The sequence below is a fragment of the Myotis myotis genome, unplaced genomic scaffold (assembly GCF_014108235.1).
Source record: "Myotis myotis isolate mMyoMyo1 unplaced genomic scaffold, mMyoMyo1.p scaffold_m19_p_18, whole genome shotgun sequence".
Classification (NCBI taxonomy): Eukaryota; Metazoa; Chordata; class Mammalia; order Chiroptera; family Vespertilionidae; genus Myotis; species Myotis myotis.
Window position 1 is genome coordinate 37,367,942 of NW_023416322.1, and position 140,178 is coordinate 37,508,119.

The 140,178-nt window shown below is 51.8% G+C and overlaps 6 protein-coding genes and 1 pseudogene across 12 annotated transcripts; 3 read left to right on the forward strand and 4 right to left on the reverse strand.

The window, feature by feature from the left end:
- The first annotated feature begins 668 nt into the window (after positions 1-668).
- KCNA10 (potassium voltage-gated channel subfamily A member 10) lies at positions 669-2,210 on the forward strand. Its single transcript, XM_036344271.1, has one exon. The coding sequence runs from the start codon at positions 669-671 to the stop codon at positions 2,208-2,210; it is 1,542 nt and encodes a 513-aa protein (XP_036200164.1).
- A 9,431-nt stretch (positions 2,211-11,641) lies between these two features.
- LOC118673417 (chymosin-like) lies at positions 11,642-21,497 on the reverse strand. The gene is made up of 9 exons (XM_036344161.1): positions 21,436-21,497; positions 19,495-19,642; positions 18,043-18,160; positions 16,994-17,112; positions 15,926-16,125; positions 14,664-14,777; positions 13,816-13,960; positions 12,664-12,762; positions 11,642-11,912 (listed from the first exon to the last, which is right to left on the reverse strand). Exons 1-9 carry the CDS (start codon positions 21,495-21,497, stop codon positions 11,775-11,777), a joined length of 1,143 nt encoding a protein of 380 aa, XP_036200054.1. The 3' UTR covers positions 11,642-11,774.
- An 8,707-nt stretch (positions 21,498-30,204) lies between these two features.
- Positions 30,205-34,523, reverse strand: PROK1 (prokineticin 1). The gene is given in 6 exon segments (XM_036343937.1): positions 30,205-30,398; positions 31,131-31,256; positions 32,777-32,874; positions 32,877-32,936; positions 32,939-33,121; positions 34,430-34,523. Coding segments are annotated over 6 exon segments (681 nt in total). The 3' UTR covers positions 30,205-30,278.
- A 12,697-nt stretch (positions 34,524-47,220) lies between these two features.
- LAMTOR5 (late endosomal/lysosomal adaptor, MAPK and MTOR activator 5) lies at positions 47,221-50,838 on the forward strand. Its single transcript, XM_036344617.1, has 4 exons — positions 47,221-47,351; positions 48,118-48,179; positions 49,916-50,033; positions 50,532-50,838. The coding sequence occupies exons 1-4, from the start codon at positions 47,317-47,319 to the stop codon at positions 50,590-50,592; spliced, it is 276 nt and encodes a 91-aa protein (XP_036200510.1). The 5' UTR covers positions 47,221-47,316; the 3' UTR covers positions 50,593-50,838.
- Positions 50,839-52,999: 2,161 nt separating this feature from the next.
- Positions 53,000-74,422, forward strand: SLC16A4 (solute carrier family 16 member 4). 4 transcript variants are annotated; one of them, XM_036344612.1, is made up of 9 exons: positions 53,001-53,186; positions 54,566-54,660; positions 60,290-60,422; positions 61,103-61,246; positions 61,408-61,569; positions 62,718-63,236; positions 64,787-64,998; positions 66,035-66,128; positions 74,270-74,422. In XM_036344612.1, exons 1-9 carry the CDS (start codon positions 53,057-53,059, stop codon positions 74,392-74,394), a joined length of 1,614 nt encoding a protein of 537 aa, XP_036200505.1. In that variant the 5' UTR covers positions 53,001-53,056; the 3' UTR covers positions 74,395-74,422. The 4 variants fall into 4 exon arrangements, with proteins under 4 accessions (XP_036200506.1, XP_036200505.1, XP_036200507.1 ...); XM_036344615.1 differs by lacking the exon at positions 53,001-53,186 and adding an exon at positions 57,865-57,988; XM_036344613.1 differs by lacking the exon at positions 61,408-61,569 and having other exon boundaries at positions 53,000-53,186.
- On the reverse strand, positions 67,345-98,720 carry RBM15 (RNA binding motif protein 15). 4 transcript variants are annotated; one of them, XR_004973421.1, is made up of 5 exons: positions 86,476-86,517; positions 82,941-83,097; positions 82,166-82,250; positions 70,414-74,572; positions 67,345-68,527 (listed from the first exon to the last, which is right to left on the reverse strand). XR_004973421.1 is itself a non-coding variant. In XM_036344610.1 (2 exons), exons 1-2 carry the CDS (start codon positions 98,684-98,686, stop codon positions 91,522-91,524), a joined length of 2,901 nt encoding a protein of 966 aa, XP_036200503.1. In that variant the 5' UTR covers positions 98,687-98,720; the 3' UTR covers positions 91,196-91,521. The 4 variants fall into 4 exon arrangements, 2 of the variants coding, with proteins under 2 accessions (XP_036200503.1, XP_036200504.1); XR_004973420.1 differs by lacking the exons at positions 67,345-68,527; positions 70,414-74,572; positions 82,166-82,250; positions 82,941-83,097; positions 86,476-86,517 and adding exons at positions 88,407-89,278; positions 90,007-91,144; positions 95,827-98,720; XM_036344610.1 differs by lacking the exons at positions 67,345-68,527; positions 70,414-74,572; positions 82,166-82,250; positions 82,941-83,097; positions 86,476-86,517 and adding exons at positions 91,196-91,562; positions 95,827-98,720.
- On the reverse strand, positions 88,386-88,530 carry LOC118673830 (annotated as a pseudogene).
- Positions 98,721-140,178: the final 41,458 nt, after the last annotated feature.

Genomic DNA, 140,178 nt, shown 5'->3' on the forward strand with positions numbered 1-140,178 from the left:
AAGCAAGCCTCGGGGTCCTCACAGAGCAGGGGCGAAGGCACAGAGAGCTCCCTGCACAGCCCACCCGGCCTCCAGCCTCACCTTCTTCCTTCCCAGCGGAACCCACGGGGCTGTGTCTCTCGCCGCCCGCCACGGGGCCCAAGAGGAGGCGGCGGGTGCTGAGCAGGGTGACGTCCAGATGTGTCTTGAAGCTGAAACCGAAAGAATCCGTGAGGGCCGGGCTGTCCAGTTAGAGACACAAAGGAGCTAAGGGTGAGACGGGGTGCCCTGGAAGATGGCACACAAATGCGAGATTAACGTGTTAACGTTAGGAAACGTTAACTCCTCGCCCACGGTGGCCTCTACCGATGACCGCCAATGGAGGCCCCTTTGTCTGGAGAAAGTTGTCCTTTCTCGGCCTGGCTCCCTCTCCCCAATGTCGTCTAGTTATTAGTGTGTGCAGACTCGGGGAACCGATCTCAAGGGAAGAATGTTGCCAAAACCACCGGGAGGTTCCTCCCCCAGCTGAGCATAAATCATCCCTTAGTCCAATGACCTGCCTTCCCTTGAGGACCCAGGGCCAGCTGTCCTCCCCATCCTCGCCCCTACCTGACGCGCCTCTTCTCCCCGCAGCTCCCCGCAGGCCGGGAAGACCGAGGGTCTCCACTCCGCTCCCCGCCTCCCCTAGGATGGATGGATGCGGCTGGAAGGAAATGGAGGTGGCTCTGGTCAATTTCGATAACTCGGACGAAATCCAGGAGCAGCCCGGCTACGACCCAGACCTGAACCCCACCAGCGCCCCCAAAGGCCGGCCTGGGGCCAGCGCCTTCTCCAGCTGGAAGCTGCTCCTCGGCGACAGCGGCAGCCACGAGACGGCCTTCTGCCGGCTCCCCGGTGACTACCCGGACCCCCTGGGGCCGGAGCCCGCGGTCCTGAACGAAGGGAACCAGCGGGTGATCATCAACATCGCGGGGCTGCGGTTCGAGACCCAGCTCCGCACCCTCACGCAGTTCCCGGAGACCCTCCTGGGCGACCGGGAGAAGCGGATGCGCTACTTCGACTCCATGAGGAACGAGTATTTCTTTGACAGGAACCGGCCCAGCTTCGATGGGATCCTGTACTATTACCAGTCCGGCGGGAAGGTGCGGCGCCCGGCCAACGTCCCCGTCGACGTCTTCGCCGACGAGATCGCCTTCTACGAGCTGGGCAGCGAGGCCATGGACGAGTTCCGGGCGGACGAGGGCTACGTCAAAGACCCTGAGACGCCGCTCCCCACCAACGACTTCCACCGGCAGTTCTGGCTCCTGTTCGAGTACCCTGAGAGCTCCATGGCCGCCCGGGGCGTGGCCACCGTGTCCGTGCTGGTGGTGATCCTGTCCATCACCATCTTCTGCATGGAGACGCTCCCCGAGTTCCGAGAGGACCGGGAGCTGAAGCTGGTGAGGGACCCCGGCCTCAACGTCAGCAGGCTGGTCCTCTCCCCGTCCATGTTCACCGACCCCTTCTTCATGGTGGAGTCCACCTGCATCGTGTGGTTCACCTTCGAGCTGGTGCTCCGGTTCGTGGTCTGCCCCAGCAAGGCCGGCTTCTTCCGCAACATCATGAACATCATTGACATCATCTCCATCATCCCCTACTTCGCGACCGTCATCACCGAGCTGGTCCAGGAGACAGAGCCCAGCGCCGAGCAGAACATGTCCCTGGCCATCCTGCGCGTCATCCGGCTGGTGCGGGTCTTCCGCATCTTCAAGCTCTCCCGCCACTCCAAGGGGCTGCAGATCCTGGGCCAGACGCTGAAGGCGTCCATGCAGGAGCTGGGGCTGCTCATCTTCTTCCTCTTCATCGGCGTCATCCTCTTCTCCAGCGCCGTCTACTTCGCCGAGGTGGACGAGCCGGAGTCCCATTTCTCCAGCATCCCCGACGGCTTCTGGTGGGCCGTGGTCACCATGACGACCGTGGGCTACGGCGACATGTGCCCGACCACCGCCGGGGGCAAGATTGTGGGCATCCTGTGCGCCATCGCAGGCGTCCTGACCATCGCGCTCCCGGTGCCCGTCATCGTCTCCAACTTCAACTACTTCTACCACCGGGAGACGCAGAAGGAGGAGCAGCAGAAGAACATGCCGAAGGAGATCAACAAGATCGCCCCCAGCGTGGACTCGAGGACGGGCAGCGCAGACTCGCTCAGCAAGACCAACGGCGGCTGCTCCGCAGAGCAGTCCCTGGAGTGAGCTGTGCCCGGCTTCCTGGCCGCGGGTCCCTCTGTCTCTGCGTCTGCGTCTCTGTGTCTCTCCTCCTTCCCCTGCCTCTTCCGCTCTGTTTTCCCAAAGAGAAAATGTCCCTTCGCGGCCAGCAGGCCACCTTGGACTGCGAGCTGTTTCAATAAACACGTTCTGCTGCTGCTGTTTTCTACGCTGGTTCTTCTCCACCGGCCACACGAGAAACGGGGTTTCCCTCTCTCCTGGGAGGGGCCCTGCAGGTCCTGCGACTCACCTGTGGTTCCAAGACCAGCGGCCAGCTCTGTCAGCAGCTCGCCTCCTGCTGGCGCGGCCCAGCCCTCGCTCTGCTCTGGGCACAGTCCCCTCCCACGACTTGCTCAGAGGCCCTCTGAGGAGGCTCAGCTGGCGCATCCGGGGCTTTCAGGGGTGCACCTCCGTGAATTTCCGCACAGGCCGGGGCCCCAGGGTGGGGGTCCCCGGGGCTGCTCTGGGGCAAGGGCCACGCCTCGCTCCCCGGGGTCCTGGGGCCTGGAGAGGCTGCACCGGCCTCTCCTGGTTCACACCCGGGTGGGGGCCACTTCGAGGTGCTCAGTCATGGCCGAGAAGGCTCTGCGGACTCCGGGCAGCCGCCCAGGCTCAGAGCCGCCCGTGCAGAGTGGCCGCTGCTCTCACACAGGCTCCCCTGCCCTGCCCTGCCCTGCCCTGCCCGGCCAGCTCGGTCAGCAGCTCGCCTCCTGCTGGCGCTGCCCAGCCCTCGCTCTGCTCTGGGCACAGTCCCCTCCCAGGACTTGCTCAGAGGCCCTCTGAGGAGGCACAGCTGGTGCGGGAAGATATAAGGCAGGCGCTTCCGGTGGCAGAAACCCAACTCGGGCAGAACCAGGAGAGAGAGAGAGAGAGAAAGAGAGAGAGAGAGAGAGAGAGAGAGGGAGAGAGAGAACACTGTACCTGCTCACCGACTGAGATGCAGGGAACCGGCTGTAGCCCCGAGTGCGTCACCGTGAGAGCTCTGGTCCCGTCTGTTCATCGCCTCCCTCTGCTGGGGGCTTCATGCCCCTGAGGCGGGCATTCTCCCAGGGGCAGGGGCGTGGCAGTCCCAGGCCACAGTGTGTCTCCATCGAACCAAGGAATAATAAATACATACATACATACATATACACACACACACACACACAATCACCTTCCTACCTAATTAGTATCTGTAATTCCTCACAAACATGTTAGGTCCAGCAGCAGGGATTTTCTGTCTGGTCACTGCTGTGTCCCCAGGGCCTGTCCAGCACACAGCAGGGACCAGGAACTAGGTGGTGCCTTGATGAACTGTCCCTTCAAGCCCTCCCTCCAATGACCCTAAAGAGACCAAACTTAGCCACTCTGCGGGCTGGTAGGTTTCATTCTCCCACCCCCACTCTCCCCCAAACTCCAGGCCATAGGCTGCGGCCGGCCACTGTATGAGTGCAGGGACCCTGGAAGGCGCTGTAGGGGTTGGGGGGGGGGCTGGGTGCAGCAGGGAAGGGGCATGGGGAGGCCAGGCCCAGAGCCCTGCAGGCCCCCAGCTCCCTCCCCTCTGGGAGCTGCTCTGCCTGGTGGAGGCTTGGAGAGGGCAGGAGAGCAGGACCCCCGGCCTCTCTGAGCCCCCATTTGGAAGGTCTCTCAGGAGGGGGTGTCTCAGACCCCCTCACAAGCCTTCCAGGGGAACCCCTGAGCCCTTCTCCACAGCATCTGGAAGCCCTGCCTCCGGGGGCGGCGTAGACGGCTCCCCTGGAGCCCAGACCCTGCCCCGACCCCACGCACTGACCAGCTGCCACCTGCTCCCGGGAAGTCCTGCTCTGGCCACCTGCACCCCAGCTGCTGAGGACCAAGGCCCCACCCTCTACCCCTCTCCTCTCCATATTAGGTCCTGGCGGGGGCACAGGGGACACCCCGCCCCCCCCCCCCGGCAGCTGCCCAGCCCCTAGAAAATAAAGCGCACCCACCCCGTGCAGGGAAGCGCCCCAGCGGCTCTTTGAAGGGAGGAAGAAAGCCGTGGGGGTCTCCCCAGAGACCACGGTGTCGCCCAGGGCAGATCTTAGAGACGGAGGCCGCCGGCTTCAATCGCAGGGATGAAAGGAGCTGGGGTGGCCGGCCCGGGAGGCGGGTAACAGGAAGATCAGACACATCCTGTGATTGCTTCTCAGGGGAGGCAGAGGTAGAAAGCCGCCTGCGAAATGTCACCGGATAATGAATGCTGCTTCCCTCGTCTCCGAGGTGCCTGTCAGGCGCCTGGGGAGGGAATGACAGCGAAGCTCATTAGGAGTTTCTAGCGGATCTGCTTTCTCCTCCGAGCCACAGGGGCCCGGCTGAGCCCACTCCTTCCCTCCACCACCCTCACGGTCTGTCGCTAACAAACAATCCGGGCGAGTGTGACAGAAAAAATACGTGGGACGGAAATAATGACACCAAGCCCCCAGGGTGGTGGTGGGAATTCCATCAGGTAACGGAGGCAATTCCTCAGCAAAAGGTAAAACGCGGGGGACAGGTGGACGCAGCAGGATGGAGACGGACGAGGCCCAGGATAAGGGCTCGCCCACGCGGGGCCCTGTAACGTCATCATCCCCGCCCAGTGTCCGCTGCAAAACAGCCCAACAAACGAAGGAAGAGAAGAGGAAGGGAGAGAAATGGAGATGACACAACGAACGGGTTGTGTCCCCTGAAAATGGATTCGAATCGGCAGCATCCCGTACAAAATGAAAGGCTTTTCTAGGCAGGAGGGAGCGGAACCAGGAGGTTCTACCGGCAAAACGCGGCTTGGTTTTGGCAAAGTGACTTTCCTTCGGGGATGGCTCAGGTCTCTCACTCAGGGCTCCAACCAGAGCCGATCAGCGGCTCCTGAGCCACTGGTTTCAGATTCCATTTCTGGGAGAGCCACAGCTGTAACTAAGTCCTAGTTTGGTGACCGACGTGGGGCTTGGCATAAGTGAGTCCATCGCTGGACTAGGGAGACAGTCAGAGCTGCCAAACGTTCAAGGGCAAGCCCTAGGGATGGTGCCTGGAGCCCTGCGGAGCTCGGTGGCAGCCAGCCTCCAGCCAGCCCCATCCCATCGCAGCTCTCGGCTGCCCTCTGGCTTCAGCTCTCTGAACTTCCAGCGAACCCCGCCAGGCCCCTGGGGCCACCTCTTGGGTGGGGGTGGGGGGGCGGGGAGGCCCTGCAGGTTGTCCGGAGGCTGGGACGACCTGGGGGCTTGTCTGGAGCAGCGGAGTCAGGGGAGCTAGTCTCAGGCCGGCCCCAGGGAGGGACAGGCACCCACGAGGCAGCAACGTGGGGACCACCTGACAGGGAGGTTTCCAGGTGCCCAGCTGCTTCCCTTCCCCACCCCCATCCCTTTCAGATCCCTGTCCCGCGTCGGAGGATCGGAAACACAGGCTGCACAGGGACCGCACCTTCCGGACTGAAAACTGGGGTTCTCGCTGTGCAAGAAACAGTCTGGCAGCGGCGCCTGGATTCAGAACAAGCTGCTTGTTTAGGACACTGCAGTCAAAGGAGAGGGTCATGCGACAGGGCACGTAAAACCTAATAAATCCCACGGCGCCCAGGTCCTTTTGTCCCTTGAGGTCCAACCAGTCCCAGAATGCACTGTTTCTGAGCAGACCTGGGCAGCTTTAGGCCTGGGGAGGGACTACCTCTCAGCGCTAGAAGGGGAAGGAGTGATGGGCAGAAGGATGGTGTGGGGCTGACAGGCAGTGGGGAGAAAGGGCACCCCTCCTAAGACTATGTTATGTGCCTCCAAAAGCCATGTGTTGAAGCCTTAATCTCCACTGTGACTGGCTTCGGAGCCAGGGTCTGTAAAGAGGCGACTAAGGTTAAATGAGGTCATAAAGGTAGGGCCCTAATCCCATAGGGCCGATGTCCTTAAGAGGAGGAGACACCAGGGATGTGCGGGCACAGAGGAGGCAGGTGAGGACACAGAGAGGGCGGCTGTCGGCAAGCCGAGGAGAGAGGCCTCGGGAGAAACCAACTCTGCCAACACCCTGATCTTGGACTTCCAGCCTCCAGACCGAGAGGAATAAGTTGTGTTGCCTATAGCAACCATAGGTGGTGTCTGCTTATGGCAGCCTGAATTGCTGAACACACCACAGGAGACAAGGAGGAAGGCACAGACATCAGGGTGGTCTGAGGAGAGAGGGTCCCAGAGACCTTTGCCAGGGAGCACCCCCTGGCAGTAGAACGCCCGGCCTCTCTACTCAGGTCTAAATAAGTCCTTGGCATCCAGGCCAAGTCCATAGCACAAATGCCACCAAGAAACTAAGATATCTGCATGGAACCTTCTGCACCGGCCTGTCAATCAATCCATTCATCTGCCTTGCAGGCCAAGCCAATGATTTCTGAAGTTCCCCAGATCCCAGTCCATTCGATCGATCCATTCATCTGCCTCGCAGGCCCAAGCCAATGATTTCTGAAGTTCCCCAGATCCCAGTCCATTCGATCGATCCATTCATCTGCCTCGCAGGCCCAAGCCAATGATTTCTGAAGTTCCCCAGATCCCAGTCCATTCAATAGATCCATTCATCTGCCTCGCAGGCCCAAGCCAATGGTTTCTGAAGTTCCCCAGATCCCAGTCCATTCTCTCCCTCTCTGGCCTGGTCTCCCTGGAAACATGTGGACTCAGGAAAGTCCTTGGAGATGCCCTACTGTTTGTACATTATGCCAACTCGCCAGGGCCACGGGCCAGGTACTGGAGCTCTGGCCCAAGCTCCCCTCCAGCTTGGAGCCACCTGCCTCCCTCTCTCAGAAGCTGAGGCCCAGGCACTGGCCGCCAGGGGGACTCAGGGAGCCCCAGGGACACCGCCTGGGCATCTGAACAGCTAATCTGCCCACAAACCCCTTCATTGCTTAGGATGACTCTCTCTGGATCAGAAATGCCCCCCAGGGAGCATATGGGGACAGCTAAGATTTGGGCTGACCAGCAGGACATCCCAGGCCACAGTTCAGAGCTGCAGGGGGTGTGGCTGGCCCCCACCCAGGACACTCCTGGACACAGGAGACACCTGTCTCCAGAGGCTCCTTGTTCCCTCTCACAAGCCCTAAAAATAAAGCTCCCAGGACGCAGTTATTCTGGTCTCAGCGCTAAACACGGCCCCGGGAAAGAAAGGGGCTCTCGGGTTTCGCGGCTGGGCCAGAGGAGAGGCAAGGACAAAAGGCGGGGGAGGCTCAGCACCTATGGATGGAGCTTCGGCGCTGGCACTGAGGAAACCAAGGCCGCCAGCCCAGAGGAGGTGGCCGGGCCATGAGCAGTCCCCGAAAAGGGGGCACAATTCCACCAGCCAGATGGGGCGACGGCTTCAACCCCGAAACTGCAGGGAGTGTGTAATGCACCAGATCCTGGCTGCCCTCCAAGCTCCCCAGAGCTGTCGCCCCTTGGGGTGAAGGGCTGAGCCACCGACTCCAGGGGCTGATGCTACCCCCACGCCCCTCAGGCACACACAGCAGGCACATCCTTGCCGGGCCAGCTCTAGTCCAAGATGCACGTCTGCTATCACGGACGATCCAGAAAGATCTAAGAGGGCGGGCACCAGAGAACAAAGACTGAGAAAGAAAAAGCTCCCCAGCGCGAGTCCACTGACTGCAGGGTTTCGGGACAGGGACCAGGCCTGCTATGTCTGTGCCTCCTGCATTGTGCCTTGCGCATAGGAGGCACTTAGTAAACCCTATTGTTTGCATGGCCATTGCCCTGGGAACCGGGGGTGGGGAGGAGGAGTAGGAAGTTGCAGGATATAAAACAAGGTGTACAAAGCGGGCGTTTGAGATTTCACCACTAGAGGGCGCTCCAGGACAGGCGCTGACACCCGGCCGCCCCCGCCCTGATTTGGAGCGTAGAGGGGACAGTTCGTGGTTTGTTTATTCAGGCAAGTACGTCTACTGAACAATTAATTATTCTGCGTCAAACACTATGTGCTGGGCAGGATACAAAATGATGTTGATGTGACTCCTGCCCTCCGCGAGGGGTCATCTCATTAGAAAGAAGGGCGGCATAAACAAAAACTAACATACCCGTGTTTGCTTGCTGGTCACTTCTATTTACGGAGGGTGGATTCGTCTGCACACACTTTACCCATCATGCCTGTCTCTCCTCGTATCCGCACGCCTTACCGCTCATGGCTTTGAGCCGTCCCTTCCCATCTCTGCATCCTTTTCCCGTGACACTTAAAACCACGTGACACACCAACAGTTTACACACTTATCATCTCCATTGTCTGCGTCCCCGCAGCGCTCCCTGGGAGGGCAGGGGGGCGGAGGGACCCTCTGATGGACACAGTACATGGAACAGTGCTTCGCACAGTAGGGACAAAAAGCAGCCTTTTAAATAAATAAGACCAGTGGCGATTCTAATTAGCCCCGAGTACACCCAGTGGCCAGGAGCCAGCCAGCATCCTCCTGCGGTGGGAGGGGTCTTCTCGGAGGAGGTGACCCATCTGCTGGTTCTGAAGGAGGAAGAGCAGTTCCCAGGTGGGAGACAGTGGAAAGGAGCCTCAGGCAAAGGGAACAGCATGAGCAGGTGCTCAGAGGACAGGACAGACCAGACGTCCCTCAGCAGGGAGGTGCTGCATGTCCTGGCTATTTGGGGCCCCCAACCATGACCAGGGCTACTGGGCAGTAGCCAGCCTCGTCCCTCTGCCTGCCCCGGGCTGCCCCTCGGCCCACGGCCCCTCTGCCTGCTGCTGCTCCCCACCTGCCTTTTCGGGGTCCAGGGCTCGCCGACCTGGGCAACCTCTCTCGCTCCTTCGGCTCTATTCTCCTTCCAACAAGAAACAAACCACACAGCTCAGAAAACAATCCATCATCCTGTCACAACATTTCCATTTCAAAGGTCTCCTTCCTCAGCTTCTCTCGGCCAAATGCTTCCTCTCATTGAAGAGGCGGGGCAGGAGAAATGAGTGACAGGGAAGGGAGGGAGGTGGAAATGGGGCTGTGGGCCTGGGCTCTGCCACCATCTGGGCAGGGGCAGGGAGGGTGCTGGCGGGCAGGCACTGGTGGGATACCATGTGTCTGCGTGTGTCTGTGTGTTTCTCTGTGTACATGTGTGTTATGTGTCTGTGTACTTTTGTGTATGTGCATATGTACCGTGTGTCATGTGCATGTCTCGTGTATTGTGTGTGTCTCTGTGTGTATGTGTGTTATGTGTCTGTGCTTTGTGTATGTGTGTATGTGTTGTGTGCGTGTGCATGTATTGTATGTTGTGTGTATGACTCTGTGTCTGTGTGTACTCGTGTCTTTGTGAACTCGTGTTTCTCAGTGCTCATGATTCATGCCAGTCAAGCAGAGATCTGCCCGCTCAGATCACAGAGCCTAAGCCCTCCTCTTGTCTCCCCCCACTTGCCTGGCTCCCTCCACATGCCAGGAGCCTCCTGGGTACCGAGGGTTCCGGGGAGAGACGGGTGCTGCCTGTCGGGCACTGGAGCAGAGTCCAGCCCGTAAGTGACTGCAGCCGGCCACATGCTGAGCAGTCAGGACGGGAAGACGGGAGGGGGCGGGGCTGGTCACCTCAGAGGATGCTCAGCTGGCGGGGAGCAGGGAGGGATGAGGAGCAGCTCCAGGCCACAGGGAGCAGGCGGGCGCACTGGGCCAAGGGCAGGGCATGAGCCAGGCCTTGCACCAGCCCTGCCGGTGCTGGGAGCGGCTGTGGCAGCAGCTGCGCTGCAGCAAATGCCCGGGGTGGGCTGGTGAGCATGACCAGGAGGCTCCCAGCTGCCCTCTCCCTGCCCGGCCGGACCCCAGGTAGGGAGTCAGCCCAGCCCTGCAGGGGCCCTCCCAGCTCCCCCTGCCCCCTGGCTGCCCCTCCTCATAAGCGAACAGCACATGTGCTGGCGGGTCCTCCCGTCCTCCCCTCGCAGAGCCATGCAGCTCGGCCACCTGCTCTCCCTTCGGTCTCCTACAGTGCCCGGAGCCTTCCCCGGGGCAGCAAAGGATCGGGAGCACCCTGTGAGGAAGCAAGCAGGGGGCTCCCCAGGACCTCACTGAGCACCTCCCTCCCTCCCTCCCTCCCTCCCTCCCTCCTCCAACGAGACTCAAGTGAGGGAGGCAGCACCCAAGACATGGAGCTGAGAGCAGCACAGAGCCTGCGGGGAGACCGGCGAGGGGACATGCTGGGTACCGAGGCCAGGCTGGGGGCAGTGGGCACACAGGGCACCCCCAGCCTGGTCACCAGCATCCGGCAGAGGCCGGGCGGAGGGGCAGGACAGTGAGACGTCCGAGGGGGTGGGTGTGGAGAGCAGCCGGGAGAGCCCCACGGCAGACGGGGCTGCCCACGGCCTCTACCCAGGAGGGAGCCGCCTCCGGTGGTCGCTGCCCTCCCAGGACAGGGGCGGCACCAGGCCCGGGGGGCGGGGGGCGGGGGGCTGTGGGGCCCTTTGATCCAAGCTCCTGGTGGTTCATGGAAGTCGTCATATTTAGACTTTCCACATTACCTCCAGTTGCGCTGGGGATGTTTAAAATACAGTGTGTTAAGCATAAATCATTGAAACATAGCACCTTTTTTGTGTGAGTCTGTTTGGCACTTTTTTTAAAGTGACAAGAAGCCTAAAAATAATGGCAGTGGCCCAGTTCTGTCTCGTTGTTGGCGGACGGACAGCATGGGTCTTAGATAAGAAAGGCGAGGCTTAGGGGCGTCGCCAACACCAGGACTGCCTCCTGGGCACGGGGCTCTCCTCCCTGACCCTGGAGGGCTCGACACCCAGGCCCGTCCTCCTGCAGCCTCTGGCACCCCAGCTCCTCAGCTCCCCCGACCACAGCCTGAGCGCCCCCTCCTCCAGGGACACGGACACACACACACACACACACACACACGCATACACGCGCGCGCTCTGTGCAGTGCCAGGGCGGACCTACGGCTCTGGCTGAGCCTGCGTCTGCCTCACCTGCCCTCGGTGAGCAGGGCGATGGGGCCAGGACGAGGGGGAGGGACGCAGTGGTGACAGGAGCCCGGTCCATTGCGCTGCCCCCTGTTGGGGAAGCGAGGGGCCACTCCGCGGGCACCAGTGGGTCAGGTTTGGAGTCAAACTGAGGATGGAGCTCTGGCCTGTGGTTCTCCCCCAAGGTCACGGCGACCTTAGCACCCACAGACCTTCCCAGACGCCCTCTGCCTGTGCCCCTAACTCTCCTCCTAGAGTCAGCGGGGCCGCCTCTTCACAGACCCGGAGTCTTTCTCCATCTGGTCAGGGTCCTCCACTCAGCCCCACAGCCCAACCCCAGCTGCCCGGTGCCGGCGTCGCCCTGCGAGTCTCCCCTCTGTGCCCTCTCCCCAGCAAGGAGACCAGCAAGGCAAGATTTGACCGGAGTGGCCATTCACCCGTGACAGTCTCCCATCCGCAGTGTCCCCAGCCCTCTCCCCCACGTGGCCCAGCTCTGCCCGACACCCCGCGTGACAGCCACACCCATGACAGTGCAGGACGTCAGCCCCAAAGAGCCAGGCTTTGCAGAGAAGTGGTATTTATTGAGAACCATCTGCCCAGAAACACGACCCACGTGTGTGCAGGCAGGCATGTGTGTGTGCACGGGTGTGCAGGCATGCATGTGTTGGGGCAGTGCGGCTCACGTCAGGCGCGTCAGATGGCCTTGGCCAGCCCCACGCGGTTGTTGGCCCTGTCGAAGACGCTGTAGTACTCGCGGATGAAGACGTCCCCCAGGATCCACTGCTCGGAGTTGTCGTCGCCCTGGAAGCCACTGGAGCAGAAGCCGGAGTCCTGGGAGAGGCGAGACTGAGGTGACGCGGGGCCCAGCCAGCCGCGGGCCTCCAGCGCGGCCGCCCCCTCCCGTGCCCTCCCCCGTGGCCCTCAGCTATTACTGCCTTCCGTCCCTGAAATCGCCTGCCAGGGCAGGCAAACAAGCATGAGATTCATCTCACTCAACAGATGAAGAAATTGATGCTCAAAACATATAAAAGGGGCGTGATCCAAGGCCAGCTGGTGGGGCCCCCTCACCCCACTCCTCACTTTCTCTCCAGCCCCCCATCTTCCAACTCTCGTGACCTCCTGCCCTGACGACCTGCCAGAGCAGCTTGGGGACCTGAGGCCTTGCTAGTTGGGGTGCTTAGGATTAGGTCAAACCTAATCACTGGGAATCTGGGTCCCCACAACCCCAGGCGATCTAAGAACATCCCAGACAGACGAGGCCCCTGGGCTGAGGAGCTAGAGCAGTGGACAGAGGCTCCCACGGGGTCTATGGCCCTGCCTCCCCCTCCCTCAAACCCAGGCCTCTGTCCTCCCCACCTGCCCCATTTCTCCCAGGACGAGGCTGCAGCAGCCACACACACGGCCCAGGGACCACAGCGCCCCCCTCAGGAGGGCCAGCTGGTCTAAGCACACGTCCTGCATTCTCCATCTAGGCCCCCCACTTACCACCAACTTGGTTGACCCTCCAGGAGGGCAGAGGGCCCTGGTGAGCCTGGGGCTCCCCTTCACACACACCCCCCAACCCCTACCCCGAGACGCATACCTGGCTGGTGTAGGCGGAGGGGGGCAGCGGGTACTTCTTGCCATTGATCTCAAAGACCACATTGGGCATGCTGCTCAGGCTCCCGCAGTTGATCTCAAACTGGAAAACCAACGAAACAGACTCACAGACACAGAGAAGCTGACGGTTGCCCGAGGGGCGGGGCGGGGGCGGGTGGGAAAGGTGAAAGGGGACGGAGAGGTGCAAACTCCAGTCGTGAGAGAAGTGAGTCATGGGTGCCACATACAGCAGAGAAAATAGTCAGTGATATCAGCGCTGTGTACGGAGACGGACGGTCATGCGCTGGGTGTGGCGGTCGCTGCGTAAGCTCCCAAATGTCAAGTCCCTGTGCCGTGCGCCTGGGACTAACATCAGATTGTATCACAGTATCAACTGTGCTGTAGTGACTCACTTAAAATTACGTTTTTAAAAAGGCCAGAGAGAAGTCCTCTGAAAAGGGCGATGGGTGTACCCGGCCCGTGTGGCCCTCTCGGTTGGTTGAGCGTCAGCCCTTGAACCAGGAGGTCACTGGTGCCGACTCCCATCAGGGCACAGGCCCGGGTTGTGGGCTCGATCCCCAGTAGGGGGCGTGCAGGAGGCAGCTGAGGGATGTTTCTCTCTCATCCAAGTTTCTATCTCTCTCTCCCTAACTCTTCCGAAATCAATAAAAAAACATTTTTTGGAAAATGTCCTCAGGTGATTGACAAAAAAAAATTTTTTAAGGGCGATGGGTGTAACCGGAAGCAGCTGAGCCGGTCCCAGGCTGAGACCCCTTCCTGGGAACTGAGCCACGTGGTGGGGAGGGCCTGCTTTCTCAGAGCACCCTGGGGAGGCTCAGGCTGGGGGGCCAGGAGGTCAGGCTGGGGGGACAGGAGGTCAGGCTGGGGGGACAGGTCAGGCTGGGGGGACAGGAGGTCAGGCTGGGGGGACAGGTCAGACTGGGGGCACAGGAAGTCAGGCTGGGGGCACAGGAGGTCAGGCTGGGGGCACAGGAGGTCAGGCTGGGGGGACAGGTCAGGCTGGGGGCACAGGAGGCCACCGGGAAGGCCTCCCGGGAAACCATGACATCTGTGGTCCCGCCATTTCCCTTTGCCACCTCTCCCGTGCACCAAGGGGTCCCCTCAGGCGGCCTGGGAGGGGCAGGCCTGGCCTCACCATGCCGTACTGGTCCGCTGTGGCTCCGATGGCCTTCTGGATGCTCAGGATGTCGCTGCTGGGCCCGACCAGCATGGAGGTGCCCGTGTCCAGGATGGCCTGGCAGCCGCCGTCACAGGCCACCACCACGCCATCGACCGTGACCCTGCAGAGGGAGACAGGACGGCCTTGCTGCGCCTCCCTCCCGGGTGCCCCTGGCTTCCCCCCCAACCCCCAAGTGCCCTTCCCTGGGACCCCTTCTTGGACTCCCCACAACTTCCTGAGCTCAGAGAAAAGACCCGAAACCACGTTCTCCCAACTCAGTGGCTAAATCAAGACCACCCCACCTTCTGTGGGACAAGAACTGCAAAAAACAGCAAAGTCACGTCGTGCACGCGGGTGGATATACTGGAATGTACTTCGCTCGTTGCCTGGAGACCAAGTCCCCCCCCCCCCCCCCCCCCGCTGTTGACTTGCTGCACATCTCCGGCAAGTTACCCAACCTTCCTGCACTCGGGCTGCCCATCCACGAAATGGGTACATTAATGACCCTTCCTGACTTCCTAGGGATGGTTATGAGGTCCAAACCGGCTGCTAGAAAAGCATAAAGCGAGGGAACTCAGGGCACCCACCTCGCTGGGTGTCAGTGAGATGAAAGGAGGCAGCCCACTCAGCCAGTGCCCCGCAGGGAGTAAGCGCTCAGGCGACGCCCCGTCTCATTCATGAGGCGAGGCCGTGACTATCAAGGCCGTGGGCCTGGGAGTGTCTCATTCAGACTCTGGTGTGATGGTCTCCTGGGCGGCTGGCCCCGGGCCCCACGGCCCCGCCCTGGAGGGAGCCCCTGGCCGGGCACGGCCGCGCTCACCCACCTGTCCACGGTGAACTGCCAGTACTCCTGCACGGTGATGGGCACCCAGTGCAGCGGGCCGGTGTAGTAGGACGGGTCGATGGCCCCCAGCGTGAGCATGCTCCCGGGGCCGTTCCTGGAACCAAGGACAGGCGTGTGTGGCACTCGGCGCCCGGCTGCAGCCGGCTGTGGGAGGGGACCCCCGGGAGCAAGCGGCCCCCAGGCCACAGGCTGCCGAGCTTTGCGCAGACCACCCTCACTGTTCCCAGCGGCCGCCCTGTGCCCCCCGCTCCCCCTCCCCCAAGGCTGAGAGTAGGAGAGAGGGCTGTGCACAAGGCCCCACACTTTTGGATTAAACCTGCCACCTCCGCCAGCCCCCTCTGTTCCCCTGGGCTCTGTCCACGGCCAGGAGACATGGGCACACTAGTGCCACCCGCTTCCCACCCGCTGTCCCCGTCCCTGCCCTTGTCTAGCTCCTCCACCTCCGGGCCCTGAAACGCACCGTCCCTCTGTGTCACCGGACGGCATCCACTCATGCCTCAGCGACGCCTCTGGCCCCTCCACACCCTCCCTTAGGCTGGCTTCCCTGTTATTATTCAGCTTAATACACGCAGACCTCCCAGTCAGTGCCTGTCCCCACCTGTCATCATCATATGTGTGTGTCTGCTTCCCCTGATAAAAGTTAACTCCCAGGCTGTCTTGTTTGCTGATCCCTCCCCATCTGCTGGCACAGCCCCTGCACACAGTAGGACCCACTATATCTATTGAGTGAATTGGTGAATGAGTGAGTGAATGAATGAATGAATGAATGAATGAATGAACCAATGCACCCCTTGCCTGACTTCCCCTGACACCAGCCTTCCCTCTGCCCCTCTGTCCAGCTGAGCTGCCCATCATTAAAGTCCAGAGCCACCAGCTCCCGGGGTGAGCGTCCCTCCCCGCCTCAGTTTCCCAAATTGTGCAAGGAGAAGGTAGGACTCCTTTGGAGCCTGCTCTAAAGTCTGTGAATCTCGTTGACGTCAACAAAGGATTGCAGAGGCCGAAGAAGTGAGAGCCCCGTGTAGAGGTCGGATCAGGCTTGCTTTTTAAATGGCAGAACTAAAGGCCCAATTTCCGCCCCTGGACTCTGGCTGCGCCCGTGACCGTGTTGGGGCCTTCGGACGAGAGGTTGGATGTGCCTGGATGCGGTGACTCCCCTTGAGCGGCAGCGTCCCCATGGGGTGGCCTGACCCTCGGCCGCAGACCTTGCCAGGCTGGGCGCCGGCGGGCGGGCACCGCGCCTACCTGCTCATGTAAACGGAGAACAGGTCTTGGGCCACCAGGTGCCTCTTCATCATGTTGTCGAACACGGGCACCGAGTACTCAGAGGCCAGGGAGGGGTAGGCCAGCCCCAGGATCCCGTCGAACTGGGAGTAGGTAAAGACGTCCCCAGGCTCCTCGGTGCTCAGGCCCACTGTCTGCTGTCTGTCCACGATGTCAGAGACCTGCAGGAGAGGAGAGCGACCTCCACCAGGGCCCTCAGCCAGGGGCAGCCCAGCCCGCCACTCCTGCTAGCCGGCCCTCAGCCAGGGGCAGCCCAGCCCGCCACCCCTGCTAGCCGGCCCTCGGCCAGAGGCAGCCCGGCCTGCCACCCCATCTAGCCAACCTGGCTCTGCTGAGCAGTTACATGAGCTTCAAGAGAAACAGCCCCTCTCCCGGGTCTGTGCTGCGGTTTTGAGGGGACTGCTCAGTGGGTAGGGGAGGAAGGACAGAGAGGACACGGTAGAGGGTACAGACAGCAGGGCTCATGGTGCAGAAGTTGGGGGCCGAACCCAAAGAAGGGGGTGGGGTGAGGGATGCCCAAGCCCCCTGCCGGCCTGCAGACCCCATGTCTCAGCTGCACCTGAGTGTCCCCCCCAGGAATATGGATGGACCGGAAGGACACAGACGCAGTTTGCATCTGGAAGAGCCAGATGGTGTCCCTGCCCCCTTCACCTGTGAAAGACCTCACGTGCCCGGTGACCTGGGACATGCCTCTCCCAGCCTCAACCTCCTCATTTCATGGACTGATGGCGCCTGCACCTCAGGCCACATGACCCTAATGCTGGGCATTTACCAGCACTCGCCCCCTCGGCGTCGATCACTCCATGACCCTCCCAAGGGCTAACTGCCAAGTAGCCTATTAACCTGCCTGCGTCCCTGAAAAGCCGACACGAGACACGGCCCCGCCTCCTCTGAGCCACCTCAGGGCTCCTGCTCCCTCGCTGTCCCCAGGGGCCGTCCTCCCCACCCTCGGCACCAGGGAGGGGCGGCCGCCAGAGCAGGTGTCTGGGCAGGAAGCAGGTGGGGTAGGAAGGCGGCAGGCCCACTCACAATGACGGTGTCGGTGCCCAGGACGCCCTCCATGCTGCCCGTGCCGTACTGAATGGTCAGAGGCTCGCCCAGGTCCCGGAAGGTGGAGGACTTGGCCGGGTCGAAGCGGTGGTGGTTCTCTGGAACACAGAGCCGGGTCAGAGGGGCCCTGGGTCTCCTCGCCCTCGCCAGCGCCCGCGGGCCTTGTGAGCAGCCCGTTCTCTCTTGAGCCCCGAGTTCAACAAACAAATGCTCCTCACCCGGCCAGCCGGCTCAGGAGAGGACATGAGCATCGTCCTGCCAACCAGGAGGTCACCGTTCGATTCCCGTGAGGGCACCTGCCGGGGTTGTGGGCTCGATCCCCAGCAGGGGGCGTGCAGGAGGCAGCTGGCCAATGATTCTCTCTCATCATTGATGTTTCTATCTCTCTCTCCCTCTCCCTTCCTCTCTGAAATCAATAAAAATCTATTTAAAAAAGAAAAAAAAAATTATCCTTGGCTGCTGGACCCACTCTCTGAGCCCAGGGCTACCTGTGTGGCTTCCAAACAAAAATAAGAGAAAAAAAACCGCCTCCCCTGCGGCCACCGGACGTTGCGCTTCCATCAGCTTTGCAACCGCAGGCCAGTTCCCTGAATCTGTTTCTTCATCTGGCAAATGGGGTGAAAAGAGCACAAACTGCCCAGGACTGTTGGGAAATAGATGAGATATCCAATGTGTTTTCTCATCAGTGAGAGGCCCTCTCTCTCCATTCGGCCGGCACCCCCTGGCCTGACGTCGCCCATTACACAGGAAGGAAAACTGAGGGCCCAGGAGAGGACGCAGCTGGCCTTGGCTTCCGGTGGAGGCAAAACAAAAACTCACGCTCCCCCACCTCCAGCTGCAGTTTTAGACGTCAGCCCCGAGATGCGCACACCTTCCGGTCAGTGGCCATTTGCAGGGGCTGAGTGCGGACCTGGGACACCGGGAGGCTGGGGGTGTCAACGCCAGCCTCCTGCGCCTGACATGGCCCGCTGGCCAGCTGCCCACCGCAGGCAGCGGCCCGGGTTCGGGGGGGAGGGGGTGTCACTCACGGCAGGCATTGCTCTTGCAGTAGACGGAGGGCACCCAGAGGTCCGAGGAGCCGGTGTCGAACACCACGGTGAATTCCTGGGGTGGGGTCCCGATGGAGATCTTCCCGAAGTACTGACACTGCGGGCGAAACACAGGCTCAGCGTGCGGGGGAGGGGACAGTGTGCAGGGAGGGGACAGCATGCAGGGAGGGGACAGCATGCAGGGGAGGGGACAGCATGCAGGGGAGGGGACAGCATGCAGGGGAGGGGACAGCAGGCAGGGAGGGGACAGCATGCAGGGGAGGGGACAGCATGCAGGGAGGGGACAGCATGCAGGGGAGGGGACAGCATGCAGGGAGGGGACAGCATGCAGGGGAGGGAAGGGACAGCATGCAGGGAGGGGACAGCATGCAGGGAGGGGACAGCATGCAGGGAGGGGACAGCATGCAGGGAGGGGACAGCATGCAGGGGAGGGGGACAGCATGCAGGGGAGGGGACAGCATGCAGGAGGGACAGCATGCAGGGGAGGGGACAGCATGCAGGGAGGGGACAGCATGCAGGGAGGGGACAGCATGCAGGGGAGGGGACAGCATGCAGGGAGGGGACAGCATGCAGGGGAGGGGACAGCATGCAGGGGAGGGGACAGCATGCAGGGAGGGGACAGCATGCAGGGAGGGGACAGCATGCAGGGAGGGGACAGCATGCAGGGAGGGGACAGCATGCAGGGGAGGGACAGCATGCAGGGGAGGGGACAGCATGCAGGGGAGGGGGACGTGGGCATGGAGCCTGTTCAGTTTCATGGGCCCCGTGCTTTCTGCCCCGAGACGGGGAAGTCGAGGGGAAAGGAACAGGAGGCTCCCTGGGGACGGAGGGGGAGGGGTCTCCAGCCCCCACGCTGGGCACCCACCCCCGCCATGAGCCCTGCTGGCCTCAGCCCCAGCAGCAGACACTGAATTAAAGTTTAAGTCCTGCCTGGGAGGGACACCGGGCCACCCAGACGGGAGCAGGGGCAGAGAGGTGGCTCCAGCTCGGGAGAGACCCCAGGTGCCACCATGCGGCCCCTGCCACACCTCCTCGCCACGGGCCAGGACTAGAGCGGTGGGCGTGAGGATGACCTCAGTAAGGATTGAGACAGAAGAGAGGGCTGGGAGTTTCCTGCCGAGAGTGACAGGTGAGAGGCAGTCGGGCTCCAGGAAGGCATCGGGCCCAGGTCCCTCCTACCACCAGCTGCCCATCCCCGCGGAGCCCCAATGAGGCAGGGCCCCCTGGTCCCGGAATGAGGGGATGAGGCTGGACCGGGGCAGACAACGGGCCCCGAGGGCTGCTGTCTGTAGGACGCTTGTCATTCGGAGCCCAGCGATCTGAGGCTGACCCAGGGCCAGGGATGCAGCCTCCATATCCTGAAGGACTCACGATTCCTCCAACAGGGGAGGAGGAGAAGGGGGGTGGGGGTGGGGGTGGAGAGCCACTCACATCCAGGTAGTTGAAGAGGGGCTCGCTGGCCACCTTCCCGGCCTGGTACTTGCCGCTGGCGGTGTACTGGTGTGTCCTCAGGAAGTCCTCCAGGAGCCCGCGCTCCCGTAGGGCTTTCCGGATGGACTTGCCCTTGTGCAGAGGGATCCTGAGGAGGCGGGAGGGGGTGAGGAGGGCGCGCCTCCCCAGGGCTGCCCCGCCTCCGACACCTGCCCAACCCCAACCCCAACACTCCCCCACCCCTTCTCATAGCCCAAAGTAAAGACTATATTTTACATCCATTTTCTAGTTCTTTCTCTTTGTAATGCTGGGGGAGACTCAACAGGTGTAATTTATAAGCAGCTAATGAGCTCCGCCGCTCTGAGGTTTGAGAGACTAAGCAGGTGACCATCCGTCTCCAAAGTCTTTGTGCACCTACTACGTGCCGGGCACTCACAGGGCCAGGGGCACATCATGCACGGGGCGCAGTCTCTACCGCAGGAGCCACTGGGGGGGGGGAGGGGACAGCGTCCCTGCCTTCCAGTAAATGCCAGGACAACCCCCGCCTGCGCTCGGCTCCCCGAGGCGCCTAAGCTGGTGGAGATGCCTCAGAGGTTCCAGCCCAGAGCGTGGTCCCCAGGGAGCGCCTGACAGGCCGCAGGCGCGGGGGATGGCCGCAGGTCCACAGGAAGAGAACCAAGAGGGCACCCCGCAGGAGCGGCTCTCGGCACCTGGTGGCTCCCGAAGCCCTGGCGCTCCGGCTCCTCTGCAAACGGGCGGAGTCCTTCCCGCCCAGCCCGCTCCCCCCCTGCCTCAACCCCTCGGCTCTCGCCCCCTCCCGGCTCCGAGAGCCCGTGGTCCTCCCGTGGGGCTGACGGACAACCACTGGAGACTGCGGTGCGACCGCCTTTGAGAATAATAAAATGCAACACCTTTAAGACCCAGAAAGAAAGTGGTTTCTGAGTGTCTTTCCGTCCCACGGATGCCGCGTGGGACAGCCCCGCCTGCGAATTAGTGTCTCCTATGGTGCCTCCCCCCGCCCTCAGGGGTGACTTCAGTCGGGACCTGCTGATGAATGAAAGGCTCTCGAGATGTCCCCCAGCCTTTGTCTCTCAGGAGAGAAGAGGACTTAAGCCTAAAGGAAGGAGTGCAGCCGTTTCCAGGGTCCCGAGTCCAGGCCCCCAAAGCTCCCTGCTCGCTCGGCTCCGGCTCCCCCACAGCAGCTGCCCCGTCCCAGCACAGGGCCCCCGAGAGCCTCCCTCAAAGGGACCTTGAACCTGGAAACCGCAGACAGTGTGATGTCAACAGCTTACGTCCACCTGGGACCACGTCCTGGCTCCCCCCCTTCTACCCACGTGGCCTCAGGCAGCTCGGAGACCCTCCCTGAACAACAGTTTCTCCATGGTCAGATGCAAACATGAACATCGACCCGTGAGGGTCCATGCGAGTCTACGGGAAACCTCGCAGCAGGCAGCCCAATAAACGCCGTTTATGATTTTGGAAGGGGAACCGGGAACTTCCCCCCCACGGGGCCTATGACATCAGAGAACGTGGTTTTGTTTAGCAAATGCGTGCATAGCTCTTACTGAGCACCCGGCACTGGCCAAAGCCTTTGGCAATACCGAGTCCTCTGCTCCTCCCTGACCCCAGGAGACGGAGACCCCGTCTCTTGCTTCGACACGGGCGAGGACACTGGGCACAGAGTTAAGTCCACGCTGAAGCCGGGACCGAAGCGCCGGTCTGGTGAAGAAGTCCTGCCCTAGCGCCCCGACCGCCCACGCCCTGGGGTGGCGCCCTCAGAGGAGAAGGTCCCAACACGCAATAGTGAGGCTGACGGGGGGACTCTCCTGGGAACCTGCCCATTGCCTCCAAAGACCCCCCCCCTCAGCCCCCCAGGGACCGACGGCTGGCAGACCAGGGAGAGAGCCACCCCGAGCGGCCCCGTGAGGCGCTGACACCCACCTGGTGATCCCAAAGCCTTGGCACAGCGCGAGGGCTGCCAGCAGCACCACGAGGCTCCTCATGCTGGGCGTCGGGCTGGTCGCTGCTGCTGGTGCCCAGGGCCCAGCCTTTATAGCGGCTGCGAGGTGCCCTCTGGCTGTGTGCCCAGGCCACAGCGATAGCCCCTGATGCCCGGCCACTCCGCAAACACACTCCGATAGCCCCGGGCTCCCCGCACCCACGCGGACTTCAAGGCCTCCGCTCCGACGTCCCCTCCAAACAAGACTCTTCAGCTAACACAGGTGCCACCTGCAGAAACCTGGCTCGTGCTCCGCATGACGGGCGGCGGAGAAGCCCATTTCCAAGGGCCCCTCGCCTGCCCTCGCCGGGCCTGTCCAGGGATCTCCCAGCCCAGGGGACACTCACTCAGCCCCGAAGTGACATCTGAGGCGGTGTCTGACCTGTCACCTGACCTAAGGGGATGACACACCAAGATCCCTGTACCCCCAGGGCTGTGGCCCGTGGTTCCCTGTGAGGGGGTGCTGGGAAGAGGAGGGGTAGGTGCTGGATCCCATGAGCAGCTGGGAGGACAAGGAGGTAGCCCGGGGAGGCAGGCGTGTGCCACACACAGAGGGAAGGAGGGGGCCGGGGGAGGCGAGTCTCAGCGTCTGAGCCCACACAGGGGCCCAGCTGCTGGGAGCTCAGGTGCAGGGGCCGCGAGGGGAAGAAGGCTCTTGGGCAGCAGCCTGGGAATCCGGGGGAGAAGGAAAACAACGCCTTCAGCTCCCAGGGCAGAGGGCAGGCTGCCAACCAGACGATCAGGATCAAGCCAGGATGAGGCAGGGGCTCTGGGACCACGGTGTGTGGGACCACAGTGCCGGCAGGCCGCCCGCCACCTCCCAGCAGGACGGACGCCTGGAGGCAATGGAAGAGGGAAGTGTGGGCCCGGAGCAGAGCGGACAGGCTGGGCAGCCAGAGAGGGGGGCACATGGGGGCCGGGCACGGGGCTGCTGGGAGAGGGACAGCCCGGGATGTTTCCAGAACTTGGCTGGTAAGGGCCTCGGGAAGGCGCCCAGGGGCCTGTCAACACGGGACCTGAGTGGGTTAGGACCGGAGTCAGGGGGACATGGACCTGGTCCCCAGCATGGCAACACCCACCACGTCCTTTCCCGGAGGCCAGGGCGCCGCTGCCCTCAAGCCCAGGAAGCGGCCGTGTGTGCGCCCAGCTGTCTCCAGACACCCTCCCTTTGCAAAAGCCAGGGAACAGCCAGAAAAACACGCCACATGGGACAGCTGATTTCCTGTCTCTTCCCCGAGGACGCTGCCCGGTCCCAGAGGCCCTGCGTCTGAGAGGTGTTTCCTCCCGTACACGGGCACCCAGCACGACGCATAGTAGCTGCTCAATAAACGCCTGGCTGAGCCAGTAAGCGGATGAATGGCGCGCCCACCGTGCTTGGGGCCTATTTGTTACGTCCTGCACATGAGGCGATGGAGGCGCAGAGGTATAGGGCTTGCCCGTAATGAAGAAGAGTCTGGACGGTCACAAGACCCTGCCCTGACACTGCCCCCCTCCCCAGGGCCCGGCACACGGTGGGCAGGTCCTGAGTTTACAACACCAAGTCTGGAACCGCTCCGGTTCTAGCTCACTCCTCCGGCCCCTGGACAGCACTTGGGACAGCCGTACCCCTGGGCAGTGGGGGGGCCCCTGGGGCCGGGACCCTCTGGGGTCAGCCCCGTCGGGTGGGAGCTCCCTCCATGTCACCAGTGGCCCAGGCTGACCCACAGCAAACGCGCCTGGACAGCGAGCCCTGGAAGTGAGGCTCAGCCACCGCTCCCCCGGCAAGGTGACCCTCAAAACCAAGAAACAAAGATCCCCTGGCACGGGCTGCCCCGTGTTCCCAGATTGGGATCATTCGAACCACATCAAAGCGCGCGCTATCGGGAGCGCTGCCCCCGGCCGCACGGCCCGTTAAGACTGTGTAACCACCGGGGGCGGGAGGGGGGCAGGCCAAGACCTGCAAACACTTTTAGGAAAGCGCGATAAGAGGTCACTGCTGGTCGCCCGGCGCCAGGTGGGGACGGCTCCTAGGTTCCTTGTGCCTGGGGGCCGAGCCACAAAAGTGGCTAAAACATAACCACGGCCCAGGACAACCCCTCCTGCGTTCCCAGCCCCGGGGTCTCCACGGCATGAGCAGCCGCAAAGCCAGTCCAGCTCTGTGCCCTGAGCATCATCTATGGGCTCCCCCTGGACCCAGAGATGGGAGCTGCCCTCTCTGCCGCTGGGAGCCCACAGCCGGGCGGGGACAGGTTGGATGTGTGGCCCCGTGGGAGGCGATCCAGACACAGACACCTCAGCGGGAGGTGCAGGGTGACTGTCCTGAGCTTAGATCCCGGGGCTGCCACCTGGTGGAGTGGCCTTGAGCAAGTCCCTCTACTTCTCAGTGCCTCGGTTTCCTCTTCTGCGGAGACAGTGATACCGAGTGGGTCCCACGAGGGTCAAAGATAAGACCAAGTGCCCCCACGCGGTCGGCAGAACGTCCTGAATTGTTAAGCACCGTGTGCACGACATCATGCCGACCACGCACCGGGCAGCTGCGAAGCCCAGCCACCCGCTGGCCATGGAGGCAGGTGCGCTGGGGGCCCCGCTAGTGGCGGGTTCAGGTTTGTCCAAACCACCACCAACAACTGGCTGCCACCACGACCAGTGAGTGCCCCTGTGGGAGGGACGCCAGGACCGCCCGCTGTCCAAGAGAGACAGGAGTGTGGCCCTGGGGAAACACACTGACGTGTACTATAGAAGGGCATCCTTTCAACAGGTCTGCAGCGCGCCCCCCAGTGGCGGTCTCCGGTACGAGCCACTCCACTTCCGGGCAGAACCCAGGCCCTGATCAAACTAACCGGTGGTCTCCCCAGCCGGGACCAGCGGAGCGGGAGCCCGAGGGACGAGAAGAAGGAGCAGGCAGAGGGGAGAAGGGCAGCAGGTCCACAGGGCACCCACTCAGGACCCACTCATTTCCCGCCGTCAGACCCGCGCCCGCAGCTGCACCCACTTCAGCGACCCCTGGCCAGGGCGGCATCGGCACAGCTGCACCGTTAATCAGAGGATTTGTCCCTCTGTGATGAATGTGTTAAAAATATCAGATGCTCATCGCTGGCAGCATTAATTTATAAGAACGTTTGCCTCCCTCTCAACTTCCAAATTGACATCTGGCGTGACTGCTTTGAAAGGGACGCGCGCTCCGTGGCGGGAATTACAGATAACGCGAGTTAAATCTTCACCTTCACCGCACAGGCGGGCTCCGGGATGCTTCGCAGAAGGGAGAGGGCTGCTGTGGGCACGGAAGTCCTGGGGGGCTCTGTCTGGGGTCATGTTTAAAACGTTTTTAAAAGGAGAGTTCCCCAGCCCCCCCTCTCCAGCCATCAGGATCCAGCAGCTCTGGGAGGGGGGGCAGGCCTCTGAGTGCCTATCAAGCACCCCGGGAGATGCCCACCAGGGAAGGCTGGGGAAGCAGTGCCATGGGTGCCCCTCACACTACACACAGGACGGCAGGACTTAGTGCCCCCAGGTGCCAGGTGTGGAAGGACGCTGAGAGCCGCCTGGCCCTCTGGGTGCTGAGCTGAGGATCAGCTGTTGCTTCCAGGGCCACAAGGAGGGGCTGGGCCACCAGATGGCGGGCAGGGTTGGGGGGCAGGGAGAGGACAGAGCCTCGTGGAGGGGAGAAGGCAGGGGGGACATGGGGAGGGCAGCGTCGGGAAGGAGGGCAGGAGACGCTGGTGGGGGCCCGATTCCTGATTGTCCCCAGCTCCCCAAGGTCTCGGGGCGCCTCTGGGCAGCCCTGCGAAGGCCTTCTGACCCCCTCGCCTTGCCATGAGGCTGTCTGCAGGGGGGTTGCAAGCTGCTGGGGTGTGGTGGCCACAGGCAGCCTCCCCCGTGGTCAGAGGCACCCACACACCCCAGGGAGCGAAGAAGCGAATGTCCTGAGGCCAGACCACTGAGAGCACCCCTCTCAGTCACGTCCCAGCTGCCCTGGCAGTTCGCGCCTGGGCCCGTCCTGCCCACCCAAGCCTGCAGCAGAGTAAGGCCAGGCCCTTGGCGCCCATTTCCTGCAGCCCCCGCCCCCAGCGCCAGGTCCCCAAGAACACTCACGGCTCCTCCTCAGACCCATGCCCACGGCCTCTTCTCGGTGTCCCTTCTTTGGGGCCAAGGAGCCCAGGAGCACAAGCCTGGCGGAGGGGCCGCAATGTCTGCCTCTCCCATCTTCTCCCCTCCTCCCCCCTCCTCTCCCTGGAGGGAGCCACGGGCTGCTGCACACGTGCGGCTACTTCCCAACTCACGGGCTCCCAGCAGCTCCCGGGCCAATGGGGCAGCCCCTGGCCCCGGGGCCTGGGCCTCCTTTTCTGTGGCCCCAACTCCCTAACACCCCTCCAGACACCGAGCATCCCAGCTGCGCCCCAGATGCGAGCTGGGCACTGTCTGCCTCCCGGCCAGGCCCGTGGCAGCCAGTGCGGCCTCCACACGCCCGTGGCTTCCAGCATCAGGTGCGGGCCCAGCTGTTGGCCCTGGAGGGGGAATGCCAGCCCCTTAGCGCAGCCTCCCCTCCCCCCACGGAGCCCTCTCTCCTGTTCTCTTTCCACGTTGCCGCTTTGATGAGGGAGGTGTTCACAGGGACAGTCATCATCCCTTTGAAACCTCATTGTGGGCGGATGCAGAGCCAGGCACACATGCACACACACACGCACACGCGTGCGCACACACACATCCCGTCTCCTGTCTTGCTAGTCCTTTTTCTCACTTTAAGACCACGCTCTGGCTTGACGAGAGCATTTTCTTTCTTCCTTTTTAAAAAAGTCTTTATTATTGAAAGTATTACCTAGGTCCCCTTCCCCCCATTGGCACCTCCAGCCCACCCCGCCCCTCCCCGGGCCCTCACCACCCCACTGTCTGCGTCCATGGGCACGCATACATGCACACAAGGTCTTTGTCGATCACCGCCTTCCCTCCGAGATCCGCACTCTGGTCCCTGCTTCCGTGTCTCTGGATCCGCTCCTGCTTCGGTCTAGTTTATTGATGAGATGACGGGTGCACTTTCTGATGGAAATGAGCCTGCCGGCCCCTTGGAGAGAAAGTCAGAATTTCCATCCGATGTCTACGCGCTTCCTCCCGAGGTCGGGGTGCCGGCTAGGACCCCGCTTCGCTGGGGCAGAGGTGCGGGGGCCCCTGCATCCGCCATAGCTGGGCGCCTCTGGAGCTCGGGAATCAGCACGCTGCCCCCTCCCTGGTGCTTCCCCGCACACACAGTCTGGAAACTGACATTTCCTGGTACTTGGAGCTGGGGCGGGGTGAGGGGGGGCGCCACAAGCCGCCTGTCTCAGGGGACACACGCGCTTTGACAGGTTTAATTTGAACACAATCTGAGAAGAGCCCACTCTCCTTCTGCTATTTCTACGTAAATAAATAAAAATGAATAGCACAGGATCAAGATCACGAGCAAACGGGCACTTCACGGTGAAACAGTGACTCGTGTTCGGCGAGGCACCGGGCGCCCCGAGATAAGATTGGGTATCGCTGTCCCCCGCGGAGTTGGTTTTGGAGCTTTGCCTACGTACACCTGCGCTCCTAGGCCGCATGGTAACAGCCGCGCACACGCCGGCCCGTCACTGTCTCCCCGCCGCGCTGGGGTGCGCGGACTCGGGGACTCGGGGACTCGAGGCGCCTGCGGGCGGGGGCGTTCGCTCCTTCCTGGGGTTTGATTAGTTCGCCTTCGGGTCACGCAGGCGCAGAGAGCCGGCTCCCGCAGGCGCAGGAATCCCAGCGCCGATGGGCTGACGGGCTACGGTGTCCTCACAAATAAAGGAGCTCGAGGTGGTCCGAGGGAACTTGCGCCGCCGGGCCGGCTGAAGCAGGTTGCACGCAGCACCTAACTCGGCAGCCCTGAGGCAGGCGCTACGGCCCTGTCCCATCGCTCAGCCACCGCACGTTTTATTCTCTCGTTGGCCAGTCGATGGTGCAAAGCTGTGTAAAAGGGTGGTGTTTTGCTTTCCTTTCTAATCCCCATCAAAGGGGCGCCCCTGAAGCAACCCTGGACATGGGTGCTTTCCAGGAGCAAGTGCCGGCTGGGTGCCTGGGGGGGGGGGGGGGTTGGAGGCCGTCGGGGCAGGGCGGCCTTTGAGCTGATCCTGGAGGCACCGGGCAGCGGCGGCGGAGCAGAGCACGCCCCGCAGAGGGAAGCGCAGGCAGGCACATGGCAGCTTCCACGCCCTGCGCATCCTGAGGCCCGGCAGCCTGTGGGCGGGGCCCGGCAGCCTGTGGGCGGGGCCCGGCAGCCTGTGGGCGGGGCCCGGCAGCCTGTGGGCGGGGCCCGGCAGCCTGTGGGCGGGGCCACGCAGCATGTGGGCGGGGCCACGCAGTCTGTGGGCGGGGCCCTGCAGCCTGTGGGCGGGGCCAGGCCACAGGTGGCTTTTCGCTCCAGGGCCAGGCGGGGCATCTCCTTGGCGCTGAGAAGCCACGGAGGGTTTTTTAACGGGAATAAACCGGGGAAGGTGCTTCCTAGGAGGAGGACGGCAGATGAACGGGGTGGATTTTAAGGGGAGGACTCGGGCGGAGAGAATAGGTTGGAAGCAGTTGCCATAGATCGTGCTGGGCAGGCGCTCAGACACAGCGCAGGAGGCAGCCCATCCATGTTTCTCTCTCATCAATGTTTCTACCTCTCTGTCGCTCTCCCTTCCTCTCTTTAAAATCAATAAAGAGCCCTCGCTGGTTTGGCTCAGTGGATAGAGCGTCAGACTGTGGACTGAAGGGTCCTGGGTTCAATTCTGGGGTCAAGGGCACATGCCCAGGTTGTGGGCTGATCCCCAGGTGGGGGCGTGCAGGAGGCAGCCAGTCAATGATTCTCTCATCATTGATGTTTCTATCTCTCTCTCCCTCTACCTTCCTCTCTGAAATCAATAAAAATATATTTTTAAAATCCATAAAGACATTTTTAAAAAGGAAAAAGAAACGGAGTTTGGTGACCAGTTGACATGGAGCTCAGGGAGAAGGGCAGAGAGAGAAACCCAGGCTGCCCTTGAACTTCAGACTTGGATACTCAGGTGGGGGCTGGGGGACACTAACAGAGGACCAGCACACAGATAGAGGGGGAGGGGCTCAGTCGGCCTCTCTGACCCCCCCCTCTCCTAATCCTGGGGAAGGGGAGAGAGTCTCCCAGGAAGAGGACAGGGCTTCTAGCAATATCTAGGGTGGGGCTGGACCCAGAGGGGCAGTCAGCATCCCTCCTGTGCGCCTTAGGGTGTCAGCCCTCTTCCTGCAGGTGGGAGCATTGCCCCTCTAAACCTCTCAGTGAGTCTAACTCTTGGGGGTACCAGGGGACTGGTCCCCATCCTCTGTGAGAAGGTTGTGTCTTTCTGAAGCTTCCATTTTTTCCCAATTCAGCTTTTCTTGCCATCCCCACGTTAGCCACCAGATGGCACCAGACTCCAGTGACTGAAAAGAAAAGGGGGGGCTGCCCCTGAAAGGTCTGCATCTGGAGATCTGGAGGGGTGTCCACATCACCCAATCCTAATCTACTTCTTCTAAGATACATTTTTATTATGGATACACTAGAGGCCCGGTACATGAAGTTCATGCATGGGTAGGGTCCCTAGGCCTGGCCGGCGGGCGATCAGAGCCGATCGGGGCCTTCTGGCTGCCAGCTGGGGCCTTCTTTCGTTCCACACCACCCCCTGGTGGTCAGCGCACATCATAGCAAGGGGTTGAACTCCCAGTAGGTAGAAATTCTGAGGGCTTGACTAATTTGCATATTAGCCTTTTATTATATAGGATTCTACTTACTAGTATAAGTAGAATCTTTTTGCATCTACATGTATGAAGAATATTTTCCTGAATATAAGGAATTCACACAAATAAGCTTGTCTTAGCCTCCCAGCCCCCCTCTTTGTTCTTCAGGAAAAACCAGGGGAACTGGGCAGAGACCAATGATACATTCCTCAAAGGTCTGATATGAAAAGCAGGAATTGATCCAGTTAGATTACACGGGTGGTTCGGCCCAGTGGTGGGTCTGCTTCTGGCAGCTCCCAGGCAGGGATGGAGCGGGGCAGCCACGGGCAGGGTGTCAAAGCGCCCTGGGCACCCCGCCTCCTCTGCGGCTCTAAGGCATCCGCGACCGCCCAGCTGCCTCTCGTTCCTCATTCAAAGACCTGAATCCGCTTTCTCCACGAAACCGCCCTGGCCCCGGGAGGCGCAGGGCATCTGTCCCACCTGGACAAAGCCGGGTCCCACTCCCAAGTCCCACACAGGCACCACGGCCACCCGCCCTTGTCCACGCTTTTATTCTGCAACCGGCCCACCAGGGTGCCCCGCCGCTGGGACCACCGCCCTGACCCCAGGGAGCCCCGGTCCAGATGTGGGGTGCTGAGTGGGGCTGCTGTTTTAGACAAGAGTCAGGCCCGGACCCGTGACTCCCAGGGTCTGTGCTCGGACATCCGGACCAGGCAGAGGGTGCAAGCAGGGAGGAGAGAGCAGGGCCCTGGAGGCCACGTCACTGAGGAGCAGAGGGCGAGGCCGGGACAAGGAAAGGACACCCTTTCTGAGACTGACAGCCCCTGTGACTGACGGAGAACCGGCCAGGCTGCCTCCGGGACCACGGCCCAGCGGGACACCCTCAGGCCCCCGGTGGGTGGCCCAGCAGTGTGTCGGCCTGCGCCCGTGTGTGTGCTGACGGACGAGGCAGGCAGGCGTGTCGGGCGTGTCGACAGGCAGTGGGGGGTGGGGGGGTCGGGGGGGCTAGAAGGAGGGCCACGTGGCAGAAAGAAAATAAAAGTTCATAAGAGACCAAGAGCCGGGTGGTGTCCGGAGACGAGACGAGCTCCTAGAAGTGGAAATCCTTCAAGTCCGCAGAGCAGCGGTGCCTGCCGGGGGCGCGCCGGGAGCACAGCAGGGCGGGCTGGCAGGGACAGGCGTGGTGCTGGCGTCTCCCGAAGAAGGGGACCTGGGGGGACAGGAGAGGACGGATGACACTGTCACCCAGGGACACGGGCCTCCAGGCAGGGCCTCTGCTGGGCCCGGCCCCGGCCTGCGTCCCAGCACCCCCGCCCCAGCACAGTCACAGCCCGGAGAGCAGGAAGCGGGGCACAGAGTGGCTAGGCAACGGGCCACCATCACACAGCTCATCCGTGCAGGGGCCAGGATGAACCCAGGGAATCTGGTTCCCGAGACTATGGATCAGCCACAGCACAAGGCTGTCCACCCCCAACCCTGAAACCCCACAAGCCGCCAGCACTGGTCCCCTCGCTGGCCCACCCAGGTGCTTGCACACACACACACACACACACTCCTCGACGGAATGTCACTTATAATTCATCCACCACCTGCCACAGTGGTGGGCCCTGGGGACGCAGCTGGACAGGACTGACACCGCTCTGCCCTGTGGTCACCCCAGAGCAGAGCTGAGCCCCGAGGTCCTCAGGGGGTTGGAGAGGAGCGATGAGGGTCACACTGCCTGGCTCGAATCCCAGGCCTGCCCCTCACCAGCTTTGTGACAATTGGCGAGTTATTTAGCCTCTCTGTGCCTCAACTTTATTATCTGTAAAATGGGTTCATAACAGCCTAACACATACGGTGGAAAGAGGCTTAAACTCATACAAAGCACTTAGTAGGGAGAGTGGCTCCAGCCCCGGCTCTGCCTCGCGGGCCCTGGGCCCCGAGCAAGTGGGCGCAGTACCTTGTGGCTGCCGGGGTGGCATGCCTCTCCCTCCCGCCCCAGCGGGGTGCACATCCGCAGGCCTCGGAGCCACAGGCTGACGGCGCAGCAGGTGCCCGGCCCACACTGGGCGTCCCGCTCACAGGCCTGCAGGGGGGGCAAAGGGGCCATTAGGGCTCGTTAGTGCCACCCAAAGAAACCAGAAGCGAAAAGCACACCCCAAAACCCTTGGGGGATGCTGAGAGCAGTGCCCCCACTCCACTCTGGGGGAAGGACCAGGAGGCCTGAGCTGGGGGCGGTGGCAGTCTGGGTGCAGAGGAGTGGGTGGCAGGACGTGACCCTTCCTGGGAGCGGAGAACGGAGAGCAGAGGGAGGTGGAGAGTGCAGGGAGGCCGGGAGGTGGAGGCAGAGGGAGGTGGAGGCCGGGAGGTAGAGGCCGGAGGCCTGACTTGCCCTCACCTCCCTGTTCTACCCACGCGTGCATGTCCGTCCGTCACGCGTTTCCTCTCCCCGAGGTCCCTCCCTCCCCGTGCTCTTCGAAGGGTCAACTTGGAGGACAGCTCCCCCCTGTCTCAGACCTGCCTCCTGCCACCAGATGTCAGCGCTCACAGGGAGGCCTGGGCCTGGGGTCACCCTGCGGCCGCCACCCCTCTGGGTGGGGTGACCACGATGCTCCCTGTGACTCGCCCTCCCCGAGGGACGCAGCACAGTAGGAGGGCAGCCTCCAGGGCTCACACCCACTGGGTGCGGTTCTGCCCAGTCTGTCACATCTGTGCTCTGGGCTCAAAGCAGCAGCCGCCTTTCCTGTTTGTCCTGTGAAACTCAGGCTCTGGCCTCTAAAAGGAGAAGCCAGGCGCCCCCTCTCTGTGAGCATGAAACCAACCGATGCCCGGAGTCGCTTGGCATTTCTCTACCTTCTCATCGTCCAGGGGGAAGTTGGAGGAGGTGGAAATAAAAGTGAATTTCCACCCCCTTTTCCCTGCTGGCTTCTCTCTGGAAAGCTCTGGGGTCAGCTAGGACTTCCTGCGGCAGTGAGTGTGGCCCCACCACCGAGCACAGCCGGTGCCCCCGCGAGGGTGACGCCGTGCTCCCAAGAGCCCGTGCCCACCCCCACCCACCCCCAGCCTCTGCCACCACCCATTTCTCCGGTTCCCCAGGCTGGCTTTCGGGTGACTCAGCCGATGGAGGGGTCCCCCTGCTCCCATCAGACTGGGCACAGAGTGAAAAGAGAAACAGCCAGGGAGGGAGGGTTTCAGGACAGCCTCCGCTGGGAGGGGCGGACGCAGAGGGGAACGGTACCCGGTGGATGCTGTGACGGTGGCTGCCTTTAATGACGCCAACAGCTGTGTTCATTAACCTTGACCCGTGGACCAGACCGAACATGAAAACCCAAATGGACACGGGAGGTGAATTAGAAGGTGCCAATCCTTTCTATAAAGGCATTGCCCCAAATAGGAGCCCTCATTTCACCAAGGTCCGAACGTAACATGTTTCCTGCTCCCGAGGAAAGGCATTGGGAACCGCCCGGGAGCGGCTGTGGGACGGCCGGCCCCTTCCCTTGGGTCTGCTCCCCTCCCACGCCCCCGCCCCGCCCCGCGTGGTCCCTGGCTCGCTCCCAAGCAGACCCTGACTCCTCCCGAACCCCAGGGCAACGCCAGCCGACTTACCCCGGTGATCACCGCACAGTCGGAGGCCGTCACCAGGAGCAGCACGACCCAGAGCCGCGTGGCAGCCCTCATGGTCGCTTGGAGTGAAGCAAAACGCGCCACTCGGCTGCCTCGGGCTTCCTGCTGCTCAGCCTCGGGCCAGGCGCTCCCGCCCGCCCCCTCCTCCCGGATTTATACGGTCAGGCTCAGGCTGCCTGCCGCGGCCTGTGCCTCTCTTCCCTTCCCCACCACCGGGCTACTCAGAGGATCTCAGACGCGAAGATGAGACCTGAATCCCTAATGACAGCAAATCACCATCAAAACCAATAAAAATGACAGGGGCTCTAAGTCTCCCAAATGGCTTGGCTGCGGGCAGACGCAGGCATCGCGCCGGGGCCTCCGGGTGTCACAGTGGCACTGGCGTCGTGAGGCTGCGCGAGTATCCGTCCATTTACTCATTTACTCACTGTTTATTATGACTGCTCTATCGGGGGCCCCATTCTTGGCCCTGGAAATAGAGCGTGAACAAAACCGGGTCCCTGTGTCCATGTAACTTTGGTAATTGATAAGCAAATGGATTCGTAATAAAATGGCTGGATGAGCTGAATGCGATGAAAAATGAAGTCGGGAAACGACAGGACATGACAGTGGGTGACACCTTAGATGGGGTGAGGGTCTGAGGAGCCACTTGCAAAGGCCTGGTGACAAGTGATAACCACGCATTTGCGTCCCTGGAGGGAGGAGAAAGCAAAGGGCCTGGCCCCTACCTCTCTGCTTAGTTTATGCCAATGTCACCATTTCCCAGTACTGTCTGCGTGTGTGCGTGTGTGCGTGTGTGTGCATGTGTGTGCGTGGTGCACAAGGGCCACTCTTGTGGGCATGGGGCAGACTCTGACCTGCCCAGCTCTGCTCACAGGCCTTGGCTGGCTCCTGCTTCTTGCCTTCATCTTGCGCCTCATTCCTCTCCTTCCCCACGCAGTCAGCTTCTAGAAAGATAGACCGAAATCCTCTTCACTCCCTCCTCACCCACTCCAGCTCCCTCTGTCCCCGCCACAGCAGTGAAACCGCTTTCTCTGCATCGCCCTTGACCTTCTAAATGCCAACCACCAAGCGTCACTTTCCATCCTCGCCCTGTTGCACCCTGCCGTTGCTGACAGACACCTGCTCTTCCTCTCCATTCTTCCCCTTGACTCCACGCCATCATTGCTCCAGCTCCTCCCCCTCCTCGGTCTCCTCCAGGGCCCCCCCTCCCCCCCCTCCATCCCTTAAACAAGGCCGTTCCCCAGGGTTACACATTCAAGCGTCTCCTCTCCCACCACATGCACCCAAATGAATTCCAGGCCACCTACATGCTGGTGACCCCAGATCTGTCCCCACGCAGGCACCCCAGGCTCCTGGCCCACACAGCCAGCAGCCCCCCGCAGGCCACAGGCTGATCCCGCTGACTCCTGCATGCACATGCCCCTTTCTCTGCCCGTTTCTCACCCTCCCCCTTACACCCACTCCTGCTGCCCAGGGTTCTCAGTTGCAAAATAGCCGAATCCAGTCTGGCCGGCCCAGGCAGGAAAGGGACGAACAAAGACTATGACGCAGCTCATTGAATTGTGTGGAGTCTTGAGAAACGGGATGGAGCTGAGGGAGCTAAGGGTCCAACCACAGTGCCCGGAGCCTCACCACGGAATTGCCCAACGAGGAGACGGCTCCCCCAGCCAGACCTGAGGCTGCGGTCCAGGCCCCACATGGAGCCCCGTTCTCCATGTTGCTTCATCGCCGCAGAAGACACACGCGGGCTGTCTGGTCACAGACCCGGCATGTCACCCGCACCCACCTGCAAGGGCACTGGGTGAAACCGACTCCAACTGTATCAGGGAAGAGGCTCAAGTTTCTCAGGCGGCCACGGCGCATGCGTTAGTGGCACTCAGTAGGCGAACCCGGCAGCGTCCTCGATTCCTGAATCGCCTGCTTTCATGCGTCATTGAATCCTGTCACTTGGACACCCTCCTCCCCCGGAACCCTGATTCACCCCCTTCCGCCTTCACCACCACTGCCTCTTAGCATCTTCCTGGCTGGAAGATTGACAGGACAATTGCCTATGCCACCTGCCCTCCACCACCCCCAGGGCCCACCTTGCGGACCCCTCAACCTGGGAGAAGGGAGCCAGTGCATGAATGCTGCAACCAGGAGGCCCGAGAGACCCGCTCCTTAGTGGCGTCCCGCCCCCGCTCCCCGCTCCCCCCTCCTGTTTGCTGGAATCGCCTCCCAAGGAAACCACCAGCGACCAAGACTTTGCCTCGGGCTCTGCTTCCTGAGACACCCAAGCCAAGATGTCACTCAATGTCTTGGGACTTCATCTCCCTCCTCTTCAAACTAAGAGGCTTCTGGCGCCGTGCCCCTGGGACTGTCCTGCAGGAAGGGGACCTCCGGGGCCAGTGAGGCCCAGCCAAGGGCACTGCACCTGTCCCACCAGCCAAGGGAGCCACACCTGTCTTGCCAGCAGAGCACCTGTCCCATGGGCAAGCCCACCTCGGCTGTCACAGGCTGGCGTCCACAGAAGGTCACCTTTTCAGGACGTGTGCTTTGGCTGGTTCCAGAAGGAGAGCCAGTCCCCCGGGCTCACCTGCTCAGGTAGGGAGGCGGCGTGGCTAGGCCTCCCCTCCAGGGACGCACACGGAGCCTCCACCTGTCTGGTCATGGGATCGCGTCATAAAGAAGCACAGGGTGAGTGCGTGCCCTTGGCTGCATATTTCCAATACATTTCTGGACCTTCCTGTCTGGGATGGGTTCCTCTTCCCATAAGAGGATTCCCAGGCACCAGAAATCCCTCTGGTTCGTTAACTTGCTGGTTCCCCCATGAATGTCAAAGCCGCCCCCTCCATGGGACGTCCCCCCCATGGGAGCCCAGCGATGTCTCTGAAGTAGCCGAGGCCATAACGGGAGGGGCAGGGAGCTCCCAGACTAGAGGGCTCGCCTCCTGGAGTCTAATGAGTCCCGGCTGAGCCCCTCCTGGACACAGCAGGGCAAAGAGGAGAGCGGGCCTGAGGGGCACGGAGCAGCCGTGGAGAGTGCAGCAGTGCCAGAGACCCTGCTCTGCTGCTCCTTGCTGTGTGGCCTTGGCCAAGTTACTCAACCTCTCTGACCCTCCGAGGGCGGCTGGCCTGAAGACGGAGGGGTCACCAGCAGAAAGGAAGATACTGTGATGGCTCCATAGTTACTGTGACCTGGCTTCTCCCAGGGCAGCTGGCGAACTGGCAAACGGGACCAAGGCCCCAGCCTGCCAGGCCTCGGAGCCAAGCCCAGGTCGCTGGGGGCAGGTCCCTGGGTGAGATCACCCACTGACGAACAGCCCAGCCTGCGCATCTCATCTCGGGAAACACAGCCCGTCCACCCGGAAAAGCTCTGCAAGCAGGAGGCCTGGCACCCCCCCCACACACACACACCCTCGGGGCCCTGCTGTGACAGGCCCCAAGATTTACCCGGGATCGTGGTCTGTGAGCAGCCAGAGGAAGCAGACGGTGTTGGCCGGTCCCTGAGCCACTGAGCTCCACAATCCCTCCCGCAGGGACCCTCAGAAACACGTGGGAAGGAAACTTCAGGGTGGCTGACACCGGGGCGTTGACAGAGCGAAGGAGCTGCGGGAGCCACTCTGCAGTCAGGCCCGGAGCTGGGGCGCACCCACAGGAAGGGGCGTATTCCCAGGTGTTGACTGGAGGTCATCGGAAGCCACAGTGGGAATACTGACAGCTAAGGACAGCTCTGCAGCCCGCTTCCCACTGAATCCGCCGCTGCCTCCCGCGGGGCCCCGGAGCCCTGGCCCCGAGCAGCGGCCGCATCGCTCTCTTCTTCTCATTAAAAGGCAATCCTTCCATTTCTGAGGCTGCAGAGTACGCGGTGGTGGCTTTAATGGTATTCTTTAATCCGTGCACTTTCATGCATTTGAAATATTTCATTAAAATAAATAAAAGCAATTAAATTAAAAACAAATAATTCTCTTGGTGGCAGATTGGCTAACTCAGTGAGCTAACGCACCGGTGTTGGTTGGTCTCCAGCATCGGGACACTTAATACTTCCTTCTCCCCCCCAATCCCCCCCCCCCCCCGCCCCCCAAGCAGGTTTAATGACTAAACGAGTCTTTTCTTGGGGAACGAGGTCAGCAGGTTTAGAGCGGCAGCTGGATGCTGTAAGGCAGGAGGCCCCTGGGAAGCAGGGGCCAGGGGACACATGGCCGAGGGCACGGGCCAGCTGTGCGGCACAGTGAAGGGCGCCCCAGGCCCCCTCCCAGCTGTCCTGCCGGAGGTGGGAAGACCAGGCCGGGTTAGGAACTGGCAGGAGTGGGGCTGCCTGTGACAATGTGAGAGAGACACGTCTAGTCTTAAACCAAAAACTGGTGGGGCCAGAAAGAGACCCCGTGGCTCTTAGCCCACCTTCCTCCACCCACCCCACCGTCCCAGCACCTGTTCAAGGCGCCGGGCACGTGGCGTCCAGTCCCTGCCGGTGACAATGAACCAACCGGGAAGGCGAGGGCTTCCCTTCCCCCGGCCACTGCGGACCGATCGGCCGGGCTGCCCAGAGACCTGTGTTGCGTCTGAAAAGCCATCTCTGGGCTCCGTGGAAAAGCCGCCACCACTGCCCGGTGTCTGCCACAGCCCAGGTGGGAGGGGTGGCCCTCGGGCCATGTGTGTTCTAACCATTGGAAACCATCCGCTGACACAGGAAACGTCAAGGAGACAACCACCACCACAGCCTCGGGTCCGGGGAGTTCCACCTCCCAGGAGGCCTGGGCTGTTTCTGCCTCCACCGCAGAGGTGGACTGTAGCGGTGACTCCGGCCTCGGGCCAGGCGGCTGGGTCACCCAGAGTCCTCCCGGCGATGGGAACGGGGTTACAACCCGCCATGCTTCTCCGTCCCCGCTGTTCACGGAATTAACCTTTTAAAGGTTTTTAAAACCCTGGAGACCCTGCCACCTGGGGTGCCGTTCCTTTCCAGGGAGGCCGCCCCGCCGGCATCCTGGGCAGAGGCTGTGACACACACACAGGCTGAGCACCTGAGGCCTGGAGGTCGCAAGGTCACTGGTTCCCATGAAACATCACTTTGGAGATCGTTCCCCAAAGGCCACTCTGCCGTGGGGAGCACCCTCCTGGGAAGGGCTCCCTATCCTGGATGAGCAGCCTCTCCCTCCTTCCCGACCCCCTCTCTCGGGGATGAGCTTTGACTGAGCCGACAGGCCCGCCCTGAATAGACTCTGGCACATCCACAGACAAAGGGGGTATGTGCCACGTACAAAGCAAGTCCCGTGGGTACAAACCAGCTCAACGGGCTGGAAAGGACGTCGGGTCCCCAGGAAGGAGGCACGTGACGGACACAAAAGAAAACCGAGTTTTGGGCAGAACAGAACGCGCTTGGATGGGAGAGTTCAGGCGCCTGGGACTGAAGCTCGCGTATGGATGTGGGAGATGCTGACACTGACTGCCAAGGGGGGAAAGCTGGGAACAAGAGAGGGCGGACAACGTGACTCCATGTCTCCATTCCGCACGTGTGCGCGCACTCACCCCGAGAGAAAAGACTGAAAAGAAGCGAACTAAACGCCCCGCTTCATCCTGGCGAGGAGGAACTGCCAATGGCCGTGGGCTGGGTGGTGTCTGTTTTGGTGGTTCATTTGTCTTCGTACGTTTGTGCATTTTTAAAGCTTTCTCTCTGGGCATGCATTCTTTTTGTCATAGGAAACACAATAAATGTTACTTTTAAATAATTATAAAGAGGGTGGAAAAGGAAAAATGAGAAAAGAACTTGCTTCTGGGGATCATTTAGGCCTATGCCCAGCTAGATTCTCCTCTCCTTTGGCTGGTGCCCTTGGACAAGGTACTTCCCTTCCCCGGGGCATCTGTCTCCTCCCCCTCAATCGCCAGGACGTGCGCAGACAGAAGCCAGGCCCTTACTTGCATGGCAGCTGGAGCGTTTTCGGGGCAAGGCTGCTTAGCAGCCAGCAGCAGATGGTTGCGGTGCGAGGAAGAGGTTTTCCGTTTCTTCTGCTGAAACCGAGGCTGTAGAGGGGACATGAGAGGGCACAGCTGGGAGGCGCCCACACTCGCCGCCCGAAGTGCCCAGAAGCGCCTCCCGCCCAGGCGCAGGGAGTGGGGACACCCGGCACCTCTGGGACTCCAGTCAGCGAGATGCGGCCCCACAGGTGGCCGGACTGACGTGGGAGGGGGCGGGGAGGTGGGTTCGCCTGCAAGGTGGTGACCCACAGTCCAGGGACACAGAGGGACGCAGGATGGGCCTGAGCATGGATGGCTCCAAAGGCTTTGGGGGACATTGCACCCCGTGGGGAAAATAGGGGCAACATGCAGCGCCTGCAAAAGGGCCCCCTGGCTCCGTCCTGCCGTGTAACTCTGGCTCCAGCGCGCTGAGCTAATCCCAGCCAGGGCCCCGGCGGGAGCATCTGCCACCTTCCCGCTGGGTCACCCGGAGCCTCGTCCTCAGGAACACGAGAGGAGCGGAGCGGTCACGAAGTTAATTGAAAGCAGCAGCGAGAGCCTCGCGAATGCTAGTAAGACATTAAGTGTTCCTTTCTCCAGGGCAGACTTGGCGTCTGCGAGCTTTCCCTCGGGGCCGGCCGACCGCCCCCTCCCACCCGGTCCGGTCCTGTCCCGGGAGGAGATGCTCCCGCCCCCAGCGGACAACAGCTATTCCCTCTCTAGTAAAGCTACAAACAGTCCGTCCTCAGCCCCGAGCCGGCCACAGAGGTCACATGGCACCGAGAGCGGCTCTTCCAGGAACAGCCAGCGGGACAGCACTCTGCCTGTGACGGGCCTGGAGGAGGCGCTTGCATTTCTTCGCCAGGTGTCTGCATCACTGAGTCTGAGTAACTCCTCCCTTGTGTGGCTGCTTAGGCCAAACCAGAAGCCAAGCGTTTGAAGCTGGAGGGAAACCCGATTAGACAGCACCCCCAGTGTCCAGCACAGAGCCCAGGACCCGGGGGCAAGGTCCCCGTCTGACGGTGAGAACGTTGGGAAATCCCAGGACTGGCCGTGGTCACAGGCGCCATGGGGAGCCTGGCCCGCTGCTCCTCACTGGCCCTACCGCCTCCCCTTCCTGTCCGTTCCATTCAACAAACCAGACAAAGAGAGGCGGCTAAGACCAGCAAGACGGCCCCTGCCCAGAAGGGAACAATTGGAAAAACAGGGACCTAAATGACTGCGATATTAAGAAATAATACTAACCAGCCTGATCCTGGAAATCAGGCCAGCGAGGGCTTTGACGTCAGCCAGCCATTGTTCCCAAGCCCACCCAAGGACCACTCGGCACCCAGGGGAGTGTTCTCGGTGCCTTGGCTGCTTACCATTCATTCAGGGCTCAGACTCCGCGAAGTTACCGAGTGACATGGAGATCAAGTCCAGCGAAGACATAACAATTTAAATCCAACAGACAAGATAACACCAAAGGCTGATTAGCGAATTGCCCTGTAGGACATTAACCACTTTTGTTTTATTTTTTAATTGTGGTAAAATACATATAACATTTTACTGCCTTAACCATTTCTAAGTGTCCAGTTCAGCGGCGTGAAGCACATTCACGTTGTTGTGCAACCGTCACCACATCCATCTTCAGAACTCTTTCCCCTCCGCCAGACAATCCCTGTCCTCACGACCACGAGCCCCCGTTCCCTCCAGTCCCCCGCCCTGGCCACCGCCATTCCACTTCCCGTCTCTGAGAGCCCGACCACTCTAGGTACCGCATGTGTCTTTGTGGCTGGTTCATTTCACTGACCATACTGTCCTTACAGCTCATCCATGATGCAGCATGTGTCCGAATTTCTCTCCTTTTTGAGGCTGAATAATCTGATGGACCACATCTGGCTGATCCATTCATCTGTTGATGGACACTTGAGTTGCTCCACCTTCTGGCTATTGTGAACAATGTCGCCATACCTATAGGTGCACAACTCTCTCTTCAGACACTGATCTCCGTTCTTTTGGAGACATGCCCACAGGTGGAATTGCTGCGTTATATCATTCTGTTTCATTTTTTGAGGAGTCACCATACTGTCCCAGACTGCGAGAGGGCACAGGCCGGGCTGAGGGACCACCCCACCACAAAGTTCACGAATGTCGTGCACCCGGCCTCTAGTATAAACATAAAATACTTAGTACAGCCCCTGGCAATCATCAGTCCTCAGCAAACGTTTCTTGCTTGTGGGTAGAGGTGGATTTTGTCCTGTTTGTGCGGATGTGTGTCTATAAGAAAACAAAGCATTAGGGAAAGGACGGGTAGCAAAGAAGCCAGAGAACTTGCTCGTTTCCCTAGACGTTCTCTTTGCTGATTGATGTTTCTATCAACTCACAGCGGAGGTTAGTCCCAATTTCATATTCGCTTGTCCAGAGAGTGATAAACTGTTATCTCCTTAAAGTCATCTGTGCTGCCTTCAGATCGCCCTTCACTGTGACAGATGGGACTGGATTCCTCTTCCTACCCCTTTGGCAATTGAGAAGATCAATGAGACATTCGTCTCCGTGCCTGTGCCTCAGACTTCCTCCGGGTGCAGGGGGGCGGGGCAGGGGGTGCTGATGGTTCAGAATTAATGTGGCAGCTGATGTACTAGTGGTGTCTACAGGCAGGAGGACCAGTCCTCCCACTGCTGGGAGGGGAGAGGAGAAGGCAGCCCTTGGCCACTTCATGGGGCCGACTCACAGGCCTGTGCTGCCAACCTGGGGGAGATGCCAGCTGCAGAGGGGCTGGCTCCTCTGGGATCTGCGTCCTGGAGACTGGCTCGCCTTGGTCTTGAAAGTCCCAAGGCCATGGACGCCTTCAAGTTCTGTGACCTTGACAAGAGAGTTGACTTCTCCAGACCTCAGTTACTGCATCCACAAACTGGGATCCCTCAAAGGATGACTGTGAGATTAAAATGAGATGATTTGGCCCAGCCGGTGTGGCTCAGTGGTTGAGCAATGACCTATGAACCAGGAGGTCACTGTTTGATTCCCAGTCAGGCACATACCTGGGTTGCAGGCTCAATCCCCAGTAGGGGGCAGGAGGCAGCCGATCAATAATTCTCTCTCATCATTGATGTTTCTCTCTCTCTCCGTCTCTCCCTTCCTCTCTGAAATCAATTTTTTAAAAAAATGTTTTTTTAAAGAGATGATTTGTGTGAATGGATACAATTGGTAAAATTTTCATCTTTAAACACAAGAGTAAGTGCAATCAATGTTCTTGAGTGAGAAACTGGCCAAGTTTGCAGATATTAACACTCAGGCCTACGGAGGTGACACCATAGCAGTCAATCAGGAGGCTGTCCCCTGCCCCTGCTGCTGTTGACACATGTGAGCCGGAATGCACCGGAATGGAATGCGGCGTAGAGGAGGGTGGAGGGGCAGTTTCCCCGGAGGGTCCCACAGGAGCCTCCTCTAATAGAACAGCCCGGAAGTGAGCGCTTCTGAGAGCCAGAGGCCTGCTGGGCGCCATGGGGGGTACAGACAACACACTCAAATTCTGGAAAGGTCTTGACCCTGAGGGTTTGGTGTTTCTCTTTTTATTCTCCTGCCCCTCCCTCTAGTCTTTTCCCAGAAGCAGCTCCCTCCCTAAATGGCGTGGGGAGGGACCCTGCCAACCCTGCCCCTCCCCGACCCACCACCTCCCCTCGAAATCTGGAGCCTGAAAAGGCCATGCTGGCCCGGCTGTGGGAGCGCAAACGAACAGGTTGTTCCCGGCCAGGCCCTTCTCTAATCCAAAACAAACCGTGGCTTTTTCCATGACCTCTCGCTTCGTTACCTTTAAAACGCACGTGCTGGGACTGAGCGAGTTCGGCCCGTTCACTGTGGCTCCTCGCACAGGGTTCGGCCCCGTTCACTGTGGCTCCTCGCACAGGGTCCTGCGAACGAGGAGAAGAAAGAGATGGCCCTGCGGAGACGGCGAGGCCACCGCATGAAGCTGGCGGGCAAGCGGGCTCTGAGCAGCTCTCAAATGCCGTATCACCCTCGGGCAGCAGAGGGCAGAAAGCACTCCCCACCTCTGCCAGGGAGTGGCCGGCGCCCAGTGGCCCTGGGGCTGGGGAAGGGGCTGGGGGGCCGACCTCAGAGCGTCTCCTCGCGCAAAGCCAGCGAGAAGCCCTGCGTAGGGCCACTGGAAATGCTCCGCGGAAGGCCTCTGCCACGCCCAGGGCACCTTCCAAGCAAACACAGAAGCAGAACAGCACGTCCTCCTGGGCTTGCCTGGCGACTAAAGCCTGGCACGTGACCCAGGCCGCTGCTCGCATTTACCCGTGAAGCGGGACTGCCATTCCGGGAAATTCCACGCTGCGGGCTAAGGCACAGCCAGGCAGGGGGCAGGGGGCAGGGGGCAGGGGGCAGGACGAGGTTCCTTCTGCAGCAGCGACGTGGGCGTGTCAAGCTGTGTGGGCGGCCCAGCGGGTGGTGGTGGTGGCAGGGTGTTTTCCTGCTGGGGGCTAGGGGCTTTGTCACGGAAACTTAGACTGATCCTCCAGGTCCCCCGCCCCCCCAACAACCTGGGTAACCACGAGCTCCCGGTGCCTTTTTAAAACCCCCTCTCCTGCTCCACACGGCAGAGCTAGCTTCCGCTGTGCGCACCAAGAACCCTCAAGGCTAGTCTCAGTCAAGTTTGCCTGAGCGGTCGTTTCTTGGGGTCCTGGGAGCAGCAACAACAGCCGCCACTTGTCCAGAGCCCAGGGACGGTGCCATGGGCTCTGTGCAGCTCATGGAAGTCTCACACCTGGTTCACAGCAGGGAAAACGGAGCCATTAAGATGGCGAACGTTTTGAACTCAGCGTGTCAGCATTTTGAAAAACCCTAACTTTTTTGTGTCACATATAGAAATGTTTTGATATTTGCAACCATAGTAAAACAAGGACTTATATTTTTGATATTTATTTTATATATTTAAATGCCATTTAACAAAGAAAAATCAACCAAAAAAATGAGTTCGCGTGTCCCCTCTGACACGCGTGTCAGAGGTTCGCCATCACTGCATTAAGGGATGAGGGGACTTGTGGCTCAGTTGGTGACCTATGAGCCCAGTAGGGGGCGTGCAGGAGGCGGCCGATCAATGATTCTCTCCCTTCCTCTCTGAAATCAATAAAAGCATATTTTTAAAAATAATAAAATAAAGTAAAAAGAGGGTAACTCAGAGTTGTGAGTAGACGAGCTCTTGAAGCTCAGCGTGATTCCAAGAGAGAGGGGAGCAGCAGTGGGAAAGGCAGCGCCGGCCCGGGCTGGGGGGCGGCAGTGACGGCCTCCGTGGCAGGATGGGCGCAATCTGGCGGGCCCTGAGGACGGGGACGCCCACTGTGGTCACAGCTGGTGAGAGAACAGAGATATCTGGCCGCCCAAGGGCTCCCGGGACAAGGGCAGAGACCACTGACAATGGAAGGCATTGTTACCCCACAAGCTATTCTCTGAGCCCCCCAGGGCTGAGGGGATGGGCAGCGGCAGGGGGCAAAGGACGCAGCAAGCACTTCAGTGCGCAGGTCTGCCTCTCCCACACAGGCTAATACAGGAAATTCTTCTGCCTCCGTTTCAAGCACTTATTTGATTTGCATAATTCCGAGGCCAATACATCTCAGCATTAAGGCTGATTTGACGTGTGATGCAGACAGCCTAATTACGAATGAGGCGTTTTATCCGCTCCTCTAAATGTTCTTTTCTCTGGTCTACAATTTGTTATGCTGGGTTGACCATTTTTTTATTCACAAGGGCTTCGTTCCGATTTGTCAAGGCTGCATTAAGAGGGCAGCGAACGGAGACTTCGACATGGGAGTCTGAGCGCATTTATCCTCAGTAGCAAAATGAATGAAGCAGCAGGAAGAAAGCCTCCTGAACTGGGGTCTCTCTAGCCAGCCCTGAGTCGCCTCCGATGTGTTTTGCTTGTATCTCCCAGAACCGGGCTCAGCGGCAGTGCCAACCTCACTGCCGTCGACTGACAGCCCAGCTCACTGCTTAGAGAGGCTCGGATCAGAGAGGCCAGGGGTGTATTCCCCCACCCACTCCCTTTCCACACACTCAGTGAGCACCTTGCAGGCCGGGCTCCGGGGTATAAAACAGACTCAAGCCCCAGTCACATGGATCATGCCACCACGGTTGGCCAATGCAGGAAACATATCTGAGCCAAGTATCAAGGCTGGGAGCATGCTGGAAAGATTATCTGCTCTCTTCTCTTGCCTCGGGGAGGGCGACCCTCCCAACTGGTTTTTCTTTTACATACGGGCTGCCAAATGCTGGGGGCATCACAGACAGTGACTTTGACTGGCAGGATTTATTACTATTTGTGTATATTGGCTTCTCGGGGCTGTCAGAGCAACAGACCATAACCTGAGTGGCTTCAACAGAAATGTAGTGCCTCACCGTTCTGGGGGCGAGAAGTCCAAAATCAAAGTGTTGGCGGGGTGGGTTCCTTCTGTGGCTGTCAGGGCCTCTCTCCCTGGCTTGGAGATGACCGGCTTCTTCCTCTGTCCTTTGGAGGAGGACAGAAAGAAGAAGATAAAGGTGGTTAAAGTTTGGTATTTAAAGGCTCTTTACCTTACACAGAGTCCACTCCCAAAAGACCCACCAAGATTCTCCAGTAAATATGGGCTGGATTCCTACGTGTCCCCCAGTGCTCACATGAAGAAAGGGAGAAGATGCTCTTCCTGGCTTTGAAAAGTAAACATAAAAAATTACAATGCGATACCCTGGCCAGTGTGGCTCAGGGTTTGGGTGCCATCCCGTGCACTGAAAGCTTGCAGGTTCCATTCCCAGGCAGGGCACATACCCAGGTTTTGGGCTTGATTCCTGGTGTGTGTGGGGGGGGGGGGGGGTGCACAGGAGGCAGCCAATCAATGGTTCACTCTCACATCGATGTTTCTCTCTCTCCTTCTCCCTTCCTCTCTCCCTAAAAATCAATAAAAATATATATTTTTTAAATTACAATGCAATGAGGTAAGTACTCCTATCATCCCAGAAACAGTTATCAGCACTCAAAACTGAGACTCAAGAATCATCCAATAGCCCTGGCTGGTTTGGTTCAGTGGATAGAGCGTCGGCCTGCAGGCTGAAGAGTCCCCGGTTTGATTTTGGTCAAGGGCACATGCTCAGGTTGCAGGCTTGATCCCCAGAAGAGGGTGTGCAGGAGGCATCCAATCAATGAGAAACATCCATGATGAGATGTTTCTCTCTCCCTCTCCCTTCCTCCCTGAAATAATATATATATGATTTATTTATTTAAAAAATAAAATCATAAAAGTGACTCCTATTTTTATTGGACCTCGCTGCCCTGGAGGTTAAAAAGCCAGCTGGGAGGCACCAGCTCAGCAAAGCGTTACCTGGGACCACAAGGGGGCAGTACTGCAGCGCTGAGCTGCCTCGGGCAGGAGGCTAGCGGGAAGCAGTCTGGCTCCTAACATTTATTCTAATGCGTTTAAGGGTAGTTTTAAATTGCTTTTTCTAAAGTTTAAATGGTCCATATTATGTTATCCCTGAGTTAAATAATAAAAATAAGAAGCTTAAATAGTAATTTCTCCAGGAGTTCCAAACTCCTGAATTACAATATTTAAGACTGGAATTTAAGGAAGCTGCAAGTTTCACTATCACAGCTAGGGAAGAACTGCAGGCACAAACTATAAGCGACCCAACTGCACAATAAGGGGCTGGTGAAATGAATTAAGGTACAGCTATAACATGGAATATTATTCAAGGATTACAAAAGATGTAAGTAAACTATTATTAACACGGAAATACATTTATGCAAAATTCTGTGAAAAAGCCCAGCTACAGAAGTGTATGCCCAGTATGCATGTCAATTGTAAAATTGAAAAGAAAAGAAAAACATTAAAAGCATGCACTGGCAGAGGGTGGGCTGAAAGGACCCTGTCCAAGACATTAACAATCATCTCTGCACAGACTACGGGTGGCCTTCCTTCCTTATTTTTGCAACTGCTTTATAATTCATTTTTAAAGTTATTTTTAAGTTGTCCTAACCATTCTTCTTTTCTAATGCCACCGTCTTTCCCAACCTGTCCTGAGCCCTTGCTCAAGAAAGAACCAGTGTCTTCGTTAAAATCCCGGCACTTCCCAGTACCTCGCTGGGGTTTGCACCTTGTCCCACCTCGTCCTCTAGCCCCGTGTGCGTGTCGTCTCCCCTCCAGGCCTGTGGAGCTCTGCACGGGGTCCCGTGTCTCCTCGGGGTCCCGACCCGCTGCCCGGAGCCCACCTGCCTGGCCACCGCGTTACGGTAAAACGAACACAGGTCTGGCCGACGTTTCGCCGTCGGCTGAACCAAAACCCCAAGGTTCCACCCCTGACACAAGGTGACCGGCCAGGAATCAACGCCCCGAGGCCAGGCTACGGACCTCTCCCCCGCGGGACAGCCGCGCCGCCGGCTGCCGAAGCACCTGTCACCGCCCGGGCGTCAGCAACTGGGCGGAGTGGACGCTTCCGGTACGCAACGCGGAGGCGCCGCCGCGAAGTTTGTCCCTTCGGAGACGCCGTGCGGGCCGCTCGTGTCACGTGATCTAGGCGCCCCCTGAAGGCGGAAGCGGCGCGCTGCGGGCTTGGGTCGGGGTGGACGGCCAGGCCGGCGGGATGGAGGCGACCTTGGAGCAGCACTTGGAGGACACGTGAGTGGCGCGGGCACTTGATCGGGACAAAGTGCGCGAGCTGCGAGGGCCGGCCGGCCGCTTGGGGACGCCGCGCGACCCCCGGGCGCGGGTCAGGCGGTGAGCTGGCCCCGGGCCGCGGGCGGCCAGTGACCCGGAATCAAAATCCCGCCCGCGGGGGACCGCACTCTCCCCAATGTTGCTCCGCGGCCCGAGCCCTGAACCGCCCGTCCTGCTGGCGTTGTCTGGACAGGGGCCGCCCTCGCGAGTTTCAGGAACTGGGTTAATTTGGGGGAAGGACGTGCCACCGTGTAGACTAATCCTGCAGTGTACACACACACACACAGCCTCCTCCACCCGTGTGTGACCAGTTACTTGGTGATTAAAATGAAACACGTCCCTTTAGGTTTTCAACGAGGAATATCTACTAGAGGCCGAGGGAAGTGGGCGGGGCAGCACCTCCGCCGCACGGATGCCCCTCAGCTCCCCCCCAGGAGGCACCGCGTTACACGAAAGCGCCGTTTTTAACGAGGGACACAGTCCTCGGTCCGGAATGCCTGTGGCCCGCAATGCCTGTGGCCCGCCTAAGCGCCTGGACACGCTCTTTTCTGTCATCAGAGAGAAACTCACCTATTTAGGTTTTTTTTTTTCTCTCGTGGTGGGGAGGGGGGTGATCAAGTTGAGAAACACTCATTTAAAGCACGTGATACAGTGCCTGCCTGGTGGTAGAATGCCTGTGTGTGTTGTAATGTTTTAAGTTCCTTTTCTCACGTGTCCCTGGAAATAGAATGAAGAATCCATCCATTGTTGGAGTCCTGTGCACAGACTCACAAGGACTTAACCTGGGCTGTAAGTACCTCCCGCAGCCCTTTGGTGGTTGCGCAGCATTTGAGGTTGACTGGGAGTCCGTGTGCAGTTACCCTGCCACTTCTGTAAACAGTTATCTCCCGATAAGGAGATTAGAAGATTGAACTTTTCACTGGGTACTTGTGAAGGTAGGAACATTCCTGCACTGCAGTCATTTCTGCTGAAATAGTATTTGACCCATTTAAAAAGTGGGTTGGGGAAAGCCTTCAGGTAACATTGAATGTGTGCCGTCTGCTTGGACTGCGAGGCTTCGGATACTGATCTTCTCGTTCTCACATTATTCCTGCAAGATGCTATTTTTTAGTTTACACTTAACAGTGAGGCGGCAGTAAAACTGAGGCGTCAGGGTTGGACACACCTGGGTTCAACCGCCTGCTCTTCTGTTTGCTTGGACCAAAAAGAACCTTTCTGAGCCTGTTTCTTTACTGGGTTGTTTAATAATTATTATCGAATTACATTTATTGAGCTTTTACTGTGTGCCAGGCACCATTCTAAGTATTCTACATATACTAACTCATTTAATCCTCAAAACATGAGGTAGATAAAGAAATTAAGTGGTTGCCCTGGCCCGTTTGGCTCAGTGGGTGGGAGCATTGCCCTGTGCACTGAAAGTGGGGGGTCTGATCCCCAGTTGGAGCGCTCATGGGAGGCAACCAATCAGTGTTTCTCTCTCACATCGATGTTTCTCTTCCTCTCCCTCCAAAATCAATAAAAGCAGATCCTTGGGTGAGGATTAAAGAATTAAGTGGTCTAGCTGGGATTTGAGTCTGGTTCCAGTCTCAATCACAATAGTATAAGATTGTATGTAAAACACAACGCATAACCCAGACATAATGCTCAATAAACGGTAACAATTACAGATGAAGAAATAAGTAACTAAGGGGGTGGGGACACTTGCCAGCTCACTATTGGAAATTCAAGGAAATAGAAAACTAAATTAGTTCCTTAAACAAGCCTTCAAGGCCCCAAAGACTGCACTGTCTGTGCAGTTAATGTTTTATATAATAATAGTCAACCCGACAAATCTGCTACAGTAGCATGTCTGTTACCCGATTTAGCAGATGGGCTTGCATTGCCCTTATGTATGCAGATATATTGTAAATTAGTAATTACTTTTTGTGCCTGCCACCCAAGGTTTAGTTATTATCTACAGGCCAAAACAAAAGCCAGTTCTGTTGGTATTGGAAAGCAGCCAGCTTATTCTAACGGGGTGAATTGCCCACAGAATGTCCACATATGCTGTCAAGGTGGACTTACAGCTGAGCTCCCGAGAAAACTTCCGTACCCTTTGAGGTGGAGCTCAGTAAAGGTAGTCAATTTCCTACGCGGAATAAGTTCCATCGGGTCTCGTCTGTACTGCTGTTTGTCGATCTCACCTCCGAACTTCTTGTTGATTTCAGCAAGGTTCCTGTGAAATGGATTTATGACTTTCAGAGCGACTTGAAATTACAGCTTCCTTATATGTTTGAGATGGTGTTTAAAGATGGTGATGGGAATGACTTTGAAAATTGAGTGTCTGTTATGGCTTTATTGATTGAGGAACTGGCGTGTGGCTTTCTCACAGAGGCAACCAGCTGAGTACAGCAGAGCAAAATCATTTCATGTCAGTAACCCAAGAGCCCATGAACTGAACTCTCATGAATCATTCATGAGGCACTACTACAGCTCTAAGCTCATTTTTAAGAGTCGGGCAACATGCTATCATCTGTGTCTTCCAGGCCGTGGGACCCTGTCGGATGAGCACGCCGGGGTGATATCTGTTCTAGCGCAGCAAGCGGCTAAGCTAACCTCAGACCCCACTGATACTCCTGTGGTGTGTCTAGAGTCCGATAACGGGTGAGTCGAAGGCAGCAGGTCCCTTCCTTCCCTTTTTATTTAGGAAGATTTTTAGAATGACTGGGGCCTGCCCTGTGCTCCTTGGTGGTTCTTCATTCAAAGGGCAAAGTAAAAATAGGAAGACCAATCAAAGAACAAAAACTGCTTCTGTAATAATGGGAAGTACTAACGATCTTCCAAGTGAGTGTCCTCAGAACAATGGACACGAACAGAAGGACAAACTACACGATACCATATCAGCTCGTAAAGAGAATGTGTGACAGGACACCTGCAGATAAAGCCAGGAAAATAGTACAGTGGTTGTCTGAGTGCTAGGGAGATCAGTGTCATTTCATTTTTATAGTTAATACTTTTCTGTATTTCCCAAATGTTTTGCTGTGTTCATATATTGCTTATATATACGTAGAAAAAATGGCATTTTCATGTGTCCTAAACCATAACGCCACACTGCCTCCCACGTGCGACGTTTTACTGAAGGTCTTCCGCTTTGCCTTCCAGGAACATTATGATCCAGAAACACGACAGCATCACAGTGGCCGTGCACAAGATGGCCTCCTGACGGCGCCCAGTTCTCCCGCAGCGCCTCTGCTCCTCGCCTTACACTGTTAGTTTCAGTGGTTAGGCCTGTCATCCAGTGAGCTTGGGGCACTTTTGTATTAATTTAGGCTAAGTTGCTTTTGGACACTCTATGGACTGACTTACCAAAATATTAGTAAGAAAGGATCTTGTTTTGCAGCAGTAGGTCTGGGTGACTTTGTATATAGAATCCTGTTGTGTTCAATAAATCTCGTTCGAGGAAAGCTTGGATCTTTTCTGGATTCTTTAAACTCTTATCAGTCTGAACACGCCCGACCTTGCCCTAACTCTTATCAATGTTCATTTTTTCCATTACCAAACTGAAAATTGTTTCAGAGGCCTTTGTTCCAAATTATTCTCTTCTCTTTCAGAAGCTTCCTCAAATACATATATCCTCACAGAAGTACCCATGGGGATTAAATCAAGCATATCCCTACCCCATAATAAAAATATAATGGCTAATATCATTAAGCACTTACTCTCTGCCAGGAACTCACTTAATTCTCATGCATTGGAAAGTAGGGATATTCGTGTCTAGTCTTTACCACATACTCAGTGGAGTGAGAGTAACAGTGACTTAGGAGATATCCAGCTGCAATTCTTGTTGAATAGCTTTCGGGCCAAGAGTCAGAAGGTTGGAGGTTAAGGAACTTATTTATGTTTAGACTTAAGTCAACTGGGTACAGACGCCAAAATGCTAATATCCCAATGGTGGCTAAGGAGTCTTTGTTCTTGATATTAGGCCCCAACTGATGAATAAGAACCATTTTTAGTGAACTAAGTATCAATAGTGGGTCTAATAATGTGCAGTCATATAAATACTCCTCACAACAAACTTGTAAAATAACATTTTACGGAAACATTCAGAGAGGATAACTGGCCGAGAGTCTGCAGGCATAAAAGGTGGCAAAGTTGAGATTCTAACCAAGTGAGCATTTCCCACTACACCCCCAAAGCTCCCCGATGAAAGCTGTGCCAGGGGTTCATCTCTGAGGCCTCTGCAGCCCTCCCAGCCCGACGCTGCTGACACACTGCGTATCCCCGGCCGCTGCCTCCATCGGAGCTCTCCGGCAACATGAAGCCTGGCCTCGTCTCATCCTGCGACCAGAATCACCGATCGCCCTGCTAAACGCAACACACTCCACCAAAAACAAGTCCTACAGGTGTTTACTAGACGATGCTTTCCAAGTATTTCGTGACGACAACACTGAGTAGTCCTCACCTTCTCTCGGGGGCTTTTGCCTTCTGCTGGAGGGTCATTCGGTCCTTAGCACAGCATCACGTAACTATCATCCTCTCGCTACTCATAAAGCGTTTCCCAAACCACGTGGCTGGGATTCTGCTAGCATGTTCATCTCTAAGTATTAGTTTGGTTTTAAGAGCCTGAGAAGCCACTTACTTTTTAAAAAGGAGCATGCATAAATATGTGCAGATTTTCCAGCTAAATCAAGAAAAACGCAGGTTAGCCTAACATGCATTCTGGTTTGAAACCTGGGCTGTGGGTGCTGGGGAGATGAAAGACAATTTCCTGTTGACTGGTGTGTGTTTTTTGAGGTGGAGGGTAGAACAGAAAGGAAATGGGATAAGAAAGCTGAATCATCCCCGTAATTTTCTAGGAGACTCAGCCTTAACCATTTCCAAAATGCAAGAATAAAAGTTTCATTAAAATCCAAGTATACACCTTCTCTAGGAGGTGTTCGGTGGTAAGGCAATCAAGTATGAAAAACAGCAATAAAAATGGTGTCTGGAACCCCATGTTACAGCCCAGACAGTCAATTCATGTGCTAGTAAGGTCACGCACATGGGCCGAACTCCTGAGCACTGCCATTTGAGCCCAGGAAATGGACCTCCCAACTCTGGAAGAGGGTGTGTCTTGTAAAACAAGCAAGTCCTGAGGACCCTGGAAGGAAAGGCAGGGGCACGGCTCTGAGTCCTGGGGCCTCATTCTTTGCTTTGAGTAGTGTTAGACGGGAAGCCGAGGCACATTAAAATAGTAAGAATTTGAGCAAAAATCTATTTGAATCAGCCAGCACCAAACCCGAAGTAGGTAAGAGTGCTCCACCAACCGCTTGGGGAGAGACTTTTGTAGAGAAAAGGCAAAAGCCAAGCAAGGAAATGACTGGCCGTCACGTAAGGCCTGATGGGCTGTTGGTGACTGGCTGTCCTTGGGTTTTCATTTCTTCACCTTGAGGGCTTTACAGGCCTTCACTTGGGTTTGCTTATGTAGCCACCGCAGCACCAGAGCCACCTCTGCACTGACCTCCTTGTTTAACTGACCCAACGGTAGTTACCGAGAGGATTTTCCACTTGGGTTACTCCGACGCTTGCTGTCGCGCCTACGGTGAAACTCTAGCCAGGATGGGTGGGGTCAAATCTGCCTCCGCTCCTCACGAGGTAAAAGTCCACCGGCCGGGAACAGACATCGGCCCTGAGGTCCTCAGTCTTACATGCTCACTTGTTCTCACAGCACATTACGAACTCCCTCGGAAAAACAGTCATATTCTAGAAAACTAGCTTATTTCTCTCCCCGGAGTGTCTCATCTGTGAAGGATTCCTTTGCTGAACACCACGTCAAAGGTAAGACGAAAACAGGATTGTGCGTTGGGGTTGGTTTCCTATAATGTTTTGAATGACCCACAGGCTTCTCCCCCAGCCCAGCTGCTCACCACACGGCCATTGCACATGCCTGGCCGTGGGTTCTCCTTCCAGTAAGAAACAGTCTGCCTGCTGACCCGACAGTGGGAAATGAAGCATGCTGGATCCCTTCCCCAGGACTCAGAGCTGTGCCCCTGCCTTTCCTTCCAGGGTCCTCAGGATTTGCTTATTTTACAGAAGACACAGCCTCTCCCAGTGTTGGGAGGTCCATTTCCTGGGCTCAAATAGCAACGCTCATTTGTGAGGAGGTAGCAATTACGACACTTGCACTCCTGGAAGCTTTTCAGCATGTTCTCCTGCAGAACCACAAGGCCACCATCACACCCAAGAGGCGCAACTTTGCTTACAGTCCACATCCAAACTCCTCCAACTGACCTCCCAAAGCTCTTCGCTTTTCCTGGTCCAGGGTCCACTCAAGGAACAGTCATTGCATTTCGCTGTCATGTCTATTTGGCCCAGGGGTGGGGGACATCAAGTCCTGCCAAGGCATTGGGGGTGAGTTTGAGCAAAGACAGCAGGCTAATTTTTAAGCTGATATTTTTGTGCCTGCAAATGATGATATAAATATCCAAACGGCTTACGGCAGTTTTACAAAGGTTCCCCAACCCTGATTAGCCCATTAGAATATTCTCATTTTAGCGAGGGCTTTGTAAATGGAATTCCTAACCCAAGGCAACCCGCCCCCTTTTTTTAATTTTTATTTCTCTAAAGTCGAAAGCTCACCCAGGGGACCAGAGGGCGGTACACAGCTTCCCCTGGGATCTGGTGCGCAGCCCTGGTGGGAGGACACCGAGGACAGTGCTCAGAGCCGCCACCCACAATCAGCAAGGTCGAGCTTTGCAGTTAACTCCTTTGAAATAAACTGAGTGGTCATCAGTGCCAAACTGGTGACAAGAGATTTCTCTGCAGTGGCTTCGAATCCCTCAAATCACAGCCTATCGTTAGCTTCTCTTCCTTCTCCCATGATTCTGCCTGGATCGTGATTATAGAAAAAAACAGGGACCAGGCAGCCTTTACACGTGACTAGGACATGCTTCAGATGTCAAGCCCTGTGAGCGGCCAGTGGAAGCCAGGAAGCAGCCTGCAGGACAGTCCCAAAGATGTACAAAGCCCTGCTTGCGTTTGGAGGTTAAAATTCGTCTATAAACAACTTTAGAAACGAGGAAATCATCTGTTTTTAAAGAGTTGGGCTAAAAGACAATTACAGTACAAGTGGTTTTATACCGCAGTGAAAAGTGAAGTTTGAAAGTTTAGGTCTGTTTCTTGTCAAATGAATCAACTCCGTCTTGGGTTTGTCCCAGGGACCTGTGCCATGCTGAGGGCAGGGAAGGCCCCACCCTACACCCAGGCCCTGGATGGAGGTTGGGGATGGATGATTGTGCTTCACTTCTTCCTGGTAAGGATTTCCTTTCCCTCCTCCCGCCTGCAAGGCGGCCTCTGGAGGCCGAGATCCCTTATGAAAGCCTTGGCATTTGAATGGAAAGGGGGCAGAGCCAGGCCAGAAACTGCCAGTGGTTGCTCAAGTCAGCCATCCACAATGGGCCCAGGTTGGAACCGTTCACCTGAGCAAAAGCAAAAGCCTTCCCATCTGGTCTCGTCCTCCTCCTCCCTCCCATCCCTGCACCACAGAACGCTCCAGTCACCATCAACAGTTCTGCCCTGGCTACACGAGGTAGTTCTGGGGACAAGCACACATTGAACCACCCTGGAAGCAGCACTGGCAGGGGCTAAAGCGTTTTTGCGTGGGGTCCGCACTCAGCCCAGCGTAGACTAACTGCTGGCAGCGACCTCCTTCACTCACAGGGGATGGGGACATTTCCTCCGTCCTGCCTGCTGCTGGCTTCCAGCCCTTCCCCACCAGCCACACGTGAGCTAGAATCGGCCCCTGTGTGTTTCTGATGTCTGGAGAGGGAAGGACACAAGATTCTGAACCGGAGCCTGTTTTTTCTCCTTCATCCATAAGCCAACTGGACTGGGCACTTGTTTCTTAATGATCTTCTCTCTCCCTCTTCCTGATTTGAAAGCATGGTCATTAGAATATCGGTGACTCCTATCACAGCTAAGCCCCAAGCAACCCTACGGATGGGCGCTAGCTCCACAGCTCCTCCTGTCCCCAAATCAGTTTACTCACAGACACCCCTTCCTTCCCAACCCTCCCTCCTCCCTGGTGACAGAGAAGGGAAAGCAGGAGCAGAGGTCTCAGCCAGGACTTGTGTAATACAGTCCCTAACCAGATGGCCATTTGTGACACATCAGCCTCATTACCAAAGAACGTGGAATCTCAATGTTACTAGGAACTATGCTAAGGTCTGAGAGCCCTTCCCATGGCTGGGCCACCTCCCCATATACAGGCTGGGCAGGATGGCACTGCTGGTGAGGGTCTGTCTGGTTCTCCCCCCTTTCTCCCCAATAACCACCCTACTTTGCCTACATTACCCTCAGGATAGGAAGCTATTTAACCAATGTAGTTGCTGATAAGAAAATGGCCTCATAACCAGATTAATAAACAATGTCCTGCTTTGGGGGGCAGGGGCGGGTGGGTGTGATGCTGCTTATAAAAGCACTAGAGGCTGGGCACACGAAATTCATGCGCAGGTACAGTCCCTAGGCCTGGCCTGAGGTCAGGGCCATCTTCCCCGGCTGCCCACAGCCAGCCCGGCCCCCCACCCAGGTTCCCAGTTCGCCATTGAGCGATTGGAGCCTGCCGGCTGGGGAAAGGGACCAAGAGGTGGTCAGTGCGCCTCTTAGTGACTGGTGGAGTGGTCATTCTGGTTCTCCTGCTGTTAGGGTCAATTTGCATATTACCCTTTCATTCTATAGGATAAGATATACTAGGTCCCAAAATGTTAACAAGGAACATTAACAAGCTAATCGCCTGCAGTCGGAGGCCAGTTAGACGCCTGCTTTGGTGACTGCATGCATCACAAGTACTTTTCTACAACAGATGAGCTCCTGAGGTGAGGGGAAAAGCCACCCACGACATGTTCTCTGGGAGCTCCTGACTTTTAAAAAAGGACTCATTCTAAGCTGCCACACTTCACATATTGGCATGACTGCCAATATTCAGTCTGCCTCACTGGGCTGGATGTTTCCTGAGGACAGGGACCATGTTTGCTCACTACTGTAAGCCCAGACCCTATAATGAGCCTGGACCATAGTAGGCACGTAATAAATACCTGTTGGTGAGCGGATGGACTGACTGATGGGCAGACTTCTGACTAAACAAGGTGGTAAATGCTGAAGTTGTAGAGATGGGCAGGGGACTTGTATGACACGTTAAGAACCTTGGTTTTTATCTTGAGGCTCTGAGAGCTAGTTAAAAAAAGAAAGAAATGAAGCAGGAGTGATGGGATCAGATCTGCATGCCAGGAAAATGGCTCGGGCTGCAGGTGGAGAGGGACTGCTGGGGGCTAGGCCTGGAGGCTGGGACATCTCCATTGGAGGGATGTTGCAATGATCCAGGTGAAAACACAGTAAGGCCCTAGGTTCTGGAGCAGCAATGGGGATGGAGAGAATCCAGATCTGAGCTATACTGAGGAGGTAGACCTGTAAGACTTGGAGAGTAACTGCAGTTCCGGGAGAGTCGGAATCCTGGGTTGTCTCGGGCAACTGGAGGCTGATAGATGCCATGCGGTGAGCTGGGGGGGCGAGGGAAGGGAGGGAATCTGCGGATGGTGTGGATGGACTGACTTTGGACAGTCTGAGGGTGTGCGGCAGTCCATGTGCATGTGGGGCACGGGGTCTGCACCCTGAAATTTGTGAGTCACCAGCATCGGTAGTGGCTGGAACAATGAGACGGGTGGGTCCAAATGCCAGGGAGAGGGCGGAGCAACCAAGAGCAATTAGTCCTGGGGGAATGGAGACCTAGGGAACTGGTGGAGTTGCCCACAGAGGAAACAGAAGCAGTCAGAAGTCAGAGGTCCAGGCATGCAGCGCCCCCTAAGCGAAGGCAGAAATGTCCAGAGGAGCAGAAGCTGCTGAGAAGTCGGATGTCGTAGAAATGACGAAGGGCTGTTAGTGTAGCCACAGGGAAGTCTCTGATAACCTCGATAAGAGCCGGCACAGGGGGTGCCGGGACAGAGGAAGTGCAGATAACCCAACAGACTATTCTTTGTCTGTGAAGGTCAGGAAGAGCAAGGGGATGCTAGAGGGGAATCTAGGGTAGAGGAAACTTGCTATTAAACAATAATTCCTAACAAAGCCTGATGCTCTTTATTCAAAAGGGGCCCCTGTGGCCGACCCAGCCCCAAGACAATATTCTAATTAAAATAATCTGGATGAGGAAATTCTTGGGGGGGGGGAGGCATGCCCTTAAAGATAAAAAGGAAATAACGGTGCTGGATCAGCCACAGGAAAATTTCAAAGGCTTTTGTTTTGGGGTGAGCCCATTGACAACGTCTGACCGGACTCAGACAGGACTAAAACCCAGCCACCTTGGTCCAAAGCATGGGATGAAATCCAAATTTGTCTAATCCGCTTAACAAAGCAGAAATCCAGGCTTGGGGAAAAAACTTTTAATATCTGAGTCCAAAGAAAAAGAGGCGTGCTCTCCCTCCAGGGAGCACACCCTTACCATTCCCTTCCTCTTCTTCCCCCACAGGCGTGCACCTCCTAAACTCTAAAGGACCCCATGGGACTTGCCCAGTGAGCCATGGGCAGCGGCAGCTCGTCCTGGACAAACCCTCTGAACTTGTCCACAAGGCCCCCTTTTCTCTGACTCCATAGTGAGCCAAAGCAGCCCAGCTGGGCCCATTTCCCCGCCTAACCTCTCCTCTGTGTCTTCCTCTATCCTAGGCCTGTCCTTGTTTCACTGTCCCCAGCTTCAATAAACATTCTCTCGGTGAGGGGGAGGGGTTGGGGGAGAGAACAGAAACAAAGTTGGAAGGTTACAAGATAAGGGAGGGAGGCAGGATAGACGCAAAGGCTGACCTTGGCTTTGTTGATATCCACAGGGCAAGACGCAGACTCAGTGATTAAATACAAGTCATAGCCACTTGCTTTGCCCAGACGTCAAAGACGGACCAGAGCGGCCAGGTTCCGAACTGGGAGACCAGTAGCTAGCCAAATGCAGGATGCAGAGGCAGCACCCTTTAGATGCCAGCACAGAACCCGTGGTTAAAGAGGAAGGATGTTTTCCAGAATGATGCCTCACTGTGTCCTTGCTCATGACGGCGCAATCACCACTCTGTATACTGAACCAACAGAAACATGTCTGGGCCGTTCGAGGTTCTTGCATGTTCTGTTGCCCCACTTCCTGATAGAAATCCCTCTGGGTACATGCTGATGACAAACTGTCCTAATGAGGGCCTGATAAAATAGTTTTCACTTTTAAATATAGAGCCCTGGCGTCCATAGCATTGTTCACTGTAAATAATGAAAAAGCAGTAGCTTCTATCAAGTTAAAATGGGAAAGATCTATTAAGGGACCTCCTTCCCAACCCCAACTTTTGCAACCTCAGAGCACCACCTCTGGTTCTTAGTCCCTTTCTCCAGACAGGAGAGAATATATTTCTGAAAAAGGAATCTAACTGGGGATGGAGAAGGTCTTGATTCTCTAGCAGGCAGGGGTTAAGGGAACGAAGAGGCAGGCTCTGACTCGGCGGAGTGGGTAGACGGTGGCAATAAAAGGGAAATGAGAAGGAAAAGTGGGCCTGGGACAAGAGGAGACTTTCGTTTTGGATGAGTTGACATGAGTTAGTATGGTAGACAGTCATATGAATGAGTTTGAAACGCTTGAAAAATATTAATGGTTAAAGATAATAAAATCATAGTTAATAATTTGAGTATTAAGTGCTACTAAATGGTCCCTGAATTGATGGCTTGACTTAATGATTGTTCAACTTTTCGATGGTGCAAAAGTGATAAATTCCATGAGATATTCAATGCTTTATTGTAAAATTGTCTGTTGGATGATTCTGCCCAACTGTAGGCTATTGTAAGTGTTCTGAGCATCTCTGACGTAGGCTATGCAATAATGCTCAGCAGGTTAGGTGTATGAAATGCATTTACAACCAAGAATATTTTCAACTCATGATGGGTTTATCGGGGTGTAACCCCAGCATAAGTTGAGAAACATCTGTATTAAGTACTTTACCAGAACTTTCTCAATCTTCACAGTCCTGTGAGCTAGCTAACACTGACTTCATCTCCACTATACAAAAGAGGAACCTTAACTTCTGTAAAATATAAAATGTACGAAGCTTAACTCCCCGCCCCCAGCTGGATTCTTATTTCAGAAATAGTTTGCCCAAGGTCACACCCCCAGTAGGAAGCTGAGCCAGGACTCAGGCCAAGGAGGCTGACTGTGCAGACCAGTACTTAACTACTACACCAGCGGTTCTCAACCTGTGGGTCGAGAACAATGAAAATACATCCTGCATATCAGATATTTACATTACGATTCATAACAGTAGCAAAATTACAGTTATGAAGTAGCAATGAAAATCATGTTATGGTTGGGGGTCATGAGGAACTGTATCTCACGGCATTAGGAAGGTTGAGAACCACTGGTCTAGGGGCATATATACTAGCACTCCACAGAAAGAAACCTGACCTCCAAGGAGAGCGCTTCCTATATATCAGGTGATGAATGGTACTTAGCTCAAGAGCAGAGTAAAAGCAAAGCTAACCCAGGAACTGATAGGAACAATTCATCTTTTGGGCCAACACAGCATTTCTCACAAAGGTAACTGGACTCGGCTGTGCTTAACAGATGCTAATGTCATAGAACAGTAGAGTAGGGGTTGATCTGGGTTCAAATCTCAACCACAGCACCCCCCTCTTCAGCAATTTCCTTAAACCTCAATTTCTTGGTCACTAGTACCAGTGACACACCTACTCCACAGCCTTGTGATGATTCAAGGGGATACTCATGTAAAGTGCTTAGAGAAGCTCTTAGGGGATGACCACCCCATAAAATATAAAATGTATGAACGGTAAGTGCTGGCGAGCTGGGGAATCGGAACCCCGAGCAGCTGTAACCCCTCCGTTGCACCCTGACTTGGACTCTGTCTGCTTTCATTTAGGTCAACATGTTTGTTTTGGGGATGACCAAGACCTTTGCAATTTTCTTTGTGGTTTTTCAAGAAGAATTTGAAGGCACCTCAGAGCAAACTAGTTGGATTGGCTCCATCATGTCATCACTCAGCTTTTCTGCAGGTATGAGGCCCAGGGATAAGGTCGCTGTCCAAGGAGAAGGCCCAGAGGGCGATTCTGGGAACAAGCATGAGGCGCTGCTACACTCAGGGTCATTATTAATACGGACAGCTGAGAAAAGGACAAACCTGCGGTGTTTAGCCTCCACCTGACTTGGTGAAATTGGAAAAATTAGAGTTCAAACAAAGAAAGTGGGAGTCCAGAGTCCCAACTACTTAACTCCATTTCTCAGGCCGTGTTTCTTTCCACAGTGCCTTTCCCTAGGTTCAGTGAGCCACCCTGTCAGCTGGGAAGTCAGGCCTCGGAGTTCTGACCTGATCACCTAACCTTTTGCAAAACAATTGGGAACCAATTCCTTTTCCTGCAGTTCTATTTGGAGCCTCGCGTGGTGCAGAGGTTAAGGAGCAAACTTGTTTTAGTCACAGGCCACAGACGCACTCACTGTGTGGAGGTTTTGCAATGCATTTTCAGTAAGCTTCGCCTCCAAACCTGCTTCTTTATAATTTTTTCCTTAAAAAACAAAGCGAACAGTGTGGGACTGGGACTGGTAAAGCCCAACGCAGACACCTCTGTGAAGGACACACAAGACTCTGAAGTGTTTTCCTAAAGCTGCTCATTTCAACCGACGCCAGGGTAAGGGACGCCAAGCATTGACCTAGTACCAGCTTTTCTTTCTCCCCAAGGCCCCCTGGTTGCCATTATCTGTGACGTATTTGGCGAGAAGACTGCCTCCCTGCTTGGGGCCTTCCTCGTTTCTGGTGGATATGTGATCAGCAGCTGGGCCACGAGCATCCCCTTTCTTTGTGTGACTATGGGAGTTTTACCTGGTGAGTCCACTGTAAAAAGGTTAGAAAAAAAGGAACTAGGACCCTCCCTCTTACTGGCCACGTGTCCAAAAGGCCTAGTTTCATGATCTCGGTCCAGAATATCCATCTGGTACAAGGCACCTCATGTAAGTGATTCCAAACTATTATGGTTTTCTTTTTAGGTTTGGGTTCTGCTTTCCTGTACCAAGGAGCAATGGTGGTAATGAGCAAATACTTCAAAAAACGATTAGGGCTTTCTACAGCTATTGCCCGTTCAGGGATGGGACTGACATTTCTCTTGGCACCTTTTGCAAAAGTCCTGATAGATCTGTATGACTGGACAGGTGAGTCATTCTAAGTGTCTGACCTATCAACTATGCAAGATTTCAAGTTCAGTTTTTCCCCTTGATGACTGGAGGTGAAGATGTTTGGAGCCAGAGTAGAAATGATTTCTAAAGAATCATGCCCCTCCTCCTTGGGGAATACACAGCAGCGAGATCTTGAACTACTTGCAGGCTCTGCCAGCCACACCAGCAGCTCTGCATTCAGCCCAGGGTCCTGTCTGGGGCACAGAGCTCCTCTGTGAGCTGTGAAACACCCTGCAGGGACAGCAATATCCCTGGAGAGATAAGGGCACATTCTCCTTCCACCACCAAAGAATTCTTTCCAAATTCTCCCTTTAAGAAAAAAATCTGCATAAAACATGCCTCCTCCATTGGACTCACTAAACCAGAACCAAAAAAAAAAAAGGGGGTAAAAAGATTATGTTCCTTAATACGTAATCTTTTACACAAATGAATGAGAATCATTCACTTCACAATTTTCTTTGTGCCTTACAGAAAATATCTGTATTAAATCACCTTACATTACTGGAAACATGATATGCACATATGTATGTATATGCCTATTTCTACAGAAACAGACATAAATTCACAGAGCAGTTGTGCAGGAGTCTCATGAACAGGCCCAGCTGACAAACCCGTGACAGGATGGCGGGCCCTATGGCCAGCCCTGTCTCTGGGAGCAACACACACACCTCAGCCTCACTCAGGCCACGCGGAAATCCAGACCTACCTACTCGGCCTCAGAGGTGAAACTGGCACCCGCCTTCTTTCAAAATTTATACCCACTTCAGAACATTTCAAGTCCCTCTTCAAAACACCACGTAATTTTCTAGCATCTGAAATAGCTCCCCCGGCTCCTCCAGGAAAACCCTTACTCTCTTTTCCTTTAGCGCAAATAACTCTCCTCCCACGCCGGCTTTCTGGTACCCTATCTGCGAAAGGCCGCTGTTTCCCAAGGGTACAGCAGTGTGTATGGTAACAAGCCATCAGATTTCATTACTTCCAGTTAAAATCGGGAGACAAAGTACCTCAAGGAATTATCTCGCTATGACTATTTAGCAACACTATGAATATTCTGAGCCTGAGAACAGGGCATTATGAAATGAGAGGGGTAATTTTTAACAACTTTGAGATTTCTCTCTATTTAGGTGCCCTTATGTTATTTGGAGCTATCATACTGAACTTGGTGCCTTCGAGTATGCTCTTGAGAACCATCCACCTCACAAGCGGGCGCAACTCTGATGGGAAAGATGAAGGGGGCAGCCTGCCTGCAAGCGGTCCGGAGGCAGGGTGCGGGACGGACGCGTCACACTGCAGCGAGACGCCGGAGTTCCCCATCAGGGACCGGACTATGCAGGAGGCGGGACAAGCCGGGACAGGTTTCATAGACTCGCAACAGCAAAACGAAGAGGTCAACGATGGGCCAAGCAGGAGCGGGCTGTTCCTAACACCTAAAGATGCACGTTTCCAGCAAAAGGCTACTTTGTGGAGCTGTAAACAAAACCTCTGTGATATTTCTCTTTTAAAGAACCCTTTCTTCTGCATATTTACCTGGTCTCTTCTCTTCAGTCAGCTGGCGTATTTGATCCCTACCTTCCACCTGGTAGCCAGAGCCAAAACACTGGGGATCGACATGATGGATGCCTCCTACCTCGTTTCTGTAGCTGGTGAGAAACCCTACTGCAACCTCACACTCCAACAAGCAAACAGAAAGTCTTGTTAGTTTTTCATAGGTGTCTGACACAGTAGACATTAGGTATTTGTTGGAAAAAACAGTATTTTTAAAAGCTGGTGCTTAGTGGCAACCACCACTTGAGGAGCAAAAGAAATTCCAGGCAGACAGCATCGTGCACTGGTTGAAAGGTTTCATTCTGGAGCTAGACTTCCCCGGCTGTATGACCTTGGGCAGGTTATGTGCTTTCTCTGTGCCTCAATGTCCTCATCTGTAATATAGGGATAATAGTACCTACCTACCCTGATAAGGTTATGAGGATTGAACAAGTCATGTATGAGAGGTTTAGGATTGTGCCTGGCCCATTGTAAGCATGCAATCATGTTCTACTAATATTTGTAGCTAAGCATTTTCCACTTGGACTCATAGTAAGACATATATATGCCTGTTGAGGCTAGTCACTAATGGATTGACTGATAATTTTTAAAAACTGAGAAGGGACGAAATGGAACTGGTTATCTCCAGTTATCTGGGAAGTCTCGGTAGCTCACAGCGACTTTCCTCTGCAAGACTATTTACCACGCCTTACAAAACTGACTGCACTCCGCCTCCAACTGCAAAGGTACTCTCAAATAAAATATATGTACACACACACACAAAAGATACATAGCTCAACAGACGTTCTCACTGAAGTGTCTAGTAGTATCAATGTAGATGAGATTAGGGCTATATAATGGAACAAAAGAACATAACAAACTCAGTATGTGTCCTAGGAAATAACTGTAAAAATACAGAAATGGTAGTATTCTGTATTTTTATTTCTTTTTAATGTGTGTGTGTGGAGCAATTTATGTTTGAACTGTAAGAAGGATTTGAAGCATAAAACCACCACAGCTCATGCTACTGTTGGGGAAAATCTCTCGGTATTTAACCACTACATTAGCTTCTAACAGGATAAAGGTTAAGAATTTCTGTTATGAAATTAAGCGAAATTGTGGTTCTTACATTTTGTTCAAGTTACATCATAGGTCATGTTCAAAATATCTCCCATTTCCAGACTTCCTACAAATTTTCAAGTTAAGCATAACCACCTCTGGAGAAGGACTTAATTTTCAAATCCTCATATGTAATTATAAAAGAGTCCCAACACCTCCTTTTTCTTTTTGTAAACATAAGGCTTTATTATTTATACTCATCACCCACCCTCTGACTTTCCTGGACACAAACCGGAGGCCCACTAGTCTTTACAAACTCACACTTCCTTTTTGAGGAAGGCTCCCTGAGCCCGGGGTCCTCTGTAACCAGGGACTCCCAGCTCAGTGGTATGAACTTTCTGGTAATTTATTAGATGTGTCTGGAGTACTTACTAGTAAGTAAATGATATCATCTACTGATAGGCAAATGAAACCGTTTTTTTTCTCGTGTGTCCTAGCCTAAGGATGAAGTCTTATTACTTCGGAAAAGATGCCTTAGGCATTTACATTCTTCAAAAGGGCTGGGAAAAATGGAATTAGGATTTCATAAGACCTTTCAAACTTCTTCTAGGTATCACTGAGGCAGCCAGCCAGATTCTCTCTGGATGGATTGCCGATCAAAACTGGACCAGCAAGTACCATTACCACAAGTCTTACCTCGCACTCTGCGGCATCACTAACCTGCTTGCTCCGTTAGCCACCACCTTCCCACTACTGATGACCTATACCGTCGTCTTTGCCATTTTCTCTGGTGGTTACCTGGCATTGATACTTCCTGTTATGGTGAGTAGACACACTCATTAACATTGTTAAACCATTGAGTAAAAGCAAGGATGAATAATAATGTTGCCCAAAGAGAACACATATTTTGTATTAATTTTATGATTACAAAACATCACAGCCAAGGCCGCAGAAACCCTGTAGCTATGTCCTAATCCCGTTACTCATCTTACCTCGGGGGTTGGAATGATGGGAGGACTGTCCACATGGAACAGGAAAGAAATGGAAACCAATAATAAGGGACCAGCAGGATTCCATTTTGCTGATCAGTTTCCCAGATCAGGTTTCTGTTCACTTCTCCCCTTCAGTTCTGGAAACTTCTTTGGCTCCCTCTAAAACACAACCCTGAAGAGTTCCTGAGAGAAAAAGGCCTTCCTGCCCAGTGTGGCTTCGCTCTTGTTGAGAGAAGCTCTGTATTTCAACAGGGGCACTTAAAAAAACTCTTCTCCATTTTTACCCCCAATTGACTTCAAGTCCTGGGCCCAAGTGGAACTGACATACAAACTTCTGGGTTCTCCTTAGCACCAAGTCCCCATGTGCCGGAACACCATCCCTGGGCGAGTTCTGGCTCACGGCCATGTTAGCCTAAATGCTGCTGGAAATACACGAGGCTTAGGCAAAAGCCAAATTTTCTAAAGCTGAGTCAACTCCTCATAATGTCTGATTGCTTACAAACCAATGGTTGGTACTCAACTCAGGTGGATTCAAGAATCCCACTGTCAGCTAGATTGTAAATATTATTTCCTAACAGAGAAGAGCAGCGAGGTTCAGGGAAAAACATACCCCTGAACCACCAAAAAGACCTAAGAAACAAAAACCAATGTTCCTTACTCATAAAGGGGAAACACTGCCTGCCTCGCGAAACTGCTGGTCCCTATTTGCCTCAGCTCTTTCACAATTCAGAGCACAAGGCCACCCAAATCACCCCAGCAGTCAACGGTTCAGTTTGAGATGACAAACATATTTGTCCCCTCGTAGGCACAGGTCTCCACAGAATCTCACCCTCTATCTGGCTGACAGTGAATTCTAATCCCTACAGGTTGACCTGGCTGGGAATTCTGCAGTACACAGGTTTATGGGACTTTCCAGTTTCTTCGCTGGGATAGCTGTCCTTTCTGGACCACCGATAGCAGGTAACAGTTTAGCCATGTTCTGAGCAAATGAAAGAAAATGCCGACCCGTGATTAACAGGAACATGTAATGACAACATCAGGTTAAAAGAAACTGATGATATCTGTGCTGTTCCCGTACGAACCCTCACAAGCCATCGCCAGTCCAGGAGAATCTGAGGGTTAATTTAACAGAGTGCATTAAGAAGTTCTTACAGCCTCTTGGGAGTCTTAGAGCAGAGATTGTATGTATGTCTACTTGTCTGGGAAGACAATACAGTTTTATCGAATTTTCAAAGACCTAGGATGCTTAAAAGAAAAAGAACCACTACCATTTTTACCTGAACAGGAGTCACTTTTATAGAGCTTGACACTGCAAGCCTGACCCTTCTGCTCTTCTCAACATCTCTTATTTTTTTAAAATATATTTCAGAAAGGAAGGGAGAGGGAGATAGAAACATCAATGAGAGAGAATCACTGATTGGCTGCCTACTGCACACCCCCCGGGCATGTGCCCTTGACCAGAATCAAACCCAAGACCCTTCAGTCTCCAGGCCGACGCTCTATCCACTGAGCCAAACTAGCTAGGGCTCAGCATCTCTGAGGTCAAAGGGGGATGGAGGCCCTTCACTTTGTGCCTGTACCAAAGGTGGGAGGATATTGGGCCTAAAGACCAGAATCTCTGTGGAGAGGCTGTGTGGGACCGCTGGTGAACAGTAAATACAAGTAGAGTACAATTTGGGGAGTTCTGATCATGTAAGTTAGCTTTAAGACTGAAGTGTGTTGTTGTTTTACTCACTTTCTACCTAACTGGACATTTAATCCAAGACTATTAAAAGACTAACTACTTATAGGGAACAGACTTCAGTATTTTCCAAACTATAGTTCTCAATATATTGGAATGGAGAAATTACTACAGCATTTCCAAACACCCACAAAAAGTGATTCAACTTAAAACTTACGTTTGCCTCCTTCAGTCCTAAAGTGAGGCAGAAAAAGGGTCTGAGCTTGCCCACTATCATTCTTAAAATTGGTACAAATATACAACCAAACCCTTATTTGCACGTATGGACACACATCTTCCCGTGTTGTCCAACTCAGTCTATACTTCATCCCTGGAGAGCAGGCTGGGATTTAAGAGTCAAGCCAGAATTGTTCTATAGGGACTAGTAAGAGAAAACCAAACACCAGAGACACCTGGCAGAACCACTTTATGGCCAGGCCCAGGGCAGTGAGGTACGGAAAACAGAGCCCAAGTACAGTTTGCTCATTGCATTTCTTTCCATCTTGACCCCTCTTCACTGGGTCCAATGATGCCTGGAACTCTCAGCCTGTCAGGCCAAAGGCATAGGACGGTAACCAGTTCCAGAGCACAGCGCATCTCATGCAACTGAGAAAGGCAAGGAACTGAACTACAACGTGTTTAGAGATTTTACATTCCAGCTTTTGTACACATCTTAAAATATTCAAAGAGGTTCGTATATGAGAGACGAGGCATGTTTGTGAGGACCACTACCTGAAAAGGAAAAGCTGCAGATGTGTGTGTGTGTCTTGAAATCAATTTCTTGGGTCGTGATCTTTTCATTTACTTTGAATGAAAAAGAATAGACTACAACAGAGCAGATTAGAAAACAGGGCATCCCTTTATTGTGAAACTTTTATTTTACACACACATACCTATGTATTTTAAGTATATGTGATGTAAAGTACATTTCTTACTATCAGTGAATAAAAAAAAAAAAATTTACGAGTCTTTTATTACCCAAAGTCCACAATGCCCCAGCTCTATATGTCAGCGGAAAGGAAACTCATGATACAATTTCTACCTGCTAATTCTGAGCGTGTTATTTAGGCACCTATAAATTTTATGAGTTCTGGGGGGGAAAAAGTCGAAGAAAGTGTTAAGGCTGCTGCTGAAAGCCTAGGTATAGATTTTTTGGTCTGACTCTCACTGACCGCATGCAGCACTGCCCACTCAGTGGGAGGGAGAAACTTCAGCCAGTCTTTGTCTGTGAGATGACAGAGGACTTGACAAAGGCCATTAGCTTTGTTCCTAAATTCTGACTCCAACAGCAACTACCAAAGAAACATCAGAAATGCTGCCTTAAAGATTCACTCAGTTCTCAACAGGACTGGGCAGTTCCATTACTGTCTTTAGCTTTAAATAAATCAACAGGCTTTCTGGTTACAAAATATTAAATTCTCAACCAAGCTTAGATCTTCAAATTGTACGAGATTCTCATTCTTTTTACTTACCTGTTATATCTGTTATTACCAAATCGCAGAAGTTGAAATTCCTATAAAAGATTACTGGCATTTTAAATTAGAAATCTAGCAAACAGTAAAACTTTCCACAGTAATCCTCAGTCAAACGCTAGTTAATAATGGTTACATCAGTTATCTGAACAATATTTTTCTCTTTCCTGTGTGGAAATGAAAAAGAAAAGCAAGTTAGTCAAATACAGCATATTTTCATAAAACACAGAAAGGGGGGGGGCATAGAAAACCCATAAGAATCGTACCTGAGTTTGTTATGTAATCAAACTTACATAACAAAAACACACTTTTTTCTTTTAAAAATGTAAATAGAGCATTTGGCAAAAAAAAAAAAAAAAAAAAAAATTTATTTATACACCTTTAAAATCATGATTATGATAATATAGTAGCAACAAAATTCTTTATCAAATCTTTGCTGAAACTCACTGATAGGGACTGAAAAGGATAGAAGTTTAAAATTACTCCCTAACACACCTCCTCCACAAGCCACCCCACTGCCCACTGCACCCATACAGCCCGCCCCTCCTGTTCCTTTACAATACTCAGTGACAAATTCATAGTTAATAATGTGGCCTGTTCCCGACTAGGCCAGCTCTAGGGGGTGTTCTGACCTAGGGTGATCAGCAGAACTAATATAGGTCAAATGTCATCACTTATCCAAACCCAACTGCTGTTTTTGCTGGCTGCTGGCCTCCAGATCTACATGCTGGCACCAAGATGGAAGCTTGGGAAGTTGTGGGAAAATGAAAAGCACTGCTATTTTAAAACATTATATTTCTAGTAGACCCTGTTAACAAAAGTAGACCTTCAGACAGCAATATAAATACAAAAATAGTGCCTTGGGCAAAAAAAAAAGCAAGTATATAATCATATTCTCCAACATACTAGTTAAATGTAAGCTGCTTATGTGAAATTCCTAATCTTCTATCCAAAGGCATTTGATGTGTGAGCTCAAAACGTTAAAGGCTCAGTTTCACGTAAAAATAAAACCAAGGGCCCATATTGGCTGACTATAAAACAGAACTGAATACAGTTTCCCTCTCTTCCATATACCCGCCCTCTCTCCCATTCCCAACTGATGAGTGTACATACTATGCTAATATATATTTATATCAATCCCAATTATCTTCTGAAAACTTCTTTAAAATACCAGAAACAATTATTTGATAGCTCAGTATTCATTCAACAATTACCAGGCCCCTTATTAGCACAGCTCTCTGCTAGTTGTTCCGTGGGACACAGAGAAGACAATCTTTTCTTAATGCTCCTCCATCGCTCGCTGAGTAATGGCTCATACACGGACAGGACTCAATACTAAAACCAGCAACCTGGAACCTCTAACACTGACAATTAATAGAACGTGCATTCTTCTTCCACTTCATTAACAGACAATTTAGGTAAGCCATGTCTCCATTTTCTTACCTTTAAATGAAGACTTTCTAAGCTGCGGTATAAAAAGAATGGCCGTAAATTATACTAGAGCTTCACTCATCCAGAGGGTACTTCACAAAAGTGTTTGTTGTTTTTATCAACAAACTCGAGGAAAGCTATTTCTAAGACCAAATAATTATAAGTCGATTGTACGCCAGCACAAGTTCAAGTTGACTAGTTCCTAAAGGAGAAATACATCTCTCCGCATATAAACCTAACCAATGGACACAGGCAACAGGGGGGTGAGGGCATGAGTGGGGGGGGTTATGGGGGGTTAAGGACACATATGTAATACCTTAATCAATAAAGAAATTAAAAGTGGAAAAAAGACAGAAAAAAGAAATACCTCTCTCTCGTACTATTATTTGCTTACTTCACAGCTCATCAAAAATACCATGGAGTGAAACTGCACTAACTCTTCATCTGTGTTTTATAAGAAAAGATAGTGGCTAGATGAAAATTCATCCAAGTTTGCCTCTGTCCCACTAACACAGATAAGTTCACCTCCTCAGGAAATAATAGGTCATGTTCTAATTATGTCTCTTCCTTCCTCACTTCGGATACAATATTAAACAAATATTACGCCCAGTCCTCACTCCACCTGTTATCAAGCACATGCTCCACATTCATCAGTCATCTTGGCCTATCGGTTGGGAATTTCTCCATGGCCTGAAACTGTATTTGAAAAACAAACAAACAAAACAACTCAACCTTTTGGTCTGCTATAAGTCCCTGGAGAGTGGGAGGAAGTGGGGGCAAGTGAGAGAGCAGAGCAAGGTTCTCTGTCCTCTAAACCCTGAGGGATGTATTATAACCTCAAGAGGCAAAGGAAAACCATGTAAATTATCTCTATCCAGTGATTCCCCCACAAACAATGCCCATGCAATTTTATTTTGATTCAGTATTTCCAGGATTGATGACTCCCTACAAAAATATTAAAAAAAAAAAATCCAAATAGCTCTTTAGTGTGGTTTAAAAAGAGGAGGGGGGTTAGTCTTTCCCTTGCAAACATATTCCTTTTCAAGGCCAAGGATTTAAGCTTCAAAATCCTAACACAGACCACAATCATTTTAGTAAAACCCACAGCACAGAGCCAATGCCCAAAGCTCACCCAATAAATCTTACTGCAAGTTTCCATCATAAGGCGTTTGGAGAATTCTGGTCTTAAAAGACACTGAGGTTGAAATTTGCTAAACCACATTTCCCAAGATTACTGAAAATATCTATGTATTTTCCCATCATGGCACTGACAGAAAATACAGTATATACCCAGAGTAAAACAACAAGGCTGCTAACCGCCAGCCAGCAGCTCGGGTGGCCTGGGGATGAGATCCCTGTCTTGGACCCTTGGAAGCTGGCCCCTGTGCTGCAGCCCATCAGCTGCAAGTTCTGGTTCAACACCACTAGTCTCTTACAGAATTCTCAGCCACTAACTTGAACTAGCATCAAGGAACTTTGGAATTAAGGACTTTCTGGGTATATTTCAAGTTTTCACAAGGTGACCAACAGTAAACCTAATAGTACTAATCCTAATAAAAAAAGAGTCATAACTGAGCTCAATCAAGTTCTAAGATATTAAGGTCTGAATACTTTTAATACAGGTTGTTAAACTCATCTTTAAACATGTATGGCTTAACCCATAACATTATGTTAAATAGTTTTAAAATGCTGACATTTTATTAAATGAATTTAAAATCCTAGATTACAAATCAAACTTGACCTATTATTCTAATCCCTTTTGTGTTCACTGTAAGAAACTGGTTTACAAAGCTAACGAAGGAAGCTGAGCCCTATCTTCTTAGTTGTTTTAAATGATCATAGGAAACATTATTAGACATTCCTGCCCAAAACATGGGTTATTGAGCTATAGATGAAGTGATCTGGAGAACAAGTTTTTGTGCCTAAGAATCAACTGGGCACCAACCAGGATGAAGTACCCTTGCGGGGAACCAATGAGCGACTAACATGCATCTCAGGCGTCTGGAGACACTGAGGATGTGCTCACAGGGGACTGCAGCTTGGGAAGTTGCTGGCGTACCTCAGGGGTGGCTACACACATGGAGTGGACACACAGACATACACACTTTCCTGAATTGTGGATGGTAGCTAATCACGACTTTCTCTGCTCCAGCCACAAATGAACCCAGACTTTTGAATGTCAACTATGTGTGTGTTTCCATTTAAAACAGAGTGGCTTTTGAACTACCAACAATAATTTCTTTTAAAAATATATACTTAGAAGTATTAAAGTGGTAGGGTTAAAAGTGCACTGTTATACAGCTTTTTCATACTATTCTTTAAGTACAGAGATCTGATAAAATCTGACCAATTATATAGCGTTTTTATTTTTCAGTGGTGGGAAAAGGCTAATCATTCCAACCAAATAGAGTGGGGGCGGGGGGAGAAAAAAACCAAGTTCTGAATTTAACTTACCTAGCAGCCACTTAAGCTAAGCTGATTATGACAACTAATACTTTCATAGATAATTAATCAATAATGCATCCTACATTTCACCTCATATTTGCTATTATAAATAGACTCCTAAAAGTAAATACTCACTGCACATTATAATCCTACTGAATGGCAATTGGGTCATAGAGATAAAATAAAAAAACATATATACTAACATCTCAATTATCAAGTATAAAGAGAAAAAACAGATTTAAGACAAATTATTTCATTAATCTTTAATGTTTCTAAAGCAACATTCTGACTTTCAATGTGTGTCTGTGGGTGAAATTAAAGGCTTATAAGCATTTTCTCTGAAAATGTTTTAGGCCCTCTGGGATTTCTTAAAAAACAACTCATTTTCACTACTTTTTGCTGTGCTCTCCTGACCTTTAGCAACACTGTTTATCTCCATACCCAAGAATTTCTAGTCTTTCCCATAGTATTATTTCTAATACTGCTGTCTCATAATTCACAGGAGATATATATATATATATATATGTATATATATATATATATATGTTGGTAAATTTGCTGTACTGGTGGGACTAAGGCAACAATGACAAGGGATAAAAGGGAGTGTGGTTGCTTTTCACACTCCCTCCTTCCTAGAAATTTCTAGAAGTTGAGAGATTGGTCACCTATTTTTCAGGTATATAAAGGTCAATCACAATCAGCAAGGACTGGTCCTAGTAGGCTTCACCCACTCTTGCTTAACTCCAAAAAGCATTTGTGGTCACTGATCAAACAAGGAGTCAATAGGTAAAAAGCAACTTAAAGTCAGCTGAATTTAAGAGGTGATAAAACATTCCATCCATTCATTACATTACAAACAAGAAACATAACACGAATGAAAAATAACTAAAAACATTTTTAAAGTCTATTTCAGAGCCAAATAAGAGAACAAAGAGGGCAGGGTATACTCTACACTTCCAGTGAGAAATCATGTTCCAAGATATAAACAAAAATCAAAAGACACAACGTACATCCCATGAGGGCAGCCTTCCATCTATTCTGTTCATGGGTATATCCCCAGTACCCAGAACTGTGCCAGCGTACAGCACCAACATTTTTTAAATAGATAATCAGAATAACAGCTTTAACTCTCTAAGTTCTTTTGGATTTTAAATATAAAAGCCACAATGTAAGTGTGCATTTAAAAACATAAAATGCATACAATCTCTAGAAAAGGGGCTGTCAAGTGTGGTCAGTGGACTCCCCAGAGGTCCTGAGACCTTTTTAGGAAGTCTGTGAGGTCAAAACTGTTTTTTGTTTTTTTAAGGGGTTTCACTTAAGTTCTAGGACGTGTCATTAGCCTAAGGATTTCGAGAACCCCTCCCCATTCATGCTTTGAAAGAGCATGTCAGGGAGAATTTCAGCCATCATTTAACTCACTTGACCAAATAGTCAGTTCCTTTTCATATGCTCTCAGGGTGTCCTGAACCTTCCCTTCATAGCCCTTATCACTTGCAATTTATGTGGTTAACACCTAACCCCCCACTAAACTGTACAGTCTGTGAGGGCCAGGACCAAGTCTCTTTTGGGTCATTATTGTATCCTCAACCCCTAGCACACTGCTGGGAACAGTAAATACTCAAACATTTGTTTGGGGGGTGTGGGAGGGGGCGAGGATCAGTTCTCTTACTTTTTTCCTTTGGAAAACATTAGGAATTTACAATTGTTTTCTTTGTAAGAATGGTGCCTTCTAATAAGATTCATCAGACAATGAAATGGTAGGTGTTCCTAATTTTCTCCAACTTCTAAGATCGGAGATGAGGTCTGGGTCCGCAGTGACTGTCTCCATGGGTTGAGTCCCTAAATCAAGTGAAACTGATGCAAGTAACTCCATCACTAGAAATAAGACAGGTACGGAGCTGGACTCACTTTCCCATAGGTCACAATGCAGACTGGTTAAGTACATGAGGTTCTTTTCTTCTAGAAAAGTTCATGGCTGAGAATGACTAACGGGAAGGTTTGCTTAGCTAACAGAAACCATTCCTTCCTTCCAGGCTGGTTCTATGACTACACCCAGACATACGCAGGCTCCTTCTACTTCTCTGGCACCTGCTTCCTCCTCTCTTCACTTTCCCTTTTCTTTGTGCCACTGGCTGAGAGATGGAAAAGCAGAGTCTGACCGGAAGGAGAGAGGACTGCAATCAAGTGCAAGCTTAACAAAAGAAACGCATTAGAAACAAAAGAAAACTTACAGGAATACATTACCGGACCCAAAATTTCAGAAGAACAGTTTCCTCATTTGTAAAATAAGAAGGCAAAACAAATAGTTTTTAAGGTTCCCTTTTCCTTTGCCATTCCTAAGAATGAATTGGTGGTAAGAGAGGGGTAGTAGCAACTGAAAGCATGCCATTTGTTAGTACTTAATAGGTTATCATTTTAATCAGTCTAAGCAACCACCTTAGTTATTAAATGAAAATCAGAATGTAACTGTAATAATAACCAAACTCTCAATTGTGCATGGTAATTCAGTCAATAAAATAAGTGAAGGCAGAAAACCATTTTCCTTAATTTAAGGTATTAAATATATCCACTGGTTGACTAGAACTCTGGAATCTGAATATTAAAACTTTATTTAGTGATTGTAATATTATATACGCCCCAAAAGTTTATCTTTGCTTATTGATTAGAGGTATTTTTTGTTTTCTTTGCATTATTTTGTTTCTTAAATTTTCTTTGATAAACATGTATTGCTATGTAATTAAAAAATGTTAAAAAAATACCCTTTATTTCAAGATCATTTGAATAGTATTCCTGCCCATCCAAACAATACTATTTTTTCCCTACATCTAATTACCTGAAATATTCAAGCTAATTATCTAGATGTTTCTTTACACCTACAAGTTTTATATGAAAGTTGAATAGGTGGCATTTAATGGGAGATATCCTTAAACTAAAAGATTCTTCTTACATATGGAAAATTATGTTAACTAATTAACAATGCCACTTAGACTAAGAAATTACATGTCAATAGCTACTAAGACTAAGAAATTACCTGTCAATGAGAGCCCTTCTTTACTTGGTGATTTTAAGAAGGAAAAAAACACCTAGAGTTCTCAGTAACACCAATCTCCTTTAACATCTCCTTCAGAATGCTCCTTTAAACTATTACTGTTGTCATTGTTATTATTATTACATCTTTCCGTTCTTTTTTGCTTTAAAATAGCTACTGATTCCCTACAGAGAAAAATCCTAAACTGAAAGCCTGGTTTTAGCTCCAAAGTGTCACACCTTCTCTCACTCCCAGTGGACACCTTTGTGTAAGGTTTGCTACCAGCTCCAATCCTACAGGCTCATGTATCCTTCCCAATCTGATTCACTCAAAGGCCACCTCCTCTGAAAAACTTCCTTGGCATTAAAGCATTCTCTCACCTGGAACGCCATCTAAATTTTAACAGAGTTCTATGTGAGCTTACATGTCAACCATCTCCATCGGTCTGAAAGATCAACCAGGTGGATAATGTTTTATTCATCTTTGCATTCCCCAAGGCCCAGCATAAACTTTGGACCAAATTAATCTGGGTTCAAATCTCAGTTATCTTAAAAATAGTAGTTGGCCCTATTTAAAATGCATAGGGTTTACCTTTAAATGTAAATATCTAACTTTTTTTCATTTGATATATATTCTTTAAAAAACAACCAGAAACTCCACTCCTCTCACATACACAAACAGCAAATATAGTTAATATTAAATCTCAGCTCTGCCACTTGTTACCAGGTGACCTGATAAGTTTTCTCCACCTCTCTAAGTCCCAATTTCCTCCTCTGTGAACCAGGATGTCACCAACCTACAGGTATATATTGTGCGGATTAAGGGAACATATACTTGTACCAAGCCAAAAAACCCCACATATACAGTAGCTTCTAATTTCCTTTATATTATCAAAAGATAAAAGAAATCAATAAATTACTAAAAACCACTTTCCTCCGTGCCCCTTTCCCTTTTAAGCAATAATTGTTTTCAAAAGAGCCTTTACCCAGGGTAACTCTGCTTTCCTCCTATGACAGCAGACTGCACATTTTAAGCAGGATCAACTAAAGGACTCCTAGCTGAATTCTGATTTATGAATCTTATGCAACAGAGCCGTTTTTCATCCTGCTCAAAGGGAACAGACCCCCTAAACCTGGGTGGTGTGGACTAAGAAAAATCTGAATAATATGTAGACTAATTATTCATTGTAGTTAACTCATGATGTTCCTGTTCATTTACTACTTTTCTTGGACAATAGTGTAAGATGTTGACACACTTCTAAGAATCCATAATCTGGAAATGCTACCACAAATCTGTATAGGGTTTCAAGAAAAGCAAAATAGTATATTGATTTCCAGTCTTGTCCCTCAAGAGATCCCTAGGGGACAAAAAGGAAAACAAATATTAGACTTTGGTTATGCCAGTGTGTTTGGAGTGGTAGACTGGTGAATAACTTTATTTCAACATCTAATACATACTAGTCACTGAGATAGGTACATTATATATATTGTCTTACTTTTAATCTTCAGCAGGTACTAAAATGCCCATTTTACAAATGAATAAGTGGATCAAGAAAGTACACACCCAGTAAGTGGTGGAGTCACAATTCAAACACACGGACACAAAACCCAATGCTTTTGTTAGGGGCAGAAACAGAATAGTGGGGGCTAGGTATAGTTATAAGAAATATTAATCACGCTCCCTTAATTGTGATCGTTCTGTTCTGATTAAAGAAAGCACATTCTAATCTGGCTGGGAGTTGTATGCCCTGGGCCCTGGGAGTTAACCTTTCAATGCGGTCCATTCTCCTTATCCTTATCCAAGAACTTCCTGGCCTCATGGAAAGGTTAACAATCTTGTTGCTGAAACAATGGCCTTTGCAACCTCCAGCATTGCCTGTAATCGGTAACCATTTTACCCATTCTGATTCCTTTTTGCCTACTTCCCCATGCCTGTAATACCCATGTATTCCTTTTGCATACATTCTTATTCCTCTTACCTACTTTGCCATGGAATCTTTGTCCTTCTACCCAATATAAGCAGCTGGTTCATGGGGGGGGGGGGGGAGGGGAGGAGGGAAGAGCAGATTTTCATGCATGACCTGCTGCTCTCCCATGCTGCCAGCAGTATTGGAATAAACACTCATATATGATTCAACGCTGCTCTGCTTAACTGGCTCAAGTAGAGACAGGCAGCCCGGACCCATTTCTTGTCCGGTTTCACTTTCTTTCCTCTCTAGATCACCCTGGCTTCTGGGCATTACCGTGAGTTTATGAAGCTAATTTAATCGAAAGCAGTTATCTTTTAATAAATTTGTCTAACTCAAATTGTTAGGGGCAAAAATAGAATACTGGGGACTAGCTATGGTTATGGGAAATATTAACCTTACTCTGTTAACCATGATTGCCTTGTGTTGGTTAAAGAAAGGGCATTCTGACCTGGCTGGGAGTTGTATGCCCCCAGGGCCTGGGAGTCAACCTTGGAACCATTCTCATTGGGAACGGCCTATTGTCGTGGGAAGATTAATAACCTTGTTGCCCAAACAATGGAGTCCCACCCTAGCCTCCTACTTCCCCATGCCTGTGGCCCCTACTTTCCCATGTAATCCTAGTCCTGCCCTATATAAGCAGCTGGTTTATGGGGCTTGCAGAGCAGATTTTTGTTGATGACCTACTTGTTCTCCCATACTGCCGGCAGTAAACGCTCATATATGATTCAACCCAGTCTCTGCTTAATTGGCTCAATGCCATACCATCACTGTTAAAGAATTTTCTATATACTGGTAGGTCATTAAATACTATTTCTAATACTAACCTATACTTTACAGTACTTTTAAATTTAAGTTCTTTCCCACCTATCACCTCATCATCATGTCAATCCTGTGAGGAAGCTGGAAATGTATCGTTATTTCTATGTTATAAATAAGGAACAAAAACAAATGAAAACCAAGTCATTTGCCTAAAGTCCTGGACAGAGCCAATTCTGAAACGTGATTACCAGTGCTCGTTAGATCATGGCCCTTGGTTTCTGTTCTTTAATGATTCTCTAGTTTAAAATTCAACAAAAGCAACAATTATACTTACGTGGACTAGTGGTAATTTTGTGATCTTTTCAAATAATCTAGGCATTGTGGATGAAAGGGGCCACATGCTAACCTAATAAACTCAGGGAAGGCCTGCGTGGCGGTCTTGCAAACTCAGAGACCTAAAGTAACCACAGAGGATGGTCTGAAATTAAACTTTAACTAAAAGCAGTTATGGTGGGTAGTTACATCCTAGGCCGGTATCTTCACTGACAAGGTCAACCTTTACCTTAACTGAGCCGATCTGTCTTTTTGCATCTATAATAACATACCCTTTGAAATGTCTAGGTAACTTGTAACTTCCCTTTTTCTGGACCCCTTGAAGTGAAGTATGGTAGCAACCATCTCAGGTAGAAACTGTAGTTTAACTCTAACCCTGCTGTTTGGCTTAACAATAGAAAAGTTATTTTGATTTTCTGAATAGTATACATCATCCCATTCGACTGAATGACTATCCCATTGATTGTTATCTTACTGGTTTTAGAAAGCACATTCTTCTGTACCTGGGAAACAGGACAGCACTATTATCCTAAATTGTCTTTTTTTTTTTTTTTTTTTTTTTAATCCTAAATTGTCTTAGTGGACACAGATAATGCGTTCCAGTTGACTCGGTATTCTCAAGACCAGGACAGCACAATTACTCTAAATTGCCTCGATGGCTCTAGATAATGAATTCCTGACAACTCAGTGGTCTTGAGACCCGAGGGCTCTAGATAATGTGTTTCTATCAACTCAGTGATCCGGAGACCCAAAACTGTAATTAACATGCTTAATTCTGCTTCTGTAAACTGCTTTTTTTGTGAACCAGGTTCCTCATTCCAAACCCTGGGATGTAATCAATACCTTTGTAATTTTTGCCTATATAAACCTGGTTTTTTGACCATCTTGTTACTATGAGATTTGGGAATGACCCCTCATAGTCCCAGATTGCAATAAATGTGACTCTTTAATTCGACTTCTTGAGGCGTCCTTCTGTGATTCGCGGGGTACATTACAACAGAAGCACAACCTAATATGCTGGGCCCCAGGACAGATACCACAAATTCCTTCATCATCATGTTCATTGTTCCTGCACCCACCTAAGTATGTGTCTATCATTTTACTTTTTATCCAATCCCAGGGGTTTCCCTACTTGCTCTCTCCTGCCTCTCTAGTCTATCACCAATGAATTTCTTGTAACTCACCTAAGTCCCTTCCCTTTGATTGCAAAGTATAAATACAGATGTAACTGGCCATTTTCCGGAGCATTATCTCAATTCATTGAGGTTCTGCTTCCCAGCATTTGTCTACAGTTTGGCTTAAATAAACTCACAAAAATTATTTACAGGTTTCCATGGTTTTTTACGTTAACAGTATATTAATATGATGCTATGTTTGCAAAAAGTTAGCTCCTTGCCCTAGCCGGTTTAGCTCAGTGGATAGAGCGTCAGCCTGCAGACTGAAGGGTCCCAGGTTCGATTCCGGTCAAGGGCACATGCCTGGGTTGTGGGCTCGATCCCTGTTTGGGGGCGTGCAGGAGGCAGCCGTTCAATGATTCTCTCTCATCATTAATGTTTCTATCTCTCTCTCCCTCTCCCTTCCTCTCTGAAATCAATAAAAATATATTTAAGAAAAGAAAACGAATGTCTAAATCTGAATGGCACCATTAAAAAAAATTTGAATAAATGTGCATAACGGTAAAATCGGCTGTTTCCATAGGAGAAAGAACAGACTATTAATATTGTATTTTAACTGTTTTAAAGAGAGACACAATACAAAACATGGACAGTGGTTTCTCTCCTACCTCAATATAAAACCAAAAGCTCAATATTTTTTAAAAACCTTGAGTAGTTTTGAAATGGACGACCAATAGGTCCTGCTGCCTGTCACTATTTGAGCCAATTAAGCAGAAATAGAGTTGAATCATTTATCAGCATTTATCCCAATAATGCTGGCAGTGTCGGAGAGCAGCAGGTCATCCACAAGAATCTACTCTACCCTCCGCCCCATACACCAGCTACTTATATCGGGTAGAAGGACAAAGATTGCATGGGGAAGTAGGCAAAAGGAGTAAGAATGGATATAATGGTTACCGGTCACAGGAAATGTGGGCAAGGGTTGCAAAGGGCAGGCACCTCTTTCCATGATAAAAGGCACTTCTCAGATAAGGAGGATGGACCCATTCCAGGTTAACTCCCAAGTCCCCAGGCAGGTACAACACTCAGCCAGGTTAGAATGTACTTTCTCTAATCAGAACACAACAGTTGTGGTTAACATAGCATGATTAATATTTCTACCCCTAACCATTTCTTAAGCCAGAACTAACTTATATGAGGCTTTCTGACTCCTATTTGCCTCACTTGGCTACATTTGCCACAAATACCTACCCAGAGTTGTCTTCACATTTATCACTTACTAGAGGCCTGATACACGAAATTCATGCATGGGTAGGGTCCCTAGGCCTAGCTGGCGATCAGGGCCGATCAGGTTCCCCGCCTCCCCTCCTCCCCCTGCCTTCTCACCTCCTCCTTCCCTCAGTACCCTGCCACTGGTCACCACCATGTTCCGCGCCACCCCCGATGGTCAGCGAAAGTCATAGTGAGCAATTGAACTCCCGGTCAAACTCCCAAGGGGACACTTTGCATATTAGTCTTTTATATATATAGATGGTCTTAACATATACAAATAAAAAAATAATGAAAGTCCTTGGAATCCACTTTTAAATAAATCAGTTTAAATGTATGTCTTATTTTTATGAGAGGTAAGCTGGCATTACCTAGTATTACTGAAACAAATATGACAATAATTTCTAAAACAGAACCTAATCTCTGGTACATTCTGATGGAAGCTAGTATATTGTGAAATCTCCAAAATGATCAATAACACCTAGAGAGGCCTTTTCAGGGATGCAGAGAATAAGCTAAGATCGGGTGACCAAGGTCTGGGTTTGGCTGATGATGAGGGAGCTCCTGGAACTCTGACTTCCAGTTTTAAAACCAGGATGAGTTAGCCACCCTGACACTAAGGATCAAAGAACCCCTTCTAGCCGAACCGGTTTGGCTCAATGGATAGAGCGTCGGCCTACGGACTGAAGGGTCCCGGGTTCGATTCCAGTCAAGGGCATGTACCTTGGTTGCGGGCACATCCCCCATGGGGGGTGTGCAGGAGGCAGCTGATCGATTTCTCTCATTGATGTTTCTAACTCTCTATCCCTCTCCCTTCCTCTCTGTAAAAAATCAATAAAATATATTAAAAAAAAAAAAAAAGAACCCCTTCCAGACAAAAACTAAATTTTTTCTAATCACCTTCCCTTCAAAAATCACAAATTCAATTCTATTTTTGCCTCATTCAAGCCACAGTGAGCAAAGAGAAATAAATAGAATACACAATAGCTAAGGAAGAGAGGTGTACATTTCTTGGTGAGAATCTATTTTCAGGCATTAACTTCTGAAGTGAAATTTTAAAAAGTGAATTCACTTTCCCTATTGAAAAACTTCCAACTTTCACTTCTTATGCTATTTTTACATAACTGACTATTTGAGTTGAAATAAAGCCAAAATGTCCCATTCTGTGGTTTGTGTCAACCAACATGAATGCTCATTTAGCAGGGAAAAGAGAAGTCTATAACAATCCCAGTATACTTGAGAGTAGCATGTCGGGATCAAGGAAATGAGAGAGTATGTTTTAAAGGACATGAGCTAATACTATCTTCCAATATCTCAAAACTAGTCAGTTTAGTGTAAATCATTTATATACACCAACCTGTAGATCAGAATTTTCACACTCGATTAAACAATTTCAAGCCTACATGCCCCAGCTATGCGCACAGCCCTCTGAAGCCACAGCAGTAAGATGACTCACCAATTGGCAGCTGTCTCAGATTCTACGAATAATGGGTGTCTGCCTGAATGAGAACAAATGTTTATGCCCAGCAGATGACCCCTTCCTGCTTGGATAAGAGAGAGAGAGGCTAAAAAACTGGTCAGTAGTACAGTACTTGTTATATAGTGTAAAGAATCAGACTTTGGCCCTAGCTGGTTTGCTCAGTGGATAGAGCTTCAGCCTGCGGACTGAGAGTTCCAGGTGTGATACCGGTCAAGGGCACATTCCCGGGTTGCCGGCTCGATCCCCACTGGGAGGCGTGCAAAAGGCAGCCAATCAATTTTCTCTCATCATTGATGTTTCTCTCTCTCCCTCTTCCTTACTCTCTGAAATCAATACAAATATATTAAAAAATAAGTCTGTTCCAAAGAAAAGACTTATAATTCATGCGGACCTTTAAAATGTCCTCTGTACATTTTTATATTCCAATGTTCACTTACTGAAAAGTACAACAGAATTAGATCTAAAAGGATAAAAATCAATTTTATGACCCCCTAAATTAGAAATAACTAAACATGCAAATTATACTGAGTTAACTGCTTCAAGAAACTTGAAGTCAGAGTCATGAGAAAAATAAATCCATATTTAAACCCTCCTGATATTTAATGACTTGATGTCAGTTTCCACTCAAGTGAAAATGAGTAGTTCATATTTAAGCTCTAGTTCCTTGATGGATATCTTTATGTGAAAACTGACACCATGCCACAGTTAATAAGATATGGGTTTATAAATATGGAGTTTAAAAGAAACTTACCCTTTCCCTTGTACAGCTCTGACTTCCAACCGTTTCTATAGAAACAGGAGGACAAGTGCCAATGCCAGAAGTCTGCCAATTAGAACTCATCTTTTAGTTGCTGAATAATAAAGCCATATCCCAAAGTCGGCTATAGGTTTTTGATTCTCAGTAGTTCCTAAAAAGAAACCCAGGAGGAAAAAAAGACATTTAAGCAATTACTGTACTTAGAAATGCTCTTAAAGTAGAGGAGGTAGATCCAATACCATATGTATTTTAAAAAATTATATTAGACCCTCAGATATCTCTAAACTTAAGAAGTAGCACACAGAAGCAAAAGTGTCTTTGAAGGTTCAAAATACCTTTAAACCAACACATTAAAGCAAAACCCACTCATGTATCACAGAAGTATTTTCAATCACCAAACTTTAAAGTTCAGATGAATTCATTCCTTTTGTAGAATGAATTTTCAGTGAGATTATAACACTGCAGAGGGTAAATTTCACAAATGAGATTTCTCAGGAGAAATAGGTAAGTCTCCACTAAAAACGAACCTCTCGGGTCTCAGGAGAAATCTGCAAGTCACCAATAAACCCTAGAAAAGGTTTCTAGAGATGCTGACAGTGCTGTGCTTGACAAAAAAAATCTCTATAAAACACATACATCAATTTAAAAACTGTGGGATGTGAGAATACTCTAGCTGCAGTGTTTCATTTGGTATCGACATGGTTGCTTGGCAAATGTATTTCAGTATCTTTAACCGTAAAAACGAACACATTAAAAATATCATTCCTGTGTCTGAATTGATATGTTGCAATTTGTTCTTTGAACATTCATACTGGACCACTCCTGTTAGCATATATGAATTTTAACATTTGTTATATTATTTGTTATTGTGAACTTTAAGATGAACTGAATTTAAATTGGATTTTTGATTCTTACTGCTATGTGAGAAAAATCAGTTCACTTATGAAGTTACTATATTAAAATTAAAACAGAAAGGTCATTAGGAACCACTCCTTAGTCCTGTCCATATCCATCTCCCCACTGAAAGCTCTAAACATACCTCAACCAAATTTTCTAAATTAGGAGACACCTATCATCAAACAGAGGCTCAAATAGCCTCATCTGTATCTATTAAAAGTACCATGTTCTATCTCATAATGAAAAGAGTGGTCTAGAACACAATAGGAAAGAAAAAAGACATAAACATAAAAAAATCAAGAACCACGTAGGAGGCAATAGTAACCCCTCCCCTGTCTTGGTGGCAGAGACCACTGGTCTCTGGTCGCCAGAAGCTCACCAAGAACACTTCTGTGCCTACTTTTCTTGTTGAAAAATCTTTTTAAAATTCTTTAAAGTAAATGTCACTGACTAATGCACAAATCTGAGAATCTTACTCACAAGCGATGAGTCTAATCATCTATTTTTATTACACAGAATATTTCTGTATCTACATCTTAAGCAGTGCTTCTCAAACTTTCAAGTACATACTAATCGCCTGGGGTTCTGGGTCCATTCAACAGGTTTGGGGTGAGGCTCTGCAATTCTGAATTTCTAACAAACTTCCAAGTGATGCTAATGCTGCCGGACCACACTCTTAATAGCAAGGATTGTAAAAGACTCAGCAATATACCTGCTGTACTGAACCTGTATGTTTAAGATTTGTTTCTGGAGCAATGGTTTTCAACCCTGGCTACATAGAAGTCACCTGGGGCACTGAAAACAAAACACATACTGGGAACTTGGCAGAGTCCCACTTGACCTAGATCAATTTTTTTTTTCATTTTATTTTATTTATTTCAGAGAGGAAGGGAGAGGGAGAGAGATAGAAACATCAATGAGGAGAGAGAATTATTGATCGGCTGCCTCCTGCACACCCCCCACTGGGGACTGAGCCCGCAATACAGGCATGTGCCCTTGACTGGAATCGAACCTGGGACCCTTCAGTCCGCAAGCCGCCGCTCTATCCACTGAGCCACACCAGCCAGGGCTAGATCAATTTTTTATGAAGCTCTGAGCAACTGTCCCAGCCATTGGTATTAAAAAGTTGACTCTAATGTGGAGCCAGGTTTAAGACCTCTGCTATATAGAACTCAGAAAAATTCTAATTAAGGTACCGAGTTTATTGAAGTGTTTCTGTACATAAGGAATATACACACACTAGATCAGCCGTGGGCAAACTACGGCCCGCGGGCCGGATTCAGCCAGTTTGAAATGAATAAAACTAAAAAAAAAAAAAAAAGACCGTACCCTTTTATGTAATGATGTTTACTTTGAATTTATATTAGTTCACACAAACACTCCATCCATGCTTTTGTTCCGGCCCTCTGGTCCAGTTTAAGAACCCATTGTGGCCCTCGAGTCAAAAAGTTTGCCCACCCCTGCACTAGATGCTTATCTTGAGAGCAAAGCAAAACTATTGTCAGTTTCTATTTGCTGAAATAAAAATTCTATGGGACAATTTTCCCAAGATGTCTTAAAATATGTATGTATATAGCACCTCAAAGTCTTAATTTTGCCCATGATCAAAGTTCTACTCTGAACATAAATGCATGAGGTCCTTTTCCTGGGTAAAGGGAAATCTGTTGGTCATCTGGAAAAAAGGTCAGATACCAATTCAGCACTTAAAAATTGCATGAGCATGTATTTGGTTTGCATAGGATGACAGCCATTCTACAGAAAGACCCTCTAAACTGACTTTTAGTAAGGAAGTTTGGTTTGATACCACTGGAGAAATGGCAAGTTATGAAATACAGAAAGCATGGTCCGTGTGTTATAGCAGAAATTAATGATGACTACATATGCCTACGGCTGAAACTGTCATGAGTCTGATGAAAGCAGAGAGTAAGAAATAACATGATGAGAAAATGAGGTACGAGAAGAAAGATGGCTCTGAAACCTCGAGGTGGCCAACAATTATGAACGTGAAGAAGAAATAAAATCTCTATTATGGTATTTAAATATGGGCCACTGCGGATCTCTGAAGAACACAGTCTTACAGAAAATCTGAAATGCTAATTTGTCTTTGAAGGAAATATTATCTTTGACTTGTAAATGTTTGAAGGAGTTCCTATTTTGAATTACCTATACTGGTTTATCTTCAATTTGTGTAGCTAATTAATTCTTCAAATATTTGGGCACCTATTATATGTCAGGCGTTATTCTCGATCTTGGGAATAATATAAGGAAATTTGTGTTACTTTCCTAGACAGGTAGTCAAATCTTGATCAAATCACATCACTCCTGCTAAAACCTCCAATAACTTTCCATTGCACTCAGCCCTTAGACTAAAATCCAAACCTTTTGTCCTTGGCAACAAGGCTCCAACATGGTTTACTATCTCCCTTCTTCCATCAGAAAGTAAGTTCAATGAGAAAAGAGAAACTTGCCTGTTTTCTTTACCAATATACTCCCCCAAGATCTAGAATAACGCCTGCTATAAAATAGGTAACTACATATTTAAAGAATTATGCCCTGACCCGTTTGGCTCAGTGGATAGTGTCAGCCTGCAGACTGAAAAGTCCCAGGTTCGATTCCGGTCAAGGGCATGTACCTTGGTTGCGGGCACATCCCCGGTAGGGGGTATGCAGGAGGTAGCTGATCGGTGTTTCTCTCTCATCGATGTTTCTAACTCTATCCGTCTCCCTTCCTCTCTGTAAAAAATCAATAAAATATATAAATACTTGAAGAATTAGCTACATTAATTGAAGACAACCCAGTATGCCTAATTCAAAATAGGAAATCTTTCAACTATTTACAAGTCAAAGATACACTCAACTTTACCTGTGATTCCATTGTCTCCATCCTATTGGTAACCTAGTTAGAAGGTAGTTGACAGGTGATGTTCATTCATGGAAAATAACTTACATGTGTACATACACATGCAATCCTAGAATCACCTGCAATTTTAATTTAAGTTAGACTATAGTCACGTTATTTTTAGATTAACATCTGCAAACTCAAGGATATCTCAATCAGGTCCTGGCTTTGTATCCCTTAGCCAAGTCACAAACTTTTCCGGTATCCCTTTAGCATATCATAAACTAAACAGTGGCCCTTCTTCAGACTGTTATAAGGCAAAATTAAATACTAAGCAAGATTGAATTCCTTGGAGAAATAATTATATGACTATAAAACTGTTATTTAAGTGACACTCTTAGTGATAAATTCCATGGCATTTGTCGTTTCATTCTGCTCGTCTCTGCAACAGCTTTAATTCATCATCTGGAAGTGCCTCGTTTCAGCTTCAGAGACAGAACACTATTCTGGCTCTCCTACCGGGGCCTCTTTCCCAGCACCATGTTCCCTTCCCATGTCTTAAATATGTACATACTTCAGCACTCCACTCTGTGGGCCAGTGTTGCTCAACATGCGGCCACTGACCATAGATTACAGCAGAATTTACCTGGGGAGCTTGTGAAAGAACAGACTCCTGGGCCATGCTGGCCCTAACAAATCCCAGAATGTCTGGGATTGCAGTCGAGGGCCTGTATGTTTCCCAAGAACTATGAATGTTGACACACTCTGTAGCTTGAAATCTATTGTCCATATGCTTAAGTTTAGAGCTTCAATCCCATCCCAGCCCGCAGAGGAGCGAACTGTGACAGTACAGTGACAATAAAGGCCTGGTTAGAATTCTGGTTCTATCACTTACTAGCTATCAGATTATGGTCTGTGGTGAGACATGAGACAATGTGTAATAGAACTTGGCAGAATGTTGGCCTGAAGGGGGTATTTGATAAATGAGTCCTATTATTAATACTATTACTTTTTATCAACATGTTTCAACTGGTTATGCATCCTCACTCCGTGCCCTCCTCAAACTGGCTTATCCTCAGGATTCTGTTTTTGATGACCCAACCATTTCACTCCTTTTCCAAGCTTCAGCCTGCATCTTTTCCATCAATCAACAGGCTGCTGGATTGTGATTCATGCTTGTCTGCCTGACATCTTAATCCCAACCTCCCTCCCCCATTCCACATCCTTCTCCAACTAACAAATTCTTTTGTAAGGCTTTTTATGACCATTCTAGCTTAAAGTAACCTTAAACTTCATCTACTCATTCATATACCCCTATCACCTGTGAAAATTCATTAGTAAACCAACTGAAATATTGTGACATCTCTCCTATAGTTGTTTTAAACTGTGAACTTTTCTCCTGATATTTAACTATTTACCTGTTTATGGTTATGTCACTTTACTTCAAGGTCATAATCTCTTCTTACTTGCTAAGAACAATCTTGTCTGAGGTTTGAAGGAATTTTGTTATTCAATAAATTCCTCTGCTAACAGTTTAAAACTAGGTTATAATTCAAGTTACTAAGTAAAAAGGTCTTTTAACCAGGGAAGCTTAAAGGGAGTAAGATGGGAGATGAAGGTGGTGGTCAGACAAGCCACGATCAGATATCCTATTGCAAAAAGAAAATAGATGTTATACAAGTCATAAGTACTAAAAAAATTTTTTTATGTGCCTCAGGCATGAAATAGCTCTGGCCACCGACACAGGCATCAAGCTAGGATGAACTAAGGACTGTACATCTGCTTTGCCCCTGACTGATATAAGAGCAACACCACCAATCAGGTGTCTCCTTGCCCATTGCCAGGGGGTTATAAGTACTAAATTTATTGCCTGAGTTAAACAACTTGGAAACAACAATATAACTTAACCTACCGAAGTGGCAATTTACAAAATCAAGGTTGATTTACCAAAGTCAGGGTAATCCCTATTTTCAATTTTAACACTCACAGCCAGGCTTCCCAACATGAGCACAAATCAATTCAGAGGTGTTCATGGAACTATTTCCTTTAGAGTAGAACCCTAAATTTAGATCATATGAAAGACATTGGGAAACCACACCAATATTTCAGAAGGGCGGTTTCCAATTTATAAAACCAGAAGCCTAGATCTAACAGTTGACCGAATTAATTTTTCTTTCCCAGTATAGCTGGCAATAAAACTTCTTGACTAATTTCAAAACTGTCATACTGTGGACCTTTCCATTTTGCATACAGTTTCATATACAAATAAGCAAATACCTTGGTGCAACATTTCTTCTAATTCCTGAGAGGAAGTCTGAGATCTTAGAAAGATACCAAATATGCAGAAATATGTAGAGTGTAACATAATCTTCCTCAAATCGCTATAGTAATTTAAAATACTTGTTTAATAACTGGAAAAATTACTTAATGGGCTTTCAGTATGAACTAGCCAGAGAAAGAAAATGCACTGGAAATTGACATTCCTAACAGGTATAAAAACCTTTAGACATGTAGGTAAGCGATCATTTAGCAAAGCTTTAGATGGCAGCCAATTCTTAAGCAGATGTTTAAAAACTCTTGTAAGACACATTGAGAACCTGAAAAAAACAAACAGAACACTTTTCCCCTTAAATTTCATTTTAAAAATTCTCAAATTTTTTCCCCATTTTAAATAAATCAAGAAAACCTAAATTGTATTATACATTAAACTATTGTGCTTGTGTTACGTCGCCAAACTCTCACTCTTGATTGATGTTGGGGAGAGGAGCTGCAAGGGTTCAGAAGCCTGGGAAGGCTAAATGGACCACGAAAATGATGTAATAGCCTTGTCAACATTGCCTATTCACTGCCCTGAAGTTGTAGTGGCCAAATTTTATAATTAATCTCTTTGTAGGACAAGGAAAAAAAAAACAAAACTAACCATTTTGGCTAAATTATCTATCATTCCTATTCTGATGGTACACATCTCTTTGTTGTTGTTGCTACATACTATAAGTTTGTTAACTTGGAGGTTTACAGCAGGAAATTCTTCCAGCACCAGTAAATCACCACTAAGGGTGAAGGTCATGGCTAATGGAAAATGTCAAAATTTTAACGGATATCAAGGCCCCAAATCCATAACCAAGAATTCAATGCTTTGGCTCCCACAACAATTTTGTTTTTTAAAAAAATGAAAATAGCAGAACAAAAGTTCTGGCCTGGAATTTTATAAATACAGTACTTTGGTGAAGAGGAGGTAGTGCCTGAAGATTTCCAGAGAAGCATACCCCCAACATTAAAATCCCTATTAATTATAATGCATTTTGACCTCTAAAAACCCTCTTACCTGTTTACAAGAGCTTATACAGCTGTTTGCCACTGGAACACCACCTTGCAGAGTATAAGCGTGGCATCCTTTGTTGGTAATCACCTGTTGCCTAAGTAATCATCATCCCGCATGGAGACAGACAGCACTAGGCTCTTCCATCCGAGGTTAAAATTCAAAACAAGCCCAACAAGCCTGCATGTCAAGGTGGTCTTCGTCTGCAACTAGTTAAGTTTACAACTGGCAACAACAATGGTGTCTGAAGCCAATGGTGCAGCATTGCTGGCTTCCTCTTGAACTCCAGCGTTGTCACTGTGCACCGAAGTCTCCTGCTGCAAACAGGGGAGTTGTTCTCCTGTACTGGGAACAGCTTCCAAAGCTCAGGACCCCCTGTGCAGGATAGTGCAGGAACTAAAGGCAAACACTTTTCCTCCTTAAGGATGCCTCCATTTTTTCCTCACAATCTGTACTACCAACCGAGGTGTCTGGGCCTGAGTGTGCGTTCGTACCTATGAAACCGTCACGGTGCATGCACATCCAAGGCATGTGGAACCACAGGTCAAATAAGGCCCAGATACCAAGTAACGGTTCTAATGACAAACGCTAGCTCTCAGGAACTCTTCATCCATTCAGAACTAAACCCATCACTGCATACCTCTGGTGAGAAGCCCCTGGAGACGGAGGAGCTCCTCAAATGTGTCAGGAAAGGCTTTATTAACATCATCATTAACATTTAAAAAGCAAACGGAGCATTCTCCTTCTTTTGGCAATTTGGTGCAAATGTTAAGTGCAAGATAAAGCAATTGCAAACTTTTCTTCAAATTAAAAATGAAACTAAGGCCAAACGTGACAGGTGAACAAAATAAATCAAAACTTAAATTTCAGCAACTCCGGCTCTTCAAACCAGCAAAGCCCCCGACTCGTGCACTGTGGTGAGGCTTACGGTGCTTGCCCCGGCTTCTTTCGTGCCAGCCAACAGCACCATTTCCTCATCAAGCTGAGGACCGAGAAGCAAATGGTCCCCTTCGCTGCAAACAAAGGGGGCACAGTAACACTAGTGGTCCTTCAGAATTGACACACCGCGGTAAGTCAGAGTGATGGTCTCCCTGCTTCTTGCTCAGGACATACAAGATCTGAGCAGCAGCAAGTAACGCCTCAGCTGCAAACAAAGGGGTCAAAGGTTTGCCGTCAATTCACTTCCAGGCAGAAAAACATTTTCCTCAAAAGAAACAATTTATTTAGAATAAAACAAAAGCAGCTCAACTGTGAGCGCACGTTTGAGTGACAGCTACTTTTAAGCTGTGTGAGCCATAAAAAGGGTTTTTCTTTACTTTTCCAGAAATCTTGTGTACACAGCACAAAGCAAGAGGTCATTTTTTTCCACTTAAAACACCGGCATTGGCATCACAATAGCAGATACACAACTTTAAGCTGCCATTTTAGTAAAATGCACAAATACTAAACAGATTAGCTTTCTTCCATCAAGAGGCCCATGTAAACTCCACATAAGCCACAACTTCTCTTCGAAAAGGTCCATTAGAGCTTTGATTTCCGTATCTTCATCCACTGTTCACCAGCTTTGCTTGCAGGAGGGAAAAAAAGGTTATTCAGTAAAAATGTTTACAATATTAAAAATATATATTTTTTCCCTATGCCATCATAGATGAACACATCGTTAACAAGCCCTTCCTGGATAGTCCACCTTGACCTCAAAAAGCACCAATAATACCCATTGGCACAAACCTTGAAACGAATTTACTGTATGAACAGACAAATAACAAGTAGAATAGGGTGGATTTTTTTTGAAAGACTGCAATTAAGTGAGGATTATAGGACTGAAAATATCCTTTGTACTCATGTAACTGAGTAAAACATATTGAAAAAAATTTCAGAAGACAGCAAGTTTATAATCAACCTATAATCAATATATTCTACATATAACTTAAAAAAAATGAAACTGTAAAAAGATGAAATTTAGTTAAACTTTTAGCCCCTCTATTTTCATTCTGTAATTTATATGGAGCAATACAGAACTGCTCCATTATTACAGAAAGGGGTCAAGATACAAAACCATTTAAAAATCCACCTTCATCTGTGTTACCAAAGACAGCAACTGTTACTTTAAGAAAACACTCACATAAACCCATTGCTAAACAGCCAAGAACACTTTAGGACTTTTACTTTTCAGTGCTGTTTAAATCACACACATAAAACTTTTTATTAAGATGGACAGCTCACTGTGGTGACCTGAAATCATTTTCTCCCCTTAGTGACATCACTATTACCAGAATGTTAACAGGGTCACATCCATGTCTCCTCTGCTTGTTCTAATACCTAACTTCTATCTCAAAACCATGCACTGTGGCAGAGACAGAAAAAAATGTGCAGAAATTCTCTCCAAAATTTCTTTTCACATGGAAAGTCATAAAGGCCCTCTTCTCAAGAGGATTTCCTAATTCTGTTACCACAGAGTTTTTGGTGAATGGTTCCAAACTGCAATTCAAGCTTTACCTATATAATGAGCAATTTCACTGTCTAAAAATAGTGGATTTAAAATAAAATAAAAAGGTAATGTCAGTGAAAACCTGCTCATAAGTTTTAAAGGAAACCTACAGTGTTTGACTCTGAAAGCAACGAACACACACCTTACTTTTACTCCTGTACCTCAAATGATCTAGTTAAGAAGGGCCAGAATATATTACCTTCAAAATGTGTCAAAAACTTATACAAGCCAGAGGATGGACATTTTAAGATGTAATCCTTAAAGGGAAGTCTATGCTCAGTTAAGAGTTAAAGTATACATCTTAAACCAGGAATTTAATTTTTTGTGTGGAAAACTCTTTCTACTAGTAAGAATCCCAGTTACAACCAACAAAATATTATAAAATTGGCTAGGAGCTGAAGGCTTAATTTCCCATAAACTTTGAAGTGGTGATCCAAAAGTCTTAATTAGCTCGATGTTTTCACCAGTAATACTTAATAAGTCATTAACTGATACACTGAAGAAATTTTCTTTCCATTCATTTGAACCGAATTCCAGAAACATCAACAAGTATTTTTTTTAAAGTATAAGAAATAGAAAAAAATTGGCTGTTACAAAGAACACCCAATGCTGAAATAATGAAATTCTGACCAATCAGCATCAGACCAGACAGTTTTAGACTTTTGCTTTCATTCCATTCTGAAGATATAAGTCAATATTTCACCAATATTATAAAACTGCACGAGAATGGGCATCACAAATAAGAGATTCATCTGAATGATGGCACTCTGTAGGTAAGCACCAAACAAAACGTAATTAGGTATTTACAATACATGTTTAGAAATGATATCAAGCCATTGTTCCTAAAACATTGAAACACAAATTTCCCAGATTTAACAAAAGCTGCAATGTCAAGTAAAAATTCACACAAACATGGAGCAAGAACACACACACACACACACAAAAAAAAAAGAGAGAGAGAGAGAGAGAGCACACACTTTGGATTATCATAAAATTAGATGTCATGGACTTCACTCCCTAAAGGAGCAAAATTATTGTCCAGCCATCTTATCACAAGATATTCAAAAGTTAATGGTTAGTGAGATTTAAACTGGAAAAATATATCTAGCCAAACTGTACTTTGACCCCATGTATGCACAGACTGCACACTTGCATTTGTTTCTGCAGAGGTGTCTATGCCATTTTACCTTGCTACACTTGGCCTTTTAAAAAGCAAAAAGCAGCCCAGCAGGCGTGGCTCAGTGGTTGAGTGCCGACCTCCTATGAACCAGGAGGTCATGGTTTGATTCCCCTATCAGGGCATGTCCCTGGTCAGGGTGCATGCCCAGGGTAGCAGGGTGGGTTCCCGGTGGTGGACATGCAGGAGGCAGGCAATCAATGATTCTCTCTCAACACTGTATTTTCCTCTCTCTCCCTCCCTCTCTGAAATCAATACAAATATATTAAAAAAAAAAGCAAAAAGCATCCAAAGCTTTAATTGTAGGGCTTTAGGTATTTTCCCTACTAACCAAGGGTGTTTGTGTTCATAGCCTAGTACTTTCCTTCCCTCAAAATGACTAGTTTTTCCAGTTTAAAAACAACAACAACAAAAAATCTCTAAACCTAAAAAGAATATTTATGAATGCATAATGAAAACCAAACAAAACAAAAGACACAGCAGTGGTGAGGCTTTCATGCTGACATGCATTAGAGACCTGTCATAATGAAAAATAAAAAAATTACATGACACTTCCCTGGGTTATTATTGGTGCTATTTTAAACTACCAGCTTTGATAACAGAAAGAAAACAGTTGGGTTCTGCCAGGCTTTCAATAAGTCACTTTCACAGAATAGAAACATGACCATGATCCAAAAGGTCCTAAAGTTTCTAATCATAATTAAATATCAAGGGCCTTAGCCAAAGTCCTCAGCATTTAAATTGGGGGCAGTGTGTATGTGTGTGGGGAGGGAGTTTTGGGGAGTGGGTATACTAATGACCTGAGAAACTAGACTTGGGGGCTAAGGAATAGATGGAAAAAAAAAAAAAGGCCTCAAAAATCATCCATTACTGTTAAGCAGCAAAAGCCCTTGTTAAGAACCAGAAGTCAATATAATCTTCAGCTTTGGAAAAAAACAAACAAACCGTGAATGTGGGTTATTTTGAATTAATTCCAGATGTCTGGGAAAATAAAACAATAAAAAAGGGTTTTCCTTACACTGACATTTTAATTCTCTGTGGTTGGACACCAGTGCAAATATTAAGCCCAAGATTTCAAAGATAGTCCAAACATTTTCCATAATGTAATGTCATCGCTACTGTTTAAATATGAAAAGAATACAAGCAAAATTTTAAGAGCATGTCAAAGGCATTTCAGAATGACTTTAAAAAATTCTGCAATCTAGACATGGCTGATTAATGCCCACAGAAACAAAAGATGACTTATGAGCCTGCAGACAACTCTTCTTTCTATTATTGAAATCAGGAATTTGAATGAATACAAAAACAAAAACTCATCTTTGATGAAAAACACTCGAGTTTTGAAATATGCACAATTAGAAATGTACCTGCTACACCTCTCTAAAAAAATCAGTAAAAACAACCCACACACCAATAACTGACCAAAGAATTCTGAGTTTAAAAGCACCTACTCACTTGCATACTAGTGTAAGCATAAGACATATGGTTTGTAACATACTCCTCAATTTTTACTGAACAGTTACAGCTACAAACCAAAAGTGCATATACGGGATACAGAACTCAAGAATTAATGATAAAAATGCATTATGTTAAAGCAAACTCTCTGGGAATAAACCGTATATTTTAAGAGAAATACTCAAATACCTGATTAAAACAATTACATAGCTATACAATTTACCAGCTTATACTTTTTGAGGTCCCTGATCAAAATTTTTCATACAAATAATATTTCTGGTACAGAAATTATTTACCTACATACCAATCAAGCCATTTTTAGGTGTATATCTTTATATAATCAATGGGCTTTTTCCTCCAGATTTTGACTTCAGAATTTTGGTTTTGTAACTTTGAGGATTTTTTTTTAAGCTCAAGGTTAAAAAAGAAAAAAAACCAAAGAGGAGGAAAAAAGTTACTCATAAGAGTGGGAACTGCTAATTAAAGTAAATCCATCTGCCTGCTACCTTCAGGACATTGCTTTCACTTAATAACTAAACTATCCTGACTTCTATAAGGTTTATAAAAATATAAAAAAGAAAAAGGCTACAACTAAACAACTAATTAAAAACAAAATTTCACCTAATGCTGTATCCCATTATACATCACAAAACAGGAACCATGTCAAAGTAGTAAATACAAGTTACACATGGACTTTAGGACGCACCACGGACAATGATCATGACCAGGTAATCTTCTTCAGATTTGGCCAGTGCCTTGGCAGGAGAATCCAGGAACTGCTGGGAGAACTCACAGGGTGGGAAGGCATGAAGGACCCCGGTGTTTTCCTTGTCTTTGTTGCCCCCCACGGGGAGGCTGATCACCCCAGCAGCCTGCTTTTGCTTTAAATAGGACACCAGGTTCCTTAGTGGCCTCTGAGTAGAGGTGGCAGTATCTGATGTGGCGGAGGAAGAGGATCTGCCGTCAGAACTTCCAGGCACAGCCAGAAGAATGGCATAACCATTGGGCCCTGCCACTTTGATGCGTCGAGTTACTTCATCCAACTTGGGCTGGTCCAAACGAAGACGCTGAGTGATCTTGAGCTGGGCAACTTTGCCTCCACTGGAGCCCTCCACGAGAAGACTACTAGCCACTTGGAGGTCGCCCTGCAACAGATGCATGTTGGAAGGAAAGTTGCTGTTCTTCAACAGAAGCATGCCCTGCCAGGCCAAACAGAGCTTGGGAGAGGCGGCTGCAGCAGGAGCTGTCCCACCATCCTGTTTCTGGGAAGGGGGCTTCAGCTTTGAAGAAACAGTGCTGGTGCTGGCTGCACTCCCATCAGACCGGTCTTCTTTTTTCAGAGGGCTTTTTCCCTCAGTGGGAGCAGCTGTCCGATGCTTCCTATCACGTTCAACTGATGCAGAGTTTTTGCGGTCTCGCTTGTCACCCTGGCTTTTCTCCAAACTACCTCGTCTGTCTTTGATTGGAGAGGGCCTTTCCAAGAGAAGAAGACGAGAAGATCGATCATTGTCACTGTTGTAGCGATCCCTGCTACTGCTCAAGTCTGGACTGCGATCAGGAGAAGGAACGCAGTGACGTTTCCGAGGACGGTCGCTCTCAGGGGACCTATCCAGATGCCGTCCCCCACTGTCCTCAGGCAGCCTTCGCTTCCTGGGCTGGTCTCTGCTGCTGGGCAGATCTCGATCACCTCTGTCCCGGTCCAAGGACCAGCCATCCCGCCTGCGATCCAGGCTATCCAGTGGCTCATAAGCAGGCACAGAAGTAGGGGCAGTCCGAGTGCTGCGTTCCCGGACCGGGGGCGGGGGTGGCACCCAATCAGAGTCAGTATAAAGGTCCCGATCACAATCTCTGTACAGTAAGGGTGGCGTCCTATCCCTCGCACCCCTCAAAGGGTCAGGTGCCCGATGTCCAAAAGCATCTGTCACCAAGTCATAATGAGTTAAGGGCAGAGGCTGCAGATACTGCTGGTGGTACCGATGTTCTGTGTCTGCAAAGTCTACTCTCAGGCGGCGATCTGGACCACCAAGTGGAAAGCCCCGCATATGGGTCCAGGCAGCATGAGCGGCATCTAGGCTTTCATACTGGATATAGGCCCAACTATCGCCTTTGCGGTAGTCTATGGTGCGTATGGTGCCAAATCGGTCAAATTCTCGTGCCAGGGCAGCAAGAGGCACCCAAGGTCCCAGGCCACCTACCCAGAGGCGGGTGGTGGGTGTAGCTTTACCATAACCGATTTTGATAGGATTCCGGATTATAATCTTGCCAGACATTGCTACTTTGGCTCGGTGAGACATGTCTAGGTTCTCAAATTTGAGAAAGCCGTAGGTACTGGTCTGGCCCCGAGAAGGCCTCTTGATGTCTACTTCTGTGATGACTCCGAAGCGATCAAAAGCCCTCCTTAGGTCGCTCTCGGTCACAGTGATGTCCAGGTTGCCCAGGAAAAGCGTCCTGTTAGCTCGCTGATCATCCTCCGGTGAGATCTCATCCACTTCTCTGAAAGGAGCAGCACCTGCTCCAGCGCCCACCCGGGGCTCGAGGTTGTAGGCCGGGCGCACTCTCTCATAGAACGGGTAGTCCCGCTCCCTCTCCAGGTCCCGGGGCAAGGGTGGCGGCGGCGGAGGGGGCAGGCGGCCAAGGGCCAACTGCTGCAATCGGTAGTCTCTGTATCCCAAGGCCGCCCCGCCGGGGGACAGTGATCTCTGGCCTCCACCCCCTCCGCCCGGGGCGTGCCGGTGGCCGCCGACCGAGGCCCCGACCACGCTGGAGGACGGCGGGTAAGAATCCTTGTCCAGGGGGGAGCGGCTGCGGCGCCGGCTCACGTACACGGCTTCTATCTTCAGGGGCCGGTCATAGAGCACCAGGCGGCCTCTGGCATGCTTGGCCGCCCGCGCGTCCTCTGACCGCCGGAAGTTCACAAAGGCGACGCGCTCGTCCCCGCCGCCAGAACCCGAGAGATGGCTGATTTTGACACTCACATCGCCGAAGCGTTTGAACTCGTGGAACAGCCCGTCCTCCACCGCTTCGTCACTCAGCTGGGACCCCAGCTCGCTGATCTTCAGGGTCTTGTACTCGCCGCCGTCAGCAGCGGAGGAGGCGGCCCCCGAGGAACGTGACTCCCCGCCTCCACCTCGGGAGCTGCTGCGCGACTCGCCCCCGCCCGAGGAATTTTTAGCGCTCGGGGAGCTGTAACTGTGCAAGCGGCTACTGGAGCTGCCCCCTCCCGTGTCATACTCGCGGCTGCCGCCTCGGCTGCTGGACTTGTCGAGATGGAGGCTGCGCCGCGACCCGCCGCCGCCGCCGTCGGTCTTACCGCTGCTGCTCCCATTGCTGCCGCCAGAGCCCCCTAACTTCTTGCTCCGCTCCCCACGGGAAGTCGAATCCTCACCACCACGGGAGCGCTTGGATTTGACTGGAGAGCGCTCTTTCCCCTTCATCGCTGCGGGTCGCCGGAGGTCGTCTCCGCGGAGCTGAAGAACCCGCCGCCCCGCGCTGGTTTCACACAGCGGAACCGCATGCCGCCATCTTGGGCTCCGCCGCTGCAAAGGATCCCGCCCCGCCGCCTCCATTGGCCAAGTAGCTCCCCTCTTCTACAGCCTCATTGGGAAAACTACTTGTCTGTCTTTACATCTCCCCGCGCTCCGGGAAGGCGCCCGCCCGGCCACTGTTATTGGTTTCCCAACGCCTCAGTCGGAGTACCTCATTGGCTACATTCATTGTCCATCTTAACGGTTCCTCGCGCCAGGCTGTAGCTCCGCCCCTCGCACTCTGTGGTCACCTGAGCCAAAGTCTGGAGGCGTTGATTGGACAAGAAGTGTGCCCTGTAACGGTACTTCTGGCTCCGGAAAGCAATGATCCCACCTCCTCATCCCTTTTATTGGTTTTCGACCCCGTCCTTTATTCCACTACTTGGAAGGTCGGGCCATCTTTTCTGGCGTTTTCTTCCCCTCAGAGGCCGCCTCACAGCGATCTCGCGCGAAAGAGCTCTCCCTCTTTCGATCCCTTTTTCCAACTCCTTTGGCGGCTGAGAGGAGTTTAAATCTGATTGGATGGTGCTGGGGACGTTGAATGGCTGAGGTAACTGTCAATCACTCGCTTAAAGGGGTAGGCCCACGTACTGAGGGAGTGGACTGAAGGTGAAAGAGTGGAACACGCGAGTGCTGTGCGACGTCACTGAGACGTCGCGAGATGGTGATCAGAATCCCGCCCCGCCTCTCCGGGCTTCGGGCGTTCTGCCCGCAAACACCGGTTCCGTCGGGGAGCGTACTCGGCTGTGCTTTGGCCGTGGGGGCGCGGGACTTTGGGCTCCCCACTTCCTACCTCCGGCTGCCGGGTCCGCACATCCTTCTGGAGGCCGCTCCCGGGGCGCCCAGCGGACACCATCTTAGTCCCTCTGGCCTCTGTGAGCAGCCAGGGAAAGCCCCACTCGCCATGCGCGCGAGAGCGCAGCCCCTGGAGCCCGCGGGGCAGGCCGCCGGGCGTTCACCGCGCTCCGGCCCTGGGTCACGCTAACGCCCGGGCGGGGCCGAGGTCGGCGCGGCTCCGGGTCCCGCAGCCGAGAAGCTGCGCGGCAGGGACGGGTCCTCGCCCCGGAGCCCGGCGCGCCCAGTTCCCGCCCCGGTGCCCGGGTAACCGCGGGGAGTGGCGGACGCCCTCGGCGGGCGTGGCTCTGGGCTTCCTGTTTTACGTTACGAGTTCACGTGGACCTGGGTTTTGTAGCCCCGTAACAGAGCTGTTTGTTTTTTATTGTCCCCCTCCCGCTAAATAATCGAGTGAAACCGACGCGCCAGGTGGCTGTGTCACCTGTTTTGTCCCCGGGGCTTCTTTTTTTTTTTTTTTTTTCTTCTGCACACACACACCTCCCCGGGGCTTCTTGCACATCCCGCCCGCCCCGCTGCTATGGTTTAGAATCCGGTGGCATCATCACCTTGGCGTCTGTAAATCCGCCTCTTTGGGCGCCCTCGGTCATTATGCGCTTCAAACCCCAACTTTCGTTCTTTCCAGGGACCTTGCTTGTGTCAGGCAGCAGAGCACCTGTGCGAGGTGCTGGAGACGCGGAGATCAGAGGTCAGGCGCAGCCTCGGCCGGCCGCTCACCCTCCGGCGAAGGGTGGTGGCCTGAGGTCATCACAGCCACGGGACTTTCTGCAGCCCCGCCGGGTGTCCTGCGGGCGAGCTCTGAGGATTCTTGTCCTGATCTCTCCGGCCACACCTCTCGGGGTCCAGTGTGGAGTGAAGAGTGTCAGATGTTTTTAAACACGACCTTCCTCAAGGTAGCAGTAATGTCCCCCAGACGGAAACCTAGACTTGAAAACTCCTGGGATTAGGGACTGCAAGCCCTCCTTAGCCATGCTTCTCGTTCTCAATAATCTTGAGGAAGGTGAAGATGTGGGCCTTCTGTCTTCATTAGCACGAAGAAGCTTGAAAGAAAAGCCCAATATATAAAAGCATAAAAATTCATGGTATTGTATATAGGACATACACATACTCGTTGTAGGAAAAGTAGCTGTTAAAACTTTATGAGGCACAGAACAAAGTATAGTATGCTACCCTTTGCATATATGTGCATATATTCTTATAGATTCATAGAAACTTCATTGAGAATCTTGGGAAATGGTTGCAAGAACATGCTGAAGAGAAGGCACCTCCTGCCTGGGTGGGAGAGGGACTCAACTTTTCATTGCATACGTCTTTGTATTATGAAGATGAAACCGGTTTTACCATGTGCATGCTGTTACTGTTTTATCTTTTTAATAGAAATTAACTTTAGCTTTCCTTAAAAAAGTTTTTATAGCCGGTTTGGCTCAATGGATGGAGCGTCAGCCTGCGGACTGAGGGGTCCTGGGTTCGATTGCGGTCAAAGGGCACATGCCCGGGTTGTGGGCTCGATCCCCAGTGTGGGGCCTGCGGGAGGCAAGCTGAACGATGACTCTCATCATTGATGTTTCTATCTCTCTCCATCTCCCTTCCTCTCTCTGAAATTAATAAAAAATATATTTTAAAAAAGTTTTTATGGAAAAACTAAAAAATATACAAATGTAGAATACTCTAAAGAACTCCTATGTGCCACCCAATTTCAACATTACCTCATCAACCTTAATTCATCTATACTCTCTTCCCAGTCTTGCCCCTCCTGATTATTTTGGTCCAGGTTTATCTGATATAGTTTCTGCCCCAGATATGGAATCAGGCATTTCTCCAAGGAGTTCTGGTTTCTTTTAGTGGGAAATGATATTTAAAGATAAAAATCTGGATGCTAGAGGATAAAAAACCGACAACGACCGATATACTATTTCTAAAAGCACAGAACATTCAGGAAAAATACATAGGAGGTTTTCATCTATTTCAACATTATATTAATACAACATGAAACCGAACTTAAGCCATTATCTGATTAGTTAAGGTAATAGCCAATGCGAATAAACCAGGCTCCAGGGTGACTACTTTTGGCCTACATGACCTGCTTACATGACTCACTGATGGAAGAAAAAGATAATGACCAGATCAGTACACATTCCCAAATCTCATGATAGGAGTGAGGGAGCCAAGGAGGGCGTTCAGGGAGCTGCTCCCAGGACGTGTGGGGGAGCCTTAGTGTCTGCTAGGCTTAGTGGCTTGCCACGTGAAACTCCAGTGAGCTTGACGGGCTACTGCCCATGCCTGGCTGCACCAGGAAGGCTTGCCTAAGGAGGACTGGTAAGTTCAATGGGTAAATAGGAAAGGCCTGGATGCCATTGTCAGTAACAGCCGAAATGCAGCCTGTGCCATGTGTGTGTCCGTGACAGAACTGAATAATGGCGTATGTTGATGCATACTGTAGTCAGAATAGTAAAAATTTTTTTCAGTTCCTTTGTGTTCTTTAACGTACAACGCTCCCTAGTAAGGTTGAATCAGCCTGTTTTCACACATGTGCGTTAGAGCTGAGGAGGGAAGTGACCCATGGTTTAGGGGGCCAGGACTTTGACCCCCTTTCCTGGTGTTGGTGATGGAGTTGTTGAGATCCAGCCCAAATTTTCATCTGATCTCCTTGTGATCTCTGCCAGATTTGTGATGGCAGCTGACCCGGGCAAGGAAGATCTTTTAGCGGCCATAAAACCAGAGTTAGGCTACCGACAGATTCCCTGGGCATCACAGCAGCATGTTGATCGCCTCCTAGTGCCTCATCAAAAACCAAGTGTGTTGCGGAAAAGCTGCCACCACTCATTTTGGGGTCAGTGCTGGCCCCTTGGAGCTGTACAACTCAAAGGCCCTAGAGGACTCAGCCCAGCAGGACAGTGGCCACAACTAGCTTTCTATATAAAGTGCTTTCTCACCTGGCCAGTGTGGCTCAGTGGTTGAGTTTCGACCTACGAACCAGAAGGTCAGGGTTTGGTTTCCTGGTCAGGGTGCATGCCCGGGGTTATGGGCTCGATCCCCAGTTGGGCATGTGCAGGAGGCAGCCGATCAATGATTCTCATCATTGATGTTTCTATCTATCCCTCTCCCTTCCTCTCTGAAGTCAATAAAAATATTTAAAATAAATAAAGTGCTTTCTCTATCTTCTTTAAATGTTTTGAATTGAAAAGGAAGAAGCAAGCCGAAACCGGTTTGGCTTAGTGGATAGAGCGTCGGCCTGCGGACTGAAAGGTCCCAGGTTCGATTCTGGTCAAGGGCATGTACCTGGGTTGCGGGCACTTCCCCAGTGGGGAGCGTGCAGGAGGCAGCTGATTGATGTTTCTCTCTCATAGATGTTTCTAACTCTCTATCTCTCTCCCTTCCTCTCTGTAAAAAATCAATAAAATATATTTAAAAAAAAAAAAAAAGAAAAGGAAGAAGCAAAAATAAAAGTTACGCACACGGAAGAAAACTGTACAATTAAAGGATGTATCCGTATGCTTTCAATGAAATGTCTTCTTTCCACTCTCTTCCTTCCCTGGCTTTATTGTTTGCGTATCCTCAATGCACATACAGACATTTAATTGCAACAGCAAGTGTATCTTGGGAGCTGAGAGCTATTCAATTTCCTGGCAGATACAAAATGGCCTGAAGCTGGGAATTGAAAAAAAAAAATGTCCCACCAATAGGATTAAAATGTCCCATTCCGTCATAAAATGAATGGTCTCCTGACACTGAGGTTTGTTTGTTTGATCTGCAAAAAAAAGTGTGTATTTTACTCACAGGCATATAATAAATCCCTAAAAAAGCCAACAATCATTTAGGACCCAGTTTGCATTATAAAGACACTTATTTGTGGTTCGTGGAGTTTTTTTAACAGCCTTAGTAAGCTATAATTTACATACCATAAAGTTCACCCAGTTAAAGTGTACAATCCAGTGGTTTTTAGTATGTACGTCAGAGCTATGCATATGGTTCATCCTTTAATATTATTACTGAAAGCGCTGTGCTATAACTTCTCCTAGGTGACTAAGATCTAACATAATTATCTCTTTCATTTATCCAGACATCTTAAAGGGCAGTGGTTAAGAGCATGGACTCCGGACAGCCAGCCTAGATTTAAATCCAGCTCTGTGGGGGCCTCTACTGTTAATCTCTCTGGGCCTTGATTTGCTTGTTTGTAAAATGGGGACAATCGCCTGGCCAGAGTGGCTCAGTTGGCTGATTGTTATCCTGTGCACCAAAAGGTTGCTATTTTGATTTCTGATCAGGGCACGTACCTGGGCTGCAGGTTCGATCCTGGCCAGGACATGTGCTCAGGGCACATACCAAAGGCAACTGATGGATGTTTCTTTCTCTCTCCCTCTCTCCCTCTCTCTCTCTCTGTCTCTCTCTCTGTCTCTCTCCCTTCCTCTGAGCATGTCCTGCAGTGACGATTAGAACAACAACGGTAAAAATCACAGAATCTCTGCCTGTGGGGGAATTAAATGGGGTAAAACCTACACAGAGCTTAGAACAGTGCCTGATACACGGTAAGCACAGAATGGGCCTCCCACCCGGTCCTGTAATTCTATGTTGGTGACTTTCTCAATGAGGCACTTACGTCTGCAACGTGGGGACAGAACGCAGGTCCACTGGCTGCCGCTGTGGGGCTTTCCACGGTATCTCCTATGAACCCGGGAGCTGGAAATAACATGGTAGCAGCAGCAGCCCCTCCTTCCCACAAGTAGAAATCAGAGCAGCATATCGTGTTAAATAATCCATTTATCAATAGATAATAAAAATAAAAGCCAGTCTTTACTAAACACATACTACAAACCAGGCACTCTGCTAAAACTTCCCTCGTTAGCTTACTTTACCCTCACAACAACCCCAGGAGGTATATAGGCTTATAATCTCTCTCTCTGTCTTTTTTTAGATAAGAAGAGTATGTGTACACTAAAATACTGTTTTGTTTTGCTTTTTTAAAAAAAATATTTTTATTGATTTCAGAGAGGAAGGGAGAAGGAGGGAGAGAGAGAGAGAGACACCAATGATGAGAGAGAATCACCGATCACCCCCTGCACACCCCTACTGGGGATCGAGCCTGGGCATGTGCCCTGACCATGACCTCCTGGTTCACAGGTCGAGGACGCTCAACCACTAAGTCACTGCGACCCGGCTTGTTTTGCCTTTTCCAGTCTGTGATTTGAAGTCATCCTTACATAGTATGGGTGACACTGCCTGTTGCCTAATCAATATCCATTCCCCCCTCCTTTGTTGTGATCAGGTACAGTACTGTGATGGGGGAGATTTTAGAACACGTGGTCGAGACAATTTCTTAGGTCAGGAATAGAAGCTGCCCCCTTAACTGAAGAATGGACTCTACTCAGCAGTTTGTAGCAGGGGAAATGCTGGCTCCAAGAATGAATGGAGAAAGTATTTGAGGTGATGATACCTCCGCCAGCGGCCCCGTCTTTTCATCGAAAGGGTAACTGTATGGTCAAATTCAAGTGTGAGGAGAAGGCGTTTAAGCTTGCCAGCGAATGCGTGGGCATTTTAATTTGCTAATTAGTGCATTAGTGGCATAATAAACCACAGGGTTCAAAGGATCTCTCTCAGTAACTAGATTTAAAGAGGCACCCCCAACATTCTGTGGGTCAGTAAATACCGATCTTCACTTATTGGTTTTGTGATAAATATTTTGTCAATGGCTAGGATTTCACATGAACTTTCTTTTTGTCAACTCCAGTGTTTTCTTCCGCCCACCCCCAGGGCTCACCCTCCTCAATCTTTCGGTGTCTTTTCCACAGAGTTCAGCAACCGCTCCTTCTCGAAATTCTCTCTGCCCTCGTCTCCGTGCTCTGAACCTTCAATTCAATTGCATTTCAACCAGCATTTATTGATCATCTGTGATGTGCCAGACCCTGAGCTATCATCATTCGTTTATGAACTCATTCATCACTGATGGGCACGGTGCCAGTGACGGATACAAAGATGAACAAGGTAGAATCCCTGACCTAAGATGCTGCGTGGTCTAAGAAGGAGACAACTAACATCTCACGGAATGACGAGGCTTCCATGGAAGCACAAACTCAGGGGCTGGGGCCCTCAGACAAGGAATCAATTGCTTCTCTCTGGAAGGGGCATGCATTGCATAGCCCAGTGCCTGGCACGTGCTAAATTTCAATCAATATTGGTCAAAAGAACAAAAAGCCCTCCAAGGCAGATAGACTAGCATGACTAGGGGATGTCAGGGAGCCCTGCTGGCTGAAGTCATGGTGTTCAACTCAGCGGGGCGGAGATCAGGTTCTCTGGGGGCGTGGAAGGGGCAGTGATGGGGATAATGTTTATCTGAAAGAGTAATTTCCCCCTCCTGTTACTATTTAATTTATAAATGTTATGCGCATGCATATTTAAAAAGCACACTACATTAATTATTCATTTGCAACTTTAGTTTTATACATTTATTTATCAAGAATGAGAATGACATGATTTTTTTTATAATATAAACTACAGGAATTCAAGCTCAAACTAGGAAAGCTGGTAGATAGAGCGGGTGCGTGGGTTCCGCAGCAAAGCCATCGTCCTCTTGAGGGGAGTGGTGAGGTTTTTACGTTTAACAAGAGGGGAGGGGAGTGTTGGGTTGTGAAGAACCGCATCCAGGAGGTTACAGATTGCCGACCAGCATCAAAATAAAATGACCCCACCCGGCCGGCATCGCTCAGTGGTTGAGCATGGACCTATGAACCAGGAAGTCACGGTTCGATTCCCCGTCAGGGCACATTCCTGGGTTGCGGGCTCAATCCCCAGTAGGGGGCATGTAGGAGGCAGCCCATCAATGATTCTCTCTCATCATTGATGTTTCTCTCTCTCTCTCTCCCTCTCCCTTCCTCTCTGAAATCAATAAAAATATATTTTAAAAATACATAAGAATTAAAAAATAAAATTACCCAAGGATCGCATTTTCGAAAGCAAATTCCTAGGCTCTGCTTGTATTAGCAGGGTTCTCCAGAGAAATAGAACTAATAGGAAACAGATAGAGAGATAGAGACAGCTGCAGCCTTCTACATGGCATCCAGCTCCATCCACAGGGTCCCCAGCCTTCTACATGGCATCCAGCTCCATCCACAGGGTCCCCAGCCTTCTACATGGCACCCGGCACCATCCACAGGGTCCCCAGCCTTCTACATGGCATTGGGCTCCATCCACAGGGTCCGCAGCCTTCTACATGGCATTGGGCTCCATCCACAGGGTCCGCAGCCTTCTACATGGCATTGGGCTCCATCCACAGGGTCCGCAGCCTTCTACATGGCATTGGGCTCCATCCACAGGGTCCCCAGCCTTCTACATGGCATTGGGCTCCATCCACAGAGAAGGCCCATGCCATTCTGACCTGGCCTCAGAAGTCGCACAGCCTAACTTGCACACACCTTGGTCAAAGCGGTCACAAGTCTTCTCAGATTCAGGGGGTGGGACACAGAATTAGACTTCACTTTGTTTGTTGTGGTTGTTTTTTTAAATATATTTTTATTGATTTCAGAGAAGAAGGGAGAGGGAGAGAGAAACATCAATGATGAGAGAGAATCACTGATCGGCTGCCTCCTGCACGCCCCACACTGGGGATCGAGCCCACAATCTGGGCATGTGCCCTGACTGGGAATTGAACCATGACCTCCTGGTTCATAGGTCGACGCTCAACCACTGAGCCACGCCGGCCGGGTTAGACCCCACCTCTTGATGGGGCAGTGGCACGGTCACAGCGCAGAAGAGCATGTGGGATGGGAGATCTCGCCTCGGCCATCTTGGGAAGATACAGTCTGACATCGCTCCCGGATCGACCTTTTCCGTCCCGACCCCTTATCCCCTCTCCTGTTTTACATACACAGCTGCCCAGATGATAGCTCCACTCGGGAGTCTTGTCAACCCAAACTCACGTCTAAAACAGAATTTTCCCCGTGGGAAGGAGCGCGACCTCGGGCGAAGCAGCTCTCTGCAGGGGAGGAATCCCCTGAAGTGGCTGGTGTCCACGGGCTGTGGAGCAATTCCTCCCCTGAGCGGCAGTGGGCAGCCTGGCCCCGTCCCCTGTGTCCACCAGTTCCCTCGCCTCTTCAACCACACCGCCCACGGCACACCTCCTCTTTGGTGCTTCCAAGCCCAACGTCAAGTTCTTCTTTCATTTGACCTTCAGCAAACCCCATTCCACGTGGCTCTTCACTTGACTCACCCTCTGACTATCTCATATGCTTAATTCTGCCTCATTCCACCCCAGCCGGTTACGCATTCTTGGAGGCAAGGAATGGAGGCATGCCTCCCCCCCAGGGTGTCCAGCACAGGCGTGGGGACACATATATTTCTAGTCAGAGCTCAAGAGATGCTTGGGGATCCACTGACCAGGGTCTCCGGTTATTGTAGACACGGTACTGCTTTCAATTTCCATCGCCATAGCAGAATGAATGGTGTCGGAAAGAAACCACGGCCTCACTGTCCGTCTGAGGGAGGAGGAAGAGGAAACTCTTGCCAATGACCAGCGCTTGCTCTGCTGGGTCTGGAGAGGGAGCAGGGCCTGGGAATGACTTGAGAGATACTCCCCATCCCTTTGTTCCCAATCCCCAAAGCAGCCAAGACCCCTTCCGGCCTCACGGGGAGCTGTGCACATTGAACGAATGAATGGCCACGCGTGTTGCCCAAAGCCAAGTGAGATCACAGCAAGCAATCGCTTTGCCTGGAGAGGCAGCTTTCCAGGGTTGACCGAGGAGGGAGATGAGCTGTTTTCCTGCCCTAAGAGGGTCTGGGTGGCGCTTGCTGACCCCAAGCACACCCAGGCGGGGAGCTCCATGGGCCAGCTTGCTCTGTGGGGTGCCTCACTGCCTTGCGGGGAGGAAAGGCATTCCGGAAGCGCACTGCCAGGAGCCACCGCTGAGGCTGCTCTGCTGTGACCGCCTGTGCAAGGAGCTGACAGGCTGTCACTAGGCACACAGGTCAGACTCCCAGGTGACACCCAGGAGGCCAGGACTGGGGCTCTGAGTCATAGTGATAAGGGGCAGCTTTAATGTCAAAGGGAAGACCGTTCTTTTGATCTTAGCTCTCAGAAGGTGGAAAAGGGCTATTCGGAGAGCTAGTGAGTTCCCTGTCACCAGAGGCATCCAAGCAGCAACTTGAGAGCACACAATGGGGATGCGGTGGAGGAGACTATAATGAGGTAGGAGGGAGGAACCCGTTGGCCTGGGCCTGGGAAGTTCTAGAGCAGCGGTTCTCAACCTGTGGGTCGCGAACAATGAAAATGCATCCTGCGTGTCTGATATTTACATGACGATTCATAACAGTAGCAAAATTACAGTGATGAAGTCGCAACGAAAATAATTTTATGGTTGGGGTCACCACAACATGAGGAACTGTATTAAAGGGTCGCGGCATTAGGAAGGTTGAGAACCAGTGAGGCTTTGTAGGGAGGCTGCAGGCCTTGGGGGAGCGAGCACCAGGGAGGGAGAAGGGACTGCCCAGGGGGTGGCTGGAGGGAGCCCAGGCTCAGTCAGTTTTTCGAGGGCAGCCCGTTTCTTCGGAGGCTTTAGGCCCCAGAGCCTGTAACTGTACACAATCCACTCACCCGTTCCGTTGATGAGCAAACATTTACAAGCCTGAGAGGCGGCTCCCCACGGAACCCCGGGTGGGGTTGCCTGCGCTCTCCAGCCTGCTGCTCAGTGGCCGGCAGGGGACAGCAGAGACACGCCGATGCCAAACTGCGCAGCCTGCTGCTCAGCGTCCCTGCTGGGGAAACTGGGTCACTCGGTCCTGCCAAGCGGCAAACATGCCCAGGCAGGTGGGCACACCAGGCTTCCCGGCAAGGGCTTTGCAGGCCAGATGCCACTTGACGGGGCCACCGGCGCTCTTGGGCCTCTGGCCTGGCAGAAGTGGCTCCTGCTGGCAGAGGAAGGGGGAGGCTGATGACATGGGATGGCTCCAGGCTCAGGGAGAAGGCTGGAGGGATCCTGTCCCAGCAAAGGGTTGCATTTAGCTGGACACGCCCCGGGGGCCGCGTAGCAGAGAAGGTCGGAGGTGGGTCTGCCAAGGCTGGGGCGCATGGGTGTTGCTTCAGGGAGAACCGGGGACCTCAATGCGGAGTGTGAGGCCCTCTTTAGGGCTGGGTTGACCCTCCATGCCAGTCAGTAAACGCTAGGCCTGCCAGCTCCGTGGGTAGCAGGCAGGTGTGGGGTGAGACCTGGCCACCTATTCGTTATAGCACTTGGATGAGTCATTTTCAGACCCCAGTTTCCTTTTCCATAAAACAGGTGGCTCTATTATAAAGAGGAAGAGGAAGACGGATGTGAAAGTGCCCAGGTATTGTTCTTTCTCCTCCCACCCTGCCGACCCAGGCGGACACCCTCTGCAGGGAGGCCCATGCAAGCGGAGGCCTGCTGAGCACAGCAGTGTGGTGGTGGGGTGGGGTGGGGGGGCAACAGTGCTGATAGTCCAGGCAGGGCGAACTCATCCTGCAGGGATGCTGTCTTGGTCCATGGGGCCGCCTCTCCCACAGCCCTCTCCACCTGCTAGCACTCGCTGCAGAGAGATGGGAGGGTCTGGGGGAAGCAGATCTCCCACTCTCAAGCTTGGTCTAAAGTCAGGGAGATGCAACAGACCCGGAACGAGGGCGGACCTGGAGGATGGGAGCAGGAAAGAGCCGACCCTGACACTCTTCCCGTGGATTCTGTGATGGTTAGAGGGCCATTGAGCCCAAAGTCAAGGACCCGGTTACGTGTTCTTCCAGACTGTGCGCCCCTCCACTCATCTAACACCCCACAGCGCGGGCCCCTCCTCCCCGGCACTGCTGGGGCCAGGTGCTTCCATCTGAGGGCTCGGCTCAGCGCTGGATCGAGCGGGCTGTTAATGGAGGAGGAATTTTGGAGAACTGACTTGAGCCTCCAGTTTTACTGATTTGAAAAAAAACACAAAACACAAACAACCATTAAAACACACACACACTGGGGCTCAAAGAACAGTGGGAGCGCCGAAAGGGAAGTTCCGACCCTTTTAATTTGCTTCTAGAATCTTCCTCCCCCCTGTGACTGTTGGGAGGAAGTGACTGGATCCTTGCAGGGAGCTGCCCAAACCTGAGAGTATCCCCATCTCCTTGGGGATTTCCCTTTGCTCATATACTTCACCTCTGGCCACTGCCCAACCTCAGGCATGAGACAGACTGAGTCTCCCAGCACAGCCTGGCCTGTGGCATGTGATGAGACCAGGTGCTTCCATTGGAACCCCACCACTGCCGTGTGCCAGCTGTGAGAGTTGGGCAAGCTGCTTCATATCTCTGAGCCTCAGTTTTCTCATCTGTGAAATGGGGACAATGATCGTATTTTTTTTTTTTCCATCAGAGCAGCTATTCTTCCCAGTCCCTCTTCATCTGAAATGAAAAGCAATAATAAAATAAAGAGCCAGCTTCTTCCCTGGAAAGGCCGAACAGCAGGGCCCAGAAAGAAAGGTGGAAATCAGACTTCAGAATCTTCCAGTCCAGGCACAGGGGGCTCACTGGGCGGCAGAAATCGCTCAGGGGCCCGCACATCTCTGCCCCCAGAGTGCACTGCGACGGTATCCGGTCGCTGGGCCTCTTCAGCCCTTAATATCCTCCACGGCACATGGGGGACGTGGAGCTTGGTCTCCAAGGCCCCTGCAGCCGCTGAGATTCTCAGCCACGGAGCGGGCCCTCATTCTCTGGGATGCAGCCCAGGCCTCCCGCAGCCACCGCCGCGGACGCAGCACTCGCCTGGGCCCTGGCCCTCGGCCCAGAGGAGGTCACTCGGCCCCAGGGAAGCCCCTGGTTTGCAACAGGAACTCTGGCCTGTTGGCATCTGGCTCCAGCCAAGGCTTTCCAGGGAAGGAGGAGAGGAACAGCGGGGCTGGCAGAGGCCCGGCCAAAACAGCCTGCAGCTCGGCCCGGTGGCCTGGCTTCGCCGTCCGCAGCCTCGGCCACCTGGGAAAGGAAGGGGTGGGCGGCACCGTGGCTGGGGCAGGGCAGCTTCCTGTTTGAAAGGCCTGGGTCAGGGGTGGATTCCATGTGAGGGGAAGTGTTGGGAGGAGGAGCTCTGCAAAGGGGCCCCAGCAGGTGCCCATCACCGACTCGGTCAGTCCGTACGCAGTGATGGAGCATGTCCTCTGTGTGTGTGCGACACTGGGGGCAGCTGCGGGGGTGTCATCAGAGGGTCAGGCAGGCTGGCCTTGGAGGACTTGACAATCCACGGTGTGGACCGTTCGGTGGGGCCGGGCCGGGCGAGGAGAACTGAATCCCAGGGGGCTCCCAGGAGGTGGCAGGAGCTGGCTCCCTTCCTGTGACAGGAGGTCGGTCCGTTTTCCTCCCCTGGGCAGGGAGCCATCCAGAACACCCACCGCATCATTCAACAACTACCGCACGCCTGCTGCTGGGCAGCGGGCCCCGCGTGGTGACTCGCTGGCTCTGGGGACCACTCGCTGAGTCACTGGAGGCCAGCGTGATGAGGACCATCCTTGTCTGCAGACAAGCAAACTGAAGACCAGTCACAAGTGCCTCGCCCGGGTCGCTCAGCTTCTGAGGCTGGGAGCTGGGGTTGGAATCCAGGTCCAACTTTCTTCCAGTCCTGGGCCCATTCCATTGAGATGCTGACTCCCACTGCTGCCTGTATCAAGGATGGACCCACCCCACCCCGTCCCCCGACACCCATCCCATGCAGACGGGGCAGATTTTGCCCGAAATGCAGACATTTCCAGGGGCATTTGGCTGCTCTGGTTGTCCGTCCGCACCGTAAGCAGGAAAACAGCTCAGCGTTTGCAGGGTCACCAGGAGATACTTCAGCTGGGGACCCGGTGTCCTCCAAGGCCCCCTGAATGCTGATGCCTTCACTTCCACTTGGTGACTCCACTCCAGGACTTCTTGGTGACTCCTGCAGAAGAAAAGGCAGGGCCTGGAAGAGCCAGGCAGAACCCACTGGAGAAGGCCCTTCAGTGACCAGATGACCTTGAGCAAATTTCAGAGCCCTCGGAGCCTGGCTCCCTCGTCTGTTAGGACAACGACAGCCATGCCAGACAAAACTGACAGCCTGAGCCCGAGACTTGCTGAGTTAATCCGTGTGAAGCCACCGAACGCTAAGAAGATATTTAATAAATGCTGTTCTTCAGGGGATCCCTGAGCCTTAAAAACATAGTCCAGGTACCATGCTCAGCCCTTTACTTATATACTTTCCCATCTCAAGTGAGGCTCCCAGCACTCCTATGAGGCAGGGAGTATCTCCCCATTTTGCAGATAAAGAAACTGAGGCTCCAAGATGTTTGATTACTTGATTAAGCTCCAAGTGATCAAGAATCTGACCCAGCCCTGGCCCGTGTGCTAAGTGATTAGAGTGTTGGCCTGCATACTGAAGGGTGGCAGGTTCGATTCCCGGTCAAGGGCACGTACCTGGGTTGCAGGTTCAATCCCTGGCCCTGGTGAGTGTGTGAGGCAACCAACCAGTCGATGTGTCTCTCTCCTCTCTCTCATCTCTCTCTCTCTCTCTCTCTCTCTCTCTCTCTCTCTCTCTTCCCCTCCTTCCTCCTCCCTTCCACTTTCTAAAAAATCAATGGAGAAATATCCTCAGGTGAGGATTAACAAAAAATAAAAACATAAAAATAATAAAAGGACTCTGACCCAGAGCCCAACAGCTAAACATCTAAGCCGCTTTGCAACAATTCCCATGCTCCTGCAGTGTCTGGAGGCTCTTCCCCTGACATTTGCTCTCAGCCCATCTGTGGATTTTTGTTTAGATAAACAAGACCCCCTGAAGGGACCTTCACATCCCTCCCGCTAACATGACTTCTTCTGAGCATTCAGAGCACTGTGGCTATTGGTCCCTCACACTGCCATGTATGACACGTCTTCTTGACACTCTCTTTAGGGGCACGGGCAGAACCTTATTTTATTTCTATTTCCTCTCCAAGTAACTATTTCCCGTAGTGCTTTGCATGCTGTAGACTTCTGATAAATGTTTGTTGACTTGAGGGATGGTGTGTTAGGCAGAGTGAGTAGAGAGTATGACAGACCTGGGTCGGAATCCCTACTCCCACTGTCGGTGCGACCCTGGGCAGGTTGCTCAACCTCTCTGGGCCTCCCTCAGTTTTCTCACCTCTAAAATGGGATAACAGTCTACCACCCCGGGGCGCTGTGAGGATGAAATGGGAAAATGCAGGCAAAGCATGTACACAGTGCCTGTCACATGTGACACACTCAGAGACACCTGGGGGGGGAGGCTGGACAAGGTAGATGGTGGCGACTAGGCTAGAAGGAGGCGGCCCCAGGAGAGAGGCAGAAGGAACGAGAAAGCTGCTAAAGACCAAACTTGCTTACTTCTTAGGGCATGGTGGAATAGATAGACAAAAAGCAGAGAGATATTTTAAGGAAAACTCAATAAAATGGAGAGGAGCCAACAAAACGAGTGCAAGGCTGCTGGGACGAGGGGGGAGATTGGTTAGAAGCCAGAGGAGTCTGGAGCCGCCTCAGAGACTCCGTTAAGGAGGAGAGAAGGGGCCTGGATGAGACAGAGACGCGTCCACCCAAGCAAAGTACGAAGGAGGCTGGGAGTTGGGGTGGGGGTGGCCGGGGTCCGACGTTACCCACTGAGGTGGCTGTGGAAGGAGCAGTTTCTGGATCCCAACGGAGGATCCAAAAGCCAGAAAGGATGAATAATGCAGGCGCTGGCTCAAGGCGGGAGGCAGCTGCTCACTTATGGCGCGATGAGCACTCGGCTGAGCTCCTCCGCTGGCGAAGTGACGCCCTCCCGCGCAGTTCGGACTGAGGGCTTTAGCGGGAGCCCGCGCCTCCAGGGAGACCCGGCAGGGAGAGAGCGAGGTCAGTGGGACAGAAGGAGCCCAGACCTAAGGACACACAGTCCGTGGACACTGTCCCTGCTCTCAGCCCCGGGGCGGCCTCTTTGTCCCCATAAGCGGGGTCTTTCTGAGCTTCAAATCTCACCTCTGCAACTGATCAAAACTGGCTGACACGGGGCTTCTGCCTACCCCAGGCAGAGGGAGGGAGGAGGTTAGGGGCCTCTTCCGTCATCTAGAAACAGGGGCTGCTTCAACCAGTGCCCGGCTCTCTCCTCTGACCGCCACGTAGCTCTGCTCTCCACAGCGAAGGGGAGAAGCTAGAAGCTTGCCCAGTGGCGGGTGTCGAGTCATTCACCAGCCCGCAGGGGCAGAGGTACCTTTCTGGCCTTGGGGCCCAAGTGAGATTGTCCACAGCAATCTGCAGAGCAGCCTGCCCGGTGACGTGGACAGGGACGTGTGTGGGGAAGGAAGTTCCTTCATGCACAGAGCTTTAGACGGATATGCCCTGCCTGTCAGCCAGAAATGGGACCAAACGCCTGAAGCCTGGATGTCGGGACGCCCCGTGGACAGACGCACGCGCGCGCGGGTGTGTGTGTGTGTGTGTGTGTGTGTGTGTGCGTGTGTGTGTGTGTGTGTGCGTGTGTCCCCCTCACTCCAGTGCAGGTGGGGCTCTGCTGGACTGAGCTATTCCGGGATGCTGGTGGCCCTGGTTTTGCCGCCTTCAACACAAGGCCGCCCCGCAGCTGATGCGGAGAGAACAGGAGGCTGTGCCTGGCCCATCTCCGTGGCCAGGCCCGGTGCACATGCCCGCCATGCCGCCGGCTGGAACTCATTCCCAAGGACACAGCTCAGCTGCGAGGGAGGCCGGGACACGGAGCCTCGTCGTACGCCCAGGAAAAAGGTGGGGTGGATTTGCTGATCTGTCAGCAATCTCTGCCACGCGCCCTCAAGCACATGGGGCGTTTGGGGACCAAAGCTTGGGAAGAGGAACCGGAGAGACGCGGAGGATTTGCAACAACATGGCACCTCGAGGTGGCCTGAATGGGTGGCCCCTCCTTAGCCTTGCGGGAAAGACATGTAGGAGTGTAGGAGTCGGGTGAGCTTTGACTTGGAAAGTGAGAAGACGTGGGGAGCTGTTGGCCTGGGGGAAGGGGTGCTCTAGAGGCCTGGAGAATGTTCTGGAGCGAGGACCAGGGACCAGTCACTCAGGGCGAGATCTGGAGTGAGATGAGGCGGGTCCTGAAGATCCAGCCCTGGCCACCAGGGTAGGAAAGAAGGCGAGGCCCGGGACACACGCGCCACACTGCAACACCCGTGCGCAAGTCCTCTGCACCCCATCTCTATGTGAGGGGCGCGGGGAGCCAGTGCCCAGCAGGAGGAGGCAGCCTGGAGGCCAGCAGACAAGGGGAGCGTGGCTGCTCAGGAGGTCAGCCAGGAGAGCAGGGAGCCCCGGGCGCCTGAGCAGGAGGGCACAGAGTGGGGGGCAGGGACCTGAAGAGGAGGGGGATGGTGCTGCGGACATGGGGTGCAGTGTACATGGCAGAGCTATGCAACGTGAAAATGCTCTCCCTCGGCGCTGCCCGGCACCGTCACCAGGAGCCGCGTGTGGTATTGGGCACTTGAAGTGTGGCGAGTGTGATGGAGGAGCTGAATTCTAAATGTATTCCATTTTAATTAAGTTCCATTGAAATAGCCACATGTGGCTCGTGGCTGCAATATTGGACGGCGCAGGTCCAGCTCAGCGCAGCGGAAGTAGGGGTGGGTCTTCAGGACCCACTGACTCTCCATTCTCTGCCTCCCACTCCTGGCCACCCCGCCTCGCCCCACGGTGAGCCCCGGGTGCACGGCTTTGGGCCTCTGAGACTCATTTGCTTCCATCCCTGTAGGTCCCTGAGACTGGCCAGTGTGGTGCGGGGAAGACAGATTAGTTAGCGGCCGGAGCATTCTAGAATCTTCGTGGTCCTAGTTCTGAGCTGCAGAAGGGACCAGGGCCCTGTGTTCTCGGCCTTTGATTTCAGGGCGTTGGGCTTCAGTCGGAGGGTCTGAGCCCCTGAGGCCTGGCCATGCCTCCTCCAGATGCTCCAGGCAGCGTCTCCCCTGCTCCAGCCTCGGCTGTCTAACCTATAAATGCTTGATGTCCGCTCTTCCCGCCCCTCACCCCCAACCACGCCCCGGCCCCAGCTTCTGAATCATTGGCACTGGGTTCCTCTCTGGCACATCCCTCCCCTGGTTCCAGACCAGCGGAAACAGCTCTGCTTCCCGGCTGCTGCCGCTGTCTGTCATCCTCTCTCATCACATCACAATACCGGACGGGGAGCATTATTAATAGACGGGACTGTCTGTCTCTGTCCCTGAGGGGCCCCAGACCCAGGGCTGCCCTGACCGGCTCAGAGCAACTCCCGAGGGCCTGGAGGCTGCTCTCCCCTCAGCACTGCCCCCTGCCCACCTCCGGGCCCAGGAACAGAGCTGGAGGCGAATTCCCACAGCATTTCCTTCCCCTCCTCTCCCAACACACTTCTTTCTCCTCCCCTCCCCTCCCCTCCCCTCCCCTCCCTTCCCCTTCCTTCCCCTCCCCTCCGCTCCCCTCCTTTCCCTCCCCTCCTCTCCCCTCCCCTCCCCTCCCCTCCCCTCCCCTCCCCTCCCTTCCCCTTCCTTCCCCTCCCCTCCTCTCCCTTCCCCTCCCCTCCTCTCCCTTCCCCTCCCCTCCCCTCCCCTCCCCTCCCCTCCTCTCCCCTCCCCTCCCCTCCCCTCCGCTCCCCTCCGGAAGGGCTGGTCTCCAGGATCCCAGGCTGGCTGGGCCACAGGGCAGTGTCTGAAGGTGGCGAGAGGCAGTCTACAGGACAGAGTGGGCGCAGTGGGCTGCAGGGCTGTGGGCTGGAGTGCAGGGGGCTGGGCTGCTCCCCCCCCCCCCCCGGCTCTACCGGGTCCGGGTTGACTTTTCCCCAAGCCCAAGCTTTTCTTCCAGCCTCGAGGCTGCCCACTCTGCACAGACCTGAACCGAAGCCGCCCTCACGCCCCAGTGAGTCCCCGGCTCTGTTCTCACCAGGCCTCCCAGGCTTCTCAGACGGCCCAGAAAGCTCTTTCTTTTTAAAAAAAAAACCCTCACCCAAAGATATAGTTTCATTGATTTTTAGAGAGAGAGGAAAGGAGAGAGAGAAGAGAGACGAGAGAGAGAGAGAGAGATAGAGAGGAAACATGGATCAGTTGCCTTCTATATGTGCCAACCGGGGACTGAACCTGCAACCTGGCCTGTGCCTGGCTGGGAATTGAACCTGCAACCTTTCGGGTGTACGGATGACACTCCAACCAACTGAGCCACCATCCAGGGCCAGGAAAGCTCTTTCTCAAGGACAAAGCCAAGGTGTCCTGCCCTGTGTAAGGCCCTTGACAGCTCCTCCGTGAAGGCGGGGCTTCTCAGCATGACGCAGGGGCGTGTGGGAGCCCATCCTCTCCTGTAGCGCCGCACTCTGATCAGGCCAGATGCTCAGCTCCCCCGGCCCCATCCCGCCCAGGTCACCCACGAGGTATGATGGCCCCACGGCAGGTCTAGTCCCCTGGGCATAGCCAGGATTACTCAGCCCCTGCGAGCTGCCCCTAAGTCCACTCATTTCTCTTCTGCACAAGAAATGGCCTCACTCGCATCACCTTTCAGACCTGCCGGGCACACACCCCTGGGAGAGAGTCCTCGTCCCCCTAACACCTTCCCGGTTCTGCACAGCACCTGTGAGGTCACACAGGTGACGTTCTCACTTCATCACCTACCCTGCACCTACCCCCAGCACCCAGCACCCAGCACCCAGTGGGCTCATTCCCATCAGCTGGTTGGATGGGACAAAGCCCGCCCTGACCGCCAGCCCAGGAGGCTTCCTCCTGACCTGTAGCCATTGCAGGTCCTGCCTCAGAACTGACCGGTGAGAGGAGGACGCAGGACCTACAGGTGATGTCATTTATCAAGGGCTCTTCATGCCACGTCTGGTCCCAGAAGCTATCGATTCCCCTGCGTGGGCTTTCCTCCCCCTCCCCCCTCTAAGGAGTGGAGACCCGGTTAGGGCTGGTACGGTCCCTTTCGGGGAGCAAATGCGCCATAAATACTTATTGATGATTAACTCCCAGTGCTCAGTTCTCAGGATGGCGCTGGGCTGAGATTCAGGTTTGTCACTGCGGGTCATTCTTTGCGGTTTCTCGTCTGCGGGGAGGTCTGGGGACAGTGGATGTAAGCCACCGCTCTCCGCCCACTGCCCTCCTAGGGACCCAGAGCCGGAGATTTCAAAGGAGGGACCAGCAAGCTCTCCCGCCTCTGGACTGCTCTCTTGGGACCAGCTTCCCACAGCCTCCCCCGTCCCCGGGAGCAGCCAAGGCGCCTTATTCACGGATGCTCCTCCGACACTGCCACTCCGCCACTCGCTCCAGCGGGGCCTGCCAAGCTCCCTCCTCCACACCTGATGGCGCACCTGGCCGGTCGCAGCCTCACTCCGGAGCGCTCTCTTCAGCGCCAAGTCAGGCTGTCTTTCCCTTTCTTCTTGGAAGGGATGCCCATGGTGCTGGGCCATCACCGCCCGACCCCTTTTCTGTCCGTGGGCCTCCTCCCCGGGCGCCTCTCTCTCCCGGGCACTGCTGGGCTCCCCTCAAGCTGGTTTTGGCACCAACCACACTGGGCCTCTTGAATGTCAGCAGGAAGCTCTCTCTCCCTCCGTCTTGCTGTGCGTTCCTTGAGGGCAGGTCTGGGACGAAGTACTGCTTTGTAGCCTCCGCATTCCCTGTCTCATCCCACAGGACCTTGCATGCGGCGAGCGCTAATGCCTCTTTATTGATTACTCTGGTGGAGGCTCCTCAAGGGGCTTGTGGAGCTTGGGGTCACTCCCATTAAGACAATGGAACCTGGGATCCTCCCATTAAGACAATGGAACCTGGGATCGCTCCCATTAAGACAATGGAACCTGGGATCGCTTCCATTAAGACAATGGAACCTGGGATCGCTTCCATTAAGACAATGTTTCCCAAGGTGACTTCTGCAGGTTGCAGGATATTAATAAGTTGTATAGGATTAGGAGATCCATGACCAACTAAAACGCATTTCTTTGAGCCTTAATTATGTTAGTGTACATGGTGATTTTTCCAAGTAAAGCTGTGGGAGCCTAAAGGCCCCAAGGATTAGGGTTTGCAGACACAGGAGCCTGGGACAGGTGGGGAGGCTGCCACAGAACATCTGCTCATCTCAGGTAGAGGGGAGAAGGCAACCGGTTAGGGCAGCGACCAGAGTGAGGTCCGCATGGAAAGCCAAGCTCACAAAGATGCTCTCTGGAACCCGCTCACACAGCTAATGCCAGAGGGGGACCCGGCAGGTGAGGGGAGCACAAGTCTCCTCACCATCAGGGGCTTAGCTCCCCAACCCCAGGGGCGATGGGCTGTCGCCAACGGCTTAACCACTAAACCTCCACTCCAACCACCACACCCTGGACCCCACAGCCAGATTGCAGAGACAATTTCTAACTGAGCTTCAGATGAAGACGTTTCTAAGCCAGGACTTAGAGCCAAGCAGGGGCCTCCCCGGAAGCCGCAGCCAGCCACATTTGGCTGCGAAACCCGCATCTCGGGCCTGATGTGCCGAAGAGCACGCCTTGGCAATGGTCTCAGAGGCGTCTGTGATGTTGAGAGTGTCACAGAAGAGCACTCTGTGGCCCTGTGTTCATAAAGCACCTCTGGCATCTATCCCGGCAGGTGGGCATGCACCCTTCCGCTGGACGGCGAGGCTCACCTGGCCCCTGGCCCCAGCGCGCAGGTGACAGAAGGCAGAGAGGGCACTGGGAGGGAGAGGACATGCACTTGACATCCTGCTCTGCCCATCACTGTCGGTGGCCAGCTTCCTCCGAAATGGGAAGCTCTCTCTCCCAGGGTGACTGCCAGGACGAGAGGAACACGTGTGTAACACCAGGCCTCCAACAGGCATTAGCGGGCCCGTGGTGTGTGGCTGGGCTGGTCACCAGGAGCCTGTGGGTGCCAGGCCGTTCCCAGCACGTTCCACATGCTATTTCACGTAACCCTCACAACAGCCTGGTGGGGTTGGCGGTCATAGTCCCCATCGTACAGATGAGGGAACCGAGGGTCGGAGGTATGCCCAAGCTCACGGACCTAACGTGACAGCCAGGAAACTGAGCTCAGGGCCAAGTCCAAAGCCCACGTTCTATGCGCTTGAATGTTAGGAGCTAAGACGCCAATTAAAAAAACAAAAACAAAAACAAAAACTACGCTGCGGTAAAAAAGAAGGAACTCTTGCCTTTTGCAACAGCTTGGATGGGACTGGAGAGCATTATGCTAAGTGAAATAAGCCAGTCAGAGAAAGATAAATACCACATGATCTCACTCATTTGTGGAATATAGAGAACAACATAGACTGATGAACAGGGACAGATCCAAAGACAGAGAAACAGCAGACTATTAATCCCCAGAGGGAAAGTAAGGGATGGTGGGGGTAAGGGGAAGAGATCAACCAAAGGACTTGTATGCATGCATATAAGCCAAACCAATGGACATGGACAACAGGGGGATGAGAGCATGAGTGTGGGGCGGGGGGTGGGGGTGGGGTGGGGGGGGAGGAGCGGATGGGGGTTAATGGGCAGGAATGAGGACACATTTGCAATTCCTTAACTAATAAAGAATTTAAAGATTTTTTTTTTTTTAAAAGACCTCCCTCACATGCAAAAAGAAGCGTAAAAATACTAGTTCTAGCCTGGCCAGCGTGGCTCAGTGATCGAGCATTGACCCATGAACCAGGAGGTCATGGTTCCATTCCCGGTCAGGGCACATGCCTGGGTTGTGGGCTCGATCCCCAGTGCAAGGTGTGCAGGAGGCAGCCAATCAATGATTCTCTCTCATCATTGATGTTTCTAGCTCTCTCTTCCTCTCCCTTCCTCTCTGAAATCATTAAAAAGATGTATTTTAAAAAACAAAACAATAAAACTAGTGCTAAGCTAGGCTGTATATGGTTCTATAAAGATGAACAGTATTCATGTGAATCTTTAAAATTAAAAACTAAGTTTGTGTTAAAAGAAGTGTGTCCCAAAGCTGAGTTCCAGGAGTCCCTGACATGGCAAGACCCCATTCTCCCCGTCTGGAAAAGGGGGAGAGATTGCGGGTGTTTCCCAAGGCTGTTGCAAATTGACCTAGAATATGCGAAAGCAGCTCCAACAGTGCCTGGCTCTTGGCAGACACTCAATAAGTTTTAGCTGAATGAGATTCTTTGTAGCTTATAATCTAACAATGACACACGGACATACTATAGATGCACTGATTGTTAACGCTGCACATGATCCCGGCTAGAATACCGGCGAGCCCATCGGTGCTCATTTTTATAATTGCGTGTGAACCGTCAAGTGGAAAGAGATGGGAGCAGGCAGAGAGCCTAGGGGTTAAGGATCCCCCATCCACTTACCAGCTTTGGGCCCTTGGGAAGGTGGCTCAGCCTCTCCACGCCTGTTTCCTGGTCTGCAGAGAGACAGGGGGTGGTGAGGACGAGAAGAGTGATCCACGCAAAGCGCTCTGAGCCTCTCCAGCAGCCTCCACAGTCCTTGCTGACGCCTCTGTGTGGTTCTCTCACCCGCTTCCCTTCCTAATCCCAGCTGAGGGTCTTTGTTTCCTGCTGGGGCCTGACCCAGCCTCCCAACACCCATCGGGGGCTGCTTAGAAGGAAGGCGAATGGCTTCTTTGCGGGTCAGGCAGGGCCAGGGCTTTCCCGGCTAATCAGTGACTGACCGCGCAGGGGCCAGGGACTGGAGGCCGGCTCCGCCGGTGGAACCTCAGCTGGGGCCACTCGGCCTCTCCGCTTCCTCTTTAGACCATGGGGTTTCGGCAGAGGTTCTCTCTGCTCCCTCCCAGGCCTGACGCCCAGAGAGGGTAAAGGCCTTGCCGACGCTGCACAGCAAGGCAGTGCCGTGAGGCCTGAAATCAGGGGCTGGTTCTCTGCTTGACGCTGCCGTGTTTTCTTCATGGCTCAACAGATACTCCATCAGGGGCGACTCAAAATGCTCGCCCCGCTCTGTGCCATCCCAGACAGCTTATAACCTAGAGACTGTCACGGAGCTGACATATCCCGCCCTGTGCCTGCGGGTCCCCATCCTCTCACCCGCCTCTGGCTTTTCTCATGGGAGAGAGCGATTGAAAACCACATCCCCAGGTGGTATTTCCGGGGAGGAGCTCGGGCGGAAGGAGGAAGACGGATCTTCAGGTGGAGACGGGCAGGCGAGCTGCCCTCCCCACCTGTGGAGGTACCTAGAGGAGGTGAGTGTGGCATTCTGGGAGCTCAGCTGTCTTCTGGGACAGAAACGCCTCCATTGCCCGAATACATAATCCATTCTGGAAAACATGGTCCCTGGCTGACCCTGTGGCTGGGCTAGGAGAGCTAAACTGCTTTTGTTCCCAGCCCCTGGCCTGGTGGGTTTGGAGAAAGAGCTGGGGGAGGGAAATGGGGAAGGGGAGGGGCAGAGGAGGGGGAAGGGAGGATGGGGGGGAAGCAGGGCCCAGCTGTCTGGGAAGGGAGCATGGCTGGAGGTAGAGAGGGTCAGGAGGCCATCCCCCTGACTCTGTTGGGGGTGGGGGGCATACAGAGAGGCTCATGGGCGTGCACCGGGGCTGAAGAGGTGGGCACAGGGTCAGAGCCCTCTCAGCCAGGCCGTGCATGGGAAAACGTAGCTTCAATGCTGCCTCCACTCCCCCCTTCAAATCAATGCTCTTCCCTGTGTGCACACTAGGAGGCCGTGCCCTGCGGGGATGGAGGTGGAGAGGACCCCAGCATCTGGGCGGGAAGCTCCTGGGAGGGGTGCTGGAAACAGCCTGGGCCGGGGCCAGGAGGAACCGGAGCCGCAGCCGCAGGGAGGAGACCAGTCAGTGTCTGTCCTCACCCGAGGGAGGAGGAGTGTGTGCAGACAGCTGGGATGCGCAGCCGACAGCCCGGCTGAGGGGAGGGCCTGGGGCCGGCAGCTGCTGGGGGAGGGCAAGTGGGGTGAGCCGATGGGGGAGCCGAGCTTCAGGTATAAGAGGGGGTGGTGCTGTTCCCCCACTTCCCTTTGGGCCTTTGCTGTTTAATTGAGTAATTTCTGGCCCCAGGGCAACTCAGAGAGGCTCTCTGCCTTGCTCTAGAGATGCCGTTTAATCGCCTTAAGATTCTGCTTAGGGTTTTTCCTCCTGAGTTTCCTCCCCTGGCCCAGCTGTACCCTGACTGCCACGTGAGTGTGTGTTGTTTTCTTGGCCACCTAAGCCCCTGAGGTTCCCAGCAGAGCACGCCCTTCTGAAAGCCCGGGCCAGGCCTGGGGAGACGGGCTCAGGGGCTGCAATCTGGGCTCTGTGCCCCCCTCCCCCACCCAGTGCCCTCCTTCCCAGAACACCGACTCTTGGGCAGTGTCTGAAATGCCACTCAATTCCTCCTAATGGCAATTCCCTGTGAGAACGGAGAGGCTCCCCTTTAGACCTGGGGGTTCAAGTGCAGGCCCGAGGCGGGTCAGCGGTCTTGCTCATTGAGGATGAACTTGTTCACCCCTCAGCGTTTGGCCTCCAGGAGGCGCTGATCTGGGAGAGACCAGGACTGCTCTGTCTCTGAAACTTTCATTTCCAACTTGCCATTCTGGCTACAGATCTGTCCTTCCCCCTTTTCCCTGAACGTGTCATTCTTCCTCAAGACCTTCAACCCTAAGCCCCTGTGAGTCTATTGTTCTCTCCTGACCTCGCTGCTTCCCTGACTAGGTCTCCACTCCTTGGTTGACCATTTAACCCAACCTCCACCAGCCTCTGTGGTCTGGCTGCCATAACAAAGTACCACAAGCTGGGGATTGGGGGGGGGGGTGGGCTTAAGACAATGAGAAATGTATTATCTCACAGCTCTGGGGGCCAGAGGTTCAAAATCGAGGTGTTGACCGCATTGCTCTCCCTCTGAAGGCTCCAAGGGAAACCCCTCCCTTAGCCCTTCCAGCTCCTGGTGGCTCCTGCATTCTTTGGCTTGTGGCAGCATCACTCCAGTCTCTGCCTGCATCTTCGCATGGCCTTCTTCCAGTGAGACTTTCTGTCTCTTATACTGACACCAGTCACTGGACTTAGGGCCCACCCTAATCCAGTATGTCTCCTCTCCATTCTTACCTCATTGTATCTGCAAAGACCCTATTTTCAAACGAGGTCACAGTCTGAGGTTCTGGGTGGATATGAATCTTGGGAGGACACTATTCAACCCACTCCAGACCGCCTTTCTCCTTCTACTGCCCCTGCCTCCCGAATCCCCCAGCTCGGCTCATGGCCACAGTCAGCATCTCCCTTTTGACCTTGGGGCTGCGACCCAGCTTCTTAGCTCTTCCATTCTCAGCTGGTCCTCAGCCAAAAGAGGGCCTCCCACAACCTCGTCCCTCCTTCCCCTCAGGAATCGGGCTTCCCAGAGATCACGGAGGTCGGTGGGCAGGAATTCTCTCAGCCTCCAGCCCTAGGGCCCTACAAACGCATCCCTCTTTTCACCTTTCCCACCTTCCTTCCATCCCATTAAAGGCCCTGGGTGTCCGTCCCTTCTCTTCTTGGAGCCTCATTCAGAACCTCACAACACTTGTATGGTCTACAGAAAATTATCCAGACTGTGATTTTTTTTTTTTTGCCTTTACATTCATTCCACCCTTTTCTCTCCTCTCACACCGTTCTGCTGCTTAAAAGTCATCCATCCGGAGCAACTAAGATGGCGGCATAGGTAAACACCGGGAAATTGTCGCCTCACACAACAATTGAAAATTACCGCAAAGGACTGAGCAAACATCATCCAGAACAACAGGAAGGCTGGCTGAGTGTAAATTCTACAACTAGAAGGAAAGAAAAGCACGCTGAGAGCCAGAGGCGCTGCGGAGGTGAAGTGCAGAGGTACGGCGGCTCGCGTGCGCGAGGAAAGGGGGTAGCACCTGAGGACGCGGCTGCCTTTTTGAATCACAAACTCCTGACTGCTCTGAACTCCGGTTCCGGGAAGTCTCTGGGGACCCAGGGCTCATACGGGGAGAGGCTGGTCTGTCCGGCAGCGGGCGAACTTGAGGGCGGCTTTCCCTCAGAGGTGCTTGCAGCCGTTACCGGGACACTGAGACGTGCGACTCCGGGCGGAGAATTGGCCATAGCTCCCTGATCCGCCCTTTGACTCCCTGAGACCCCGCCCCACCCAGGCTGCGGCAGAGGCTTTTGCATGTGAATGTACCTAACTGCAGCCGAACCAGGCAGACCCTGAACTTCCAAGAGAAGGCCCAAGGCCCCGCAGCGGCTTGCATTGCTTCACAGCTGAGCCTCTTCGTGGCTCCTGCTGTGTGGCCTCAGGCAGAGGCTGAATTAGCACCTCCTTAGATCCAGGAGCCACTGTACCCAGTGGTCAGAGGGGGTCCATCCAGACTGCAACTCCTCAGATCCATAAGGGACACACTCAGGGAGCAGACTCAGTGAGCACCAAAGCCCCACTGAAGCAAGTCTTGCCCCAGAAGGGTGTCTTCAGCACAGAAGTTCTCCCACTTTAGACACAGCTGATTCTCACAGCCAATTGGCCTGGAGGTCAATTCCTCCCAGTGATTCTACAACAACCAAGGCACCAAGAGTGCACCAAGAGTGTCCACCCCAGGTAACTGGGGAGGCTGAGCTACTGGGCCCTACAGGACACCTGGCGCACAGGGCCACTCTATCAACACAGGGAAGCTGCCAAAATGCGGAGACAAAGAAACAGGTCACAAATGGCAGAAATGGAGGAAAGCAAACGATTGGATATAGAGTTCAAGGCCACGTTTATAAGGTTTTTCAAGAATTTTATGGAAACCGCCGATAAATTTAATGAATCCCTCAATAAGTACAGTGAGACCATGGAGGACATGAAAAAGGACCAACTAGAAATTAAGCATACACTGACTGAAATAAAGAATAATTTACAGAGATCCAGCAGCAGACAAGAGGATCCCAAGAATCAAGTCAAAGATTTGAAATACAAAGAAACAAAAAATACCCAACCGAAAAAGAAAAAAGAAAAGAGATTCCAAAAATATGAAGATAGTGTAAGGAACCTCTGGGACAACTTCAAGCGTACCAACATCAGAATTATAGGGGTACCAGAAGGAGAGAGAGGGCAAGATATTGAAAACCTTTTTGAAGAAATAATGACAGAAAACTTCCCCTACCTGGTGAAAGAAATGGACTTACAAGTCCAGGAAGCGCAGAGAATCCCAAACAAAAGGAATCCAAGGAGGACCACACCAAGACACATCATAATTAAAATGCCAAGAGCAAAAGATAAAGAGAGAATCTTAAAAGCAGCAAGAGAAAGACAGTCAGTTACCTACAAGGGAGTACCCATACGACTGTCAGCTGATTTCTCAACAGAAACCATGCAGGCCAGAAGAGACTGGCAAGAAATATTCAAAGTGATGAATAGCAAGAACCTGCAACCAAGATTACTTTACCCAGCAAAGCTATCATTCAGAATAGAAGGTCAGATAAAGAGCTTCACGGATAAGAAAAAGCTAAAGGAGTTCATCACCACCAAACCAGCATTATATGAAATGCTGAAAGGTATTCTTTAAGAAGAGGAAGAAGAAAAAGGAACTCTTACCATTTGCCACAGCATGGATGGAACTGGAGAGTGGATAAATACCACATGACCTCACTCATTTGTGGAATATAATGAACAACATAAGCTGATGAACAAGGACTGATCCAGAGACGGAGAGGCATTGATTGGACTGTCGGGACTTGGAGGGAAGGTAGGGGAGGGTGGGGGTAAGGGGGAAAGATCAACCAAAGGACTTATATGCAAGCATATGGGCCTAATCAATGGACATGGACAACGGGGGGGTGGGGGGTAGAGGGTAACGTGGGGACAAGGACACATATGTAATATCTTAATCAATAAAAAATATATTAAAAAAAAAAAAAAGTCATCCATCCACCCATCCATCCATCCACCCACTTATTTATCAGGTGCCTACTGTGTGCCAGGCATGATACTGGCTCCTGCCTGGTACTCTGCCCTCATTTTTTACAACCAATGAGATCCCTGCCTGCTCAGAGCTTGCAGTAGAGAAAGAATTTTCCATGGCTGTGCTATATATAGAATAAAGTCCTCATCCTTTAGGTTGTGGCTAACCACCTTAACACGTGATCCAATCTCCCTTTGACCTCCGTCTCCCACAGTCCACATTGCTAGCCAGGCCAAGTCGGACTCTACACTTTCGTGCCATGGTGTTTTCCTCTGGTTGAAACGCGTCTGCCTCCCGTCTGCCTGGACATCTCCTAGCCATCCTCAGAGATTCAATTCTAATGTCACTACCTCCTACAGGCCTTCCTGGACAATCTACTGTGGACCCCCGCCCCCTCCCCCCTTTTGCCACATAAATTTCTTGTTGCATGAATCACACTGTCTTGCAATGATTTGTATACACGTCTTTCTTTTCCCTTAAAGCCAAGGGCAATGTTTTATTCATTTTTATAACCTCTGCATCTGGCATATGTGGACATTTAATAAATGTTTAAGTGCTTACTATAAGGGCTGGTGAGAGACTCAATCCAGCTGGAAGCTGAAGCTGCCCAGAAGGGTTGCAACCTCTCCCCCTGACTCCACCCTGCACGTGACCTCCCTGCGCATCCTCCTGGGCTACCTACTGCCAAGGAGGGTCCAATGGGTTCATGGAGGTGTTAGGGGCTGAATTCTGCCCCCCCAGTTCATACATGGAAGTCTTCACTCTCAGCACCTCAGAATATGATTTTATTTGGAACGAGGGTGGTTGCAGATGTAATTAGTTAAGATGAAGTCACACTGGAGGAGGGTGGGCCACTACCTCAATATGACTGCTGTCTTTACAAAAAGGGGAGATCTGGACACAGACACACAGGGAAAATGCCTTGTGGAGATGAAGGCTGAGATCAGGGAGACATTCTCCATGCCCTGGGATGCCAAGGACAGCCAGCAAGTCCCCCCTCCTTCCCCGCCCCAGAAGCCAGAGGAAAGGATGGGACAGACCCTTCCCTCACAGCCTCAGAGGGAACTAGCTCTGTTGATGCCCTGATCTTGAACTTGTAGCCTCCAGAACTGGGAGACAATAAACTCCTGTTGCTTAAGCCACTCAGTTTATGGGATTGTATGACAACGCCCCCGGCAACTACCACAGGAGAGAGAGGTGCCCAGAGAAGACACCTGTTTTCATGCCTTTGGTCCCCACATAAACCAGTAAGGCAGGGTCCTCAGTGATTATTAGCCCCTTTCTAATGTTGAAAATAAAAGACATTAAGATTTTAAAGGAAATCAATTCCTTTGAAATAGCTATCAAAAATATTTTAAAATTGTGTGACATAATATATATGCTTTATTACCATTAAATATTAAATAGCATGACCTAGATTCAGATCTTATCACTTGTAATTTTGAAGTGGTAGTGAAATACATGCTATTTCAAGATATCAAAAAATGACGGGAATGTGTTATAAAAATTCCCATGACTTCCATCGGTGACAAAGCCAGAGTATTGCTGACCTTGCTGTGACTTGCTGTGGACATCCATAGTTGAGGTAAGTGACAAATTTTGGCTCATGGTTAGTGCAAATGAAGATGTGATATTTCTTTTCCCCATTCAGGTTCATGGTCCCAGGTTAAGAGCCTGTGCATAGGAACCACCCGGGCGTCTTGTTAAAAGGGCGATTCTGAGTAGGCTGGGGCAGGCCTGAGGTTCTGCATTCCCTACAATCTCCTGTCCTGGGGCTAATGGTCCCTGGGACAGGGACACACTCTGGGTAGGGAGGTGCTGGACAGTGGTCACCACCCAGAACCATCAGGAATCAGAGCAGGAGCATCAGCTGCTGAGCCGGAGGGCGGGTTAGGGCCTCAGAGCCACTGAGTGAAGTGTCACTTCTCAGCAGTCCTATGGTGACATAGCAGCTGAAGAGAATACAGAGGGCACGCCTGGCAAAGCTTCAGGGGACCTGCCATCTCTTCAATCTCCAGCTGAAGGACTGGGCCTTTAACCGGGATCCCATGTTATCTCCAGGTACATAGTGTCAGAACTTAATGAAATGGAAGGCCACCCAACTAGAGTGGAAAACCCCACACGTGGGAACTGGTGTCAGAATCACGGGTCCAGTCTATCCCGATACACGACTGAGACACAACACTTCACCGTGTCCCTTGGTCCTCATGCCCTGTGAGATGACCACCATTTTGTCTTGAGAAAACCACGGCTTGTGGGGGGTTCGTGACTTGCCCAAAGCAACACAGCTAACAACTGGCTGAGCTAAACCTCAAACAGAGACCTCCGCGCACAAATTCCCAGGTCAGGGGGCCTGATTTATGGTTCATAAAAGGACTCCATGTACCTAGGGAGCTACAGAAAGATACTCTTAGAACCTGGAGCTTAAGCCATTGTCAAGAAAGTAAAATAGCTTGTAATTAACAAAAACTGGGTACATTTGGCCATTTATAGGAAAGATCCACTCTCCCCGAGGTTTGTAAATGTGTAATGAAGAGATTGGGAAATACCCAAACCCAGGAAGGTGACCAGGACTAAAAACGTCGCCAGAGACTCGCAGCCCAATCAATAGTTCTCGAACCGGCTGAAGAAAGGGGATGGTAGCTGAAGGCCTGTGGTCGGCCTGGAGCCCGAAAGGGGTGCTCAGAGGACAAACCCACTCGGTGTGTCTCCAGCTCTGCCTGGGAGACACTTCTTGGCTCCGGAGAGAGAGGCCGTGCTGTGGGCCAGGCGCAATCCGCCCGGATTCCGAAAGCCTTGACAGCGCGTCCCTTCGCTCTGTCCTCACTGAGCAGCCTGCGGAGGGTTCGTTTTCTGGGTTAGCTGCTAGGAACGGTCACCCCTTTGACATTTGCCTTGGGTTCCTCCGTCTCTTAGAGGTTTAATGACTGTGAGTCAGTCCCTCTTGAGCTTGGTCTCTGTCTGATTCTGGCCTCGGGTTCATCCGTGTCCTGTGAATTCCGGGACCGTAAGCCAAAGCCTCTGGAGCATTTGCAAGCCTGTTTACTAGTAGAAACCCAGCATCTGGAACTGCAAAGCAGCCCTGGTGCTCAGCGACCCTGCCAAGTGCCCTGGGAGACCCCCAACACGCACACAGGACGTCTGTAAGGAGACTCCTCCTCCAGCCACATACCTGCAGGGTCCAGCACGGTTCACAGGTCACTTCAGTGAATCTCCACTGGGCACCCCCCACCACCGGAGGCACAGGGGTGCTCAGAACACACAGGCCTGTCGGAGAGAACGAGGACACGGGTGCTCAGCACCCCAAGGTAGAGGGAGAGCAAGAAAGCCTCTCGTCATTTTTCTCCGGGCGGTCAGACGTGCGGGGACGCTCAGGGGAGAGGAGGAAGCACAGAGGGAGGCAGGGCTGGGGGCCGCAGGAGGCTTGGCAAACATGGAGGCTGCGTCTGGGCTCCTCCAGGGAGAAGTCACACGGGCGGGGGCAGGTCCTCCAGCTCCACTCAAGGGATGACAGTTCCCTTTTGTCTCCTTCTCCCCTCTGGGATTTGGGGAGTGATTGAGATAATTTACCAGTTAATGTGGGCAGATGGCTTAATTAAGCAAAATCGAAAGGCATTAGCAGCAGGCTCTGAGTGTGTCACTGACTCAGGGCCGTGGGACCCTGGGAGTTACCGGCCAGATGTGTCCTTGGCCCTCCGCAGGGTGTCCTGCTTGGTCCCCAGGTGCCGGGGTGCAGGCTGCCTTTGGGGTGAGCTGCGTGGGAATTCAGGATCCTGACTTCGGAAGCAGGTTCCTCCCGCAGCCTCAGCCAGAGCAGCCTGAGCAGGTCCCGGCTCACGCTTGGGCAAAGGCCTCTGGTTTCCTGGGCATCCCCAGGTCTGGAGCTGGACCGGTTTGGGTATGCAATCACCCCGGGGCTGGTAGCCAAGCTCCTGCCCTCGGGGAGTTCATGGCGGGTGGGGACACCAAACTCCTGGGATTTCCAGGCGACGCCTGAGATCCTGGTCCTAAACTGGACAATCAAGCTCACTGAGGCCGAGACAGGAAAGCCACTGCCTCACCCTGAGCTGCAAAGAGGCGTGAACACCAGCTTCCCGGCTCCTGTGCTGGGAGCCTGTGTGCGTGCATGTGTCACGTGTGTGTGTGTGTGTGTGTGTGTGTGCGCGCGCGCGCGCATATGGGGATGAGAATACGAAAAGCACGGCTTCTCTCATTCCTCCTCCCTCCTCCCAACCCCCCGCTCCTGTCTTCCTCAGTGTATGGGGTCCTTGCCCCAAGGCCGAGCCCCTTCCCATCTCTATGGCCGTGTCTGAGGGAGGGGTGGGAGCCCCCAGCAGGCTGTGGCTCCAGGTTCCACCAGAACAGGCCCCGGAGGGTCTCCGCATCATTTCCCGGGTGCATTCTGCTTGCACAGCTCATTAACCCAGCCTGTCTGCCGCTGGGGAGAAACCAACAACAAACCGCCCTCCTCTCAGTCGCCGCCCCAAACACCTTAAAATGATTGCCTGGCCCAGAGCCAGGAAGTGGTGATGTTTTCCAAACCGCAAGGCGACGTCTCTGGGTTCATTAGCTTCATTATTTTGCTGGCCAGAAGCTCCTCTACCACACCCACGGGGAGCCCGAGTCTTGGACGAGGATGCTTGGGGCCCTGGCGCAGGGCGGCAGCCGTTCCCTTCAAGGAGCTGCTAAGCGGGTGAAGGTCACCCAGCATCTCTGGGCGGGGCACGAGGCACAGCCCCCAGGGAACTGTTCGGACCAGGAGTTTCCACTGGGGACAGGAGGGGAGGGGGTGGATCTGTAAAGCAGGGTTGGCAGGGGTATCTGTGCAGCCCATCCGGACCTCTAAGTCATTCCTCGCCCACCCTGGGGACAGTCCCAGAGTCAGGTGCTGAGAAGCGAAGTCCTAACCAGGCCAACACCCTGGTCTCCGGCCTCGGCTGTCCCCTGGCACAGGCTTGGCAGAGAGGCGGACCGCCGTCTCCCCCACCCCGCGGCCACCAAGCACAGCACCCAGACTCCTTCTCTTCCGAGGTTTGTGAACCCCATCTTTGGAGGCACATTGGCCCGGGTGTGAAACTGAGCTGAGTCACCCACCAGCTGAGCATCTGGGCGTGCAATTAGCTCCTCTGGGCCTCGGTGTCTGAGGAATGGGGGTAAAAAGAGAGCCGGCCTATTGTGACCAACCACTGGGTTCATGTCTATAAAGCTGTTAGAACCTAGCACTCAATAAATGATGGCTTCAAATGCCAAAAGCCCTCTCATCACGGCAGGGAACCAGGAAGCGGATAATAAAAAACAATCAACGGGGGGAAGTACACAAGAACCAGATTCTTTCAAAGTTCCCATTCATAGCCGTTACTCCTCTTATTAAAATAATGGAAACCAGCCTCCCGCAGTCCCCTCTCGTACCTGAGAGTGCAGCGCACTAGGTCACCTGTCCTGCCTTCCTGTCCTCCCCAGGGCGGCTCCATCCAGCTTTGGACCAGAAGATAAGCTATGGATCAGAGCCCATTCAGTCCCCAGAGCCAAGGGGGCAGCGTGCACCGGAGGGAGAGTACAAGCTGGGAGGCTCTTCATTCATTCTACAAACTGTTATTGAGCCTCTCCCGCGTATGCTGGGAATAGACTAGTGAATGAAGCAGACCTTGTCCTTGCCCTCATGGAACTTACAATCTAGTGAGGGTCTCATCCTCTTGCCTCTCCCAACTGCTGCCATATTCCCTTGAATAGTTCAGAGGCTGCGATGGCGAATTGGTTAAAACGAGAATGCCACCTTGGATTATTGGGAAGTGGCAGTGCTGTGTGTAGCCATGCTCCAGTTCAATGGGGAAGAGGTTTGTGATTGATTAGTGATGTCTGCCATGGGTGCAGGGAAAGAAGCGGTACCACGTGTGTCATTGATACGCACATTGAACGTTGCCTTGCATGCCAAGTCCTGGCATAAAAGCTCACAGCCTGCATCCTGCTAGCCCTTTTAGGACTGAATCCAAGTCTCCCTAAGTCCCCAGTTCAGATGAAGGTGAGTCTTGCAGCTGGCAGACCTAAGTTCCAAAGGAGGAAAAGAAATGGACAGTGAAGTAAGATCCCACTCCCGGGCGCCTGACAGATGGGAACAGAGTTCACCAGATAATGAGAGAAATCTGGCAGTGAGATAAGTCCAGAGACAAGCGACAACCTAGCCAACGGCTGGACTGATGCCACCATGGCCTCTGTCCCCACTCCCATCAGGCGAAATGGGAAAGCCTTTCTCGATGACGAACATTCTGCTCATGTTGGGGATGATACATAAGGTGACAGCAGATGGCCCTGGGTCTTGGCTTGGAAGCTGAGCCCCAGGAGGTAGGGATAAAAGCAAGGTTCCATCCTGGTACCCGAGATAGGTGCCTTAGGTCTTGCCATCAAAACTCAGGGGGTCCCCATTATGCATGCTCATGTGGGTCTGTAATACTCATGCAAAAGGGCAGATACTCTTGTAGCTCGAAGGGAACTTGAATCATGAACTCCAGGGTTTCCAGCCTAGATACCTATTGACATTTTCAGGCAAATACTTTTTCATGGCCAAAGGCTGTCCAGTGCATTGCAGGGTGTTCAGCAGCATCCGCGGAGAGCAGTGGCCCGCACCGTGTTACAACAACAACATCTCAGATGCTGCCCACTGTCCCCCGGGAAGCAAAGGCAACCTCCCAATTGACAAGCAGACTCCAGTCACCTCAACTTATGGCTGAAGACGCGGAGGTCAGTGGGGCCACCTGGCAGGGAAACTTGGCCTTGTTCTCTGGGGACTCTCCCTGGAGAATTCTTCTGTAACGCCTCACACAAAAGAAAGGGTCTTGCAAACATGCACCTGATGGGATCGTGCAACTACGAGTGCAGCTATCTAAAATACTTTTGTTTATTTTAAAAATACTTTCCTTGTTCTCCTTCAGTTATAGTCAACGTGTGTGTTTTGTTGTTGTTTTTAATCCTCACCAGAGGATATTTTTCCATTGATTTTTAGAGAGAATAGAAGAGAAAGGGAAAGACAGAGAGAAATATCGATGTGAGAGAAACACATTGATTGGTTGCCTCCTGCATGCACCCCAACCAGGGCCCTGGCTGGGGAGGAGCCTGCAACCGAGGTCTGTGACCTTGACTGGAATCGAACCCGGGACCCTTTGGTCTGCAGGACAATGCCCTATCCATTGAGCCCAGCCTGCTAGGACTGTGTAAAAACCTTGTCGGGTTAGCCTCCACTGACTTGGAGGGCCCTGCTCCTACACCTTCTCCTGGGTGGGGCGGGGCTGGAACCCTTCACAGCATTGCTTCCCACTCAGCCCTTCCTGGAACCCGTTTAGAACAAAATGTACCAGGCTCTCGAGGTGGGAAATGACCCTCAGCGCCCGAGGCAGTCCTGCTGGCTCGAACGGCAGACTTTACAGGTCTGGATATCGAAGGGAACCAAAGACTTGATTTCACCGGGAAGGAAAGTAGCGGGTGAGCCATTTCAGGGGTGGAGAAGGTGACTGAATAAGAAACGTGGTGGGCCGTCCATTTCACTAATAAATCTCCTTCTCTTTTTCTTAAAGAATGTCCCACTGTTCATTTGCGAGAGCCCGGAGTTGCCCACGGCCTTAAAAGTGGCGCCAGGAATAAATAGCACGATCTCTCCATTACTATCATCTTCTTCACGCAGGCAAGACCTGCTCCCACTAGGTAGGCTATTTCACATTCCAGCTAAAAAGCGAGCAACTTCAAAGGCACGTGGCTGGCTGGCCCTGACCGTTTGCAATGATGCGGTCTTTCTTGATTTCATTTACAATACCACCCCTAGCACGTGAGCAGGAGCCCCTGCGATGGCTGAGACAGTGCAAAGGGGATGCTAAATTGAGATTTTGCAGGGTGTGGGGTGTAGGTAATGCAGAGGCTTCCAAAGCAAAGGACAGTTCACAGGCCCTTTGCAATTCGCCTAAACTCGAGCCTCTGACGAATGAGAAATGTGGGAGCCACATGGGTAAATACATCGGCGCCGGTCTCGCCATGGAGGAGAACTTATTGTGAGAAATGCCTGTCATCGACTCAGCTCCCTGCGTGTCGGTCTTTAGTTCGCTTTGGACTTCGTGACATGACGCATTGGATCTGCACGAGGAACGAAGCTGTTGGAGCTCCTAGGACACTTGTCTCTACGCTGTGTTGAATACAAAATGCCCTTCTCTCTCTGCCCAAAGATGACGCGCTTGCGTTTGGCTGCACTAGAGGGTCAGCTCCTGCCAACTAACCTCCTAAGAGATGGCTGGTAAATCTGAATTATCTTGAGAAATGTCATTCCCAAGCCTGGAATCGGGAGTTCCTTGGGTGGCCTTGAGGCTGGATGTTGGGGCAGGAGGTTGGCTTAGGTTTTTCATGGGCAATATACCCGTGGCACGGGAGCCAGGTCTCTGCTCCCGAAGGGTTTCTGTCAAGGGGTCCAGGTACCCACGGGGGCTGGTCAGAATCCCTCGCCTTCCGACAAAGCTAGAGACACCACGGTTCGTCAGTCTTAAAAGTGGCACCAGGAATAAATAGCATGATCTGGCCACCATGAAGAGCAACCCATTTCTACTCACTCATCTTTTATGTTTATAGGTCAAAAAGCATGCATTCGGTTCTTAATGACATTCTAGTCCTGGGAGTATTCAGGTCCCTGTACCACGGGTTAGATTCTCAGGTCTGGGTGACCCCCTGGGGACAGGAAGAACATGCAGTGACCTTGGGGGCAGCTGGTTTTGCTGCTGGCTCTACTCGCAGAGGAGTGGCTTTATCTATCAGCCTGGGGCTCCTCCCACAGACATCACTCACCCATACCCGGAGGGGGTCCTTCCCCTGCAGGGATCTCAGCGGCTTCGCCTACATTCCTCACCCTCCCTGGTCTCCTTTTATGACCCAGGAGCACATATTTCCAAGATTTTCTGCTCAGGGCCAGGGTGACCCCCAGAGGACCTCAAGGAGCAATACAGTTCAAACCCACCGCCCAGACCTCCACTCACTTCCTGAGAGCCAGGCTCCGCACAGGCCTCCGTGGGGGGGAAGAGAGATGATAACCCAGGGTTCCTGTTCTCTCTGGTCTCTCATCTCATAGAAGAAACCAACACAGAGATAAAGAACTCTCATGGGAGGCAGACCACAAGAAAGGCTTCGCTCGCCCTGGCCAGGGCAGCCCAGTTGGTTGGGCGTTCGATTCCCAGTCAGGGCACCTGCCCTGGTTGTGGGCTCAGAGGAAGCCGATGGATGTCTCACTCTCACATCGATGTTCCTCTCTCTCTCTCCCTCTTCCTTTTCCTCTCTCTAAACACCACTACAAATATTTTAAAAAGAAAGGTTTAGTCACAGTCCCAACCAACCAAATGCTCACGTGTTTGTCTCCCTCACCAAACTCTGGGAAGAAACTGTCTTAGTTCTCTGTTTCCTCGGCACCAAACCCAGGTCGGGCTATACTTGTCCACAAGAAGGTGTTCATGGAGTGAATGGAGGGACCCGTTGAGGAAACACTGGTTCCTGGGACCCAGCCAAGCCCATGGAAGCCACTCTCTCGCTCGAACTCGATGCCTGTCCTCGTTTAGCTCCAGGAAAGTTTCCCTGCAGCTCCAGGAGCTTCCCTCCTTCCTTGCCTCACTCTGCTCCTTAATGATCTCTCATCCTGCCAAGCAATCGTCATGGGAACTGTAAAGACTTAGGCAGATATTGCCACCCGCTCAGGGAGCTTGGGGAGCGATCGCTGTTATAATACATGAAATCAGATTATGTGGAGATAAAGGCATTTTAGGACGGATTTACTGGATGCAGAGGACGGAGAAGCACTCACGCAAGCCGGAATAAAGGAGGTGAATAAAGTGCAGCCCAGTCTCTTAGAAATTGGACCTGGGAAGTCGGAACTCTGCGGGCTCGAGGCAGGCACTCGCTCCAGTCCTCTTTCTCAAGGGCTCCATGGTGTCTCACGTTTGCAAGTGTGTGTCCTTCTCGCTTCGGCATCCTCAAGAAGCTGCTCTGCCTCCTGGGACTTCGGCCTGTTCGCAGCTTTGGTTTGTGGGAGCAGTCCCCGACTCGCCACCACCTTTCGATGCTGATGGAGGTCTGGCTACATAGAACTTACTTAAAATTCCCTAGAGGGTGAATCTGATTGGTCACTGAGAAGCCGATAGATTGTTCAGCATTGAGAAGGCCCGATTCTGGTCCAATCGGCTGTAGCCGGGGTCTCGTGGAATAAATATGGCAGTTTAGGGCTGTCCTCTCAGTAGGCTGTTTAGACTAAGACAGATCTCAGAAAGAGAGAGTGGGAGAGCGAGAGAGAGCGAGAGCGAGAGAGAGAGAGATCCAGGCAAAACTACGTTAGGTCAGTTTTGAGGTCATCAAAACTGTGGCATGAATATCCTGGTCATGGTGATGAGCTCGAGGCATATGGGTGACTGTGCCGTGTAAGCTTCGGGTCACTGTTAGCCTTTTATATGTAAGCAGAGCCTCCTCCTCCACCACAAGCTGCCACCCTGAGTCACTCACTGTACAGCTGTCAGCAAAGGGGAAGATTCCGGAATCATGTGATAGGACAGTCTCCTCCCCCACTCCAGAGCCTACCCCCTTCTGCCACAGCCTAAACTGGAAACAGCTCCACATGGCTGTTGGCTTCCCAGCCAACCCGGGCCTCATGTTTCCGGGAGCAGCTAGCCCACTCCTGTGGGAATGGCCTTGTAATGAAGGAGAGGGGGTCCCTGTGCACCCCACTTTAGGCTTAAAGCCCTGCAGCCAGAGGCTACATAAATACAGCTATTTTGGATCGGAATGAACCAGTCCAAACAGCTCTGGGCTCCAATGAGTCTGGCTTCCCATTTTTAGCTTGTTACTCTTTAAGAGAAGTTTTCTAGGCTAGATTTTCATGATGAGCTGCCAGGATTCTGATTCAAAACTGCTCTCAGCACAGTCCGGAGACCTGGGGTCCACTTTTATCTCTGCTACTGTAGCTGTGTGGCCACCAGCAAGTCCCTGCCCTGCCCCAGGCCTCAGATTTGTCCCCTGCAGGCATTTGGAGTAGATCTGTTTTTTCCTTCTTGACCATCCTTATCCACCTTTGCCAGGATGTGGAGTATCTGCATCTCCCACACATCGCTGGCAGAAATGCAAAATAATACTTTGGAAAAACCGTTTGGCAGTTTCCTAAAAGTGAAGTATATACTTACCTTGCAGCTCAGAAATCCCATTCCTAGGTATTTACCCAAGAGAAATGAAAACATGTCCACAGAAAAACTCTACACCAATGGCAGCTCTCGTCACAATTCCAGTCTCAGGCAATTGTGACTGGAAACAACCCAAATGTTTTTCAGCTGATGGCTGGATGAGCAAACTGTGGCACATCCATACTTCGGAATACCACCTCGCACGACGAAGGAACGCATTGCAGCCACGTGCCATGACATGGATGAACCTCAAAAGGATTAGGCTGAGCAAAGAAGCCAGGATCCAGATCCCACCTACACAACGTTCTGGAAAAGACAAAACTAAAGGGGAAAAGAAACCCCCTTGATTGGTGGTTGTAAGAGGTGTGGTTGACTACGAGGTGCGGTTATGAGAGAACCTTTGGGTGGAATTGTTCTGTATCGTATTCGTGCTGGACATTTGACAAATGACCAGTAGGTGCTTGTCAAAAGTCAGAGAGCTGCAAGCTAAAAAAGGTGCATTAATTACACCTCCGTAAAACTTACTGGAAATAAAACAATATAGCCACGTGGTGTAGTGACTGTGGTATCGGAAGGCCGAGGGGCCTTGCTTCCTCTGAAGGTGGCCCTGTCCTGAGGGTGAGGATACGGGAAGAGCAGCCAGGAGGATTCAAATAGTGACTGAAAGCAGAGGGCCTGCTCCCGCTGAAAGGAGGAGAATAAGAGCGAGGCCAAGGGCATGGCCTAATCCTGAGAGAGGCTGAGATGAAGTTTCACTGTTCAGCAGAGGGAGCAGGAGCCAGATTCTAAATGTATTCAGGAGTGTGTTTATGTGGGGGCCTGGGGGTGGTATGAGGAATGTTCAGGAAGGAAGTGGAGGCCGTGGGGAACAAGGATGGGCCTTGGAATCGGCTGAACCGACGTGTGTGAGCACAGCCCTGAGCCAGAAATGCTCTTTGGTGCCTGGGAGCTCAACACTTTGCTTCACAGAAAACCCCTAGACAGCAACTACAATATAAATAGCAAACAGGCAAACGCCAGCCTCTTCTGCAGCAGAAGGGAGCGAAAATGCTGGCCCAGAGGCAGCCCAAAGGCCTGCAGGGGGGTCCAGCAGCCGCCCTGCTGGTCCCCCACCCCTCCCAGTTGCCCCTCAGCTCCCAGAAGCCCCCCCAACCCCCGACCCACAGGTGCCTGAGCCAAGCGGCCACAGGAGGGAGGAAGTGCAGCCCTCCCCCAGGACACACCGCGGAGGCTCATGGCGCTTGCTAGGTGGAAACTACAGAGACCTCTGGGGTTGTACGGTTGTTGTGCTGCAGGCCCCGTGGCAGATGCTGCTTGCTCAGCCTGGCTGAGGAGAGAAAGTGGGGTGTCCCGGGGGAACTAACCAGGAGATGGTGCGGGACCTCAAAAAGAGCAAACACCCCACAACCACGGTCATCAAGGCCTGGGGTCCTCAGGGGACGAGGGAACCCAGGATTTTAGGGACCTCCTGCTATTGAGGTGCAGATGCCAGGGATTTCAGGGGGAGAAATGGGGCCGATCATCAAGGGGAATTTGAACAAAGGGGCCAATCGGGGCCAGGGAGTAGCGACAACAGCCGTGCCAGCATGGCTGAGAGACTGGGCTGTTGTTTAACCTTTAGGCAAGTTGTTTAACCAAGTTGTCTAAACTTTCTGTGCCTCATCTGCCAAATGGGGAGAGTGCCCACCTCCCAGGGTCAATGGAGAGACAACGGAGCTGCCCAGGTTTAGAGGAAGCCTGGTGAGAG

Excerpts from the sequence above, each read along its gene's own strand:
- KCNA10 (XM_036344271.1), top strand. The coding sequence starts at position 669 with ATGGATGGATGCGGCTGGAAGGAAATGGAGGTGGCTCTGGTCAATTTC.
- LOC118673417 (XM_036344161.1), bottom strand. The coding sequence starts at position 21,497 with ATGAGGAGCCTCGTGGTGCTGCTGGCAGCCCTCGCGCTGTGCCAAGGC. Across the intron at positions 19,643-21,435 it reads CAAGGCTTTGGGATCACCAG|GATCCCTCTGCACAAGGGCA; the intron begins GTGGGTGTCAGC and ends CCGCCTCCTCAG. Across the intron at positions 12,763-13,815 it reads CAGCGGACCAGTACGGCATG|TTTGAGATCAACTGCGGGAG; the intron begins GTGAGGCCAGGC and ends TTGGTTTTCCAG.
- LAMTOR5 (XM_036344617.1), top strand. The coding sequence starts at position 47,317 with ATGGAGGCGACCTTGGAGCAGCACTTGGAGGACAC. Across the intron at positions 47,352-48,117 it reads GAGCAGCACTTGGAGGACAC|AATGAAGAATCCATCCATTG; the intron begins GTGAGTGGCGCG and ends CCCTGGAAATAG. Across the intron at positions 50,034-50,531 it reads TGTCTAGAGTCCGATAACGG|GAACATTATGATCCAGAAAC; the intron begins GTGAGTCGAAGG and ends TTTGCCTTCCAG.
- SLC16A4 (XM_036344612.1), top strand. The coding sequence starts at position 53,057 with ATGCTCACTTGTTCTCACAGCACATTACGAACTCCCTCGGAAAAACAG. Across the intron at positions 53,187-54,565 it reads TGCTGAACACCACGTCAAAG|GGACCTGTGCCATGCTGAGG; the intron begins GTAAGACGAAAA and ends GGTTTGTCCCAG. Across the intron at positions 61,247-61,407 it reads GACTATGGGAGTTTTACCTG|GTTTGGGTTCTGCTTTCCTG; the intron begins GTGAGTCCACTG and ends TTTTCTTTTTAG.
- RBM15 (XM_036344610.1), bottom strand. The coding sequence starts at position 98,686 with ATGGAGGCGGCGGGGCGGGATCCTTTGCAGCGGCGGAGCCCAAGATGG. Across the intron at positions 91,563-95,826 it reads GGTCATGATCATTGTCCGTG|CTGGTGAACAGTGGATGAAG; the intron begins GTGCGTCCTAAA and ends CTGCAAGCAAAG.